Source organism: Mustela nivalis, assembly GCF_964662115.1.
Source record: "Mustela nivalis genome assembly, chromosome: 13".
Classification (NCBI taxonomy): Eukaryota; Metazoa; Chordata; class Mammalia; order Carnivora; family Mustelidae; genus Mustela; species Mustela nivalis.
The window spans coordinates 22,920,574-23,042,469 of NC_139032.1; the positions used below are offsets into that span (position 1 = coordinate 22,920,574).

At 41.3% G+C, this 121,896-nt stretch overlaps 1 protein-coding gene across 2 annotated transcripts; it reads right to left on the reverse strand.

The window, feature by feature from the left end:
* Nucleotides 1–49,331: 49,331 nt before the first annotated feature.
* LOC309846364 (ras and EF-hand domain-containing protein) lies at nt 49,332–121,182 on the reverse strand. Of its 2 annotated transcripts, XM_082695237.1 has the most exons (18): nt 120,491–121,182; nt 92,114–92,260; nt 90,736–90,826; nt 85,549–85,644; nt 82,568–82,645; nt 80,204–80,319; nt 77,874–77,942; nt 76,171–76,255; nt 74,928–75,016; nt 68,349–68,583; nt 67,898–68,035; nt 67,634–67,781; nt 66,301–66,382; nt 65,109–65,223; nt 61,557–61,676; nt 58,843–58,919; nt 50,345–52,594; nt 49,332–50,302 (listed from the first exon to the last, which is right to left on the reverse strand). In XM_082695237.1, the coding sequence occupies exons 1-17, from the start codon at nt 120,910–120,912 to the stop codon at nt 52,489–52,491; spliced, it is 2,214 nt and encodes a 737-aa protein (XP_082551363.1). In that variant the 5' UTR covers nt 120,913–121,182; the 3' UTR covers nt 49,332–50,302; nt 50,345–52,488. The 2 variants fall into 2 exon arrangements, with proteins under 2 accessions (XP_082551363.1, XP_082551362.1); XM_082695236.1 differs by lacking the exons at nt 49,332–50,302; nt 50,345–52,594; nt 58,843–58,919; nt 61,557–61,676; nt 82,568–82,645 and having other exon boundaries at nt 65,135–66,382; nt 120,491–121,020.
* Between the last annotated feature and the right edge of the window lie 714 nt (nt 121,183–121,896).

Below are 121,896 nucleotides of genomic sequence, written 5' to 3' on the forward strand. Positions count from 1 at the left end.
GCAAGTGATGGCCACCTGGCTCAGCCCACTCACACCACTGTCTTTTCTTCTATGCTCATTACCAATCACTTAAAGATCTTCCAGTTACTTTCTATTTCTGACTGGCAAGTGGGACATGAGATTCTTATGAGCCTAGAGTTTCTATTTGCTTACGTCCCCAGGGAAAACAATATATCTATATCAAGCCAGAAGAGAAGGGAACTATTACTATAAGATGTGGCCAATGTTATTCTACTTCTTGCCATTGTTCCCAACACAAAATAAATGTATTCACATATACAGTTGCATTGAAATTGAGAATCAAGTATTATACTTGGATCTTACAGAAAGGGTGCAGTATAAATCCAAGATATCAGCATTAAATGCGGAGACTTCATTATTAAGGGCTTGCTAGTAAGTCTGGGTATTCGTATGCAACGCCAGTCTCTCCAAAGTAGTAAACATTATTTGAAAATCGAGTCTTTGCATTAAAGTAAACTTGTCTCTTAAAGCCTTCTTCCTCTCTCAAAAGTACAGAGCTGATCTAGTTCAGAAGTAAGTGGAAAGGAGTAAGAAAGATGTTCTCTTTAACCAGCATCAATTGCTTACAGGCATCCAGTACTCAATATCCACACCACCCCCCTCCCCAGGAATCATTCAGCCAACATTTTTATTGGACTGATGCCCAGATGTGCTCCATTAATTCATGCAAGTACCTTTGTTGGAGCACTCCAAGCATTATTACTCATGAATCCTACAGAGCACAAATATATTTCTAGAAATATTGTCATTTGTATTACATATGACCTTAAAGCATCTTCATAAATTATACCTTCAAAGCAAACTAGAGAGCATTGGAGTCTTTTGCTATTTTAGTCATCTTGGTTTCACCAGACACACTGCCTTTTATTTACATATTCATATAACTAAATTGGTTTGGTTTTAGTGGGCTAGGTCCTTTGGTTTCATTAACATCATCATAAAGTATTTTTGATGATATGTGGATCTTTAAATCTGTAATGGGTATAATTCTGATCTGTGGGATTCATTGGTTCAAAGTTGTCTTCTGATTGTGCCTTCCTGAGATGTATTAGGGCTATGATAGGGACTTCTACGCTATGGTTTATTTTTGGTATCTATTAAGTAGTCAAACGAGAACAAGGAAAAATGTGCTTTGGCTTCAAATACGTTACACTATTTAGCATGAAACTTGTCCATTTTCAGATGTTTTGTCGACAGAAATATAGTCACTTAGTTATTAATTACCTTCTCCTAAAAAAAAAAAAATAAAATCATTACCTCAGCGTGGTAAGAGTTTTTTCTCAAAATAATTACTTTATTTCAAACTGATTGTGAGCAGTTTTCTATCCAAATTTCCAAGAAATCTTCCAGTAGATATTCTTGTCTCATAGTAGGAGTTTGAATGAATAAAGCATTATTCATGGAAAGGAAAAAAGTACTTCGATCTACTACACTGTTTTCAAAAGGAAAGTAGAATCATAATGTATTATGATATCCTAGACAAAAGATGGTCTGGGACACAGAAAGTCAGTATTGTCTGTGAAACCTTGAAGAAAACTTCTCTCCTTTGCCTAAAGACAGAAAGCCACGATGTAACTCAGCTATTTACTTATGGCCCAGAAATTAATGAGGAACTATTTCCTGCTTTCAGTAAAGGAAAGGTGAACTATGAATAAATATCACTGGGATCAATATCACCTGTGCACACAGGTAATAGGTGGCTGGGAACAAAATAAGGTAAGAAGCAAAAGGGATCAGTAGCAGGAAAATGTCTTAAGAAGTAATTGGGGATAGAAGATTAACTGGATAAATATTCGTGTTGCCTGGCAAAGCTCACCAAGTTCCCAGATGAGGAAAACTCTTGCACTCAGATATGGAGGTTTCTGTGAGAGTTCTAGAAACTTCCAGCCTCAGAAAGTGTCTGCTCTGTCCTCTTCAAAAGTTACACAGACATGATCTTGGAGAAATGAGTGTTGAGTCTGCTCCTAGAAATTTTCAGAGAAGAGGAACTTCGGTTTCCTGGGTAACCCTGGTTGCTTCTATCTAACTTATTTTATATGGCAACATCTATTCTGCTTAAAATTCAGCCCAACTGCTCTTTCTTTTAGAAGCATTCATTCATTCATTCATTCAACAATTATTTATTGAGCACCTCTTATATTCAGGCACTATAGAAAGTGGGATTCAGCAGAGAACAAAAAAGACAATAAATCTTCCCCTCATGCTCTTTATGAGTCTAGCAATAAATTTCAATCCTTCGCAACATTCTTCTTTCTTGTAAGAAATTGGGTCAACTTCTTTGATCAAAGCTGGTTTTGTTGAAATTTAATTCCTTTAACAAAAAACTCAGCTACATGAAAACCAACATTAGGTTAATTCTCACAATTTGAGAGCATTTGAGGCTGTTTCTTTTCTACTATTTTTCATTCTCATCTTCCCTAGAAGTATAACCTGAACTATGAACAGCTCTCCTCCATCCTGGAAAGACACTCATTTCAAGTCCATATGCATCCTTGGGTGAAATGTGAAGAAAGAGGGGATTTAGCCAGCCACATGGTCTAGTCAACACTAAGGGAAAAAAAGACTTGCATTAGGGCACTTGGGTGGTTTGGTTGGCTTATGTCTAACTCTTGATTTAGGCTCTGGTCATGACCTCAGGGTGGTGGAATCCATATTGGGATCTGCCCTGGGCAGTAGAGACTGATTAAGATCCTCTCTCCCTCTCTCTCTCTCTTTCTCTCTCTCTTTAAAAAAAGAAAGCAGGGGGAGGTCTTACCTTTTCATCATGTGTCCTAGGAAGAAAGTAGGAAAAGACTGCATAATAATAACCATTCCTACTAACTCATAACCACTCTTATTACAATCAACATGCTTTGTCTTCACATATATAAGAAGATCTAGCCCTCATAGCAACCCTATGAAGAACAGAACAGAAAACTGAAGCTGAAAAAGGCAGGAGACTAGTCTACAATTAAGAGCTCCAACAAATGGTGATGCCAAGATTCAAACCTGGGTCTCTCAGATTCCAGCAGTCACAGCCTTATGAAAAACACATGATGCTATTTATCCAATAAAGCCATAGAAAGCAGTTATTTGACTTAAACCATCATTATGACAGAATGACATTATCCAAGATGACAGACATACAGGTTTTGAGTATCACCAATACATTTCCAGCTCCTTCTCAGAGTCTTAACGATTATGATAAAAGCAGGATTTTGTCCTCAAATACATGCGCATGTATTTGTGCTTGCACTGATTGAAATTTAAAAGGAAATATGTAGTGTGGATATTTAGTTCTGTATCTTGGACAAAGTACCTTTGGTTACTTCCACTTCTAAACATAGCAAAATATCAAATAGGAAGGAAGTTCACTTCAGTTTGTTCCAGAAAGAACAGAGATTCACAACTCTGAGAATAGAGAATCAGACCTTGCCAGGACATTTGGTTCTAGTCAACTAGTGACAAAATCCTTCCACTATGTGTCTATGTAAAAGTAGCTAAGAGTAATTTGAGCTAGAAAAGGTTAAATACAATTATTACAATCAAGATATGGTTCTTACTGCACATACTTATTTCTTCATTCCTTTATTTTCTTTTAAACTTACTAAACTCAGAATTTTATGGTTTATCAGTGTCAGTTTGGTACAGCAACAAGATAATTTAACATTGTCTTGATAGTGAAACATATTCCTTGTCAAAACATAATCCCTGGAACTTTACTTTCAACTTTCAACTTCCCCTTTTTTATCCCCACAGAGCTGCCTCTGACTAATATTGAGTCCTGCCTTTGCTCAATAAAACAAAACACAAATTATCTAGTGGTAGAAACTTGAATGAGGACCTGATCCAGGAGACAAAAAATGTCATTTAACCTGAAACGATAGGATGTCATGACACTTGTCTGGTGTTTACCATAAATCCCTAAGTAGTATTAGTCATCTTTTCAAGTAAATTCAATAAAAAATTACTGAACACTGTTCATGTGCAAAGCACTGTACTAGATAAGAAAGGAGGACCCAGCTCTTCTCTCTGAAATACATCAGAGAAGAAAATGGTATATGCAAATAATCCCGACATCAAGCAGTAATGTCAAGGATAGAAAGAAAAGTAGCACATTTTGAAGAGTAATGTTATCTTGATATGATCATCCTTTAAATGTTGACTTACTGTAAACACTTAAAAGCCAGAAGTTTGCATATTCTAGAATCTTTGTACATAATGAGTATGTTTTAATCAGTAGTCCTTTTTAGTGAAGGACAGAAACCCAACTCAAATTAGATTTAAAAATATTGACTTGCATATTTTAAAGTCCAGATGTAGCCTATATCAGCTTCAGGCATAGTTGAATCAGGAATTCTAGAGAGAATATACAAATTTTCTAATTTTTGGCTTTGATTTTTCTCTAGATTGGCTTCATTTGCCAAAGATCCTCTTATGGTGAGATTAAAGAAAGCCCAAGAAATACTGCGCCTGCTTAGTAACCCAAATGAAAAAAGACCTTCTTTTCCGAACAATTTTAGCAAAAAGTCACGGCATTCATTCCTAATGAAATGTCTTGGGCAAGTGGCATGAATTGTGCCATCACCATACAAGTTACTAGGGCCAGAAGAAGGTAATACACTGGCCAGTCTAAGTCACGTGCCCACTGCCAGAGTCTGGGAAGGATCTAAAGCACATGACTGAGAGCTGTAGAGGGGAGAGTCCCCAAAGAAAAGCCAGAATCCAGTTACCATAGGAAAGTGAAACATTTCCCAGACAAAACTAACACCACATGCCCACCAGAAAAAGTACTCAGCAAATATTTGTTCATTGATGTATTGATTTGTAAGCCTGAGATAAGTGAGATGATGGTCAAGGTGATGTGTGAAGGGCAACATGCCAAGATAAAATGAGAAATGAAGCCACAGAGGTGGGCAGAATCCTGCAAGGCCCCTTGGAAATACATCAACAAAAAGGAGCTAGTCTTGACCATTTGCCCTATTTAAGAATTAATGGAGTCTAGATAGGTAAATAATCCTGAGGGCTTGCTAAGTTCTGCTGCCTCCTAGGATATGAAAATGGTATCAGAAGGTGAACATGGTCTGCAATTGCCAAGAAACAAAAAGAAAAATAAATAAATGAAATACAAATCTTAAAATCAGTTCTTGGATCTCAACAGCTACAATTATGAAAACTAGTCTATACATTAACAAGACTTCCATGTGCTACATAAAAAAAAAACCCTCCCTAAAAAGTCACAAGGAGAAACTATGTCTTGTTTGAACTATGAAATGATCTGAATTAGCAATAATATACCAATGCTTCAAAAGAAAAGAAATTGGTTTAGTCTTGTGAAAACAACGTCTATAAAGATATGCTTAGGGGCGCCTGGGTGGCTCAGTCAGTTAAGCATCTGCTTTCAGCACAGGTCATGATCCCAAGGGCTTGGGATAGAGCCTGGCATTGGGCTCCCTGCTCAGTGGGGAGTCTACTTTTCCCTCCACCCCCACTCATGTTCTCTCACACCCTCTCGTGCTCTGCTTTCTCAAGTGAATAAATAAAATCTTTAATAAAATATGTTTCAGCTTTGATAATACATTATATTTGCAAAGTAGGGGAACCTTTAAAAATGTGCCGATATATTTTTATTTTTCTGTTAAATGACTTCATTCACATGGTGTTAACATAAACAATTTCTAATTAATGTGTATTAAAAGCTTGGAGAAGCTCTTATGTCATCCAACCATGGACTAGAATAAGTTTCAAGAGGGCTTCAAGTCCTACATGCCTCTGGGAAAGGCTACACCTACACAATCACCAACAACCTCACACGGCAGTCTTGGCATCTCACAATTCATGCCACTTGCCCAACTCCAAGACAAAGTCTATTTTTAGACTTTTAAAATAACTATAAAGCCATAATTTTTCACTTATTAATCTAGAAATTATTTTTAGTTCATACACACTCTGTGGTAGGAAATGGGATAGAAACATAAATGAAAAATGCCTTCCGCTCCTAAGGAGCTCACAGACTAAAGATGACACAGGAACAAAAACTGTTTCCATGTAGTATGATGAGCACTGCACATGCAGTGTAAGAGGGGCTACAAACCCCTCGGACACCTGATCACACCATTAAGAAAGTTGGCCATTCCCAAATAATTCTGAATACATCAACTCCAAGAGTGTGTACATTCCTAATTGTAGAGATTATTTTTCCATTTGTAGAGATTCTCTAATGTACCAAAAGCAAAGAAGATTATGTTTTTTATGGGAAAACTGCTAACAGGCCAATCATTAACAGTGATTTACTATATCTGATGTCAAACCAAAGAAACCACTCTTTGCCATGGTAACACCGCCAGGACCTAAACATTTTTTCAAACTATGAGGAGCAGTAGGACTGAAATGAATCTAGTCATGAACAAAAACAAAATGATTGAATGGAAACAGTTTGTATAAAAGCATACACTTGACATTTCCACTCTAGAAATACAGATTAAGAGGCTGTCTATCAGTGTAAATCTATTCAAAAGTTGAGACTGCCTTTCTCCTCCCTCGAGAAATGATTTGTATTTGTGGTGTTTCATTTTGGTTTGACTATTATTTCACATTTTACTTGTAATTTTTCTTATGGAACACCAAAAACAGTTATTTGTTTTTCAGTCAGGTTTATTGAGGTATAATTTACAGCCAGTAAAATTCTCCCTTTCTAGGATATAGTTGTAAGAGTTTTAACAAATGGATACAGTCATGCAACCACCACCATAATGAAAATAAAGAATAGTTTATTCTATCTGAAAAATTTTCCCTGCCCTTGGAGGTCAATTTCTTGCCCCTGGTACATGTAAAATGTTTCCTGTCCCAACAGTTCTTACTTTTTCCATAAGTCACATAAATGTAATAAAAAAATTATGTAACCTTTTGAGTTTGGCTTCTTTCACTTAGCACAAGGCTCTGAGATCTATTCATTGCTGTGTGTCAGTCTTTGGGGAAATGTTGACTGGGATATGCAAATATGCAAAGCCTGGCTCACTCACTGTTTATCACTTTGTCCATGGTTAAAAAGGAACAGACTAAGTACGACTGTTCTCTGGCAGAGCAGCCAAAGGATGGACTCTCTTAAGGGATAATCATAATCTGCGATTATTATAGGCTCTAAATCATATGTTCCTAAGACCCAAACCTTTGTTAGTTACATGACTGGGCATGAGAATTAATAAGGAGACACAAGGCAGAATTTGGGTGTGGGTTTTTGTTTGTTTGTTTGTTTGTTTTATTGCAACAGTAGCAGCATACATTATTTGTGACTTAACAGTACAACTTAGTTCTCTTATCGGACCAACTTTTTGCAAAATAGAATTAATGTTGATGCAAACACATTAAGTAGACCTCTTAACAGGAGCAGGAGACAATGGGAAGAGGCCCATTTCCCCAAACTTTAGTCCTCCAGTTCTACCTTCGTGATGTTGACTCTATCTGCCCATCACCCGTATCACTGTTTAACAACTTATTATAGAGTCCATAGTTTTACTAAGATTAAATTTACTAATAAATTTATTATTTACTAAGATTAAATAAATTTATTAAAATTTATTTTCAAAAGGAACTTTTTTCCTACCTTTTTTTAGTGGAAAGCTTTTGCCATAAATAAAACTATGAAAAATATCTAAAACTTTAACTCTACCTCTGTAAGTCAGTGCACCACCCCAAATTATCCCCAGCTCTTGAGTACCACCAGTGGGCCCCATGTGCACACCCAGAGATATTTGGAAACCAAGGAATGGCAGTTCCTATCCCATGCTTTTATACGCTTTCTCCTTGAAAGGCAAAATCAGCTGAGAGCTCTAGTAAAGCTTTAAAAACAATTTTGAATTGCAAAATAGGTTTTTCTACAATATCAGGCATTGGTGGTCACCAGGGTTGGTTTTTATGGACATATGGACCAAATGCATCTTCTTCGTTTCTTCAAAGTGGCCCTTCTGAGCAAGACCCAGGCCAGTATAATTCAGCAACACATCCCTCTCCACTAGTTTACAGCTGGCATGTGGTCTGTCTCCCAATTCTAGACTAAAAAATGCAACATAACCTTGGCTCCAAAAGATTTAACGAGTTTATTCACCAAAGGGCATATTCATATCTTCATGCTGGTATACCCTTTTCATATATTTGATGATTGCTATAGGAATCTATATAAAGAATCACTGTTTTGTAAGGAAACACATTACTGAAATCTCTTCTGACCCTGGTCACTATGCCCTTTGACAAGAAAGTTGACTTTCACATGTTAGTCATCTCATCTTTCTGAAAGGGACTAAAATGTTTGTCCTGCTTCCTGTTTAATAAAGTTATCAAAAGGATTAATGAGAAAAAATCTCTAGAATATCCCAAGCTTTTTCCAAAAAGGCAGCAGTAAAACAGCAGGTGCCTCTTGTGAACATACATTTGTCTTCTTCCTGTAAACTCGTCCTGAAGGACATCAGACTTCCAGCTTATATTTAATTGGCTGATTATGTTGTCATTCCTGAACTCCTTGCCAAGTTACAGGGAAGAGTTTTCTTGGAAACCGTAGTTTCCAAACTTTCTCCAGCTATGCAGTTTAATTACATCTAGCAAAATGACAACAGAGCTCATAATTAGCCTGGAGATTAATTACTGCTGAATCAGTCCAAACACCACAGCTACCAAATTCAACACAGGTGCTTAGGCAAAGAGAAAAGAGTTTTCTCAATACCCAACAGAAGGTGGACATGGAAGATATGCTTTATGACTCTCTTCCCGTGAGCTTAAACATGCAACCTGTGCAAAATGCCTGTCTCTACAGCCAGGATATCCCTGAGTATTTTAAAAAGAACCAGACTCACAAACATTCCAAACACTGGTACCATATATTCTGAAATGTACAAGGACTAGAGGCAAACCTTGTTTCTATGCAAATTTCTGCCACTTAGAGCTCTCTTTCCCCTTCTTATTTTATTGACGACTCTAAAGATCATACATAATTCATCTGTGGTTTTTAAAACTATGAATGAGAGAATGATCTAGAAAAAGTTAACAAGCAAGCAAAAACTCATGCTGTGCCTTATGTTCATCCTGACTGTTGAAAGTGCCTATAAGCCCATAGGGTGGGCTACCATACTTTTAGACAGTGATCCACTGTGCATTGTCATATCATATTCGAAAGCCAACAACCATCCACTTGGAACTTCCTATTTCCTATCAGAGAATCACTGAAAGAGGTAAGGGATAGATTAACTAGGTAGAGGAAAGAAGGGGTTGATCCCATTTACAAATGCTATCAATTTCTTTTTCCCCTTTACCTATAAGACACTTGGTTAACCTTTAAATATGTGTATCCCTAGAGCAACACAAATTAAATTCCACAGGTGATTCTAAAATGAGTTAGAGTTGAGAACGAGTGATCTTAAGTAACTCAGAGGTTGACCAGATGGTACGATTGTATCCGACTCAAGGAATAGACAGAACATGGTAGTAGAGAAGGAAGAATTAGGTGGAAAAGAATGAAGTTACAAATTAGAATCCCAGAGGCCTGGATCTAAAGAAGATAAAGGTATGTGACAAGAGAGGAACATTTGCTTCTTAAACCATGTAATAAGCAAGCAAACTCTCCTAATTAAAAGCTGATATGGTCATACTGAAGATGGACTTTTAATGGGTTTGTAGGAGGCATATATTTTGTGTTTTGATTTTCTCTTTGCTTTTTTGTGTTTGGAGAAGTTTTTTTGTTTGGGGGGGGGGGCTGGTTTGTTTTTTAATCAATGTGTTCATACAACCCAAGGGGAAAGCCATGGAAAAGAAGCGGGAAATTAAATCTGGAAGCCTTGTGGAAAGATTCAAATAAGTAAAATGCATACAAATTCATAGGCTTAATGCTTGTTTCCTAGCTTACACGGGGACTAAGGGAAACTGCTGCAAAGCCATTTGCTTGCACAAGGCTGGAGGAGAGAGTACATGGCTGCCAGGAGAGGAATGTTGTCAGAGCGACTTCGGAATGAGCACAGCCGTGCTCTCCAGCACTGGGAGGCCCGACCACTGTGCAACCAGCCGCACCACCATCTGTACACGGCTGCTTCTCGGGGCTGGGCCAAACCGGAGCTATTCCCCCAACCCCTGCCACCTGAGAGACTGGAGCAGGTAACACTCTAGAACACAGTTCTGTCAGCAGGGATAGAGAGGTGTGAGGCCTAGGAGACAGACCTCAGGACAGCCTCCTGAGTGGGGGCACACATGCCGCTTCCATACAGGTCCTGGATGTGGTAGGAAGTTGTGCTCAGTGAAGATATGCCCCCTTCACGCTCAGCTTCTGAGGGGACATTGCTCAGGACAGCTTGGTATAACGGATATTTGAAATCTAAAGAAACGGCTCAATACTAGACTTTCCTTCCTACAAAGGCCATCAGCAAATCATTCATTTCTGTGAGCTCTATTGTCTTTGTTTTGTAAATGGAGGTAATGTAGAATGTTAGAGTTCACCTAGTCCTACCGCATCATTTCAAAGCTGAAAAAATCGAGAATGAGAGTCTATAAAGTGAATTCCCAACTCCATCCAGCTAACAGGTGGCTACGTAGGGGTCACACTCTAATTTCCAAGTGTGGGTCCAGGTTTCTTCCACAACTGCTCCCTTCTGTCCCAATATTTCTCCTAACCCACCAGATGGGTTTAAGAAAGGACCTGGGGAAAGAATAACAGCTTCTGATTCAAGATGGTGGATTAAGTACAAATGCCTTCCACTGCCTCCCAAAAGCCTACTGTAATCATGGAAAATATTTCAAAAGAAAGGGAAAGGGGAAGAATAGGACAGAATAGGATAAGAAGTGGGGAAAAGACATCAGCAATGAACTATGAGGTGTGAATAAATCCTGGAAAATCTGGATTGGATTGGTGGAGAAAATTTTTCAAAACTAAAGAAACCAGGGGGGAGGAGTCAAGATGGCGGTGAGTAGCAGGCTGAGACTACTTCAGCTAGCAGAAGATAGCTAGATAGCTTATCTAAAGATTGCAAACACCTACAAATCCATCGGCAGATCGAAGAGAAGAAGAACAGCAATTCTAGAAACAGAAAAACAACCACTTTCTGAAAGCATATTTTCCTGGCGTTGTTGCCATCCTTTTAATATTTTACTTGCTCCTTCATATACTCTTATCTGGACAAAATGACAAGGCGGAAAAATTCACCACAAAAAAAAGAACAAGAAGGCAGTACCGAAGGCTAGGGCCCTAATCAATACAGACATTGGTAATATGTCAGATCTAGAGTTCAGAATGACAATTCTCAAGGTTCTAGCCGGGCTTGAAAAAGACATGGGAGATATTAGAGAAACCTTCTCAGGAGATATAAAAGCCCTTTCTGGAGAAATAAAAGAACTAAAATCTAAACAAATTGAAATAAAAAAGGTATTAATGAGGTGCAATCAAAAATGGAGGCTCTCACTGCTAGGATAAATGAGGCAGAAGAAAGAATTAGCGATATAGAATACCAAATGACAGAGAATAAAGAAGCTGAGCAAAAGAGGGACAAACAGCTACTGGACCACGAGGGGAGAATTCGAGAGATAAGTGACAACATAAGACAAAACATTAGAATAATTGGGATTCCAGAAGAAGAAGAAAGAGAGAGGGGAGCAGAAGGTATACTGGAGAGAATTATTGGGGAGAATTTCCCCAATATGGCAAAGGGAACGAGCATCAAAATTCAGGAGGTGCAGAGAATGCCTCTCAAAATCAATAAGAATAGGCCCACACCCTGTCACCTAATAGTAAAATTTACAAGCCTTAGTGACAAAGAGAAAATCGTGAAAGCAGCCCGGGAAAAGAAGTCTGTAACATACAATGGTAAAAATATTAGATTGGCAGCTGACTTATCCACAGAGACCTGGCAGGCCAGAAAGAGCTGGCATGATATTTTCAGAGCACTAAACGAGAAAAAAATGCAGCCAAGAATACTATATCCAGCTAGGCTATCATTGAAAATAGAAGGAGAGAATAAAAGCTTCCAGGACAAACAAAAACTGAAAGAATTTGCAAACAGCAAACCAGCTCTACAGGAAATATTGAAAGGGGTCCTCTAAGCAAAGAGAGAGCCTACAAGTGGTAGATCGGAAAGGAACAGAGACAATATACAGTAACACAGTCACCTTACAGGCAATAAAATGGCACTAAATTCATATCTCTCAATAGTTACCCTGAATGTTAATGGGCAAAATGCCCCAATCAAAAGACACAGGGTATCAGAATGGATAAAAAAACAAAACCCATCTATATGTTGCCTATAAGAAACACATTTTAATCCCGAAGACACCTCCAGATTTAAAGTGAGGGGGTGGAAAAGAATTTACCATGCTAATGGACATCAGAAGAAAGCAGGAATGGCAATCCTTATATCAGATCAATTAGATTTTAAGCCAAAGACTATAATAAGAGATGAGGAAGGACACTATATCATACTCAAAGGGTCTGTCCAACAAGAAGATCTAACAATTTTAAATGTCATGCCCCCAATGTGGGAGCAGCCAACTATATAAACCAATTAATAACAAAATCAAAGAAACACATCAACAATAATACAATAATAGTAGGGGACTTTAACACTCCCCTCACTGAAATGGACAGATCATCCAAGCAAAAGATAAACAAGGAAATAAAGGCCTTAAATGACACAATGGACCAGATGGACATCACAGATATATTCAGAACATTTCATCCCAAAGCAACAGAATACACATTCTCCTCTAGTGCACATGGAACATTCTCCAAAATAGATCATATCCTCATCCTAAATCAGGACTCAACTGGTATCAAAAGATTGGGATCATTCCCTGCATATTTTCAGACCACAGTGCTCTGAAGCTAGAACTCAACCACAAGAGGATGTTTGGAAAGAACACAAATACATGGAGACTAAACAGCATCCTTCTAAAGAATGAATGGGTCAACCAGGAAATTAAAGAAGAATTGAAAAAAATCATGGAAACAAATGATAATGAAAACACAATGGTTCAAAATCTGTGGGACACACAAAGGCAGTCCTGAGAGGAAAATATATAGCGGTACAAGCCTTTCTCAAGAAACAAGAAAGGTCTCAGGTACACAACCTACCCCTACACCTAATGGAGCTGGAGAAAGAACAAGAAAGAAACCCTAAGCCCAGCAGGAGAAGAGAAATCATAAAGATCAGAGCAGAAATCAATGAAATAGAAACCAAAAAAACAACAGAACAAATCCACGAAACTAGGAGCTGGTTCTTTGAAAGAATTAATAAAATTGATAAACCCCTCGCTAGACTTATCAAAAAGAAAAGAGAAAGGACCCAAATAAATAAAATCATGAATGAAAGAGGAGAGACCACAACTAACACCAAAGAAATACAAACTATTATAAGAACATGCTATGAGCAACTCTACGCCAACAAATTTAACAATCTGGAAGAAATGGATGCATTCCTAGAGACATATAAACTACCAGAACTGAGCCAGGAAGAAATAGAAAGCCTGAACAGACCCATGACCAGTAAGGAGATTGAAACAGTCATTAAAAATCTCCAAACAAACAAAAGCCTAGGGCCAGACGTCTTCCCGGTGGAATTCTACCAAACATTTAAAGAAGAACTAATTCCTATTCTCCTGAAACTGTTCCAAAAAATAGAAATGGAAGGAAAACTTGCAAACTCATTTTATGAGGCCAACATCACCTTGAACCTGAAACCAGACAAGGATCCCATCAAAAAAGAGAGCTATAGACCAATATCCTTGATGAACACAGATGCGAAAATTCTCACCAAAATACTAGCCAATAGGATTCAACAGAACATTAAAAGAATTATTTGCCATGACCAAGTGGGATTTATTCCAGGGCTGCAAGGTTGGTTCAACATCCGCAAATCAATGAATGTGATACAACACATTAATAAAAGAAAGAACAAGAACCATATGATACTCTCAATAGATGCTGAAAAAGCATTTGACAAAGTACAGCATCCCTTCCTGATCAAAACTCTTCAAAGTGTAGGGATAGAGGGCACATACCTCAATATCATCAAAGCCATCTATGAAAAACCCACCGAAAATATCATTCTCAATGGAGAAAAACTGAAAGCTTTTCCGCTAAGGTCAGGAATATGGCAGGGATGACCATTATCACCTCTGCTATTCAACATAGTACTAGAAGTCCTAGCCTCAGCCATCAGACAACAAAAGGAAATTAAAGGCATCCAACTCAGCAAAGTAGAAGTCAAATTATCACTCTTCACAGATGATATGATACTATGTGTGGAAAACCCAAAAGACTCCACTCCAAAACTGCTAGAACTTGTACAGGAATTCAGTAAAGTGTCAGGATATAAAATCAATGCACAGAAATCAGTTGCATTTCTCTACACCAACAACAAGACAGAAGAAAGAGAAATTAAGGAGTCAATCCCATTTACAATTGCACCCCAAACCATAAGATACCTAGGAATAAACCTAACCAAAGAGGCACAGAATCTTTACTCAGAAAACTATAAAGTACTCATGAAAGACATTGAGGAAGACACAAAGAAATGGAAAAATGTTCCATGCTCTTGGATTGGAAGAATAAATATTGTGAAAATGTCTAGGCCACCTAAAGCAATCTACATATTTAATGCAATTCCTATTAAAGTACCATCCATCTTTTTCAAAGAAATGTAACAAATAATCCTAAAATTTATATGGAACCAGAAAAGACCTCGAATAGCCAAAGGAATATTGAAAAAGAAAGCCAAAGTTGGTGGCATCACAATTCTGAACTTCAAGCTCTATTTTTTTGTTTAAGATTTTATTTATTTATTTGACAGACAGAGTTCACAAGTAGGCAGAGAGGCAGTCAGAGAGAGGAGGAAGCAGGCTCCCTGCTGAGCAGAGAGCCGGATGTGGGGCTGGATTCCAGGACCCTGGGATCATGACCTGAGCCGAAGGCAGAGGCTTTAACCCACTGAGCCATCCAGGCGCCCTGACTTCAAGCTCTATTACAAAGCTGTCATCATCAAGACAGCATAGTACTGCCACAAAAACAGACACATAGATCAATGGAACAGAATAGAAAGCCCAGAAATAGACACTGAACTCTATGGTCAACTAATCTTCGACAAAGCAGGAAAGAATGTCCAATGGAAAAAAGACAGCCTCTTCAATAAATGGTGTTGGGAAAATTGGACGACCACATGCAGAAAAATGAAATTGGACCATTTCCTTACACCACACACAAAAATAGACTCAAAATGGATGAAGGACCTCAATGTGAGAAACAACTCCATCAAAATACTTGAGGAGAACACAGGCAGCAACCTCTTCGACCTCAGCCGCAGCAACATCTTCCTAGAAACATTGCCAAAGGCATGGGAAGCAAGGGCAAAAATGAACTATTGGGATTTCATCAAGATCAAAAGCTTTTGCACAGCAAAGGAAACAGTTAACAAAACCAAAAGACAACTGACAGAATGGGAGAAGATATTAGCAAACAACGTATCAGATAAAGGACTAGTGTCCAGAATCTATAAAGAACTTAGCAAACTCAACACCCAAAGAACAAATAATCCAATCAAGAAATGGGCAGAGGACATGAACAGACATTTCTGCAAAGAAGACATCCAGATGGCCAACAGACACATGAAAAAGTGCTCCATATCACTCGGCATCAGGGAAATACAGATCAAAACCACAATGAGATATCACCTCACACCAGTCAGAATGGCTAAAATCAACAAGTCAGGAAATGACAGATGCTGGCGAGGATGCGGAGAAAGGGGAACCCTCCTATACTGTTGGTGGGAATGCAAGCTGGTTCAACCTCTCTGGAAAACAACTTGGAGGTTCCTCAAAATGTTGAAAATAGAACTACCCTATGACCCAGCAATAGCACTACTGGGTATTTACCCTAAAGATACAAACGTAGTGATCCAAAGGGGCACATGCACCCGAATGTTTATAGCAGCAATGCCCACAATAGCCAAACTATGGAAAGAACCTAGATGTCCATCAACAGATGAATGGATAATGAAGATGTGGTATATATATACAATGGAATACTATGCAGTCAACAAAAGAAATGAAATCTTGCCATTTGCGACAACATGGATGGAACTAGAGCGTATCATGCTTAGCAAAATAAGTCAAGCGGAGAAAGACAACTATCATATGATCTCCCTGATATGAGGAAGTGGTGATGCAACATGGGGGCTTAAGGGGGTAGGAGAAGAGTAAATGAAACAAGATGGGATTGGGAGGGAGACAAACCATAAGAACCATAAGTGATTCTTAATCTCACAAAACAAACTGAGGGTTGCTGGGGGGAGGGGGGGTTGGGAGAAGGGGGTGTGGGGTTATGGACATTGGGGCATTGGGGAGGGTATGTGCTTTGGTGAGTGCAGTGATGTATGTAAACCGGGCGATTCACAGACCTGTACCCCTGGGGTTAAAAATATATGTTTATAAAAAACAAAAAATTAAAAAGAAAGAAAGAAAGAAACCAGTTTAAGAGGGTTCCTTCATCCATAAGAACATTATTAAATATATATTTAAGCAAAATATAGAATACAAAATTAATATTAAATGTATTAGATATATTTTATATAATGTAATATTATATATAATTTTTCATATGATAGACTACTATGGAGTCTTTGGAACTCCTAGAGGTAGGCAAGATCTTTATATACAGACCTGGAAAGAGGTTAACATAATGTGAAAGGAACAAAGGACAGCATCAAAAGTATTTAAATAATACAAATCTTTTATGTGTGCATGTAATAAGTATGTGTAGTAAAAATGCAAACACAAGTGCTTGTTATATAAATACCTACAACACAGCTATAAGAAGCATTTTGTAGATAAAGAAATAGACACAGAGAGGTTAAATAATGTGCCCAAGGTCACAGAACTACAATGAGTATGTGGAGGAGCTGGACACAAATTGAGACCATGTGGCTCCTGCACTGATGTGTACGACACTAAGCCGGTCAGGATGGCATAGAGAGCTTTAAAGGAATACACACCCAGGTATGAATTAGGGAGTTGAGGAATGAAGACCTTCTATTTTACCTTTGTTTCCCTATTATCTAGTAGTTTTCAATAAGAATGTATTATTTTTTTTTTGTTTACAAAACTATCATACTATAAAATTAGTTTTTTGATGTAGGATTTTATGGATTATAGTACACATATGGATTCATGGAACCACCAGCACAACTGGTATACAGGACAGTCCCGTAACATCCAAAAAAACTCCCCCTTTATTCTCACTTAGTTGCACACTCTCCCCACCCCAAACCCCTGGCAACCATGGATCTACCCTCCATCACTATGGTTTTTGACTCCTTGAGAATGTTATGCAGTACACAGTCTTTCGAGGTCAGCTTTGTTCACTCAGCATAATGCCTGTGAGATTTATTTAAGCAGTTGCATGCAACAGTCCCATGTTCCTTTATATCACTGAATAGTGTCCTATCACATAGACAAAGTGTCTTAACCCATTTGTCCACTGAAGCATATTTAGTGTGTTTCGAGTTTGGGGCAATTATGAAAAGAGATACTATAGACATTTGTGTACAGATTTTTTTTAAGATTTTATTTATTTATTTGACAGAGAGTGATCACAAGTAGGCAGAGAGGCAGGCAGAGAGAGAGAAGGAAGCAGGCACCCTGCTGAGCAGAGAGTCTGATGTGGAGCTCAATCCCAGGACCCTGGGATCATGACCAGGGCTGAAGGCAGAGGCTTAACCCACTGAGCCAACCAGGTGCTCTTGTGTACAGATTTTTATGGAAACACAAACTTTCATTTCTCTTAGACAGATACCTAAAAGTGTTTGCTAAGTCTTACTATAAGTATATACTTAATTTTATGTGAAACTGCCAAACTGTTTGCCAAGGTTGCTGCACAATTTTGAATTCCCACCAGCAATGAATGAGAGCTCCTATCGGTTTCCACTCCCACCAGCATTTGGGATTTTCAGTATTTTTATTTTAACCATTCTCATAGCTGCATAGTAAGAATATATTAGTTTTAAATTTAAGAAATGAAAAGAACTGAACAGCATTGGCAAGTATAAGGCAAATAGATGATCTCTTAATCTGCTGGTAGGTAGAAAAAAGAACTATTTTCCAAATATTCCACTCCTACATCAAATATTGCCTGAGCACCTGTGTCTGCTGTGTTCCTCATGGGCACGTTCCAAAGCCTTAAGAATGTTCATGTACTTTATGATTTTACTTTTCATTTTGTCTACCCTATTTTCTACTTGTCTATAATGACCATGGTTTGTTTTTGTAAAAACACTAAAATGTAATAAAAGTAGAGCTCAAAAAAGATAACATAACTCTAAATAATTACTATTGATAGTAATAACTTGTTATTAGGAAAATATTGTCCCCTACGCACACAGAAGAGGAAGTCTAGATGGAGGGCTCTCGCTTACAGCACTGGGCCTGATGTTCCACCCTTCATCTCTGCTTTGTCATCCATCAAAATCAGGTAGAACAGTTTACTGCCTACAAATGCCTTGTGAGTAGTTGACAATGAGAAATTAATTAGAGGAGATATAAGAGCCAATTGATTTTCTGGCTGCCAATTGTCCACTTTGCAGATTACTTATGGGAGCCAGAAAGAAAATAGAAAAAAGGCAAAGAAGTGTGCCTGGGCTGGAAGGCAACAAGGGGCTGCCCAGGAATTCAATTACAGTAATCCCTGCTGGCTCAGAACTTCCCTGCAGCTTTGCCATGTCCTTCTTGCCAAGCCAAACCGGGGCCACCTGGGCCAAGACTAGGTGTGTAATGCATTAGCATCCCAAACACCTCTTTCTCCTGATTTTGCAGATTGTCAACATCTTCAATGGCACGGAGAAAGCAGATGCAAGGAAGTCTCCTTTGAAAACAGAAATTCATATAACAAAAAGGCTGACCTACATGGCCCCAGACTGAAGGAAAATCAGAAATTATTCTCAGGAATTACATTTAACCCAGGAAACTGGTATATTTAAAGGAAGGCTTGCATTTCTCCCCAGGGTGGTCTTATGTTGGCTCCTGACCCTAATTCTCCTAAACGAGGTGAAATTTAACTAATTGTTTAGAAATGCTTTTGGTAATTCTTTTGTTCAGGGTTCTAATCATAGAGGCCTATGATTTGAGGTTCGGTTGAATATATGGTTTTATATTTTAGTCCCTATTTCACACTTAGGACACAGAGGGCTAGAAAAGGAAAGGACAAGAAATGACAATGTCAGACCAGAATCACAACCAGAAAGAATAGTTTCAGACATCTAGTCTATAACATGGGTCAAATTTATTTATTTCACACATTTTTTTATGTCCTCTAAGGGCAGCTATTCAAATGCATTGCTTTCTGAGATTATTGCCCTCACCTTCAACAAATTGTGTTTTTAATGACATTTCCTTGCAGAAATGCCCTTTAAGAAAAGAGAAGAAATAGGAAAGGAAGGGGAGAAAACGTGTCATCTGCCACGAAGTAAGTGGGGGAAACACTTTTTCATTAAAGCTGTTTTAAAGAACAAACATCTCATTCTTACTGAGTTCCAGCTGATCCTAAATATTTCACAGTTCTACCATATCTTAATTGTATTCCACTATTCCTGTTATATAATACAGGTGCACATTAACTTCAACTCTTCAATTTTTAAAGAATCAAATTCAGCCACACTACTTTGACTACTAGTATTTACCCAAAAACTACTAATGTGGGTTTGGCTTTCAAAGTAACTGAAACTAGAGGCCCCTGTGTGGCTCAGTGGCTAAGTGTCTGCCTTCAGCTCAGGTCATGATCCCAGGGTCCTGGGACTGAACCCCACGTCAGGCTCCCTGCTCGGTCGGAAGCCCGTTTCTCCCTCTCCCACACCCCCTGCTTGTGTTCCCTCTCCGCTGTGTCTCTGTCAAATAAATAAAAAAAAATAAAATCTATAAAAAAAAAGAAGTGAACGGGTCCAAGAAAATAGATGAGATTTCCAGAAGCAGAAGGATGGATTTTTCTAATTTCCAAGGAGTTCAATCTTGGCTATATGAAAATACATTTAAGTCCATTTATGACTACTTAAAATCCTATTTAATTTTTATATTATTACCTACATTTAAGGTAGGGAGCACCTTAAAATAATAGGTCTGACTGATGGGACCTGTCTTCCTTGAGTACTAGCAGAGTGACTTCCATGCTGAATAAATCCTCCTGGTTTCCCTACCTTTCCTTAAAATACCTGAATAAATACTTTTATCTGAGGACTTCATAAACAGTAATCATAACCAATAATTATTATGCCCTCACTACATGTCAGGCACTTTAAGAGAGTAACATGTACTAATTCATTTAATTCTCAAACAAGCCTATGAGGGGATAACTGTTATCCTCATTTTACAGCTGAAGAAACCTAGGCAAAATGAGGCTCCTACATACAGGATGTCAAAGTCACACAGCCAATAAAAGTGGAGCTGGAAAACCGACCCCATGCTTGAGACACAAAACCCACTTGTGAGCAAATTATGTACAGCTTATGAAAGAGTTAATTTAAGGACACACGTAAACAGAGGACACTCAGTGAACGACAAAGAATTGACATGGATTACCAGGATCTTGATTTCTTGTGCACTCCACCTCCCTGACAGCTTTTGTTAAAGCTGTTAGTAAAAAGCGATCCGGAACCAATCTTTGTCCTCAGCCACACTCCTGTCTTGTAGCTCTTCACCTCCGCAAGCTCCATATCGGACACTCATTTGTGCCACTCTTGTTTGGGCCACCCAGCACCTTTCTCTTGATAAGCAGTAGATCTACTGCAAGGAGTTTTAACTCCTTTCTACACTGCACAGATTTCAGTCATTAGAGGAAAGAGCTCGATTGCCCTGACTACAACAACTTCGTGTAACTTGCTAGTGTTATAGCTATTGATTTCTACCTTAACAGCACTGAATGTGTGATTCCTTCAATGGCCATGCCTTTTGCGAATGCTTCTGAGAACCTGTGACTGTCCTCTGGGTTTTAAAGATCTCCCTAGCTTTGATAACACCCAGTTCAAGGGATGCCCATAGACCAGAGCTTCTTAAACACTAATAATGTTCAAAAGAATCACCGGAGATCTCATGAAAATGCAGATTCTGACTACGTACCTCTGGGGTAAGGCCTGAGATTCTGCATTTCTAACAAGCTTCTAGGTAATATTTAGGCCGCTTCAAAGACCACACTGTACAGTAGGACTATCCATTTCTTTCTCAGTAGTTCCTTTTATCCAGCTATTAATGCCCCAATATCCTCCTTCCACCTCCCACCCTGGCTACAATATAGAGACTATAGGATTTTCACATGCAAAATATGCTGTCTCATCACAGCCACCCCCCCCCCCCAACCCATTTCTGTGGCCACCAACATGTATTGTTTCTAGGACCAAATAATCTAGAAATTTTCTCAGGGTAGTAATTCAGGGCAAATGAAAGACTGAGAAAACCACCATGACGATTACCCTTAGAAATACTTAATCCATAAACAGGCTGGGAGGCTGCCCTCTCCTCGGCTCATATTTATTCTTTTCTAGCAGCTGAAAGTATAACCAGGAGGAAATGGAAAATAGATGGGAGGAGGGCTTTGCCCAAGAGAGCTTTCATCAGTGAAGTACCAAAGTAATTACTGCACCTGACAAATTTCTACTCCTTGTTTTAGCCCAGTTTTAATAAAAGAAAGATTCAACAACGGTTTATATTACCTGGCATTGCCTTTAATTTCATCAAGCTCCAATATGAAGAACTGCCACATTTACGCTAAACTGCTTTTTTCTCCTGAAGTTCATTTGTGAAGGCAGCCACTGGGGCTTTAATCATCTTTTCTGCAATCTTTCATTTCTAATGCATGGTGATTGACCATAGCTCTCCCAGGACCCCCCACAAAGTAGGCAAATTCTCCTTCGCCTCAGTTCCAGGTAGTCAAAGGTAGAGAAAGCATCTACTAATTAATGAACTGAAAGGCCATTTCAAATTCTCTGGCTGTAAAGATTAAGCATTTTACATTCATTCACTGTGGGCCAAATCCGAAAGGTAAGGTCCTCCGACCTGCTGGACCGGCCTATATTTCACTGAGGCTGGGAACAGCAGGCAAACTCTTGGCATTTCAGAAGTTCTGCTGAAATCTGGGGTAATGAAATGCTGCTCATGTTTGAGAGCACAAAGCCCTTAGAATAACCTTGTCAGTATTAAAGCAGATCACAAGAGTTCAAATCTTGATCACTGAGGTGCCATTGTCTCAAGAAGCACTTAGGAAAACCCTGAAAAATGTCTCATGCCTCTAGGATAACATCTTAGCATTGATGTTACTTTAAAAGTTCATTTCCTAGGACGTTCTCTAAAAACCTGTAGGCAGCAGGCCCATTGCTTTTGCATGATTTTAAGAGTGTATAAAACTCTAAGTTCTGGTTCAAGATGGTGAGGTAGGAAGATCCTGAGCTCACCTCCTCCCACGGACACACTCAGTAGGCGGCTGGGTATGGACAAATTTCCTCTTAAAATTACCTAAAGAGGACGCCTAGGTGTCATAATCGGTTAAGCGACTGATCCTTGTTTTCTCAGAGTCTTGAGATCGAGCGCCGCCACAGGTTCCAGACTCAGCACAGAGTCTGCTTAAGACTGCCTCCTCTCTGGGGCGCCTGGGTGGCTCAGTGGTTTGGGCTGCTGCCTTCGGCTCCGGTCATGATCTCAGGGTCCTGGGATCGAGCCCCGCATCGGGCTGCCTGCTCCGCAGGAAGCCTGCTTCTCTCTCTCTCCCCCTGCCTCTCTGCCTACTTGTGATCTCTGTCTGTCAAATAAATAAATAAAATCTTTAAAAAAAAAAAAAAAAAGACTGCCTCCTCTCCCTTTGCCCCTCCCCCCTAAAAAAAAATAAGTCTTTAAAAACAACAACCTAAAGGCTGAAGGCTGGCTGAGTAAACCACACACCAGACAAAGCAGAAGAAAACCACGTGGAAGTGGGTAGGAGAGACTGGGTGGGACCCATCTGGTCCTAAACCTCCCCCCGGTGTACAGACCCATAATCAGGAAAAACAAACAAACCTAGAGCTTCTAGAGAGCAAAGGGTTTGAGCCCCACGTTGCCTACCTCAACTTTTAGGAGCTGCCCTCGTGAAAGGCGCCCCCAAGACACCTAACTTTAAAAATCAATGGGGGCTCACGTGTCAAGACTCTGAAGACGACGCGATCTGAGGAACTTCTCCCGGAGCGCTGGCGCCCTGGGACCCACGCGACCCAGCACCCAGCTCGGTCTCGCGCCCAGACTTAGGCTCACCTGCTTACCTCATGCCTCGGCCGGAGGGGCAGGCGTCTCGCTGACCACACATGTCCCAGACCCGAGGAACCGGAAGCGCCACGGGGGTGAGGGGCAGACCTGAGGGCGCCATGTTGGCGCTCCCCCTTGCCCGGGAGCGCGAGTGCGCCTGAGGGGAGCTGTACGCACAGTCGTGCCTCCGACGTTTGCGGCTGCCACCTAGGGGATGCCTCTTGATGGCCTGGCGCTGGAGGTCCCAGTTCCCGGGGCGATTGTGAGGATGGGTGCCCCCCAGAAAGGAGTTCCTACCTCTGTCTGGCACCCTGATTTTTGCAGGGGCTGCCAGGGGACACCTGTACTTCCCTCTGGGTCCGGTGGCCAGTGGGGCTTATGCTCATGGGTAGAAAGTTTGTGAACAGCTACCAGCCCCATGGCACACAGCATAGCCAGAAGTAGCCGGTCCAGGAGCTCCTTTTTTAAGGCCTACGAGCTAATCAACATGACTGCAACCTGGGGGGCTGGCTTCTAATTAAACACCTAGCTGGGAGCTGATTGTCAGCCTTTCCAGGGGCTTCAGAGCGTGGGCGCTATCCTGGCGCTTTCTCTCCGTCTTGCTCCAGAGGGGCAGTGTCTCCTGAAGTGGAGATTTACACACAGCTGGTGCCCTGGTTTTTACACAAGGTACCCCAGTTTTTGCAGTGGCCACTCAAGGAACACCTCTTAAAAGCCTAGATCAGGTCACTGGAGGGCCTTGCATTCCTGGGTCCTATAGGACTGTAGCAACTGGAGAGATACTTCTTGGCAAACTGCCACCCCAAGACACTGCACAGACAACAGACTGTCTTTCCATAAAGACAGCCTCTTGGTCTGTCCTGGAGCTTCAGCCTGAGGGGCAGGCCTCAGACTTGCCACACATTTAGTGGACAATCAAGTTGCTTCCATGGAGCCAAGGAGCTTCCTTTGAGCACACACTCATCAGAGAACTGTTTGGACAAGGCCAAGAAGCAACATCTGCTATTCATATATACTTGGCCAAATGTATCTGTCAGTTTACAAGTGACCTGAATTCTTTGGCCACACCTATTTATGGATATAATGTTCTAGATAGGTTAGGAAGCCAAAAATCGCTGGTTTACAGATCTTGCAACATGGAAGTCTCCTTCCGTACACACAAACTCAGTCTTCCCAGTACTTTCTGGGCATCCTCAGAGATGTCTTGCATGGGTTCCCAAAACATGTTCCATTTTTTCTTCCACTTTGGCAGCCACCAGAATGTCAGGTGTCAGCCAAAATATCCAAGGATGATTCTGCTGCAGTGATACCACCATGTGCCCCATTAGAGAGCCGCCTTTTCTAGTGCCCAGTCCAGATCCTGAAGACGGCGTGATAGCCCCGTGTGCCCCTTGCTCTCCTTTGGGCCTTGTACCAGGCAGAAATGCAGAGATGATCTCTCTTTCCTTATAACACAAACCTAGTGTGGTGGGCTGAACTGCGGGGTCAAAGCTTCTTGCCTCCATTTCTCCATCTGTGATCCATGTATTTGAATCAAAATCATTGCAAAAATCCAAAAACATTTGTGAAATTATGATAAATAATTTGGGGCCTGGTAGTAATAAAGTGGATTAAAGGTCTCACTTAAGAGCTTAAATTTTGAGAGAGATTCCCAGAATGGTGACCGAGATATAGACTCGGTGACTATGTTTTCAAGGTGTACTGGGCACTTCCTATATCAAGCAGTCTTCCTGATAACCATGCTCACCCTTGAGCAATGAACGCAATACTGTGAAGCAAGGAGAACAGGAAGGCGCAGCAGGGTCATATCATAACAAGGCAGAAAGGACATAGAGTTTTTTTGTTTGTTTGTTTGTTTGTTTGTTTGTTTTTAACATTTCTTTTCCTTTCCTTTATGGAAAACTTTGCTGAAGAATATGAACTTATAAGGGCTCCTTCAAACCAAAGTACTGTATATGCTCATATTTGAATTTGATATTAAATGCATTGCGTACTTAAATTCTTTCCTAAAGAATTGAACTTCTAGGAAATTCATACCCATGCCCATACAAAATTATGGGTTAATTTTGGGGCTAGACATTTGTAGGCTCTTTTCCCCAAATACTGACTGGTCAGACATCCAGATGGAGAAGGCGGGGGTGGGGGTGGGGGTGGGGAGGATTCAGGGGATGACAGCTCTCTCTCTCCTCTCCAAGACAGGAAGGGCGTACGGATACTATGGACTCTTCCACAACAGACGCCTACGTATTTTCGAAAAGGTATTTAGTGACTAAATGAGGCAAAATCTAAATATTTCTTCTGCCCTAATTACACATATTCACAAACAAATCTCCAAGAAATAAGCGAGACTCTCCAGAGAGCAAATACCTACCTCATAGCACATTTTGTAATCTTCATTTGAAGTGAATTCAGTATTAATAGTTTTGACATTTATTGCTGACTTGCGAATCTGTGGGGAAGGAGGCTACAAGAAATAAAATACATCTGACACTTCTCGAGGGGGGGAGTCATATGAATCACCTGAGGAGTTTGTAGGAATAGAGATTATTGGTCTTCTTGTAGTTTTAATCTCTATTTGCAATTATTATGCATGGTATAATTCTATGCATCTATGTCTTTGCAAGGCAACTCAGAATTCCTGTTCTTTTGCATCCGGCAGAGCTTCACCCTGCAACCTGCAAATGAATTGTGGGTGTGGGAGACAGTGTGAGAGTTCAGGATAAAGAACTCTAGTGTTGTCACTTGTTTCCACTTGCTGTCTTGCATTCCTGTCATTTGACATTTGAAGAGCAGACTCTGGATAGCTGCTGGTCCAAGGAGGATGAGAAACTCATGGAAAAGACCCAAACCCAACCTGAACCACAGCCTGTAGTCTGCACTCGAAGCCTAGCCTCCCCCAGTCAAAGTTCACCAAACCCACAAACCTGTAAACAAGTCTGGGGGATGGTCAAAATGCAACCCTGTTGCAGAAATAGCTGAGCATACATGCCACACCCCTACTCCCACATAAGACATCCATAGTCCTTCACCCTCACAGGCTGAATCCATGGACCTTGATTGAAGTTAATTTATGATCTACCTAAAAGAGTCTAGAAGCATCTTCTCAAATTTATGCAGCAGTGGGCAACCCCTACTACTTCAATTCTACAGCACAAACTTGTAGAATGGTAGGGAAATTTGCTGTATGATTGTCTATTTATAATTTCCACTTTGTGCCAGTATATAAATTCTATTCATCTCTCCATTACTAGCTCATCATGAGATTACATGATCACTTAACACATCAATTCTTCAAAGGGGACAATTTCAATTACATGGAAGCTTCCCAACATTGTCATTAAGAAGGAAGCATGGTAGGCGGCAAAATCCCAGGCTAGATGTTCACACAGAAGAACTAATGATTACCTCCAAAGTCCACATTTCCTTAATTATAGCATCAGGTTTAGTAAAGTTAAAGCTTTGTCAGCCGTCTGCTAGAATCTCTGAGCTTGAAAGGTTTATGCAGTGATGGGGGAAGGGAATTTGTACCATTCAAATTTGATACGTTGTACAAGGGAAGGTTACCATCAAAAGGGAATGAAATAGATTTGCACTACAGTCTTCTTTTTAAAATAACAAATTCTCCCAAAAGAGAGAGAATAAATAGAAGAGCAAATCATCTCTGTCATTACATTTTTCTAAATTCTGTTCTCTTGTGATACCCAAAAAGAATTCACTCTACAGAGTGTACACTCAAACATGAAACAGCTTGATTGCTAGTCCTGAAAAATGCATAAATTAATGACAAGTCTCTACCAAGAAAATACCAGTTCAATGATGTTTCAAAACAATGTCTTTTTTTTTTTTTTTTTTTTTTTTTTTTGCAGGGCCCAGATAAGATAATAATTTCATCTAGTGTTTCTTGGGCTGGATGTGATAAGCTATGACCTATAGAAAAGAAATACTATGGTTTTTCTATGATTATTTCCCCTCTGAAGGATAAATAAATCTAATCTAGACTTTTTACAAGATACACTATTAAGCTGGGCTCAGTATTGCTCTATAAACTGGAGAGTGTGGGGCTGTGGGGCTGGGAGAGGGAGGATGATAGGGACCAAGAAATTACCCAAAGTCTTTTTGCATCAGTACCAGATGACCCTGTCACTCAACTGACTGTATTTTCTTTCCGTATTTGGGAAGGAGAGATATCTTTTCCAGGGAAGGCATTCTGGGTAAAATATTATTAGACAGTATAGCTCAGTGGAGAGGAATGTCAGCCCAGGGCTGAGGAGTCTAGCTTCCTGTCTTAGCTTCACCACTAATTTTCCCTGTAGCTTTGGAAATGCCTGAGCCCCTCTGGGTTGCCATTTTATCACCTGTAAAATGAATACCCCTAAACTACCTCCTTCTAATGAGTGTAGATAATTAGCATAAAAAGATGTATAGATAATTCTATGCAACAATATTATACTAGCCAAGTGATGCTCACCAGAACAAAAATGTGTCCTCCTCCCTATTTGTATTTATTATGTGATCATATATAATTATTAATAAGGTGGTAGGTAATACTGGCCAAAAGACAAATGAGTCACTCTAATGGTTCTAACTAACTTTTATCAGAATTGCTTTTTCAGGAACAACATCCCGTAAGTTTTACAATCTGTCTGAGTTTACCTTTCTGGAGTCACTATCCCACACTGTTCACCATCTTTCTAGTCACAACCAGCTGTCTCATACCACAACTGTGTATCTTCTATTCTGGTTCATGCTCGTTTCTCTACCTAGAACCTTTCTACATTACAGGCCCAGGCAGAAGGTCTTTGGTGAGTACTCTCCCCCGAGCCCTGGTGCACACAGATTCCTTGAATGTACTTCCTATGTCTAAATTCCGGCCCTCCCCCAATTCTTCCCATCTTCTCTGGCAGTATGCTCTCTCAGCCTTCCTCATTGTATTGGCTACCCTCCCTCAAGACACACCAAATAGCCCTCACCTTGTCACTCAATTCAGACCAGCGCATTCCAAAACCTCTACACCTGACTGCCTTTGGCTTCAGCTGCTCCCAATGGAGGCTTCTACAGAGTCAATCTGGAAGGAAAAGTGGTTCTCCTTGAGGAAAAGGGTGATTAACTCCCTTCATGGGAGGGTATCCTCCTGAGAAACCCAGAGGCAGACACAGCTGGTCTCCACTATGAGTCATCACCATTTTTTTTTAATTTATTTATTTGACAGAGAGAGACACAGTGAGAGAGGGAACACAGGCAGGGGGAGGAGCAGGCCTCCCGCCGAGCAGAGACCCCCGATGGGGGGCTCGATGCGGGGCTAGATCCCAGGACCCCGGGATCAGGACCCGAGCCGAAGGCAGACCCCTAACAACTGAGTCACCCGGGTGCCCTGAGTTATCACTTTTTGGAAGTCACCTGGACTGGTGTCTCCGAAGACCATGTTCTCTACCCATACTCAACCTAGGAAGCAACTCAAAGTACTGCTCTTAGGAGCCCAACTCATACCAGTACCCAAATAACTTCCCCCCGGTTGTATTATTCTGAAAGCACACTTGCTGCCACTGCTCTGGGTCAGTTTTTTTAATATAAAAGAAATTCATATGAACTCCTCAAGACAACTAAGATGCTAACTGGCACAAAGTTCACCCCATCTCTCTGATCACCAGGTTTCTGCCCTGGTAGAGGGATAGGAGATTCCACCAACAAAGAATAATTGTAAGTGTGAGTGTGTGTGTTTCATAAGAAAACACATGACTAAAATCACTTGCATTTATAAACAAAATCCCCCCAAAGACCTAAAGTGGGGGGAAAACAAAACTGTGAATTTTCACAAGTGCACTTACTTGATGAATTGAGAGTCCCAATAGGTTCAGCAGGGGTGTGAGTGTCTCGGGAGAGTCTGGCTAATGTGATTCACCTTATCTGACTCTTTCCCATTGAATTAATGGAGGATTTAATTTAGATTTTGAAAAACATAATTGAAATATTCTTATGCACAGAATGATCCAATAAAAACAAATTCATTGCTACATCACACAAGTGTGAGATAGGCAAATCTAAAACCCTTCTACAGTCTCTGTGCACATTTTTCTAAAAACAAAGCAGACAAAGAGAGCATTTCTGTATCTTTCTCATAGAATGGAAACAGATGGTTTATACAGGGGCATTTTTTAAGTACTACATTCGTTCCATATACGCAAATTTAGGCTCACTGGTAAGGAGTTGATTATCCTGTTAATATCCTTATTATATTTCTATTTTTCTAAGTTTTAATTTTGTCTTTTTCCCTATTACAAAAATGAAATCTTTGGAATTCCCAAATTCCTAAATCTGTTAAGTAGACAAGTAGATGTCCTGGATTTTCAGAACTCGTTTTTAATGCAAAAGGATAGAATGAATCTGAGATAAAGCCCTCCAACCCAGGCTTTACTGTTAACAACTTTGCCACTGACCCAGTGTGTGACCCACAGCACATCACTTACCCTTTTGGTGCTGTGTTTCTTCATCTGGAAAATGAAGGTATGATAATAAGGGCTCACTGCCTCACAGGGTTGCAAGAAAAAGTCATGATTAATTCATTTCCCACACTCAAAACCAGAATCGTACAGTACAATAAAATATAAGCAATGAGGATACAGGTGTTTTAGGATTCTTAAGTTAATGAGCTAAAGCATTACTTAGCTAGATTTCCAATGCAATGGCAGACATATTTCAAAACTTGGGAATCATCAACCCTTAAAGTGGAAAGAAGATTCTCATTGGAACTTCCCGTGTATGACCGTCTCATCATGCACCAACTGCCTGAGCTCGGAAAAGACACTAACCCTGCCAATATTTCATTTTCCCCATCTTCAAAATGATGTGTTGGATTTGCTGTTGCTATGTTCCCTGCCATGCCGGAAGTTCAAGGATTTCTATCATTGTGAAGCATCTAGTCCTCTCTTCAGTACACATCTGTAGAAATTGCTTCATTTTACCTTACAGCTTACTTTTTGGTGCTCACATTTCTAATGGTACACTAGAATTTCTTCTATATACAGTAAGTTGGGATCCTTTTTGAAGACTATTTACTACTTTTTTTTTTTAAGATTTTATTTATTTGTCAGAGAGAGCGAGCAAGAGAGAGCACAGGCAGACAGAGTGGAAGGCAGAGTCAGATGGAGAAGCAGGCTCCCTGCGGAGCAAGGAGCCCGATATGGGACTCAATCCCAGGACGCTGGGATCATGACCTGAGGCGAAGGCAGCTGCTTAACCAACTGAGCCACCCAGGCGTCCCTACTACATTTTTTAAATTATAAAATCCACAAGAAAATTATATGGAAATGAATTTAAAGAGATAGTAACATATTATCTTACGTCTCTTGTGAAAACAATTTGGTGCCGTTTCCTTCACAGTGTTATGTATTATTTTTCCTATTAACATAAGAACTGGTTTATGCTATGTATTTATCGCAAATTTTTCTTTGTTTTTATGGTCAGCAGTATAGCTCTATCTCATTCTATCTTAGCAACTGTATCAGATTCCTCTATAAGCCTGGACGTCCTTTGGATAATTTTTTTGGTCTGATTTTCCCCAATCAAAAAATATCCTGTTCAGAACACCCATATACACATATCTTTGTGTAAGGAAATGAGTACTACAGAATAAATAATCCAACATGGGAGCTTGCCATCATATTTTAGAATGTGTTTTGGCTTATTAATAAACCAACATGTGAATACCCACCCTTGAGTCAAATATGGCACAACATACTGTCCTGTGAAGCAAATGAGGGGTATGCCGAATATGTTATTATATATGATAAAAGTTAATTAGCCATTCACCTCAAAACGATTATATCTTTTTAAAAATGTCTACCTCCTTTGTTTGCTATAAATATTCATTTAGATACATAAAATATACTAAGCAGCATTTTGTCTGCATCCCATCAAGCAAATTCACTGAGGCGTGAGGGCTATAGAAGCAATGGAGTGGAAGGCCATGCTATTACATGGATAAATGCTCCAGAGTCACTGAAGCAAGACAAAAACAATCACGGGAACATGGATTTCAAAATATGCTGAAGCAACCATATTTGGGGAACTGGGGGAAAGGAAAGGGATAAGTAGGAAATAGGAAATACCATAAACAGGAAAAACCCAGATCCCATGATATTCCACGAAACTGAGTGTGTTTAGTCTGATTCAGATAAATTGTTACTGTTCCGCTCTCTGACTCTCAGATATTTTAAATTCATCAAGAAGCCATGGTCAGTTAACAGATGTATATAACGGAACATTTTATGGGATGATTTTCTTTTAATCACCCAAAGGTCTAATAGGGTGGTTGGCCTGCTTCCCTAATAAAATTTAAATAGCTTTGCCTCAGGTCAAAGTGAAGTCGGCCATCCTACGAGGAGTTCATCTGTGACATCCGTAATAGCTGCCCAGTCTCAAGAGACTATTTGAGATTACTGCTTCTGTCAGAAAATAAATAAATAATCACACACACACAGGGAGGGAGAGAGAGAAAGCACTGCAAGCAGCAGTTTCCTGACCAAACAAATTCCAGTCTGTAGTCTGTGTCTTTGCCTTATTAAGGCCTGAAAGAGCAAGGCTGCCTCCTACGTTCCCCCACCTTGGCATATCTCATGCCTCCTTCCTCATCGGGCACAGAGGCCAGCGTTCTCCCATGGAAGACCACAGCCAGACTCCAGCAGCTCCACGACTCTCTACAGGTCCCATTCTTATTCCTTCACTTGTGGCCTTGACTCTCTAGTGTGGTCCTGTCTGTTCCATTTCCTACCTCTCTGCTTCATCCATGCCTCTGTTGTATTTTATGCTTGGCCTTGAGTCCTCGTGAATTAATCCCTCAGGCTCATTCTCCAATGCTGAGCCTTGGTCCCAGGGCCCAAGTCCCCTATCTGGGAGAAGGTTGAAACTGCAGAGTTGAAACTGGCCAGTCACATGAGTGCAAGGGCGCGCACGCGAGTGCCCCCCACCCCCCCACGTTAATGAATGTACTTAACCACATATGGGTGAGCCTTCCAGGTTACATTGATAAGTACAGCTCAAAGGACTTCCTCAGGCTTTGGTTTTTCTCCCTCTGTCTTAGATCTATTTTCTCTGTGTGGGTACCTTATTATGCTCCTGGTGATAAGGTGAGCTGGCTGTGGCAGTCCAGTCCTTCAAGTTCAAGGCCAGCAGGAAAATGTCTCTGACTCTGTTCCTGTGTTCCCAAGAACACATTTTGATTATACTCTACTGGTTTTCAATCTGCCTCAAGACATTCCCTGAACCAATGGTTGTGGCCAGAGAATTGTAAACACTGATGCCTCCCAAAATCACAGACATTGAAGCACAAAGATTGAGAATTGGAGAAAATCTCCAGGGAAACTCTAGATTTATCGCTGGAGGAGAATGAATACTGGACTGAATGATCAAGGACTTTTACATGAAGACCACCAGATCAATTGCTTCATATTTTTGTGCCAATTATATAAATTAAGAAGCAGTTCCATCAAGACCATCTAACAACTTGCGGAATCAGGTAGTACGAAGCCTTAGCAATCACCTAGTTCCTGGCTATTCAAAATGTGCTCCCCAGACCAGCAACAGCAGCACCAGGAAGCTTGTTAGAACTGCAGAAGCTCCGGCCCCCTGGGCCTGCTGTACCTGGATCTACATTTTAGCAAGACCTCCAGTGCATAGAGTTGAAGATTAATGGTCCAAACTTAACTCTCAATTTGATATGGAAACTGGGACAAGGCAAAGGAAGAGCCTTGCCAACAGTCATACAACCAGTAACTGTAGAACCAACGTAGGAAACAGAATCCACATCTCTGGCCAGGGGTGGGAGGATTTACTTCAAGTTCACACCATTTGCAGGGTGAACTTTTCAATCTATCATAATTATGTTTTTTAAATTATTTTTTGATATTAAAACGTACAAATCAGGAGATAAGTGAGTATAGCGTAACGCTTCAGAAGTACTGCACTGTGATCAAAGAGGCCTTGATTTGAATCTCAGCTTTAGCATTTTCTACCTCATAAACTCGGGAAAGTAATTTGACTATTATAAAATGCAGTTTCCTCAGGGTGCCTGGGTGGCTCAGTTGGTTAAGTGTCTGCCTTTGGCTCGGGTCATGATCCCAGGGTTCTGGGATCAAGCCCTCAGTCAGGCACCCTGTTCAGCAGGGTGGCTGTTTCTCCCCCTGCCTGCTGGTCTCCCTGCTCAAGCTTTCCTCCCCTCTCTCTATCAAATAAATAAATAAATAATTTAAGAAAAAAATAAAAATAAATATTCAAAATGCAGTTTCCTCATCTATCTACATTATAGAATTATTATAGGAATTGAAAGAGATGAGGCACCGATGCATATTCCACACATTTAAAACTTATTTTGAGTACACAGAGCTCAAAAATATTATTTTTTCATAGAATAAGTTTTTTATCCTTTTGTTTTGTTTGTGTCTTTTCAGACATCAGCAATACAAAGTTGGATAAAAATGAGTGCCTGCGGGGGCATCTGGGTGGCACAGTTGGGTAAGCGTCCGACTCAGTTTCAGCTCGAGTCATGATCTCAGGGTCTTCAAATCAAGCCCCACGTCCAGCTCCATGTTCAGCGTGGAATCTAGTTGAGATTCTCTGTCCTTCTCCCTCTGTCCTCCCTCCCACTTGATCCAAGAGTCCAGGGATCAAACCCCACATCTGGCGGTGCCCTGCTCAGCGGGTAGCCTGCTTCTCCCTCTCCCTCTGCTCCTCCTCCCCACCCTGCTCATGCTCTCTCCCTCTCTGTCTCTCTGTCTCTCTATCACTCTTTCTCAAATAAATAAATAAATAACCTTAAAAAGAAAAAGGAGACTGTATTCTATCAGAATAGATAGAATAGCAACAAAATGGACTGTGGCAAATGCAAAACCATCACATGAACAAGGTGCCACGAAAGGACAGAGAAGCAGCAACTAATTTTGCCTAGAAACGGAGAATAGGGTTCTCAGAAAAGATTCCATAACCTTATTTACCTTGATGGGGGGTTGGGAGGTCATCAAGGTATTCAATTAAATTTAGTTTTTGAGGAATTAACATGCACTTGGTATTGACGGTTGAGGGCACTAAAATATAAATAAGATAACATCCCAACAGAATTACAGAATCGGAAAATACAGAGCTGGAAGGGACATAGGCTGGAGGCTGAGATGCTGTCCTAGTACTTTCCCCACTCCCTTGCTGTTGAGTGTATCCACAAAACTAGTTGTAAGCGATGAATGGGGCAGAAGTGATGTGAACATTCCAGAACAGAGTATAGAAAAGAAAGCCTAAGGGCACATATTCCCCTGGTGCAGGTACAAGATGGTAGAAGTTCCGTGATAATGTGTCACCCAAGTTACACCACTGTACAAGCTGGGAATTCATTTTGGTGGTAGTACATCACTCAGACTGGGGAGTTGCTTGTTACCATACCGTAACCCAAACATCCTGACGCACTCAGGATGATAATGTTCACGGAGCATGATACCACATTTTAAAGTGGAAGAAACCACGGTGTCAGAAGGAGTTGGAGAAAGGATTGGCTTCAGATAAAGTGGGAGGTGGGGGTTGTTACGAAACCAACCGAAATGTGTAACTAAGCTGCACTTTCTAATATTTTCCCTGCTCACACGTCAGTGTTTTTCAGAATTTAATCTTAAGATCCTACTAAGGACATACACCCTCATTTGGCCAACAAAACCACAGTATGTCATGGGGTCATAGCACATGTCAAGGTTACAAAAACAGTTGCGAATTGCCTTAAGAAAAGCAAATCCATCTGTGTGTCTTTGAGTGCTACTTCAAAGCCACTCGACCGTCTGAAATCAGACTTCTTAGGATTAAATAGGCCACAAGTTTGAGACCTAGAGAATGTCACTTTTAACCTCTAGTAAATTTCCACAGCCAAGTGGTAAACTCTTCCCAAACGACATTTCTAACGGGAGGCCGACAGACTTCTAACTAAAGCAGTTCCAATGTGCCACTATAATAACCTACTTCTTTTGATTGCATTTATTTTTAATGATTATTTTCCCTGCATGCCAATCCAACCTGTGCTGCCAACCCAGAGCGAGGGGGAGGGGAGGAGGCAGGGGACCAGGCACATTGTCTTGGGCTGCACTGCCACCTAGAGGTTGCGCTGAAGAACTGACGCATTGCTATTCAGAAAGGCCTGTGGCCGCTGTGAAAAGGGGACCTTTCTCCACTGCACTCTGCTGGCTCAAGGAACTGAAACAAAATACGTGGTTGGGGGGGCGGGGGGCGGAGCATGACCCTGCATGCTTTCAGTGAAAAATTATTACTTGAAGAGGGAGCCCCTTTAAGTCATATTTGCAACCTGCACTTGGGAAATGCTTTTCTCTCAACAGTTATTTTCAGCACAACAGTTACATTTGATTTGCACCTTGAACTGAATTGACAGAAAATCATTCGGAAGTGGATTGTTACAGAGTCTGAATAGGTCCATATGGTCGAAACTACAATTCAATTGCAAAAATAAAATGTATTCAGAACTTATTCAGGCTTGACTAAGAAGCCAAGAGGTGTACTGAGGGGATGGAAAGAATTCATTTGCTGGATTTAGGCTGACGGTGACAGCCTAAATTCAGCAAATGAGAGTTTGACGGGAATATTCTTAATTGTTACGATTTTGAAGACAAACTGGAAATTCTTTCTCCTCAGGCAATGTCAACTTATATACAATGCTAAACATTTTGAATAAGCACGAAGGACCTATATTTCATGAGGAAGTTATTTTCAACTGATTAATAGAAGGAACACACAGGTTCAGGGAAAAGATCATTTAGACAGGTTTTGGGAAAGATAATGATTTAGTCAACATTATCAATGACACTGTCTTTTTTTTTTTTTTTAAGATTTTATTTATTAGCTTGAGAGAGCGCAAGAGAGCAAGGGGAGGGGAGAGGGAGGGGGAGAAACAGACTCCTTGCTGAGCAGGGAGCCCAACTTGGGGCTCCATCTCAGGACCCCAGGATCATGAGGTGAGCTGAAGTCAGACATTAAACTGACTGAGCCACCCAGGCACCCCCTCAATGATACTTTCCATATGAGACGGGCAGAAACTAAGACAAATCATTCAAGAGCTCACGAATTTTCAGTTGCAACCCCTTTGTGATATTTTAAGCCAATAACGATGGCACCTCTTAGAATTTAAGAGACACATCTATGTTCTAACTCTGGGGACGACCAATCACATGGCTGTTGTCATTTACATCATCTGCCTGAGATCAAAAAGTGATGTCGAAAGGACAACAGAGAAAAGCCACAAAAGGGGGGAAATGTATTTTGCAGCACAAAAAGCTTATTACCCCTACAAGTACAAAATTCAAAATTAGGCAAATTAATAATTCCACTCATTGGAAGACATGGTCATTTTCAGAAGGGCACAGTTAAAATAACTGTTTCCATTTTTAAGTACTTTACTATTTTAGCACTTGACTCATTTAGTCCTCAAACAAGCCTACATGGTGTGGACTCTCACATCCCCATTTTACAGATGAAGACAGTAAGGTCCTGAGAAGTAAAGCAAACTTACAGGGAGAGCCTGAAAACAAACCCAGGTAATTGGTCTGTCCTCAGAATCTGTATTATACTATTAAACTAACTCAATAAAGAACATTTTCTATAGGGCAGGCAACTCAAGAAACCTGCTGCTTTTTTCTGTGAGGTTGTTCAACATGGTTCCTCCACTCATGAAAGCCATTGCCTTCCTGAGGTCCATTCTGGCTGCCACTCTGGAGCTTTCCTTTACTGCCTGGATGACCATTCAGATCAGAACACCTCTGATAATAGGAGCGATAAGCCTTATCAGTGTCCGGGCACCTAATGGTTTTTACCACTGGATCCTTCCCTGGAGCTAAGCCAGCCCATTCTTCAGTCACCCCACCGGGAATTTCCCTTTCCTGCCCCGTGTACGTGTGTGCCTTCCCCTCTCAGGCCTTGGGCAAAGGTGACTTTTCTGAGGTCAATTAGTATACCCTGTCTGAGGGAGATGTTCAATAAATATTTGAATAGGATCAATGAAGGTATTTCCGAAGCTTAATCAAGCCAGAGGCATTTTCAATATTGATGGAGTTCCTGGCAGCACTTCCAACCTCACCCAAGATCCCTGGTGGCTGAAGATGGAAAGTGGTCAATTGCCTACAGGCATTCACTGTTCTCCCTAAGATGTCCTCTGGGAGAACTGGAACACTAAAAAGCTTCAATAAAAAGGATTTTACTGGTTCAAAAAAAAAATTTTTTTTCAGCCAAGGGAAATAAGGCTCATCTGCAAATGTCATTAAACTAAATGTCTCTTTGTTGTACCTTTTAGATCCTTTCTGGTGAGGGTGAAAGGGAGGTCATTTAATTGTAATACCCAAAAGCTGCCAGTTTGCATACAACATGTTCAGTTGCTTTAATTATTAAATCTCATGCTATGAAGACATAATAAAATCTAAATTATCCATGGGGTTGGAGGAAAGGAAAGTAGAGGGCTATGAAATCTTTCCCCTGGCACACCCCTAATATTATCTATCAGGTTCAGAAGTATTGAATAAACAAAAGAATGAACAAAAGAACCCACAAATCAACCAATGAGGAAATAAGTGAATGAAAGAACCACATATTCTGGGTCAACCGAAGGGTGACATGTCATTAGAGGCAGCTGCTCTACTACACCCAGACAATGGACAACCAACCATGGAGACCATTCCCTTCTCATACCTAGGCAGTGTCTGCAGCCAGGTACATGCTGTCTAGTGACCTGGCTGGCCTGACCAGGAGTTGGCGGGCTCCAGCAAGCTGAGCTCCAGCAAGCCAGAGAGAATTCACGGCACCATGCCCAAGAGAAGTGCCAGAGACAGAAGCCAGAGGAGTCTGTCTAAAGTGGGTTGTCAGGACAAAGGAGGCTGGTGGTGGGTATTGGGAGTCAAGAGAGCCAGAGTGAGGATCCAAAATGCCAACAAGCCAAAGGAGATATGCCAAGCAGATTGAAATTGTTGGGCAGAAGGGCCATTTTTGCCAACACCAAGACCACCAGTATTTTGTTAGGCTGAGTTTTCTTTTTGCTTTGTGATTTTTTTTTTAAATGGGTAATGTAATGCACATGAAGCAAACCTCAAAATTCTCCAAAGGGTATACTGAGGGGTAAGCTCATTCTCACCCATGTCTCCTAGCTCCCCAATTTTCTTCTGCTGATTTTCTTCTGGATCTTTCCACAGATAGCCTGTACCTATAACCTTCATATCACAAATCATATCATATTATATGTATCAGTCTCTTTCCTTTTCACTTAAAGATGTCTTAGAAATGGTTCATAGCTGTATATGCAGAGCTGGGTCATTCTTCTAGAAGGCTACGTAATATTCCATTGTACAGGCACTCCATAATTTATTTACCCATTTTTAAAATGTGTATTTAGTTCCCATTCCAAACTTCACTACAGCAGATATCATCGCAATGGTAGGCATTCTGCATGAGTGTGGACAGATATGTAAAAGGGAAACTTTCACGTCAAAGAGTATGTATATTCAGGTCCTTGAGAGCCAATGATCTCCGCACCATATTTTCCTCTTGAATCCTGACTAGAAGTATTTCAGAGAGAACTTTCCTACCTTCTTCTGTTTGATTTATTCAGTTTTATTCATCTTGGCCATGGACCCCAAAATAACCCAAAACAGAACACTCAATATCACCATCATTCTTTAAATAATTTAAAATTTTGGCGTTCAGCTCTCTGACGCCATTGAAATGACTGCTTGATTCTAAAGACTTACTCACATTTCCTCTCCTCACAGTTTTCCCTGGGATCAATCCCCGGCATTGAAAGTGTAACACAAAGATGTCACCATAGGTATCACCTGTCCTTGATGGCGTCTTCTGAAAAGTGGATATCCCTGTGGGTGGGATGGGGCCATGACAAAGCTTCCTAACTTCGCTGCTAGACTGTGAGTTCCTAGAGGCTAAAAAATTGTATCCTATTCACCTGTTTCTCTCTCTCCTCCCCATCACATACCCCACTCAATGCTGCTGGCTATAGCAGGAATTCTAGAAATGTTTGGTGACTACATTATTTTCCTAGGGCAACTGTAATAAATTGCCATAACTAGGTGGCTTAAAACAATATAAGTTTATTCTCTTACAGTTCTGGAGACCAGAAGTTCAAAATCAAGGTGTTGGTAGGGACATGTTTTCTCTAAAGTTTCTAGGGGAGAATTTGTCCTGTACTTTCTTCTTAGCTTCTGGTGTTGCTGGAAATGTTTGGTGTTCCTTGGCTTGTAGACACAACTCTCTAATCTCAGACTGCATCATCACACTATGTTTTCCCTGTGTTTCTCTTTCTCTTCTTATAAGGACACCAGACACATTGGATTAGGGACCAGCCTCACCAAGCATGATGTCATCTTAATCTGAGTACCCCTGTAGAGACCCTATTTCCAAGTAAGGTCATATTCACTATACCAAAGCTTAGGATTTTAACATATATTTTAGGGGGATACAATTTAACCCACAACAGTGACTTAATGAGAAAAAATAAGCCCATATTTCATAGAAAAAAGAAGAGTAGGAAGGAAATTAAAAAGGAACGGAAGGAAAAAAGCAGGGACAATCTGGATTTTTCTTAAGACTTGAAGTATTATGTCAGTGGGGAAAAAGCCACATGGAGTAGGTTTTCTGATGAGTCACTACGTGATTTGTACTCCTTCATAGAACAGGTTCACACGCACAGTCCTTTCCCCCAAGATCAGTAGTTCATTTCCTAAGTCTTTGCCATTACATGGCTTACTATTAAAAAATTACCTGATGGTGAGTACTTTGCCTTAAATACCCAGAGTACGGTAGGTTAGGGTCCTATTTACTTGTTTGTTTTTGAGGGAAAGAATTTTACTTCTGTGCCTAACAGGGGAGTCACTAATAACCAGACCATATGCCTCCAGTTCTTCTCTCCTCTTTGCCTTGAAGCAGAGCCCCACACCCTCACACCCTGATCTCTGCACCCAACAAAAAGAAGAAGAAAAGAAAAGAAGAGAGAAGGGAAGGAAAGGGAAGGGAAGAAGGGATAAAGGAAAGAGAAGAAGACATGAAGAAAGAATTTCTCAGTTCCTATTCCTAAAAAGCAGGAGGAAGTGTGGTATCTTAAACTGTTGGCCTGAAGAGAGGAGACCTGGACTCTGTGTCCTGCTCTGAATCCACACAGATAATCACAGGCTATCCCTGAACACCAGTTACCTCACCAATTAAAACAAAGTGTCACCAGCTAGACCCCACACACAAACTTCACTGCCCACCTGCTAGTACTCATTGACCTTGGTCCCACATTTTTCCTTAAGCTCATCTCTCTAGTGTATCTCTTAGGCAGACATAAAGTGACGTTGCCCCTAGAGAGAAGGCGACGGCCAGGACAGAACCTCCAGCGGGTCCAGACCACTCAGATCAGTCTGAGCTTAACCTCTGACTCGTGCCTGTGCAAATGGACCATGGAGTGACCTCTAGAATGACCAACAACTACCTTTACCTCATTGTAATGCTAAAATCCCTGCCCAAGGAGGAGTACAAGCCGCATTTTCATAACATACTATGTGTGTGCAGGAATGTTTCCTTAAGGTGCATGCATGACCTTATGCCTGCCTCTCCATATGATGACAAGGCTGCTCTATCTAAATATTCATCCTAACCCTAAATAAAAGGAATCCATCCACCCTTGCTCAAGGAATCACAGATATGGAAATCATTCTCATTCTCCTTGATCTCCTTATTTGCTGCAAATAGAATCTTTGTGTAACAACTCAACCTGGCACAGTTTCTGACTCACCAAGGAGTGAAATCACGTTGGTTTGGTTACAGAGGCGCTTAGCACGGATAAGCTCTAAAATCCCTCTCAGAACTGGCATTAATTCTATCCTGGACATCCACTCAATGGATTGGGTCCACAGAGAGGATAGTGTTTCTTCTGGTCACTATCCAGTTGGGAAATCAAGAACCAGTTCTAATGGGAATTTGAAGGCTTCCAATACTCAAGACTGAGGGAGAAAAACCTTATACAAACCATCCTCATTCTAAAACACGAACTTTAAATGTCCTGGCCTGCCACAGGGAAAAAGGCATTCAGGTGGCTTCTTGAATTTGAATCAGAACAGTAGCCCAGTACAATGTTATCTGTTCTTTCTGGGCTCAGTGAGTCAAGACAATAGAAAGAAAAGATGGTTCCTGTTCCTGTGCATTTTTTTTTTTTAAGTGAGATATTTTCTTCTTCAAGACCATTTAGACTCAATAAATTTGGGTGACCTTTGAGACGTACATTGTCTGAGATAGGGCACTATCACGGAAAGACTCAAACCAACCTGGGTTGGAAGCCCAGCTCTGCCACTTAGGCCCTAGATCCATTTAGCTAAGTCACTGCGCTTAGTTACACCCCTTTCCTCATCTGCTAAAACAGGAGTTACTGTCCAGGATAACATGAGAAAACATGTAGAAAGCATGTAGGACACAGAAAACACTTGGGAAATATGAGTTTTCCTATCAACAATAAGAAATATACACCCTCTCTGACTTGCCCATATATGAGCAGACCACAGGTCTGGTTTATGCTCTATTGGTATGCTCTGGTAAATATCTCACACCCCTTAGGATAGACCATCTTCACAAGGTCATGCTATAATATATGTTTTTAGTAATTGATCTGTATATGTTTTTAGTAATTGCTCAGTGCTCCCACTGAAATTCCATCAAGTCTATAATCTCGGGAGTTTTAAACTCCTCAAAGGGCAGTATATGTTTACAGCCATTTGAATAGCCTCTAAAATGGTAAGAGGACAGAGTACACATCAACCCAGTAGCTGATGGAGAAACCTGTGGGAATGCACATTACCTTTGCTACACGGCTGGAATTTCCAATGGCTCCATTTTCTCTAGTACTAAGGGGATGGCCTCTTTTGTGATCTTGCCAACTAAATGATACATTCTTCAGGAAAAGGGAATATACCTTTTTGTTTTTCTTTCTGCCCAGACTTTCAGAAAGTACTCCCCCCTAATCAGTGCTGTATCAATGTTTAATTGGCCAACTCTATGTCAAGTTGTGGTCATTTACACAAACGTAATGTTTGAAATGATAAATGTTCATTTCTTATTTTCAGAGAGCATTTTGGAATTTTTTTAAATCACCCACATTTTTTTTTAAGTGAAAATTTTGGGTTGTGTATTTATTTATTTAGGTTTTCCAAATTATAAAATTAAAAGGCAAATTATTCAGGAGGCAAGCATTCTTTTTTTTTTTTTTTAAGTCACCTTATACTTGCAAACTGTGAAAAGAAAAAGATAATTGTGTAAAATTATTGTGGATGTTGCAGTAGATAGAATTATGGTCCACCAAAGCACTGATCCACAGAACCTGTAAATATGTCACTTTATTGGCAAAGCTGGAAAAGACGATGAATGGATTATCCCCTAGAGCTACTAGAAGGAATGCCATCCTACTGACAGCTTGATTTTAGTCCCTGGAACTTATTTTTATACTTAGGGCCTACAGAACTATGAGAATAAATTAGTGTTCTTTTCAGTCATAAAGTTGGTGGTAATTTGTCAGATGGAGTAGGAAAACAGGACATTATATATATATAATATATATATATATATATATATATATATATATATAATATATATATATATATTTCAAAGATGCTTGTTGTATATATATACAAATTATTTTATATATATATATAAACTATTTTATATATATATATTTCAAAGATGCTTGTTGTATATATATACAACAAACTAATTATTTCCGAGTTTGAGATCAAAATTTAGAGATGCCACATGTAAGCAAACTAGAAAGACCTATGAATTAATTGCATTTTACATTCTTTTTAATTTTTGAAACTTAGCAGAAATGATCTTATCCAAAGGTCATGGGTAACACAGCATCAATAAGAAGGCTCAAGAACTCAGTGGAGATTATAGATGATAAGCAGAAACCAAGGGTAGCGAGGCCCTGGGGACTGTGGCCAAGGGTATGCCCTAGAGGGTCTGGGATCCATTATTGTGGTGTGAGGAGTTTCTTAACCACTCTCAGTCTAGGTCACTCCTTTAGAGCACAGGGCTGGGGGGAAGACAGTGAGAAGACTAAAACCCTGGGTTTTAGGTGATGGGGAGAGGGAACGTTTGTTCCTTTCATCTTCTCTCAGGATCCATGGGGTTTTGTTTCTCACTAACATTCATATGGTATGGGATACCTGGTAAAGAAGGGGTGTTCAGATGCTGGTAGGAAAGGAAAAGACAAATGTCTAACACTGCTTCTGATCGTCTGAATCATCCAGCATAGCATTTAATCAAGAAATTTAAAATAGTGTTGTTAAGACCCTTTTGTCTGTAGTCATAAAAACATAAATAAGTAACTGAAAACTTAATAAAATAAAACTTAAGTAACTGAAAACATAAATAACTGAAAACTTAATGAAATTCAAATATTTAGAGAATGTTTTAAAATTGTGTTCCATATTACAGTAACATTCCTCTTTCCTCTTTTTCTCTCTCCTTCCATCCTTCTTACCTCCATCCCTCCAACCTTCTAGGTATATCATTTGAAAATTTGATGAGTTGGTTTCTGGAAAGAGGGTTTACCAAATATTGACAATCTGGGAGGATACAGTGTGAGCTGCGTACCGGATGTCTACAGCAAATATACACAGGGAAGGTGTACAGCTCGTGCACTCGCTCTCTCTCTGTATCTCCCCCTCCTTCCTTTCCCCCATGCCCCCAGCTACCTATGGCCTCCCACTATCTCCCAAGAGAGGAAAAAAAGAGAACACTCCTATGGAATGGGCAGTAGTCCAAGCAACAGGGAATGAAGCAGCAAGCAGGAACTCCACCAGCATAAGGCAAGGACAGGAGTACACAGATCAGAATCAGGGCCGGATTTACCCTGCCATTCTGTCCTCAGATAAAAAGATGATGTAATGGCACTCTGTGGTGACAGCTCTCTTAAGTCACATTGTTCCAATCGGGACCAGTATCCTCTACTACTACTGGTGATGTCTCTCAGACAGGGATCTTCCTTCACTGTCTCCCTGGGTATCGGACTTTACACCATCCTATGCTGAATGTCTTAACTCTTGTATTCTGCATCGCATACTTTTCCTTGGTTGGAGCAAGTTCTCCTCAAGCATCTTTGAAAAGGTATTTAGTGTATAAAAGAGAAGGTTTTTGAGACCTTGAATGTCTTGAAAATGTCATTATTACTGACCTAGTTTAGCTAGGTATAAAATTACAGTTTGGAAATAATTTTCCTTTGGAAACTTACGGGTATTGGTACATTGTCATTTTGCTTCTGGTATTTCTGTTGAAAAATGCATAACCATTCTAATTCCTGTTTCCTATTTTTTTTTTTTTTTTCCTCTCTGAAAACTTGGAAAGTTTTTGCTCAGGCCAAAGAACCCTAATGACCACATGCTCTATGTCCATCCATTCTTCTGGGTTTTAGATAGGCTTTTCCAATCTAGTAAGTCATGCCTTTCAGTTCTGGAAATTTGTCTTGAATTATTTGACCATGTCACCTTGTTTTCTTTGATGTCTCCTTGTGGAACAGCTGTTTTTGGACATTGGACTTCTTTCCACTCCTGGTTTCTGTGTGTTTCTTTCTGAATGACTCCTCAAATTTATCTTTCAATCTCTATAATATACTTTTTTTTTTTATACTTCTGCTCCCATGTTTTTAATTTTGAAGAGCTTACTTTTGTTCTTGAAATGTTCTTTATTGATAGTAACTTATTCTTATTTCATGGTTGCAAATAGTTTTGTCTCTCTCTCTAAATATATTCATGTTTTTTTTTTTCTTTTTCTGCATGGACTCCATTTCCCTAAGTTGCTATTTTTCTGTCTTATTTGTTCTCCATTTTCTAAGCTAGAGACTTGCCACAAATATACAGTGATCCTTGGATTGTTCAGGGGAGCTAAAATCCTGATGGAAAGTGTGTGGTGTGACTTGCCAAATTTGAACTTTACTATAGGGTGATGGGGGAGGGTTGTATTTTCTGGAATGATGTCTAATCTGAGACATCATAAGTTCTTCCCCTGTGGCTGGTCATACTCCAGGGAAAAGTCTTTCAGTATTGGAAAGATAAAGGTTGTCACTGTCCTGAAAGCAGAGTGGGAAATATTGGCTTTTGGCACCAAGTACCCAGAATATATAGTATCACTTAATTCCCTCATTTTTTGAATAGTACCAACACTCAACTGTGTCTGGCATCCATCCCCCAATCTAGCAGCTTTTTTTACTCCAAAGTCTCTGGACTTTGGTATGGATAGTAGTGGCACAGCATGGGAGAAAAATACTTAAGTATAGAACTGCTTCTCAAACTGCTTTTACCCCACCTGCCCTCCTCCCACCAGTTTTAGAGGCATATGCTTCCCTAGTTCCTCAGCCTTTTGGGAAATTCACAATGTAAATATAGATTATTCTCAGCCTTCTCCCATTCCTGGTTTAGGATTCAGCTTCCTTAGTTGTTAATTCAGCTCCCAATTTTCCTTCTACTTTGCAGCTTCACAGTTTTGTTGTAATTGTCCTCTGTTCTTGTTGGTCTAACTATCTAAAAGAAAATCTGTATGACTCTAGTTTTAATGGTATTTTAGAGAGAAGAAAATTTAAATGCTATCTTTCTCCAGAAAACATTCAATATATCTGATTCTTAACCCAATCTTATCCTCAATCTTATGCACCATGTGCCACCCTGGGGAGGTTTTGTCATCAACTTATTTTATTTTTGCTTTTGAGGGTTTAAGGGCTTTATACCTTCCTTACCTCCTCAGCCAGTATTCACAACTATAACAGGAATCATTAAATCAGGCTAGTTTCAGAACTGCAGTTTTGAGGCAGGAGGTGGGCTCCAACACATTTCTTCAAGGGTCATGTATTTTCCTTAAACTTCAGTGCACATGATAGTCAAGAATGGCTGGCCACATGCATCCCTTTTCTTCTGTGATATTTATCTTGCTAATGCATAAAACAGTATCTAAGGTGTAAGCACCATGCTTTCCTTGCCTGGAGCCTTGGAGAGTGTATCAGTAGGAAGTAGTACATTAGGGATGCAGGACAGACCAGGGCAACCAAGCCTCTTATCCCATTTCCACTTTCCAGGATGAAGCAGGCCTGAGCTGGAGCAGAGAGAAGACTAACACTACTAAGTCAAACTTGGACTTCTGATTACTTTATGGGAATTCTCATCTGAGCATACCTTCTTACCCACAGCCAGAGGTTCTTACTGAGGGTCATGGGCCCATTGCCACTATGGGTAGAAATCCATATTTCTAATTTGGGACAAAAATTACATGTTTATTTTTACTAACTAAACTCTAACTGAAATTTAGCATTTCATTTCACATAAAGTGCAACAAAATGCAGTAATATCACTGGTACCTGTGACTGTACCACCAACAAAACCATGGATATTCAAAATTTACTCTAGATTGGTGTAGACATCTCAAAATACAGCTTACATTCATGACTACATCATAAGTACAGTGCTTGTTAGCTCTATCAACAGATCTTATGCCAATAAAACAATGCAAATACCGCATTATTGCAAAACTTTGAAAATAGTCTTTCAACAACATTGGTTTCCTTTATTAGAAACATTAATCTGAGTGGATCCTGGGCTTCAGAGGAGTCTGTGGTGTAGGAAAGCTGAGACCCTGACCCAGAGGACTCAGAAGAGTCATGAGCCTGCTGAAGTATGCTCCAGGGTGGAGAAAGTTTACTTGACTCAGTTAAGTTTAAAGGGCTGCAGGAGGCAGAAATCATCTAGTATGGCAAGTACACAAGTCAGCTGATCATTGCAACCACTGATGAAATGTTATGATGGGCACTACAGGGAGACATCATGGAGGAGAGGTTCTAGCTCAAACTTCAGGGTCTGAGGAACCTGCTGGGAGGAAGTGAGACACCCAGGGTGGACAGGAATTAGGTCGGCAAATGGACACGAGCAGACACATGGTGCTCCAGGCAGAAAGCAGAGCCTGAGTAAAGGGTGGGGGAGAGAGAGTATGGCATGTCTGAGAACAGAGTTCCCCAAGCCGAAATGTAGACTCTGAGGTAGAGAAAGGGGAGGAGGAAACAGAATGTGGATCCTCTTTATTTGTTCACAAATTTGTTGTTAACACCCACCAGAATATAATCTGTTTGAGAGTCTACCTTATTCCCCCTCCATCCCCAGTGTCTAGAATCATTGTGAGCAAACAGGTAGGAGCCAGATCACAGAGGGTCTTAGAGATCATGGAAAGTGTGGAGATTTCATCTAAGAGGGAAAACAACTGTTTCTGGAATGACTGATCAAGAAAAGAAAATAGTTGTGGTGAATTATAGAACCCCTAAAATGACACTGGAACTATTCAGGAGATGCCCCCTGAAGGGATCTTTATCCAGCTCTTAAGTTCTGCCCTACTGCACAGCAATGGGAGTGCCAGAAAACCTGCATGGAAAATTTTTCAGAAAGCCCAAATCCAAAGGTACAGAGAAATCCTACAAATGTATATGTCAAATGCTATGAAATATGGCTCATGAACTGCCAGCCTGAGAGGTCACAAGTTAAAGGACATTACAACTAAACCCCTATTCTACTAAAATATAAGAAATATAAATTCACAAATAAATCTGATACAGATGCAGAAAAAAAATAAAGGAAATTGGTTAACTATTCATAGAATTTTGCATTTGAAAATCCACTTGACCCTGTAATTTTGAGTTGAGGCATTTTTGCCTGTTTTCCATTTTCAGCTATGAAAACATATTTTAATATCTAGATCTGGAAAGAAAAGTGGTAATTTTTACTTTAAAGCTTATGCTTTCCTGGGAGAGGGAGAAGCGTACTCCCCGCTGAGCAGGATCCCTCCCCCGCAGATGTGGCGCTCATTCCAGGACCCAGGGATCATGACCTGAGCTGGAAGCAGATGCTTAAGCACTGGGCCACCGTAGTGCCCCCAAAACATCTTTTTTTTTAATTGAGGGTGATCCAAGTGCCAGGTAACTATTCCAAACCCTTTATATACATCCCATGAGAATGGTACTTTTAGGGGGTGCCTGGGTGGCTCAGAGGGTTAAGCCTCTGCCTTCAGCTCAGGTCATGATCTCAGGGTCCTGGAATCGAGTCCCGCACGGGCTTTCTGCTCAGCAGGGAGTCTGCTTCCCACCCCACCTCTGCCTGCTTCTCTGCCTACTTGTGATCTCTCTGTTAAATAAATAAAATCTTAAAAAAAAAAAAATGGTACTTTTATCTCTATTTTACCAAAGAAGACTCTGGGGTACACAGAGGGTAAGCCCCTTGTTCACTGTTACCCCAGTAGTAGGAATATGAGGCTGGGTTCATACCCAGGCAGGCTGGCTGCTGAGCTCAGACCTGTGGCAATTAAAATATGCTGCCTCTTATTACACCATCCGTGACTACTGCATATGTGCCTCTGTGTGTTTGCAGATACTCTCTGCAAAGCCTGCATTATTTAAAGTTAGTTTTTTCTCAGCCATTTCAGCACTGAATACAGCAGAAGGGAGGCAGCAGCGGAAGAAGTTCTCAGGGCTCCAGGTATACATCTAGTTCAGCAAATATAAGGGCAGTAAGGACGCTGTTCAGTTAAAGAGGGTGCCGCACAGGTGAGAGCAGGCAGCCTCATCCTAGTTTATAGGGGCGGAGAGGGAAGACTTCCTGAAGGAAGTGATGTTTCAGCTAAAACAGGGGGATGAGCAGGAGCTGGGGCCATGTGGGGGATGGAAGGAGCAGGATGGGTGGCAGAGAAAGGGACTAACCCCTGAGGTCCTGAGGATGGCCAGGACACGTCCTGAAATTTTTCTACAAAAGCCTCACTGTTTCTAGCTGTCACACACCAAGCTGGTCAACCTGATGCCCCGCTGGCCAAGGTGACATGGCTGGGCCACAGTACCAAACGCCACATATTCATTCTTTTCTCCAACCAGGAGCTGCCCAGGCCCGAAAAGACACTGTTTTGAAGCCATGGTTTCATGCAGGCACACCCTAGAAATAAAGTTACTTCAGGGATGCCTGCGGTAAAGCTGAAGAGAACAGCCCGAAAGACCAAAGGAAGCATGCTTTATTGAATTTACAATGCAGAAAATATTTGTAGCTCCTTAGACATTTGTATTGCTATAAAAATTATACTTTATGGTATAATTATTAATGGTTTGAAGAGAAATAAACAGTATAAACGAAATATGGCTGATACTATGAAAATGTAAACCATGTAAATCAAAATCACGAAACAATTATTCTATACTCAGAGGCCTACTTAATATATACATATGAAATTTCTTACACACATATACAATAAAAGCCCACAAAAGCCTTCACTCTGAAGCTGATCACTGTACAAATATGAAAATAAATATTTATCTTTTAACCTCAATTTTATCTTCAGCAAGAGGGTTGTGTGACTTGAGTTTATGCAAATCACATTTGGTATTAAATAATCAAATGTCACATATGTCATATAAAGCAGCAAGTGGAAAATATAAATTATGAAAATACATGAGGCTAAAAGTTAACAGTGAAAAATGACTCCTTATCCAACATTCTTTTCCATGATGAAATTAAAATATTACCCAGTGTGTCAGGATACATTAAAAAAAAAGAAAAAGGAGCAGTGTATAATAGTGATTTTAAAAGCCCTCAAAGGAAAAACTGAGTCAAGATAAATTAGTTGCACAAGACTATATGAATGTCCCACATTAATTCTAGGCTAAAAACATTATTTTTTAATCAGAAATACACTTTGAAAACACCTTCCTGAAATGAAATGTTGGTGATAATGATGATTTCCCACAAATGCAGCTGAAAGAGCTTCTAAGTAGCTTTTCTTTAAAGAAGATTGCTCACCAGAGCTCTATGTCTCTGATTTGGATTTTGCTGCCAAAATATTTATCCAGGTTTGACTAAAGATGAGTGCTTTGTCTATCAAAGGCACCTATATAATCTCCATCCCAAGTCAATTTGGGTGTACTAGCCATACAAGCCAGACACAAAAGCCAAGGCAATACGTGGATATACTCTACATACAAACCGTCAGACATACATACAAGGATACATACAAGGATATACTCTACATACAAACCGTCAGACAAATACAGAGAGACACCCTGGGGGGAAATAAAGGCAACACAGTAACAACTATACTCACAGAGTTTTGTGCAACTGCACCAAACACCTGAACAACTGGCCCATATGTCAACACACAGAACCTTTCTAACCCAGGTTCCAAAGATGCCGCAGAGGCAACCAGCAGTGGCAAAACATGCATCTCACGAAGGCACAGAAATAACACCTCCCCCACTGCTCAGTTTGACACTATTCGACCAGCGAGGCGCTCTTTCTGGTCAAAAATGTAAACTTGGTGCGACCTAAGCCATTGAACAGAAATGCATGGTAGAGTTGCCTGGGATAGATCAAACTGCGATCAAAATACCCAGATGTCAATAGAGAGAAGGCAAGCATTTGCACTTGAGGATGTTGTGGCTCTTTATAATCTTGGTGTATAACATATCTGGTCAGTTTTCACTTAAAAGAAAATGAAGCTGGGGAATTAAAGATTTGATCATAAAAATCATAAACGGGAAAAACTGCTCCATGGAATTGTTTTAATTCAACAAAAAGGAATGTTATTAGCTTATGTAATACAATAAATAAGTTTTTAAGGTATTTCCAGAAGACCACTTGGAAGCTGGAACTATATGAACCAAGGTAAGTTCAAACCTCTAGTTGGGGATAACTTAATTGGTTCAAGGCCACTGAGAAACAAAAGCCAAAAACCAAAAACCAGGTTTTTCTAGGGTCAGGTGTTGATTCCGTCAGCTGTTAGAGACCTTTCAGTGGGGAAATCTGGGAGGCACTGCAGATTCTAGAAGGAGAGCAAGACCCACCAAATTGTTGGTGAGAAGGAGTCACTAGTCACATTAAACAAAGGACTGTGATTTCCTCTTGTGAAGAGATGAGTTTCCAAAACTATACATAACATTTTTTTCACTGTTCATTATTTCAGGTAGTAAATGCTGGCCATGACAGAGTTCAGAGATTTGTACCATATTGGAGATTATGCTTGTAAATCATGGGAAGGTCTGAAACAATCATGCACATTTTCCTTGGGCAAAATGTTAAAAGTGGTAGTGTGTGTTTTTTTTTTTAATGAGATATAATTCACGTCTCATAAACTTCCCCCTTTTAACAATTCAGTGTTATTTCATGTATTTACCAAGTTAGCAGCCATTATAAAAGTATATATTCCAGAACATTCTCATTCTCCAAATAAACCACATCCCTATTAGCGGTCACTCCAGCTCCTGTCTTTCCCTAGCCATGGCCATGACTGGCTGGGATATATTTTTAAGTGAAGAGTGACAGCTTTCCTGGGCATTGTACTTTTACCAGTATGTGGCCTCCTATGATTTTCATTAGAATTTTTAACATGAAACTTAAACCGCAGACTTTGTGGAGATGTCAGTACCTTGTTTTTTATTTTTTTTCTTTTTGTCACACAAACGTTTTTTCCTCTGTATATAAAAATAGATTTTTCTGTCTCCACTGAAGCCTACAACATTATTTTTTCTCAATTAAATTCTGTTGTTTCAGAAATGAGAAAAATCAATGCCCCAATATTTAAAAAGTCCGACTAACCAGAGTCCTTATTAACTGTGAGTCATCGTGGTCTCCTTCCCACTCCTTACAGTGCACAGAATCCGAGAGGCCAAGGCCTGCAAAGCCAAGCTGCTTATTTTGCAGGTGAGGAAACAGGTTTATCGTGGGCTGCTGACACATCTGAGACCACAGACAGCAAAGCTAGGATGATAATCCCCTTTTACCAGTATTCTAGTAACAGATACTTGAAAAAAAAATGTTGCTTTAGGTTATCTACAAAGTCAGCTACCACGTGGATCTACATCAGGAAGTTTCTTCTACAGCTTTGATCTGAGCATCTGATTTTTTTAACCATTTTTTTACATGTTCTCTTTTGCGACTCTGTAAGGACAAGACAAGTACCTTCAACCATGGGGCCCAAATCATTCACTGAAACATAGCAAAGAGCCAGGCCTCCAGAAGGATCTAACAGCACAGTTCCGAGGCCCACACTGTCAGCTTCCACCTGGCCGTGTCTGGAGGACACACGCCTCTGTGAGAAGCAAACATGTCACAGACACCCAGGACTCTGGGCCTGACCTGACAGGCCAAGGATGTTTGGGATTTAACTACTGCAACAGTTCTTCATCTGCGTTGACTTTCTGGAACTGGTCCCGGTCAGATTGGTAATGGATTTGCTGTCATCTTCATCGGTCCTTTTTTTCACTTCCCTGGGGGAAGGGGGAGGGGAGAGAGGGAGAGAGAGAGACAGAGAGAGAGAGAATGCATTACTGAGGTACAAAACTAAACCACAAATGGTTCTGCAGAAGTAAAAACAAGACGGCTGAGCACTTGCTGTATGTCATCCAGACACCGTTCTCGCGAGGACCATGTGAATTTGTTGGGCCCCATTTTATATGTGCAGAAGCAAAGGCAAAGAAAAAAAGGTGAAGCACGTTCCCTTAGGTCACGTGGCTGGAGAAGCCACAGAGCCGGGCCTGGAACCACGCCTGAACTCTGAGCACCAGCCATAATCACGCATGCACGAGGCAGGCACACACGAGACACACATGCACAGTAACACACACACATGCGCGCGCACACACACACACACACACACACCCTACTACTGCTCTCTCCTGTGGTCTCACATGCTTTACAGTCTGCCCCACGCACAGCTCACTCCTTAGCACTCTGGAACCTGGCTTCCATCGCTGACTAGTACTTGCTGACCTTAACAAGAGCAATGATGACTTCAAGACCACTCTTTAATTATACAGGATCATGGAGGTAATGATGAATGCTTAAAATCCAGGGAAAAAAATCTTCCTTCCACCTCTTCCTAACTTTCCTTTAGAATTAAGAGCTAGAGTTTACAATGACAAAAGATCTTCACTTTCACAAGTGAAAACCTCCTAGGGATAGTATCTTTCCAAGTGTGTTCCCAGAGATACCTGTGAAACATGCAGACCCTGAATGGCACTCCTGACTCTGACAGCTCATCCCCAGGAGGCCTCCAAACAATCCTTCCTTCCCCATCAAGCCTGGGGAGCTCCCACTATGGGCTGTCCCTTCACAATACTGGCTCTGTGACTGCTTATATCAATAGAATGCAGGGGAAATGGTAGGCTGGGACTCCAAGCCAAGCATTAATAAGGACTAGCTGCTCTCAGCTGCCAGGGTCCTCAGTGGAGAGGGTCAGCAGAGTGACCAGAAGGACAAGGACCCTGGTGGCAGACACCCAGCCTCAGCTTTACCCCCATGGCCGCCTGACCGCAAATGCATGAGACACCCCAAGCAAGAACCTTCCAAGTAGAGAAAACTTCCAGCTGAGATCTAGCCAATTCTGATAATTTCAAGAAAATAAAAAGTGGTAGTTGTTTCAGGCAACCACGTTTTGGTTTATTACAGAGCAGCAGATAACTGAACCTACTAAAAACATGCATATTCCTAGTACAGCAACACTGTTCAATCAAAGTATAATGCAATCCACATGTAACTTTAAATTTTTTAGCAGCCATATTAAAAAAATGTAAAAAGGAACAGGTAAATTTAATTTTATTAATATATTTTAACTCAGTATAGCAAATATATTATCATTCTATCATTTTATCAGTGAAAATAATAATGAAGTATGTTATGATTTTATACTGTCTTCAAAGTCTAGTGCATACTCAGTACCTACAGCACATCTCAATTTGGGTTTGCCACATTCAGATGGCCAAACGGGTCAGCAGGACTCTAGAATGTGCTGATATGTGCTCGCTTTTGAAAACCTCTATACTATGAGTTGGAAAGAAGGTATCTCAGGAGAAGGAAAAAAAAAGGGAGGATTAATTCTTGCTGAAGGCCAGCTAATAAATGCTATACTATATGTTTTCACATTTTTCTTATTTAATGCACATAAACAATCACACAACACAAACAAACATGCAACCCTGACAGGTGACAGGGGAGTATTATTATCCTCACTTCACAGACGAGGAAACAAAGACCCAGAAGAAGAAGGAAGGTACATGATCCAACCTAGAACACCCCATAAGACTCGTTCCAGACTCCTAACTTCCAGAACTGGAATGTGATACACGTGCGTTGCTGAAGCAATAACACTTGTGGGAATTTGTTACAGCAACAACAGAGAACTTATACAACTTCCAACTGCATCATCTTGGACATTTGGTCATTCAACAAATGATCAATTTATGCCAAACACTGGGACCCTCTATTAGTGAGCACTGAAGGAGAGAGAGAAGGCTAAACAAATCATTCCCAGGTCTTGAGACAGCTGCTAACACACAAGCACGGTACACCAGTCGTACTGGTCTGCGGGGAAAGAAGGCATTGTGGAGATGGGACTGCGTGGACACTTTGACACAGGAGGGACCTCTTGAAAGAACAGGAATTGACCTTCGCTTAATGAGGAAAGGAGATTCTAGGTGCAAGGGACAGCCTGCATAAAGGCAAGGAGACATAAAAGAGCTTGGCCATAAGTGGAATTAAGTTTTCTGTGTCTACAGATTATCATTCCTTTGGGAAGATTAAGAAATGCAACCAGAAAGGTGGGTGAGGCCAGGCTGTGAGGGTTTGCACATGTTGGATACAGTCACAGCTCTGGAATTTCCTCTTGGTGGTGGGTGGGGATGTGGTTATGGAATTTTAAAAAGAGGTGGAGGTAAAAAATACAGAAATTAGAGAAGTCAAGCTAGAGACAGTTCTAGAAGCCCCGGGGATAGACGACATTAGGCAGAGAGAGAGTAAAGAAGAAGAGAATGTGGAATGTAATCCTGAGATTGCCGACAGGGAAGCAACAAGCTGATGCGCCAGAGTGGTGGCAACAAGTCCCAGTGTTGCCACTTAGTAGCTGTGTCACTTTGAGCAGGCTGATTAAGCATTCTAGTCCTCCACTTTTTTTATCTGTGCAATGGGTATACTAATCATAGCGCCTTCACGAGACAACTCACATCTCTCCCTTCTAGGTGGTCCAAAAGCCTCTACCAGCTACAATCATCTGACTGTCGGGTCAAATGTTTTCTCTCTCTCTCTCTTTCTCTCTTTTGTGCCCCCTTCTCATTACACTGCATGGCCTGCAAATATTCATTTCCTTGATACCGCTAATGAACCATGTATGGGGCCTCCACAGGCTGAGAGCTCACAATAATGCAGACATTTTACTGAACCTGAAAGCAAGTATTAGGGAGGAAAAATACGTACCCACATGGTCCATCTGGTCTTTGGTTTCTCTAATCCACCATAAGTACAGACATATCCCTCCCACTTCAAGGAAATCATATATTCCAAACACCTACAATAGGTGTAAGCCTGGGAAAACTACACTTTCTCACCAAAACTACCATATGCTTGGCAAGTGCATGTAAGGTGACTCTGTTTCATTGGCAGATTTCCTCCCAACAGGTTCAGCTTCTGGGCTGAATGGAAATATCAGCCTGCACTTCTTGTTTCTTTTTCTTTCAAATCTCAGACCATTGATCAATTAAACACTTTGGAACTTGAATCTACTGCAAAATGTACAAAGCTTGTGGTTCTGATGCTGGCAAGCTCACTTGCCAATGGACAATGATTGTGATAAATGTCCTGTCAGCACTGCGAGGAAACTGCATTTCTAGGAAACACTTTTCCTGGGATTGAGAGGTTTCCAGAAAAAAGCAACACTAGTAGTTCAGGGTGTTAACCAAACATTCATGGCCTCCTCTCAAAACAGAATTGTTTCAGACAGTGCAAATCCATAAACTCGTCTAGCTCACGTTTTATGACATGAGACAGCATGAAAGCGGCCTGATGGTAATTGTCTTGCAAGATCTAAATTGAGAACATAACATATTTACATTATACGTAACTTTCTAAAGGATGTAAAACCTTTTTTTAGATGATTTTATTTATTTATATGAGAGAGAGAGATAGCAAGAGAGAGAGCATGAACAGTGGGGAGAGGGAGAAGCCGACTCCCCGCTAAGAAGGGAACTCCACGTGGGACTCGATCCCAGGACTCTTGGATCATGACCTGAGCTGAAGGCAGACCCTCAACGGACTGAGCCACCCAGGTGCCTCAGGATGTAAAAACTTTAAAAATGATCATTTCACCAGTGGCAACTCTACCATTTCCATGTAAGACTTAGGCACTTTAATAAGCAAATCTGAAGGCAGGATATAAAGCAAATTAAAATTTTTAAATATTTGCTTTATTTATAATTTTCATATTTAACACATCACTAACATAACAAAACCAGGGAACTCACACCAGGCAATAATGCAACAACAACAATAAAATAACTCCCTGGTGAGTGATTCCCAAGGACGGACCTCGTGATCAAAAGGCCTCTGTGCACAGGTGTGCTGGATAAGGAAGCCCAAGGCTGTGTGGCGGCAGCAGAGAAAGCATAGGCAGCTCACAGCCTGGCCCACCTTTACGATACAATAAAGAGCATGGATTCAGCTCTCTGGGTGTGACCGTGGCAATCTGGAGTCACTTTAACTGTAATATGATCCTGCAAGATAATTAATTCAGCACAAAGTAGCGACTGGTATTCTGTGGCATACCGGCGGTTCTGTGTAGAACCACAGACTGGCAGAACCAGAGAGGACCTTGGGGGTCGCTTCTCCAGCCCCCTCCCTCATTTTACAGACTAGAGATGCTGAGAGGGGGGAAGGACTCGTCCGACTCCACAGCTGTTTGAGGGGAGATTTAAGACCATACTTTGAACCTCCTGCACTGTGGTCCTCCATTAAGCGGGGCCGGAGGCAACAGCCTGGCAGGAGGCCTGTGCACAGCATCCTTCTCTGCTGGGCCGGAACAGGTCAGTACCCCGCTGCCAAAGCTAGGGGCCCCATCCCTGCCCACTGCGGTTCAGCTTTGGGCCCAGCAAAGCTCTACAGACCTGCAGGTCCTCCCCAAAACCCCCTAGCCCAGCAAGCAGAGCACTTCCACCCAGGAATCCCCGGGTATGTTGTAGCGAAGCGCCAGCACGCACACCTGAGAAAGGACCAACACCTACCAGTTCAGCAGTGAGTCCTCCGTCAGTGCATCTCACCCAGTCTCCCCACCTCCGCCTCCACCACCTCTACTGAATGAGCCTTCCCTGGTCAAAATGGCCAGCAGCCCCTTCACACCCACAGGTACATGGAATCCATTATTTCACCCAGCTTAGTTTACCTGGGCTCTTGTTTGACAAATGTGGTATGAGCCCATGATTCTCCTACTAATCACAGGCAGAAAACCATGTCATTCCCTTGAATCTACACATGCTTAAGTGTTTGCTTTTCTTCCACCCAATCTAGGTCACACTCAGAGTTAGCACTGTCTTTGCTTCACACAAAGATGATTTCCAGCATGGTGCGGGCAGGTGGGTCTCTCTCGGATTGATATCAAAGGAGATAATGTTCAGACTCAGTTCGAGCCCAAGGTATCTGCCAAGGTCTGCCACAGACTAATGTCAAGCAGACCATTTAAACTCCTGGGGCCCACTTCCTGATTTTCTCAAGTGAGGGCAAGAATCTTGCCCAAGGCCCCGGTCTAAGCAGCTGGTAAGCATTTTAAACACCGAATCATCAATAGAAAAGCAGCATTGGAACACTGTGATGTATTTTACTTGTCACTGAATAGGAGCAGAAGAAGCCATCTACCATACTAAAGCTAAGATTCTTATAAAATTTCACATATGATCAGAAAAAAACCTACACACTCCAAATTATGGCTTCACTTCATCAGTAATTAAAGATCACTGGCCTGATTTTGTTCATGCTAATTTTCTTTTCTTTTTTTTCCCTTTCTTTTTTCTTTTGGATATTTAATCTCTTCAGGCCAGTAAAGAATCATCTTTTCATTTGTGGCAAAAAACCAGGCAGAAGACATAAATTTAAAAGATAATGTTGTTATTTCTTAAAATTCAAATTTACTCCAAGGATTAAAAAACACTCACATTTATATCCAAGTTCCTCAATGATGTAATTTTCATTCTAATCTACATCCCAAAATGTTATTTATTATTAACACCACTGACTGAGCTTAATAATTACTTGAGTAATTATTTTAATAAAGTGCTTCCAACTGGCATGACACACAATTTGCTTTGTTGAGTTGCTTTTTTTCTCCTTTATCCCAGAAAATGTCATAATAGGTAGTTAATTTCATAATAGTCTCTTGTGTTTAAAATCTGGTTCCTGGAAATGATTCATACAAGTCAACTATTAGCTTTGTGGTGACATTTTGCAGAAATGTCAGCGACACCTCAGATGCACCTGCTTTGTTTGGCAGTAAAGGTACTTTGCCAGCGTTCACAGTGAATAAGCAGCACTACCAGTTTTTCTAAAATCCATGTTCAATTGTTTCTCTAACCACCAATGAAATACGAGACAGTGTTTTCCAATGTATATTCACATTACGGTCCAGAAATTGGGCATATGCACCAACTAGGTGAAAATACAATCCTGCGTTCAGTTTTCCAAATATAAGACAACATTTTACCGAGCAAGATGGAGAACAGCTTCCACTATATTCGAGCCATCTTTGGCACTGGTTTCACAGAATAATGCCCCATAGGTCTGTAGAAAAGAAACAAATACAATTAAATGAAGCCTTTACTTAAGGCTCCTGGAATTTTAGCTTTTGAAACCAACAAATAAAATAAACATATTCTCCTGTTGAGTATTCTAACAGCTAAGAAATAGGATTCATGGTTTTGATACTTTAAAAATAGTGAATTTGGGTCTAGTTATTCCAGACACAACAGCTCCGAGTCAGGGGACTTTTTATTTTGCCTTAAAAGCAAGCACAATACACCATTTCATGTTTTATTCTCCATAGTCCTACCAGTTGCTACAAATGTTCTCTATCGGATAATCTGAGAGAGGTAAAAATGGTAGCTGAAGGTAACCACTCACGAGTTAAATGTCCATCAAAAGTAGGTCTCCTTTGGGCCGGCAGCTAACTTGCATCCCTTCACACTATCATCTTTGCCTTCAAGATTCGGCAACCTCCATGTTGTTAAACCCAATGGACGCTGTCTAGGGCTCTGTTTTTCTATCTCCCGGCGGTTATGGATATGACCACTGATCATATCACTCTCCTGCTTCACACCTTTCAGTGCTTCCCATTCCTCTTCAAGTAACGCTCAGATGCTTCCCCATGGCTGACAAGGCCTTGCGTCCAGGTAGTCCCGGCCCAACACCTAGCTTTACCCACCACCCTCTTCCCTCGCCCTCAACGCTCTGGTTACTCTAATCTTCCCTCTCTTTCTCCAATGTTCCAAATTTCCCCTCACCTCACAATCTTTGCACCTGCTGTTCCCATTACCTGGGTTATGCCCATCAACTCCCTTCTCCAGGCTGACTCCTACCTACTTTTTGAATTTTTCCATAATCCTCCCCAGAAATCAAGATTCAGTGTTGTCTAAGCCTGGCATGTCTCTGTCAGGTCTTGCTATTAGGAAACCTCACAGCCCTCTGTGTTTTCTCTGTATTGCACTTGTCACAATTGTAATTGATAAAGTTATTTTTGTGCATCTTTGCCTGGAGACAATGTCCTTTCAGGAAGGAGAATTGCAGGGTCCTTGGGCCTGAGTGTAGGTGACACAATTCTGTGTGGGATAAGGGGAGGATGTCATGGCTGCTCTGGAGCATGGAGAGAGAGAACAAAAGGAGGGGGTAAGAGTCCACAGTGGGACATTTACCCATGAGCCTGGGGAAAATCTATGAAAATTCCACAGAAAAACTGTAAAAATTCTACAATGAATGTGAATGAATTTCTAGTGGTAATGCATAGTGCTGTTTCCAAGTTTAATGGCTAGGATGCTATGGGGTGACATGCAGGGTCTCTCCGAGGCTACAGGAGGGTAGGGGTCACAAGATGCGTAAGTGAGCAAACCTTGGGAACTCTGAAATCGTGAGGAGGGGATAAACCTGGCATGTGGTGGGGGATCACATGCTCTCTAAGGGGGCTTGTGGGACAATGAGGCACGTGGATTACACACATTGCCCGCGTATCCACCAGAAATGAACTACATGAAGACATGGACTGTCTGTTGTGTGCTCCAGTCTTTCTTCTACACATAATCAAGTACATACGGTTAAACACGTTGAATGAATCTCTTCTGTGCTTCGCTGCCTAGCTCTGATGTTTAGCATGTTTGGTTCATAGTTTTAAAACTTAAAACAAGAAAGATTTTCCAACTTAAAACAGTGGCACTGACCCTTGTTTTTACAGTCCACGGGCCATACTACAGCGCAGGCTGTCCATGGGCTGAAGCAGAGCACAGAGGCAGCCGTATCAAATCCGACTGCAACAGCTTGGACTTACCCACCCGCAGGTGCCTCTGATGCCATGTTTGGGAAAGACAGGTCCTAAGGGGGTCCTGGAGCAGCCTCACACACTAGTAATAATGGGAGAATAAATGCTGCCCCTAGTAATAAACTGGATCGAAATGAGCCTCATGTTTTATACAAGCGCACAACCAAAAGTAATTTTAGACTATTCAACTAAGCACAAATCTTAGAGAAAAAAAAAAAAAAAAACTTTCCAAATTCTCTTCTAGCCAGGTAACACACTGCCCTTTGGCACAGTAGCCTTCTGGAACTAAACCATGTTTTCTAAACAGGACACCCATTATTTTTCCTTGACGTGGATTCCAGAACTAGGAGGAGTCCAGGAACTGGCCGAGGGTGAGGAGGAAGGCAGGACACTTCTGGTTCCTTTGTCAACATTCTTCAATGGGGAAAATTGCCCAAGTGATCATTTTACCTCCATGAGAGGTTTAATCCTTGGTACAATTACTTACATTCATTAAAGTGCGTGTGGCAAGGGTAGGGGTCGGGAGGGCACCTGGGTGGCATAGTCAGTTAAGTGTCTGCCTTTGCTCAGGTCCTGGGATCAAGCCCTATGTCAGGCTCCCCATTCAGTGGTGAGCCTGTTTCTCCCTCTCCCTCTGGCCCTCCACTCCCCACCCCTGCTCATGCTCATGCTTGCTCTTTCTCTCTCTCTCAAATAAATAAATTTTTAAAAATAAAATAAAAATAAAAAAATAAAGGGCAGGGGGACACTGGGAGTTCTGCCTGGATCAGAAGGCCAGTAGTCCCATTGGAATGGGTGAAGGGATGTCAAAGAACCTTGTTAAGTGAACGTAGATGGGAGTGAAGGGTCGCCAACTGCAAAGCTCTGTTCCAATAGCCCCATTTCACCCTTACCATGGCCAGTTTTTCTCCCAAGTATCCTGGGACACACTTCTGTTCCTCTGCTGCAGCAGCATCATGGAGGTCAGCCTTGTTTCCTACCAACATGATAGGAACACTCTCCTGGGTTGCATCCTGCCAGGGGAAAAAATGCTGTGTGTTCATCAAACACTGAATGAGTTCCACTGACAACAGCAGCTTCCACTCTCCAAATGCCCCGTGGGTTCTGCATGACCTGGAGGTCATATCTTCCAGCCTCAAAATCTCTCTACAGAGAGCCAAACTTCTTCCCATCACCAAGTGAAATCACTGAAATTCTGAGAGGTTAAACAAGAATTTGCAAACCAGGGCCTCGGTGCAAACACTCCCCATCACCCCTGCCACCATACAAACAAATATGAACTACCGCGGCATGACCATAGAGCTATATCTGGCTGTGGCACCCACACAATTTTCTGCAACTTTCACTCCAAATGGTGCTGATAACAAGTCAACTTCATTATCTCATGCACAAAACACACAGGGAGATCCCTCAGCCATAAAGGGATAAAAACAAAACGTGAGCATTCTACACTCACTGCAGTCTGGTTCACAACAACAGCAAAATGTGAAGGTCCTAAAGGTTAACATTTTTCTTACGAGGAGTCAGTTACCGATCATTCAAAGGAATCGATTCTAAGGCGAATGCTCCCAAATCCACCTTTGCAGGTCCACGTGAAACGTGGGGAACAGAGCTGCATCGGAGGCCACCCCTCCCATCACCTGGCCTCTCACCAGCTGTGGCCCTGAAATCAGGCGAAATGTTTCATGTTTCTGCCTCAGTTTCCCCACTGGTAAAATGAAGGGGTTAGTAAGGGCACATCGCACCTCCACAGGATCTAATGAGAACACAGAAAGCTAGCCTAACTGGCCCAGAAAAACAGGGTTCTGGTTCCCACTCAAGAGCAGCAGCAGCAGCCCTGACCGTGACCCTCTGCCAGGCCTCCAGGTACCAGTTGTGCTTTCGGTTTGGTGCTACACCTGCCACGGGTTCAAGAAAGGAGCCTTGAAACCGATGGCATTACATGTGATTTCCCTTCCCTTCAGACCATTCTCCTCCGACCAAGGGCACCACAGTGTAGTAACAGCAGAGGGGAGATGGGAATGGAGGGCCGTCCCTGAAACTAGGTGTGGTGTCCATCGATGTGTTCATTAACCCTGTTCTTCTGCAAACTGTTCAGGTTCTAAGGGGGGCAACTTTGGAAGCCGCTCAACAAATACTCACTTAAGTGAGCCAAGAACCCAAGTATCGAAGTGACTTCCCTAAGGTATGTCAGTAAATACGGGCAACTCCTTCCAGTCTTGTCTCGAACAGCACCTTCCAGGGAGGCTGCCCTGACCACACCATCAGGCCATTTACTCTGCCCTCTTGTGTCCACAATATTTATCATTCTCTATCATTCCATTTATTTTATTTATTTGTTTCTTGCTTATTATGTTTCCCCTACTTGGATACAAGCTCCCCTACTGTGGGCATATTCCAGGCTCTGGAACCTGCACAAAGGAGGGACTCCAAAAATACTCCGGAATGTGAAAAAGTCAGAGATCTCATGTCTCAGGTGTCTCCTCAATTCAACATTCACACAAGCATTCAACCAATACATTATTCATGACAGGTAAGTAAATGGCCATCATTTAATTTTACCCATGATTTTATTGCGCAATTTTGTAACTCAGTGGTTTTTATCAAAATGTATTAATTATTAATTCACCACTGACTTCCATTACCCCTCAGCCCTTGGGCCTATCCCAACAATTACACTCTCAGTTTCCATCCGTATCTCTAGTGGCCACATAAACTGTCTCCACAGAATGTCCTCCAATTAGAAAGGGCCATGACAAAGGTTTGTCATGCCCTTTTTTCCCAAAGGTAGAAGTCAAAAGCCAAGTAGTATCTAATTTTTCCCTGTGACAAATTCAAGAGTTCATCTTGAATATAGTTTTTGTCCTTTTCAGACCCTGTGAAAGGTGATCCACAGAGCTAAAAAGGTCACTTACCACGTGTAGGTGATTAGCAAATGATGGTAAATGATGGGGTCCTGGCACACCAGCTGTGGTGGTGACTAATGGCTATTTCAACACTGTGACTGACCTTGCCTTTGGGCCGCCAGTCCTTGCACATCATGCAAAGACTTAAAATGCAGACTACATCCAAAATTTTTAACAATAAAAAGTTTTGCTGTGGATTTTAAATTTTCTGTGGGTACGCGTCCATTGGGATGATGTTATTCTCTGGACCCGGGGAGGTCCGTCTGTTCCCGTGAGTAGACGCTTCTCCTCTGTGCATGGAATGTACCTTGGAACTCCACTCTGGACACCAAAAGCTTCTTTTCTCAACCTGCTGCTTACTCTGGCTCTTTATCACAGCAGCAACCAGGGCTGACTCAGGAGATCCAAGGCCCCCTGCAACCCCTCCCCTCTAAATAACCACAAACCAGGGTCATACACTTTCTCCAACTCAGGTTTCTCATAAAAAATGAGAGTAACATTATATTTCTTACTTCTTTCCTCAGATATGTTACAAAGATGTATATAATTTGTGGAAATTTTGTGAAGTAAAAATGCTACATAAACGTCAACCCATTTGCCTCATATTTGTAATAATTTTAGGTCATGATATTCCGCTAGGACAAAATGCACATTTCTTTGTCATTTTTCAAATAATTTCTTCAGTTAGAGAATATAATTCTATTTTCTTACAGGGTATAAATTAGGCCCAATGGAAGACTCTAGAAGCTAAGCTGATATACAGCAATTAGTTCTCTGTTTAGTCATTGCTGCACTGTTTAATGCCTATCAAAAATTAGAGATAATACACTTAACTGAAAAATTCTATTAGCCACTATTTTTTTTTCCCAAGAGAGTATATTCAACCACAGCTGGAACTGAATTTTATATTAATTAATAACCCATTGGCAGCACACTAAGTGTGGTCAAAATCATTTCCTACTTCCAGAAATTATTTACCATGAAACCAAAGGATATGAAAGCTCCTCAGATGAAAGACACTACTCATTTAGCAAAAAAAAAAAAAAAAGTTTTACTGATTTTTGAGACTCTAAAAAAACAATACTACTTGGTATTTCAGGGGCATCCAAATTACCAGCAGAATAAGGTTAAGGACACAGGTGCTAACGGAGCTGGGCCTTGCACGTACTCATATCTGGCACACATGGGGGCCCCGTGCACACCAGTCACATACACACCACCCCAGGCATTAAGAACTGCTTCTTCTCAGGTTGCCCACATTTGCAGTTACTTCCAGAGGGGTTCTGATTTTATCTGTAAGAAAACCAGAAGTTTTATTCCCAGAAGCTCCCTTCAGTGGTATCCACAGCTCTGGGGAAACTCGCCCGGCCACCGAGAAAGAGACCAATACTGCCAAGTACCATGAGACACTCCCCCTCTCATACCCAGTCAATGCTCTCTAACAGTGTGCAGGTGAACAAAGAAGAGAAACCGCTTCTTCTAAGATGGGCCATGACGCCCGTGTAGTTTTTTGTTTGTTGCTGTGTTTCGATATCTTACCTCAATCATGTCCACCCATTCTCGAACATTGAGAAAGCTTTTCTCACACGTAACATCATACAACAGCAGAACGCCATCTGCTCTTCTGAAGTAAGACTTGGCAATACTTCTGAACCTGGCAAAGAGGAAAGCATGTAAATACAGTTCTAATCAGTCTGTTGCTCAGGTGCTACCCCTTCTTCATCTCTTTTTTCTCCTTTTATAAGATAAGCCTCCATTTAGAAGAATCTCATGGCAACCTGGCACGGGGACAGAGCCACCTCAGAGGGCTGGAACGACTCAGTGGAGGGTAACAGAATAATTTGGGGTATGATCTACGAGAGCCAAACACTTTCTCCAAGAATATCTATGAACCCAAAGTAGAACCAGGGCAAGGCTGAGGGTATAATTTCTAAAAATTTCAGCCCCTGCAACAAGCTCCCAAACCCATGTGTGGGAGCACAAGAGCAGACCCCAGTGTGCATGTTCCAACTCTAAACCAACGGCAACACTTGGTAGCATCTTTAAAAAGGCCATGTCGAGTGCAAATGTTTTTTAAATATTGAAAGTCTCAGAGTCCTAGAGAATGCGAGCTCCCTGCAAGCAGCTTTTGTGGATTTGTGTCTGTTTCCTGTTGAATTTTTGGAGCCTAAATGGTGCCTGGTATGGGCACATATGGGTATGCAGCCCATACTCGCTAGCTGAGCAACTGGAGAGATGTTTTTCTGAAGAGCTAGGCAGGAATAAAACCTACACTTGATCCTTCTGGTCATCGGCAATGCATGCAGAAGAAGGCAAGGTCACCAGACACGAGTCTTCCACTTAGTTGGAGCCTCTGCCCTTGAATGGAGGGCAGCTGACATATTCCCTTTTCTGTCTTTTATTGAGCCTGGCTAAGTGCCTCCTCACACCAACACACTGCATTCCAGGAGTGCCGCCTCGCCTACGTTCTCTCGTTGAGAAAGGGCACTCTCCTTTTCCCAACTGAACAGCGGCTCAGAGGAAGCCTGAAGACCTCCACACACAACTGACAGGTAAATGAAGGAGAAAAGAATGTGGGGACATGCAAACATTCCCAAAATCCTAATGCACTATGTAATTACACAGTGTATTATAATTATAGGATTATGAGCAACAAAAACCACCAAGCGTCCCACGAGGCTCGTCCATGCAGACCAAAGGTGAGCCCGCAGCGCTGTGGGGAAGCACTTGCCTCTCCTGACCAGCCGTATCCCAGAGCTGCAGCACTGTGCGCTCTCCATCCACAAGGAGAGTTTTCATCTGAAAATCGACTCCTGAAAGGGAATTACAAGAGAACACAGGGACCATGATGTAAATAATTTCACTGGTTTTGACTCTCAAGCCCTCTGTGGATAAGACAAAAGCCAATAAGCCAAAGCTCAATGAGGTAGAGAGGGGTGAATGTAGCCTTCAAGGAGAGCGACCTTCAAACACTAATTACAAGTCAGAACACACATGCACGCGCAGAGGAACCTTCTGCAGGTTGGCTGAACTGGGGAAGGCTTTCGGCTACAGACAAAAGGAAAATCTACGTTCTGTTTGTCCATGTGATTACACATGCATGTTTATGTGTGTGTGCTTGTGTGCATGTGGACGTGTGTACGTGTGCATGTATCTGTGTGAGGATATGTGGGAGGTGTGCATATAGACCATGCTCTTGAGCAACCAAACAAAACTTGGCGGTCTTTTCAGGAACCAAATAAAAGTGAACTTGCAATTTGTTATCTTCAGGGGTATGATGAAGGACCATGAATTTACAAACACGCCCACTGTGAAGAGGGTATAATCAATCTATTCTAATATCTCTCATCATCAAAATAAGAACTCTTTAGATAAAGAAGAAAGGTGAACGATAACTTGCAAACCTTCAACTCCTTTTAATGAGTAGTATGCAAATTTGGGAAATCAGGACACTTCCTCTCTTGTTCTCAGAACGGCTTACTCATGGATTCCGCTGTAAAGGAGGGGAAGGATCATACACCCGGCTATGATTTTGACCATGACAAAGTGGCCACCAACAATGTCACTTTGCCAAGTGACAGCTTATCAGAAAAGCTTTCCCCGGTCACCCTGTGTAGAACTGCACCTCTATCCAAACTTCATCTTTTTTTCTCCCAATGCTGTCCTTTGGGGTGAAGTTTCCTTGCAGGCTGGGATTTAGTTGCCTCTGTTCATTGTGTGTCCTGAGCACTTACAGCAGTATTGTGCTCCTAGAAGAGCTCAGGAAATGTCTGCTGAATAAATGAATCCGTCATCTCTGGCTCTAAGCTTGGTCTGGCTGCTCTGACTGGCTAAGTGGATACCTGTGTCCTTTGTCAGTCTTCTTTTCCTAAAGTTGGGCCTTCACCAAAACAGAAGACCGTTCTGTAGATAAGGATACACACACACATACACATAAACACACACACACACCCCTATGTATTATATATGTATACAGAGAGATCTGTGTATATAGTTTCTATGGAAAATAAAATCCAGCTAAAAGAAGGTCATTTCCTCATTACCAACTGGAGAAGGAACCATACCCAGGGTGGCACTTGTATTTCCTCGAAATTCATTCTTGCAGAGCCTCATGAGGAAACTAGACTTCCCCACTGCAGCATCCCCAGCAAGTACAATCTTGTAAGCCTTCTGTGAGCTGGAAGATTTATGGTCACCATCCACCATGTCTGTCTAGGGAGACAAAGCCACTGTGGGTGACAAAGGTCAGGCCAGTTGTCTTCCTAATAAGTTATAAGGCACCGAAAATTCACAGTGTTCGTGAATATAATATCCCAGATACTACCTACCTGTGGTGACAGAGCTGAGATGGGCTTTCTTGAAGAACTGACGACGCTGCCCTCACTAGTGGACCCCTGGGGTTTCCAGTCTAAGATGGCAGCCATACCTTCGGCACCAAACGTCTCTTCATCCCTTATATCAGGAACCTGGTTTTTGTTATTATTTTTTTTTTTAGTCAGCCATTAAAAAACAAAGTCTCTCATTACACATATATATTATGGATTAAAGAGAAGAAAAATATGCAGATGAATCTATAGTCAGCTCTGTTATGGAACAGAGGAGCCCCAAATGGCAATCTGTGAAAATTTTTCCCTACCCTGATGAAGAAAAATACATTCTACTGATTAGGTTTCATATTTATAACCTTTAAGTAGTATTGCCATGACAGATACAAGTCAAACAGGGTGATAGATTTCTATTGAAGGTACGGCTCAGGAGACAGTGATTTCCGGGGCTTACATCTACGTCTGAAGCATCACCCCCAAAGCTCTCCTGCGTGCCGTGTGACCTCTGAAGTGCCCTCTGGTGCCTGTATTCCACCTCCGAGTCATATTCATTGGAGTCTCTCAGGGTAGACAAGCCGCTGTCAAAGCAACTCTCGGGAAGGCTGTCCACCTCACAATTCACCCTCTGCATAGGGTCACAGAGGGCCAATGAGTCACAGTCCTCATCCACGTAGGAGGAGCGGGATGACCTGGTGATAAAGGAGAAGACAGCTCTACCCGAGAGTTCACAAAGCTCAGGACTACACAGCAGTGGACTCAAGAAGACCAACAACTCTCCTTTTTGCCAAGAATCATAATGTAGTCCATGAGTATGCATCAGGGGAAACAAACAGCTCATTCTATGCAACAATCAATTAAGATAAAGACACTCAAGTCTAATATTTAATAAAAATGAAGCCATTTTTAAAAGTCACATTCTGTATTTCCTAATAAGAAAGGAATTGCAGTGTCCAGAGCATAAATGCAATCTCAAGTTAAGAAAAATGTATGCAGGACATGTGAACCTTTTTACTCTAATGTGGTCAGACCATACTCCAAATAGCTCGTCCATTTCTGGATAACAGCTTTTTTAAAGGGATGCTGACAACCTAGATGGGAAACGTAACCATGATGACCGTGAGAATCAAAACCCTCAGATACATGAAACTGTGCCATGAGCTCAACTTCAGTCTTATTGGTGTCCCTCTTCAGAGAAGCTGACACATGAAGATGAAGAATACATTCTCCTAGGTTGCGCAAGACAAAGTAAGGGCCAACTGATTAACTTTTCTAGGAGTCATATTTTTTTTAAAGATTTTATTTATTTGACAGAGAGAGAGATCATAACTAGCCAGAAAGGCAGGCAGAGAGAGAGAGGAAGGGAAGCAGGCTCCCTGTTGAGCACAGAGCCTGATACGAGGCTCAGTCCCAGGACTCTGGGATCATGACCTGAGCTGAAGGTAGAGGCTTTAACCCACTGAGCCACCCAGGCATCCCGGGAGTCATATTTCTAATCAACATGGTAAAAATGACAGGCAATTAGAAAGGTATGATACCAGAATATGACACAGGGAGTTTTCTGCCACTAGGTATTGATACATAATCTAGTAAGATGCTTGTAGAAGTTTCACACGGAGGTTTCCTGGATAAAGCCTGGAACCCCTGGCTTCTATGGATGTTTCCATTTGTGAAACTCTCTAACATCTTATAAGTGAGGGAGAAATTAACACCCAACAAAAGAATCAAAAGAAACTGCATTATTTCCCTATTTACTTTTGCTTTTCCATTTGATTTTCCCAAAAACCTGTTTATACTGAAATAATGGGGCACATGAATGGCTCAGTTAAGTGAAGTGTCAGACTCTTGATTTTGGCTCAGGTCATGATCTCATGGTCATTAAGACTGAGCCCCACATCGGGCTCTGTGCCCAGGGTGGAGGCTGCTTGAGATTCTCTCTCTCTCTGCACCTCCCCCCCATCATGAGTCCTAGAAGAAGAAGAAGAAGAAAGGTGGGGAGGGAGAGGAGGAACAACAAGAACAGGAAGGAAGGAAGGAAGGAAGGAAGGAAGGAAGGAAGGAAGGAAGGAAGGAGAGGGAAGGGGAGAGGAGAGGAGAGGAAAGAAAAAAAGAAAATAAAAGAAGAAAAACAAGGGCCACAGCCTGTTTAGTCTCCATTACACTGGAGCACCATCTTGGGTCACTTGGCAAACACTGTCTCATCAGAGTGAGGAAATGGGCAGAGTATATAGTCCACAGGGATAAAAACAGAAAGAGACGAATATGTTCAGAAAACAGAGGGTGATCTCAATATAAATAAGTATAAGTGACACAAGTCTGAGAAGTCAAAAATATTTTGGTGCCGGGGTGCCTGGGTAGCGCAGTCGGCTAAGTGTCGGACTCTTGGTTTCGGCTCATGTCATGATCTCAATGTTGTGAGATGGATTCCCATGTTGGGCTCCGTGCTCAGCTCTGAGTCTGCTTGAAGCTCTCTCTCCCTCTCCCTCTTCCCCTCCTGCTCATGTGCTCTCTCCCCAAAATAAATAAATAGATCTTAAAAAAGCCCCTATTTTAGTACCATTAGCAAATGCTTAAAATTAACTTAAAAAGTAAGAACCACAAAACCCTCCCTACATATGTTACTTAGTTACAAAGTCTTTATCCTGGGGGCACATATTCAGACCATACTGTTAACTAGCTAGCTCTGTGTGTCTGTGTGCATACATACATTTTTTTGTTGTTTCATCATTTATGAAATTATCCTTCTAAAACTTTTAGCCATGCTATAAGGAACCTAAGAAAACCATTCTCACTATAACATAGTACAAACTACTGCAGCTCCATATCATTATTAATCAGAACTATTTTTAAAAACATTCAGATTTTTTTTTTAAGATTTTATTTATTTATTTGACAGAGAGAGAGATCACAAATAGGCAGAGAGATAGGCAGAGAGAGAGGGGGAAGCAGGCTCTCTGCCTTGCAGAGAGCCTGATGCGGGGCTGGATCTCAGGACCCTGAGATCATGACCTGAGCCGAAGGCAGCGGCTTAACCCACTGAGCCACCCAGGCGCCCCTAAAAACATTCAGATTTTTGATAAGAAGGGAAGAAGGGAAATAAAGAATCGAGAAATCACTTCCCTGAATATCTAGACTCCAAATTTAAAATAAAGGTGCACATCAGATTTTCTCAAAGTCAACATATATATATACCCTTTAAAAAAATAAACTATTCCTACCTGCCCAAAAAATATTTTCATAAGTAAGTCTGTGCAAATATAGGACAAACTATATTTTTGTTACCAATCTTAGAAAAATGCTAAACTAAAACAAGTATGCAAGTTAAAATCCAGTAAGGTCACAAAAGCAACAAAATTAAATTTAAAACATGCTTTTAAGTTTTTATATTAGCATCAAAAACTTTTGATATTAAACTTCTGATATTAAAATAATGACCTTCCAAAGAGGACATCAGTCCAGACCCTGGTGGCCCGCTGGTTATTATTCACGGGGATGAGAACAAGAGTGCTCTACTTCTGTCCCTCTGAGCCACTGGGGTGTGATGACTTTGTCCCTACTCTTGAGGAGTTCTTAATCCAGTACCAAGAGCCTTATTCATGGTGTGTAACCTTTCCCAAAATGAACCATGGTAAAATTTCTGAAATAATTTTCAGTAATGTATCTTTTCTCCTATGTGCTTAAAATTGGTCTTAAATATCAGTCCAGAAAAATCACGCTATGCCCACAGTTTTTTAAATGTAATGTATTTTTCTCAATAACAGAGCAAATAACCTGCCTACATGTCCACAAACCATCAACATTTCTTATTTCACAAATCAGTGACAATAAAAACATCTGATACCTGTATAGCATTTTCCTAAAAGTGATCACCAATAAGCCCTGGTAATAAACCTTCCTGACCATTTTGCTATTGCCAGGATAGTTAAGAACATTATTCTTTATTTTTTGGTTGATTTCAAGTTTTTATTTAAATTCTGGTTAGTATCTACCATACATCTATGGTAAAATTGGTTTCAGGAGTAGAATTTAGTGATTCATGACTTACATGTAATACCCAGTGCTATTTACAGCAAGTGCCCTCCTTAATACCCATCATCCTTTAAGCTCATCCCCCACTGTTTTCCATCAACCCTCAGTTTGCTCTCTGTAGTTGAGTCTTTTATGATTTGCTTTCCTCTCTCTTTTGATTGTTTTTCTTCCTCTATGTTCTTCTGTTTTGTTTCTTAAATTCCACATATGAGTGAAATCATATGGTATTTGTCTTTCTGAGTTATTTTGCTTAGCACAATACACTCTAGTTCCATCACCATTGCAGCAAATGACAAGATTCCATTCCTTCTGATGGCCAATATTTCATTGTATATATATATACCACCTCTTCTTTTTCCATTCATCAGTTGACAGACATTTGGGCTTTTTCTATAATTTGGCTATTATTGATAATGCTGCTATAAACATTGGGGAGCATATACCCCTTCAAATCAGTATTTTTGTATCCTTTGGGTAAATACCTAGTAGTGTAATTGCTGGGTCCCAGGGTAATTGTTTTGACTTTTTGAGGAGCCTCCATATGGTTTTCCACAATGGCTGCACCAGTTTGCATTCCCACCAACAGTATAAGATGTTTCCTCTTTCTTCACATCCTCACCAACATTTGTTTCCTGTGTTGTTAGTTTCAGCCATTCTGACAGGTGTGAGGTGGTATCTCATCATGGTTTTGATTTGTAATTCCCTGATAATAAATGATCTTGAGCAACTTCTCATGTGTCGGTTAGCCATTTTGTATGTCTTCTTTGGAAAAATGTCTATTCATGACTTCTGCCCATTTCTTAACTGGATTATTTATTTTTGGGTGTTGAGTTTGATTAAGTTCCTTATAGATTTTGGATACTAATCCCTTATCAGATATGTCATTTTCAAATATCTTCTCCCATTATGTCAGCTGCCTTTTAGTTGTGTTGACTGTTTCCTTTATTGTGTAGAAGCTTTTAATCTTGATGAAGTTCCAATAGTTCATTTTTGCTTTTGTTTCTCTTGCCTCCGAAGATGTGTCTAGTTAGAAGCTGCTATGGCCAAGGTTCAAAAGGTTTCTGCCTATGTTCTCCTCTAGGATTTTGATGGTTTCCTATCTTACATTCAGGTCTTTCATCCATTTTGAGTCTATTTTTGTGTGTGGTGTCAGGAAATGGTCCAGTTTCATTCTTCAAAATGTCGCTGTTCAGTTTTCCCATCACCATTGATTGAAGAGACTTTTTTTCCACTGGACATTCTTTCCTGCTTTGTCAAAGATTAGTTGGCCACATAGTTGTGGGTCTGTTTCTGGATTTTCTATTCTTTTCCATTGATCTATGTGTCTGCTTTTGTGCCAGTACCATACTGTCTTGATGATGACAACTTTGTAATAGAGTTTGAAGTCCAGAATTAAGATGCTTTCAGCTTTGGTTTTCTTTTTCTTTTTCTTCTTCTTCTTCTTTTTTTTTTTTTTAAAGATTTTGTTTATTTATTTGAGAAAGAGTGCACAAAAGTGAGAAAGATCATGTGAGCATGGTGGGGGAGGGGCAAAGGGAGAGGGACATGTGGACTCTCCACTGAGCAGGAAGCCCAACCAGGAGCTCAATCCCAGGATCCTGGGATCATGACCTGACCCAAGGCAGACAGTTAACTGACTGAGCCACCCAGGCATCCTTTTGCTTTTCTTTTTCAAAACTTTTGAATATTTGAGGTATTTTCTCTTTTCATACTGTTTATTTGAGTTCTGTGGAATTGTACTGAATATGTAGATTGCTTTGGGTAGCATAAACATATTAACAATATTTGTTCTTCCAATCCAGGAGCATGGAATGTTTTTCCATTCCTTTGTGCCTTCCTCAATATATTTTATAAATGTTCTGTAGTGTTCAGAGTACAGATCTTTTACCTCTTTGGTTAGGTTTATTCATATGCATCTTATGGATCTATTCCTTGATTTCTCTTTCTGATGCTTCATTATTGGTGTATAGAAATGCAACAGATTTCTGTACATTTTGATTTTATATCCCGTGACTTTGTTGAATTTACGTTACTGGTTCTAGTAATTTCTTTAGTTAAAGTATCATGTCATCTGTGAATGTGAAAGTTTACTTCTTACTTCTTGATTTGGGAGCCTTTTCTTTTTGTTGTCTGAGTATTTGGAAGATCTGTTATTTATCTAGCTGTGTTTGAGGGACAAGGCAAGCATTGGGTCCCCCTACTGCTCTGCCATCTTAACTCTCAATACATTTTTATTCTTTAGAACAAAAGTTTTCAAATGCAAAGGGAATGAATAGGAATTGGAAAGTTGCATTGCAAATGGAGAGCTAGAAGCCCATAGCTTATGCCTTAACTTCTACTTTCAAGGTTTTGATATCCCCCAAATTTAACTTCTTAGGTAATAATAATGGACATAGGTATTTATACACACAAGTAGACACATGTAATCTTTCAGTCCTTGTTGCCAGATCTCAGGTTACATAGGACCAATATATCACTTCATTTGATTCAAAATAGAACTAAATTCTCACTTCTGTTAAATCTCTCTGACTCTTTCAATACAACAGCTCACAAACGTCTGCTAGTTATGTTTCTATTTGTTTTGAAAGTTTCCTCGACCACAGCTTACATAATATTATGCTGAGCTATTAAACATTTGCAGATCATGCCAAGAATCTCAATATCTTATCCTATGTATATGGCAACATCCAACACAATAGTTCTGCTTGTTTCCCTCTAAGAGTTTTCAGAGTTCACTTCTCAGGAACAGGATGTAACAAGAGAACGAGGTCAGGGGAAGCATACATAAAATCAAGTCATAACAATGTCTTAAGGAAATCACTTTGCCCTCTCTGAGACATTTCTACTTTGAATCTTCATAGGTTTCAGAAATTTTAAATAAGATAGCGGAAAATAGCAATTAGTGCCCAAAGTAGATTCTATTATTTTAATTCCCCTCTAAGGAAATTTACTTTCCTTTTCACTCTGATCCAGAATTCAAATGAAAAGTAAGTAGGTGTTACCATACCTGTCAAAGCCCAGAGGATGAGGAGAATGACCATTAAATTTGGGACTGCTCCTAGAAATTGTATTCCCTGGTGATATATTACTTATGCGCTAAAATACATAAAATATATAAGCAACATTTTGTTATTCCATGAACACATAATACATATACATATACATATACATATATATATATATATATATGTATATATATATATATACACACACTAATTAACTTCTAATGTAATTAAAAGTTTGGTACAGTACATGAGCAAAACACCAAGATAGCTCCTGTAGTACTCTCTTTGCATTGTGTCTTAGATCCAAATCCCACTGCATGAGCCATAAAGGGCATCCTGGTTGCCTGCATTGTCTAGGACTCTGCAATAGCAACATCTTTGGGTTTATCTCTTCTCAAACCATAATTTGGCTCAGTGACTGAGCTAAAGTCTAAAGCCTAAAGCTAAGGCAAAGGAACCCTAAACTTGAAGCTGACCCCCAGAAGTGGGAGAAGAGGATTTCTGACAAATGCAGTCAGGAAAATTTCCTCAAAATTCCAAGACGGGCTTAGCTTGTTTCTGTAGCGGGGTTTTATTTTTTTTTTATTTTATTTTATTTTTTTTAAAGATTTTATTTATTTATTTGACAGAGAGAAATCACAAGTAGATGGAGAGGCAGGCAGAGAGAGAGAGGGAAGCAGGCTCCCTGCCGAGCAGAGAGCCCGATGCGGGACTTGATCCCAAGACCCCGAGATCATGACCTGAGCTGAAGGCAGCAGCTTAACCCACTGAGCCACCCAGGCGCCCCTGTAGCGGGGTTTTAAATCCAAGGCCCCCACTCTGATCATCTCACAACCTAAAGAATACTCAGTGTGTCTAAACACCTCAGCCAGAAGCACCTTCTCCCTCCTCTGAAATGGGAAGTATTTTCTTCCCACTTCGATAAGATTTCCCATTTTTTCTTCTATCATTGCTATCTGTGTACATCTGAACTCCCTACTACACTATAAACTCTTCCAGGACCCAGGTCACACCTTACACATTTTTCTCTGGTTTCCTTGAACAGCTAACAGACAGTTGGTGAACATCTAGGCATTTACCTCACAGAAGGATAGCATATTCTTTAATTTGGGAAAATGTTACCTCCTCTATTTAAATGGAATAGTTTCACATTTTTGTAAGTTCCCCCTTTAAGAAAACATGTGATCTTCATCAAAACACTACTATAAGAAAGGATAGAATGTATTATAAAATTCTACTACTTACCAAAGATCTGTTGAACTTGCTGTAACTGTTTTCAAGGGCACTCCTAAGGCCGTCATTACTGTCATGTAACTTCCGGTTAGCTGTTCTACACAGCAAATAAACAAACAAACAGATAAGGGAAGTTGGGGTAAAAGCCACCTTCTTCACAGGCTGAGAAGTTCAGAATACTGAGTTACTTACCACCTCTTGCAAATTTCTACCACTCCTCTTCAAACCTCATAAACTGAGATCATAATTCTCTACTAGAACTACAACTTAGTTAATGGATTACCTCTCTTTTAAAGGTCTCAAGGCATTTCAGGAATTAGCTATGTTTTTGGAACCCGCTATTCCCTCAGGTAGCTTCACAGTATAAATAGGTTTCTTGAAGTTCTCTGTTTTCTAAATGCCTGGACCCGGGTGGCCCCATGTGCTGCTCTCTGTCCCTGTGCATGTGTCCCAGCCAGGCGTAGATGTAATGTGTTATGTCACACTTCTTTCTCCCGGCTACTCCCATGTCTTCCCCGCAGCCTGATGATGCCCACCGGGCCCTGTCAGGTACCGATGAAATGTTCTGATGTTGACTCTGGGTTCAAATCCCGTGCAGGCATGTACCTTCCACATCATTGATGGGAGTCATCTGACCTGTCAGAGCGGCGGCAACCTCTGCTAAAAACCGAGGACAATAACAGAGCCTCCGCCTGAGAGTGGCCAATCTGTCTCTACTGAAGGCTGATCCATCTTCAGATCTCAGCTTGGTTGCTGCATCCGCCAGAACACTCCTGGGCCTTCCTGGTTAGGAGGAAGCTCTGCACTATATGCCCCCAGGAGGCATACCCCTTCCCCCATCCCACTTCTTTGGCATTTTAATGTTTATTTCTATAATAAGCCATCATTTTCCACCTTCTTCCCCTAGATGAGCCCCATAAAGAGACAGAGAGACTTTTTTCTTTTCTTTTCACTTGCCACTCTATGCTCAGTTCCTGGCATTCCTGACCTGTAAAAGGTGTTGAATAAAGTCTGCTGGACGAATGAGTAAATGAATGAGCAGGATCACTGTAACATATCAACTCTGCATCTGCCACAGGTGAGACCTCACAATCATCAAAATGGGGAAAACAAACTTGCCAAGTCTGATCCTCCTTCATGTGGGGAAACAAACCAGAACTTACATGGGTAGAAGAGAGCGCTAGGGTAGAGGAGGGGGGTTCTTGTGGGGAAGGCCCTCAGAGGCTGGAATTACGGTAACTTGGGTGTGAAGTTGATAAGCAGGTGTAATATTTCCAGTAGGGTTAAAAAAAAACAAAACCAACTAAAAAAAATAGCCACCTCACCAAGAACAATATGTTGGGCAAGAATGATCATAGGTGTCCGGTGCTCTGACGTGAGCAAACAGGAGATTCCTGACACCCTCCCAGTGTGCTTAGCTGCAGAGACAGCTGCTGAGGTCTGAGCCCTGAGTCTTTCTGGAGGTGGAACAACATCTCACCTGACTGGCGAGGACTTAGAGAGAATTACACTCTAGTCCCTGGATTTGAATAGTTTATTTAGGATTAAAAGCAGGGGAAGGCCAAGTGCTGAATGCACCACAGCGAAACGAAACCCACCTGGACCTGCAAACCCAGTCTTGAGAATATGACCACTCGTGTGACATAGGGCACATGTCTCATTCACAAAACATTAGGAAAATGTAAATGTAATGAGCGTTTTATATGAGAACTTACTGGAGTATTTCAATTTGCCTCTCAAGACTATTTCGATCTTCTGTGTACTCTCGGATTATTTCCAGATCCCTGTAAAACCATATTTTATGTTTGAACCAGAATTAGGTATGCAGTCCTGCCTTACACCTATCCTCCAGAACCCCCTTCACCTTTCTCAAAGATCTGTGTCCTTGGCCATGGTTTTCTATCGTTCAGTCCCTCCATGTGGTCAGCAGCCCCACACGCCTGCATATCCCCCCTCTGCTTCCTGGGCGAGGTCTTGTTCTCCCAACCAAAGCCAGCTCCATTCCTCACAGGACCATGACCCTTCACCTTCTGCTAATCCCCCTCTCCCCCTTGGCACTCATTACCAGCCCCTTCAACCCAGCCTGCTCTCTCTACTTTGACCCTCCCCTGCTCTTTCTCTGCTTTAACATATTCCCAGTCCAGCTGTTTTTCTCCCTCCTTGTGTTTCCTTCTCCTTTCCCTGCCTGGCTCTCCCCTCCTCACCGTAAACCAAAGACAAGTCCATAGGACCAGGCTCTCTCCATCTGTCATAAAACCATGCTCAGTGATTCCTGTTGCTTTATTACAAAGCTCTGGCCTCCTCTTGCTAAGGCCCCTTGAGAACTTCAGTCACTCACCACCAGCCCCTATTTGGCCCCAGCCTCATTTCTAAGCAGACAAACCCCATCACTAGCTTTCAAAGACTCTCAGGCCCTGAACTGTCATCCACAATAACCTGTCCACTCACTCTCTTGGTGATAAAGCGAGAAGGTTCCTGGGGTGCCTAGGTGGCTCAGTCATTAAGCGTCTGCCTTAGGCTCAGGTCATGATCCCAGGATCCTAGAATCGAGCCCCACCCTCAGGTTCCCGGTTCTGCTGGGGAAGCCTGCTTCTCCCTCTTCCACTCCCCCTGCTTGTGTTCTCTCTCTCACTGTCTCTCTCTATCAAATAAATAAATAAATAAGATCTTTAAAAAAATAAAATAAAATAAAATAAAAGGTTCCCAATTGACGATAGGAATTTAAGCTCCTTAGCCAAAAATGCTGGGCCCTTGCATCATAGCCTTAAACTGGCTTTTAAATTTTTAGATTTTGTTTAACTTTTACTCTTCCATTTGAAATACCTTTTCCTATCCAGATGTGTGAGCACTGTGCCCCAAGCCAGTCTTACCTGTCCCTCTGTTCGTGCCTCTGCCTTGCTTACTGCTCACTTAGAGCAACTCTGAGACTCTTAAGAGTCTCTGAAATGGAGAGACTAAAAGTCTGTATCTCATAGGACATTCTATGGATTGCAAGACAATGCTAGGAAGGTCCTATGCACAGTGCCTGCCAGATGGCAGGGCCGCCTGCGTAACCTCACTGACATTACCCCTGACCTCCCCACCCCGATCAGCACAGGCCAGCTCCTCCCAAGCTGACCTCAAGGGTCTCCTCTCTAATAAATCTCTTCACCTCTTCTGAATAAAAAGGACACTTTATCTACCATCACATTTCAATGGAACCAATCAGCAACATTGCTGGGATTGTTTCTGACACTGCTCAGCTCCTACGAAGCTCCAAAACCCTTCAGCTTTGTGGCTTTCTCAAAGAACCTGAACTTCTCATACAGCAGAGACCACATCTTTGCTTTTCTTTTTCTCATATATTCCACACTCATTACTCCTTCTATAAGTCAGGAACCTGTATACAATAAGTACTTAAATGTTTCACTGCTGACCATTACAGGACCTTAATTGTGATTAAAGTTTGCAAGCAAATAAAACAAAAAGCATGACATTTTCCCCAAATGTACAAGTTTATATAGACACAAGCACACACATGTATGTATTTTGGATGTATATATTTCCATATAGGCATTTGTATGCAAATCTGTGAATGCAAATACCCACATAAGTATCCATATATATATGGACATATATGGGTATATGGATATATACGGATACATAGGAAATTTCATATATATATATATACACACATATATGTATGTATATGCATACATACATACACATATGTGTATGTACCTCTGTGTGTGTGCACTTCAATTAGCACTGACTGCCGACATTTTAGGTATACTCTTCTGTTCCCAATAATTCAAACATCTATTAAGCCCTGCACTCTCCAAAGCAGTCAATAAATACACTAATTAATATTTTTGTTAAAAAAATGTTTAAATGCAAAAATCAGCAGGCAATAGGACACTGAAAGTGAAATCTTTGGAAAGCAAAGAACATACCAGCAAGGTCAATAAATAACCTTTTATGATTATGTAGCTGACTTCATTCACATGGATGGCCATCTACACAAACGACCCACTCAAACTAAAGAATAAAATGCCAAGTTTCATACCTTTCTGAATTCAGAGTCTGATCGGCATAATCACTTTTCAAAGCATCTAATTCACTCTGGAGGAAGGCTATGTTTGTCTGTGCTTCTAAAAGATCTTTCTTAACTTTCTGATTTTCCTGAAGGAAAGGAACAGCACAAGCATTAGATTTGGGGCATCTTCCACCTGGGAGAGTTAAGGGTAATGGGACCTCATACCCCACCCCCACACCTCCACAGTCCTTCAAATCTTGGGTGTTCTAAGAACTAGTTACCAATTCAAGGTGATTTGAAAATATCATAAAAAGTAAAGTCTCAAAAAGCTAAATCTTTGAAATTGTTCTTTTGTTTAATGTTTGACATTTGGTGCCAAAAAACTCCAGTAAAGACATGACCGTGATGCACTTTAACATGTTACTGGCAAATTAACTCAGATCAAACACATAAACATCTGTTTTACTCAATGAGAGCTATGAATCTACTGACAAATACGCTGAGGAATTAACAGTATTTATCACCGGGTAGACTGGCTAATCTTTACAAAAAATCTTATCACCTAACATTTGTGATTTTGTACCTAAAAATAGTGTGGTTTAAAAAAAGTCTATGTTTTTCTTAAAAAAGAAAAAAAAAAAAACACTGGAGGCTTCCAGTACAAAATGATGGACTGAACATTCTTCTTTCCCTTTGAAGACCCCATTCCCATGAAATACCAAATAGCATGAAATAAACCAATACAGGTTACAAGAATGCAAGAGGGGCCCCCAACAGTCAAGTGAATTAAATACATTCCTGGAAGATGGAAACTGGATGGAAATGTGCTGACAGAAGAGAAGAGAGCAGGAGCACAGTAGGTCTGGAAGAGGCTTGGGGAAGGTTGTGCTACAGAGCAAAGGAGGAGGCAATTAGCTAGGCAGCACCTGCTCCCCCACAGGTGGAAATGGAGCTTAAAAACAGATTAAATTTGTGTATTAAGGCACACAGCCCGCAGCCCCCAGGCCATCCTCTCTTACAGTAGCAAAGAATAGCAGATAGTCGGAGTCAATTCCCAAGGCAGTAAGACAGGGCTTGTCTTTTTGAAAAGCACTGAAGTGGGTGCCTGCATGGCACAGTCAGTTAAGCATCCAACTCTTGGTTTAGGCTAAAGTCCTGATTTCAGGGTCATGAGATAGAGTCCTGCCTCACGTTCGGTGCTCAGCTGGAGTCTGTTTCAGATTCTCTGCCTCTCCTTCTGCCCCCACTTGTTCTCTCTCTCTTTCAAACAAATAAATAAAATCTTTAAAAAGAAAAAGAACTGAATGACCCCGATACAGTGTCCTAAGTCCTCTTATCCATATCCCACTAATTCTGGTCATAAGCGGTCCCCCATTCCCACAGCCAGCTTCACACACACACTCCTAGGAAGACACCCTCTCAGGGGAGGTCCCAAGGTCAACAGATGTATTTACCTAGCTGCACAGGCATCCTACACCAGCTACCTAAAATGTTCAGAAATTCCAGGACGATGTATGGGTAGTGAGTTTAAAAAACAATCAGTCCAATAAGAACTGAAATTTTGGAGACTCCAAAATTAACATTTCCCAGGAGAAAAAACAAATTCCATGCCTCAGGAAGAATAAATAAGAAGTTGGAAGGCATCAGTGAATGAAATCCTGAAGATGCCAGAGTTTCTTTTTACAAGAAACCAAAAACTCAACCAGGAAATGCAAGAAAAATTAGCAACTCTACAAGAAAGTCATGATCCAAATACAGAGCTAACTAAGATGTGGCAAAATTTGGAACCGATGGCACATTCCAACTTGACCATGAAGCTAGGAGCCTTCTCTTCTGAGTGGTATGGGGATAATGAATGGAGACAAAGAAATGCACTGGCAGCAAGCTGGCTCACTTCTGGGCTAGGCAATGAGAATATTTAGAGTCCTAACAAAGGAAATGTTTGCTAGTGGCTTTTAACTTTTCGAGAGTCCACCTAAAAACAAAATAAAGACAACTTAATGATGATGATAAAACAGACACAAAGGCTGTCAATTTGGCAACAGAAAGACCAAAGGCAGGGTCAGGAAGGTGGGAAAGGGACAGAAAGAGGAACTCTGGAGGAAGAAAAGGGCAATTATCCCCTCACCCCACAGAGCAGAGCTGAAGTTGCAGGAATGCAGGGTTAACTATGTGAAGTGCAAGGGCCATGCCACCCTTGCTGTGAATAAGAAATAAATAAAAACATTCACCACAAGTGGGGGATCATTGAGGATAATAGCCTGAGTAACATGTTTGTTCAAAGGTACATCAAAGGCTTTCTTTCACTGCAGTATTAATTTCTCTCAATCCCTGGAAAACCGATCTAGTCATAGAAGAGGAAATGTATTTCTGGGAATGAAAGGTGATTCTTACCATTGATAAATCATAAATTTGCTTTTTTAAGGCAGCCACATCTTCTTTTTGACTTAGTTGTTTTGATTGTTCTTCTAGCTGAAAGAACAAATAAAAGCTGTTCATGTACAAACTGACTTTGGATAGATTCAGTTAAGTTTATTAGTATCCTTGAATATATAGCTATAGGAATTCTAAAAGTCTTCAATTTTCAACATGATACAACTTTGTAAATCATTAAGCTACATATAATCCATGAGGATTTGAAAGCTTGGCTTCAATAATTTAAGCATTTAAAAAGGGTTTTTTTGTTTCTTTGTTTGTTTGTTTTTCTTTTGGCTTAATGAATTTCCTTTGAAACAACTGTGGGAAGCCATTCAACTCCTAAGCGACCTAACTTCACCTTTTCAGTTACTTTGCATATGAGTCTGGACCTTTATATTCTCCTAGAAATTTATCTGTACTTAACACTTTCTACCCTGTATTATAATTATTTACGAATGCCTTACCTCTCCTACCAGAGTCCAAGACTTTTAACAGCAGTGTTAGCGTCAGATTCACTTCTTTTTTTCACAGTGATTCCAGTAAGTGCTTATTACAATAACTGAAATCAGTAACATGTAAGTGTGATAGTAAGCTAGTGACATATGCACCCAGACTCTATGGATATATACCTGAGCTTGCTTTCTGGGTGACTTGTCAGTATCACCAGATTAAACCAGCTCAGGAGCATCTCTAACATGGACAACTAAAATGCCTCTCCTACAAAGAGCCGACAGTCCCTGGAAACAGTGGGGATCCGTGGGTTTCCATTAACTGAGTAGTTATGCAGTGGCCAAAATGAATGCTAAATTTCATCACACTAAGTCAAAGCTTAAGTAATCTGATGCTGGACTTTCTTCATCTTACCAGATGCTTCTATTAAAAGTTTTCACACGAGACCACGACTCTGCCCCCTGGCCAGCTCTGAGAAGAGCCCTTGATTTTTTTCAGATGCATGCCAATTTCAGAGAAGAAAAATGGGGGTGGGGAGGCTAGGTTCCTGGGGCACCTGGGTTGCTCAGTGGGTTAAAGCCTCTGCCTTTAGCTCAGGTCATGATCCCAGGGTTCTGGGATCGAGCCCCACATAGGGCTCTCTGCTCAGCGGGGAGCCTGCTTCCCTTCCTCTCTCTCTGCCTGCCTCTCTCCTACTTGTGATCTCTGTCAAGTAAGTAAATAAAAATCCTAAAAAAACAAAAACAAATACAAAAACAAAACTAAGCTCCTCAGAATCCATGGCCGAGGGTAATGGCAGTCATAATCAATTTGTAATCTTTTCCGTAGTTTAAGCCTTTAACGTTCCCTCACGTAAATCCCCATCTTATAAAAAAGCCTCCCCAGCAGGCGGGAAGTCTGGTACAAGTGAGAAAGCGCAAACTGCGCAGCAAGACCACTCCACGGCTTACTGGCTCTGTGACTCGAGCACTCCGTGTCCTCAGCGGTGAAAGCAGCATATTCACCTCTCCTCAGAGAAAGCTTGAGAATTAAATTTGAAAACTGTGAAAAAGAGCTTATTAAACTATAAAGTCAGTAACGTCTCAGCTATTATGTTGATGCAGGACAGTCAATTATTAATCCCATTTTACAAATGAGGAACGAAATGATAAGATAACGAAGGCAATTGTCCCAGGTGTAACTGGCAGAAAGTGGCAGAGCCACGATGAGGACTCTGGTCCCATCACTTCTGACTCTTACTGTTCAGGGCCTATGTGGTCCTCATCATATGCCTCATCGTGGCAAGAAATTGTGTGTCTTTTCTGCGTAACTTGCTTTTAGCCTGAAGATGTCAGAAGACAGGAAAATAACTAAGGACCAGGTGAGGAGATCTGTGACTCTGGCATCAACAAGACATTGGTCTGTTCAAATTGTGCAATTCAAGCATCTCATGTCTGTCTAATGGCCTCTGTCAACTAGAGAAAAGGTTGACATTGATCATAATTTCCCAAGAAGGCCACTGGCGATAATTTTTAATAATCCCAGAGGTTTGAACTGCAATAGACTATAAAACACAGCTAATCGTCACTTAATCTCATTAACTATAAACACTGGAAAGAGCATTAAATGTGATCACATGAACAACCAGAGAAGCAAAGTGCCACAGTCCTACTTTTAGGAATGATTTTTTTTCAAGTATTCGTTTTCACTTTAGGCCAAGGTATTTCCACTCGCTACCTAGACAACCCACACCCAAGCGGTGGATCCAGTACCAAGCTGCAGACAGCCTGGGCCGGCAGCAGAGAGCCAGTGGGACGTACCTCTTCCCAAACTCTGCTCTTAGTGATGTCAACTTGGCAGCTTAAAATTGTAAGCTTGATGGAAGTCTTAACACCATGGAAATCAGCAAATATTGCAGATTTGTGCCTGACCCCCTCCCCTCTCTAGAGCCTGTTGTTAAGTAGCTACCAGCACATCACAGGGTGAAGAATACCTTACTCATTAGAGACCAAACACAGCAAAGGCCAAACCCAATCCCACCTTTGCTCACATTTCAGCAAGTTCTCTCCTACCTCCTGCTGATTGGGGGTGCCCTACATGTGGAACTTTCTGCACAGAACAAGAATATTTACTTTATTTAATAAATATTCACCGAATACTGGCCATTGCAGTTAGCTGGGGGCAAGGATATGAGAATATGTGACCAGTAAAGACAGGAACCCTCCTATCCTGAGCAGAGTCCACTGAACATGTGGGTCCTGAGGGTACCCGAGGAAGGAAAACTGGGGTTTGATGGACAACTGTCCAAGGGGTCAGAAATATTTATTAGACCTGTGCAGAAGAAAGGCTGCCCTTGAAACAGAAAATCAGGGACCTTTAAAAAACCATCTTTCAGGAAGCCCAGTTTGACTCTGAAATCTGATTCCAACTGCTGCTTTAATATGATTCCCAATGTTTTCAGTTGCTAAAAACTTAAACACTTAGATATACTGAGGCTATTCCTAGAAGCCTCACTGCCACAAACCTACCTTTTTAAGTTTCTTTATTGTCACCTGTAGATCTCCTACTTCTGTTTCATACTGACGTCTGAGGTCACTGAGGGCTTCCTCAGCCTTACGTTTTTCCTTTAAAAAAAAGGAAAAAAGATTTTACTGATTTAAATAGGTTTTTCAAATCCCAATTGAGCGAGAAATGTATTGTGTCAAACTAAGGCTGATTCCAAGTCTCCCACACAGGAAGGGCAAGAAGGGATGGCGGAAGTAAACCAAATGACTCTCGAGGTACAGCTCTTCTGGAACTGAAACCTGTGGAAGTGAAAGTCGACATGCACATATCACCTGGAGAGACGCCCCTAAGACTATCACTCATGTTATGACAGAGGCCAGGGAGCATCTATTAACTAGTTTAATTAATTACTGCTGTTGTTAATTAAAAGATACAGCAAGAGCCAAGGGCCCAAGTGCTTGCCTGCACCCCATCATGTCATCAGGGCCCAGGAAGGTCCAGTGGGTGTATCCTTCTTCCAAGAGCTCACACCTTACTTGAATTCAAATCACATCACCTGCAAATTTCTACGTTAAGTGCTTCTGCCTGGGCTGGCTCTTCTCAGATGTATCCTGCCTGGATCAGAGGATGCCAAGAGGCACACCAGGAGGTCAAGGCTGCAGCTCCCAGGAGCCCAGACATCTTCAAATTTCCCTTTCCTCTTCACAAAGAATGGGACAATGTTCTAAACTATTTTTATGTTAATAACCAGTGAAATTGAGTGTTCAGATATGCACTGATAGCCTCCTATATGCCAACAGTCCTGAGCACCGAGGGACAGAGCAGGAGCAATGAAGACCAACAGGCATCCTGGTGGGAGAAGACAGGAAGCAAAGATGATCTCAGGAAACAATAGAAGAGGAAGCTAACAATGAGATGTGACAGGAAGTGAGTTGGAAGGTAAGGTAAGGCCTCTCTGCAGGGGAGACATGACCCCATGTCTGAACACCTGCTGGGGTTACACAGTCTTACATCCCACTTACTGGCTGTCTAGCTGAGACAACTTACTTGAAGCCTCCATTTCCTTACTGGATTAATGCGAGGAGTATATTAAATTATCCAAGTAAATTAAATAATCTATATAAATTAAATAATCCATGTAAATTAAATCTTCTATGCTTAGGAGGAAATGTCTGGAGAAGAACAACATCTTCACCCATGGTAACCTTGTTTTAAGTGAGTCTCTTGAGTTTATTCAGCTTTACAGGTGAGGAAGCAAGTGTTGCCACCTCACAGGCGGACGAAGACATGAAGCCTTCCAATGAGCATCTACCTCGGACAGGCTTTCTGGCATCTTGGCAAGTCTTCTCACTAAAACCAGCACCATCACACTAAACATAACAACATTTACGGTGTAAAAATATTTGGTTCAGAGCTACATCACCACTATGTAGCTCTTTCCATTCCCAACCTGTCTGTCACAGGCAGACGCCAGGAGATTGGATGGGGGGTCGTTATAGTAACTTAGGTAGAAATGGTGGTGCTTCAGACCAACTCATCACAAACTTCCAGGAAACTGAAAGGGAGGGAAGCCTTCCCAACTCATTCTGTGAGACCAGCACTGGCCTGAGACAAAAATCAAACACATTAAGAGAAACCCACAAGCTAATATCTTTAATGAATATGGATGCAAAAATAATAAACAAAATTTAACAAAATGAAATAACAAAGACATAAAAATGAAAATACATCATAACTAAGTGGGGTTTATCCCCAGACTGCAAGTGTGTTTTAATATTTGAAAATCAATGTAATTACCACATTGATGGTCAAAAAAAGAGAAAACCCATGATCATTTCAATAGCGATAGAAAAAGCATTTGATTAAATCCAACATTCCATTCCTAATTAGAACAACTCCTCTTAGCCAACCAGGAACATGCTCAAAATTCAATAAAGGGCATCTATGAACAATATGCCACTAAGATCATACTTCTTGTTAAGAGAGAGAACGTAGATAAGGATGTCTGCTCTCACTTTCCTTGTTCTAACCAGTGCAATAAGGAGAGAAAAATGAAGTGATCATTTATGTAAGAAAGAGAGACATAAAGCTGTCTTTTTTCATAGATTACATACCATTTACCTAGAAAATATGATGGAATCGACCCAAAAGGATACTGAGTGTGAGCAATATAAACAAATATGATAGGGTATAAGATCTGTATGTAAAAATCAAGTGTATTTCTAGATAATCACAATGGGAAACCAGAAATTGAAATTTTTAACAACATTGTTTAGAATAGCATTAAAATATCAAATACTTAGGAATGAATCTGAGGAAAGACTTATAAGATCTGTATGTTGTACAGTATGTTGTGAAGAAAATTTAAAGAAGACCTAAATAAATGGAGAATACATCCAGTTTATGGATCAAATTACTCATTATTGTTGAGATGCCAATTCTCCCCATACTGATCTATAAATGCAATGAAATCAAATCAACCCCCAGAAGGTTTGGGTTTTGTTTTTTTTTGTTGTTTTTAAGAAACTGACAAGCTAATGCTGTGGAAATTAAGGGATATAAAATAGCCAAGACAACTTTGAAAAAGAACAAAGTTGAAAAACTAATATTACTTGATTTCAAGACTTATTATAAAGCAATAGTCACCAAAACAATGTAATACTGGCATAAAGCAATCAATGGAGCACACCAGAGAGCCCAGAAATAAAGCCACACAAAAGCAGTAAACCAACGTTGGACAAAGTACAAAGGCAATTCAATGGAGAACAAACAGTCTCCAAGAAATGGTGCTGAAACAACTGGATATTCACCTGCAAAAAAATATGAACTTTGACCCATATCTTGAAAATAGATCTTAAATGTAAAATCTAAAACAAACAAAACCTACAGAAGAAAACAGCAGAATAATCTTTGTGACCTTGTGTTAGGCAAAGATTTCTTAGACGCCATAAAGAAAAATTGACAAATCGGACTTCATCAAAATGAAAAATTTCTACTCTTCAAAATACACTGTTAGGAGAATGAAATGACAAGTCACCGTGTGGGAGAAAATTTTTAAATCAGAATATATAAAGTGCTCTCAAAACTCGGTAACAGGGATGCTTGGATGGTGCAGTCAGCTATGTGTCTGACTCTTGGTTTTGGGTCAGATCAGATCTCAAGGTCCTGGGGTTGGGCTCTGTGCAGAGTCGGCTTGAGATTCTCTCTCTCTCTGCCCCTCTTGCTTGTGCTCTCTTTCTCCCATCCAAGTACTAACCAGGCCCGACCCTGCTTAGCTTCCGAGATCAGACGAGATCGGGCGTGTTCAGGGTGGTATGGCCGTAGACTGTGCTCTCTTTCTCTAATAAATAAATCAGTCTAAAAGAAAACTGTATTAAAAAAATAATAAACCCTGCATAATAAGAAAACCACCTAATTTTCAAAGTGAACAAAAGATTTTAACAGACATTTCATGGAAGAGGATACACAGTGGTTGCCTGGCAAGGAGGGCAGAGGGAGGAGGAAGGGAAGCATGACAAAGGGGCCTGAAGAAACTTAGATGGTGGACGGATACACCCATTATCTTGACTGTTGGTGGTGGGTTCCTGAACTATGGGCACACCCAGTGTTATCGTGTTCTGTACTGTAAATATGCAGCTCCTCGTGTGTCAATTCTACTTCGAGAAAGCCATTACAGTCTAAAATACTTACCTGGAGCAATGGACTAACACTGTAGGGGCAAAAGGAGTCAAGGTCAGGAAGAGGTGGATATGACCAGAGGACTGCGAGGGAACATCAAGGAGACGGGGAGACTTTCTCTAAGCTTGGCTGAGTTTGGGAAAATGGAAAGGAGGGGCAAAGAAAGCAGATGGAGAGAAGGAAGAGCGATGATCACGGCGGACCAGAGCTGTGCGGTGCAGAACCACAGGGAGCCGAGCTGAGCCAAACATGAGGTTACAGGATGTGGGAGCCCTGGTAAGCTCCAACACCAACCACAAGTCTGCTGGTTAAGAAGCAGTGAGACGGATGGCAGGAGAACTCATGCACTTGTAAGTGTTCGATGAAGGAATGAACACACAGATAAAATGCACGGAGAGGGAAAAAAGGCAGAAAAAAAATATATGATTTTCCTGTTTCTAGACTACAACAAATGGAGTGCTAACAGAAGAATGGGATCTCCACTGCCCTAAAGCTGGCCCACGGACTCTGAGCCACTGACTCTGTTGAACATGACATCCCAACAGTTACTCAACTTGCCAGTAAGAGATAAGACAACGAAGAGACCCGAAGTCATATATGGGGTACAGCAGACCAAGCAAAGGATCTGGAAGGACACAAAGTACGAAGAGCCACGGGAAAAAGTAGGCCGGCCACAGCCAGGATGCAGTCAGCACATCTCAGGCCCGGTGCTAGGCACTCACGTCCACCATCAGGCTGGGCCTCCGTGAAGCAGGCTGGTGCATTACCCCATTCTAAAAATGGCCCCACCGAGGTCAGAGGTCCGGTTATTTTCCCAGGGCCACCTGCCTGGTCAAAGGCAGAGCCAGGAAGCACATTAATGCCAATCAGATGCCAATACTCAGGCCCTTCACACTCCATCCTGCTGCCTCTTGGAGTTAACAGGGCAAATGAATAGAGAATGTTCAACCCAACATTAGCCTTACAGGTAAGTCTATTTTCCATCTCCAGTAAACATGCATCACCTAGTTGTAGTTTATAAGGAAAAAAGACAAACATTGCTTCTATGGAAATCATTAAAGGTAAGCAAGTTTCAACCGTAGAGTTCAGTCAGTGCTGAATAAAAGTACATTTTATTATAAAACACTGAAATTCACAGACAGAATTTTAACTTCCCTGCAATCTAGATTTAAAGTTGGCAGTGGGCATGGTCGGGGAGACTGTGGCACAAGAGCTGAAACACCCTTCTCTACCCCAGGGGGGCGCTGCCTTCTTCCTCGGGCCTCCACTCTCACAGCACCTCCACAGAGAGGCCCCTGACCCGCCGACCGCTTCTCCCCATCGTTGCTGACCACACTTGCTCTTTACTCATAGCAAATTACTCATAGAAATTATCTACTTTATTTGATTATTTATTATCTCTCTCCTCCCTCGCTCTCCCCCCAAAACCATTACCAAAAATAGCCCTCATGGAAAACCCTGCCCGGTGCCCGGTCTGTAAAAGGCGATCCATCAGGAATCGTGGGAAGAAAGGGCCAATCCCACAGACTCACATCTTTACGCGTCTTGTGTTCTGCTGCCTGAATCCTCTGATCCATTTCCTCTTCCAACTCACTCAGCTGCATGGCTGCCTTGTCCTGGGCTCTGAAATTCAAGAGGGTGCACACCTTTTCACTGCAACATGCAGAGACAACTTCAACCTCGTCTATTTCAACCCCTATGTTACAGATGAGGAGAAACACACTATTTTAAGGAATATTCCCTGTTCTTCCACATCATAAAACATGATTGGCACTTTGACCATTTGCGTGTAAAATAACATTAAAACTAGATATTTAGTAAATGGTATAAATTAGACAAAATAGTGTTAATCTAGATTGTGGCGAAGAACAGCTAAAGACATCAAATCACTGGGAAGTTCTCGATAAATTCTGAAAATCTTTTCTGCTCCCACGACTGAGTGACAATCTTGGACCAAAAAAAAAGAAACGTACAGTAAACAGATCTTTGGATAGAATTCTGCAACGCTTTATAGAAAACACACAATGTTATATGCTACAGTTAGAAGGGGATAAAAGGAATCTCAACAATTATTTCTAATCAGCTTCCTAAAGTTCTAAAATAAAAATAGTCTTTACATTGTAGAAAAATTCTGTTTCCTTTACTAATCCCCAAATCACCTCTCTACAGATGAAGAGCACACTGATTTGCCAAAAAGTTAGAAATGGGAACATGTCATTGAGGAGAGTTGTGGCATAGTTTTCCTGAGCAACTGGCTAGTATGGAGACATCTGTCACACTCTACAATGGTCAAGGCTGCAGATTAAACCCTAAAAAATGTATTTTTTATTCTCTCTCTCTGATGTATGTCCGATTATCTAAGTTTCTCATTCATGAGTCTTGCCTATTCAACTAGATGACAAGAGGCGCCACAGGATTTAGAGGGTCAATGACATGACATTGATAAAAAGTAGACAACAGAACCTAACATGAGGTGCCTGAGTGGTTCAGTGGGTTAAAGCCTCTGCTTTCAGCTCAGGTCATGATCCCAGGGTCCTGAGATTGAGCCCTACATCAGGCTCTCTGCTTGGCTCTATGCCTACTTGTGACCTCTATTTGTCAAATCAATAAATAAAATCTTTAAAAAAAGAAGAAGAAAAAGAAGAGGGGTGCCTGGGTGACTCAGTGAATTAAGCGTCTGTCTTCAGCTCAGGTCAGGATCCCAAGGTCCTGGGGTCGAGCCCCATGTCAGGCTCCCTGCTCAGTGAGAAGTCTGCTTCTCCTTCTCCCACTCCTCCTTGTGTTCCCTCTCTCACTGGCTCTCTCTGTCAAACAAGTGAAGAAATCTTTAACAAAAAAGAAGAAGAAGAAGAGGAGGAGGAGGAGGAGGAGGAGGAGGAGGAGGAATAAAGACAGGAAGAACTTCAATACCTCTTCACTGCAATGGCCAGGTTTTCCATTTCTGTGCTCTGCAGTTTGATCTCACGGATAAAGTTCCTTATAACATGCTCGTATGACTGAATTAGTCTTGGCTCCACAAGGTTGATGTTTAGATACAAGGTACTAACTTGCTCTTTTCTGCAAAAAAAAAAAAAAAAGAAAAAAGAAAGAAAAGCCAAATTAAACAAAATAAAAAATAAAAAGGCAAATTTTCAGAACACTTTCAGGAATGAGACACATAAGAACCAAACAAAGCAACAATAACAGAAGGACCAGAAAGGAAAGAAGAGCAGGCAGACAGTGATGCTATGGCACTAACCTCCGTACTACATTTTTTTTTAAAGAATTTATTTATTCATCTGATAAGAGAGAGAGAGAGATCACAAGCACGCAGAGAGGCAGGCAGAGAGAGGTGGAAGCAGGCTCCCCGCTGAGCAAAGAGCCCGATGCAGGGCTTGATCCCAGGACCCTGAGATCATGACCTGAGCTGAAGGCAGAGGCTTTAACCCACTGAGCCACCCAGGTGCCCTCTCTGTACTTTTAAAATGGAACAGCAAGTTTATTATTTCCTAGATGTATTGAGGTATGACTGATAAATAAAAACTGTACATATTTAGGTTTCCCGGTCATGATTTAGTGTTAAAAGACATAGACTGGTGAGGGAAGAGAAATGCATAGAGAGGGATTGACAGGAAGGGGCAATTTTTGTTATTACTGCAGATATTTTTTTTTGAAGATTTTGTTTATTTATTTGACAGACAGAGACACAGCGAGAGGGGGGAAAGGAGCAGGGGGGTGGGAGGGAGAGAAGCAGGCTTCCTGCTGAGCAGAGAGCCCAAATCAGTGCCTGATCCCAGGACCCTGGAATCACCACCTGAGCCAAAGGCAGATGCTTAACGACTGAGGCATCCAGGCGCCCCTTGCAGGTATTTTTTTTAACAGAAAGGTAAATAGGGGCATCTGATTGGCTCAGCTGGTACAGCGTGTGACTCTTGATCTCAAGATCATAAGTTCAAGCCCCACACTGGACATGGACCCCACTTGAATGAATGAATGAATGAATGAATGAATAATCAATAAGTAGAAATAGAAATAAAACTTGAAAAAAGAAAGGTAATAAGAGGTACAGGAAAAAAAAGGTAACCATTAAACAGATGAATAACATGTTCCACTAATCTCTGATAAGACATAATTCAGCCTTTATGATCATAAGAGTGAATGTATCTATTATTTTATAGTCAGTTAAAAATTACTTCATATAAATTCACATGTATTTATATGTGACAATCCTAGCTGTCATTATAAACTTTTATTAAAAGACACATATTCCAGAGTCGTTTCAAAAGAAAAACTGGGCAGCTCAGCTGCTGGAGGACAAAGGAGTGAGTCAGTGGGGCTAGCAGTGCTCCTGATTCAAGTTCAGTGGCTGATACCCTAAGGGAACAGAGAGAAGACTCTGTGAAGACACAGGAAGGTGGCCATCAAAAAGCCAAGGAGACAGGCCTCATCAAGAACAAACCCCACAGGCACCTTGATCTGAGACTTCTAGCCTCCAGAACCGTATGAAAATAAATTTCAGCTGTTTAAACCACCAGTCTTGTATTTGTTACTAGACATTTCTAGGCAACCACAGCAAACAACAAAAGGCCCAAGGTCCCAGAGTGACTTAGTGGCAGAGATGGGATTCCACCCCCGCATCTGAAGCTAAAGACTACACGATTTGCCAGAACGTTGTTTTGCTTCCCAATTGTGTTAAAGCATCTGAGCCGTGGAAGAAGAAATGGGATCCAAAATTAATTCGCAGAACTACGAAACCCTGAAAAATGTGAGGTATATATTAACCTAGAGGCTTAGTTAAGCATGGCTTCAAGGTGTGTCCGTGAGCTATAAACTTCCCCAGGTTTATGCTTATAAATAAACTTCTCCGTCTGTGCAGAGGCCAATTATGATATAAAAGAACTGATCAAGTGAAATATTATTAATAAAGCTGCAGGATTAAGTCACTTCATTTGATATAAGATGCAGGAAGCGGCCATCATCCTTCTCATCAGAGCTGAATACAAACACTAGTTGCAATAGTGAGCTGTATTTACTGGAGCAGTAAGCAAAACAAAACAAAAATACTCTTGGACTGTCCCATGCAATTTCAATGCATAACAGGATCATTAACTTCTTGCCTTTTGTCAGTTACTGATCACCAGCAAGATACAAAACATAAAAACTCTCTCCTTAATAGGAACCTGCCTGTCAGAGGTGGCTATTAAGATACTGTCACCTAGAGTCCTTGCTTCTCGACTAACAGCACAACAAAATGTTCACAAGTACAGGTCACCAGATTTCAGGACATTCTGAAAATTTCAAAAATAAGAAAGAAACACAATAATTTATAAAACTTTTTCTGGTCTTGATATTATAGAGTTTCAGAAATGGTATTATGAAAAATATCTGCCAGATATTTTAGCAGAAATATGTGATATGGTTAGCAGAAAATATGTGATATGGTTTATCACTGTGCTATAGACTACATGAATACTTATCTATCCTGCTTCCTATTACAGGGCACACTTCCCAGAACCTCAGGCAGGTAGACGAGGGTCATGTGACTAGTTCTGGTAAATGGAACAGGAAGAGAAATGGTACGTTGGCCACTTCCACACTTGTTCCCTAAAATCCTTCATTAGATTCTGAGCTTCTCTTCATTCATATTCTCCCTCTTTCTCTCTCTCTCAGCATCTCTCCCTCCATCCCCCTTCCCGCTCCTTCTCTACCTCCCTGCATCTCTCTTCCTCAGCCCCACAGCTGAAGTGAAGAATTCCAATATGGCAAAGCCATGGGAGAGAATGTGCTTGGCTTCCTGAATCACCACCCTGAGCTTAACTGCTCAGCATGACTGTCTGATCACCTCAATCTGAATGACATGCTTGAAAGAAATGTTTGTATTTTGTAAAGCCACTAGGACTTAGAACTTCTTTGTTACAGTCAGTTTGAACTTAAAAGGTTGGCATAATAGTTTCCTATTTTGTTTTTGGGTTTTTTTAATTATCCTCTTCCAGATTAAATTACTTCTTCAGCTTTTTCCTTGATAGCTTCTTAACTACGTAAAAGCTTCTATGACCAGGGTAAATCTTTAGCACCACCACCCGCTCTCTCTCAGGGAACAAAGGACTACTCAGAAGCATCCTATACTGAGGCGGACACTTATTAGGCACCTTACATATGTAGTCCAGGCAGTGATCCAGAATTTACACCACTAGTCACTAAATCTTCATGGCAACCCTACAAAGAAGTTATCACCAGCATCCTGTTTACCAAAGAGGAAACTGAGGCAGAGACAGCTAAGTACTATCCTGGTAGCAGAGTCAGGATTCCAACTCAGCCCATCTGGCTCCAGAGTCCAGCTTCCCACAGAAGAACTAGCTCTTTGTGCCGAAACTAAATGCTGAACTGGTCTTAAGGGGCCACAAGGGCAGGTCTCCACTAAAGAAAACTTAACATAACAAGATTTTTTTAAAATTGCTTTGGAGGAGGCTATGCATTATTGCTGCAAGGACTGTCCACATTACAAAGGGTCTCCTTTAAAGGATGATGGCATGATGAGGATTAAAATGAGGTAATCTTATAAAATTTGGTTTATCTACAGCTATTTGTTTGGAAAGCACTATTGAAAACAATAAGGTTTCCTCCCACCTTCCCCAGCCCCCATATATCTGTGTATTTCATTTGGTCTGTTTCTGTGAAACTAGAGAACCATGTGGATTATGCCAAGAGACAGCCAACAGAACACACTTGGCTATTCTGACATCTGATAGAGAAAACAAAACAAAAATTTTTTAAAAACACCTTACTGCAGCAAAAGAGGATACCTGGTCCCTCTCTGTGAACTTTAAATGCTATGCCTCGCCCAAGCAGCTAAACACACGCGGTCCTTCCACTCAACAGACTTGGTGCCAAGACAATCTTTGTTCTGCTCCTAAGAGTGCCGGAGGCATGGCCTCCCCCGGTGTCCCTGCTTCCCACGTCAAAGGTTAAGCAAGTAGAGAATGCACAATGCCGCAAACACAGCTCTGTTTCCTTCTGGCCTGACCCCAGGTGGCACATGTGAGGACTGAGAATAGTGGTGACAAGGCCCAAAACACTTTTGATTCATTGAGTCTGGGGCCTCATCTCACGCAGTTACATTTGGTCACAAATACCACCCAGAGAGGCTTACAGGTACATTTGACAAACACTAGGTAAAAATTAAGGGTCAAGCCATAGGTTTTAGTCAATCAAGACAACACACATTCTTGACCCTTCTGTGCCAAGAAAGTCTCTAATACTAAAAATAATCTAATTTATGTCTGAAGGAAGAGAATGAATGAAAGGCAGAGAAAGACATCAGAGAAATACAGATCAGAGAAAAACACACCCTGAGTTACCAATTAGATTTGGATGTTTAAAACCTGGGCCTATAATATTACACAGCCATTAAAAAAAAAAAAAAAAAAAAAAGAAAGAAAGAAAAGAAAGAAAGAAATCTATCCATTTGAAACAACGTGGATGGAACTAGAGGGTATTGTGTTAAGCGAAATAAGTCAATCAGAGAAAGACAATTATCATATGATCTCACTCCTATGTGGAATTTAAGAAACAAAACAGGGTCAGGGCACCTGGGTGGCTCAGTGGGTTAAAGCCTCTGCGTTCGGCTCAGGTCATGATCCCAGGGTCCTGGGATCGAGCCCCGCATTGGGCCTGCTCTTCCTCTCTCTCTGCCTGCCTCTCTGCCTACTTGTGATCTCTGTCTGTCAAATAAATAAATAAAATCTTAAAAAAAAAAAAGAAAGAAACAAAACAGGGTCATGGGGAAGAGAAGAAAAAATAAAAGACAAAACCAGAGAGGGAGAAAAACCATAAGAGACTCTTAATCATAGAAAACAAACTGAGGGTTGCTGGAGGGCTGGGGTAACAGGGTGCTGGACATTAAGGAGGACATGTGATGTAATGAGCACTGGGTGTTGTATAAGACTGAAGAATCACAGGCCTGTACCTCTGAAACAATAATACATTATATGTTAATTAACTGCATTTAAATAAAAATTTTTTAAATTAAAAAAACCTGAGCCTATGCATCTCAATTGATAAATTACAAGACGATTTGTTAAAAAAAAAAAGACAGTAAGACAGTGGGGTTGGATAATTACTGAGGAAAAATTCACAACTTAGAATTTTACAATGGTCCGGGGGAAATAAGCATTTTAAGTCACAAATCTTCCCACTGAGGCTGAAAAGGCTATTACATGAACTTAGAAGAAAAACAGGTCCACTTAGAATGTATCCAAATTATAAAAGGGTGACATATTTTCACAGAATTGACACTTACCATATACAGATATATCTACATCGACGTGTATACACCGGAGTAGTGTACTGAGAATGCCTGGACACCTCAGCTCTACAGACACTCTGGGCAATAGTCAAGCACAGAAAATGCTAAGGAGCATGGTGGCCCAGTAAGATCGTTAGGAAAACTGTCTCTTAGATCCCGAGTTTCGCTGCATTAAACATTAAAACAGGGAGCTAAGATAATCATTCAAACATAAGTCAATTAGATCTAAAACTCAAGACAGTTTTCTATGAACAAAAGCTAACAGTATAAAGTCCCAATATCTGCATCATCCTACACCAGCATCTAGCATAAGAAAACTGACATTATGACCCCACCATCTGAATGCAGGAAATTAAAACATCCATGCCACCTAAGGCACGGGTGCTAGATCCTGGAAGTAAAATGCTAAGATACAGACTGGGTTCCTTTCCCCCATTAGACCCACCATGAAGATTAAGTATAAGATATTCTGGCAGTATAGACAGGGGAACATGACCAGCACTTGGGGGATAGACTGAGGGATGAGTAGATGTCAATTAGGCAGCCAGTGGGAAAGGGGTGAGGGCGTGGTGGCCAATCTGAGGCACCAATAACCACAGGCTGAAGTGCCAGGACAGGGGGCGGGTGGCAGGGGTAAGACAGCTGTTCCTGTAACCAGAAGAAGCTGGTGGGGCTGGACAGCCAGGAGCAGGGGAGGCAGAAACAGCATCAGACGTGGACGTGGGGTGAGAAGTCAGCAGGAGCCAGAAGGCACAGCAAAGACATGGGAGGAGACAGTTATTGAGAGGGTGGGAGGCCACTGGGAGTGTTACATGGAAGCAATGACCTGATCAAGTTTGCATCTTAACTACTCCCAACTTTATAAACTTTTGGCTGAAGCAGAAAAATAAGCACAGGATTTTACAACAAGTCTTGGGAGATAAAACTAAATCTAAGTCCAGTGTCATTGAATCCAGAAATGTACAACTTCAGAAGTTTTCATGAACTTCGACTTTTCTTTGTTACAGAATATGTAAAATTGTAGACAATTAGAATCTGATCATACAAACAGATCACCTGAACAGAATAGAGAGCCCATAAAGAGACCCGCCTGAATACAGTCAACAGATATTTGACAGAGGAGCAAAGGAAATACAGGAGCAAAGACAGTTTTTTCAACAAATGGTGCTGAATAACTGGGCTTCCTCTTGAAAAAGAACAAATATAGACACAAACATTAAATTATTCATCAAAATGAAGTCAAAATCGATCACAGACCTAAACATAAAATGTAAAACTATAAAACTTCCAGAACATAAGAAGAAATCTAGATGGCCATGGGTATGGTGACAACTTCTTAGATACAACACCAAAAGCATAATCCATGAGAAAAATAACTGATAAGCTAGATTTCACTAAAATTAGAAACTGCTCTTTGAACGACAATGGCAAGAAAATGAAAGGATAAGCCACAGACTGGAGGAAACATCTGTAAAAGACACAACGGTCATCTAAAATACACCACTGAAACCCTTAAAACTCAACAATAACAAACAACCTGATTTAAAAAATGGGTCAAAGACCTTGGGCGCCTGGGTGGCTCAGTGGGTTAAGCCACTGCCTTCGGCTCAGGTCATGATCTCAGGGTCCTGGGATCGAGTCCCACATCGGGCTCTTGGTTCAGCAGGGAGCCTGCTTCCCCTCTCTCTCTGCCTGCCTCTCCCACTACTTGTGATTTCTCTCTGTCAAATAAATAAATAAAATCTTAAAAAAAAAAAAAAAAGACCTTAATGGACACTTCACCAAAGAAGATATACAGATGACAAGCATATGAAAAAATTTTCCACATTATATGGCGTCAGGGAAATGAAAATTATAACAATGAGATAGCACCACATACCTATTAAAATGGCCAAATTCCAGAACATGACAACATCAAATGCTGGTGAGGATATGGAGCAACAGGAACTCTCATTCATTGCTGTCAGGAATGCAAAATGGTAGTCACTTGGGAGGACAGCGTGACAATTTCTTAAGAGACCAAACTCACTCTTAACCACATAGTCCAGCAATCAGTGCTTCTTGGTGTTTATCCAAAGGAGTGGAAAACTTAGGTCAGCACAAAAACTTGCATATGAACAGGTCATATGCAACCCAGTTCGGTCATAACTGCCAAAACTGGGCAGCAACCAAGATGTTCTTCGGTGGGGTGAGTAGGTAAACTATGGTACATGCAGATGAGGAAATACTAAACAACACTTGAAAAATGAGCTACCAAGCCATGAAAAGACATAAAGGAACTTTAAGTGCATATTACTATGCAAAAGAAACCAATCTGAAAAGATTACATACGACATAATTCCAACTCTATGACATTCTGGAAAATGCAAAACTTGGGGACAGTAAGAGATCATTGGTTGCCAGGGACTGGTGGGGAGGAGATAGGATGAATAGGTGAAACACAGAGGATTTTTAGGACAATGAAAATACTCTGTAAGATAATATGATAATGGGTATGTATCACTGTACCTTTGCCTAAACCCATATAATGTACATGAGTGAACCCTAATGTAAAATAAGGAATTTGGATGGTTATAATGTGTAAATGTAGGTTTATCAATTATAACAAATATATGATTCTGATAAGGTTTTGCTGATGATGGCGGAGGCTATGAAGGTGTGGGGGCAGGGGGATATGGGAAATCTCTGTACCTTCCTCTTAATTCTTCTACAAACCTAAAACTGCTCTAAAAAATAAATCTTTTTCTTTCTTTTTTTTTTTAATCTGACAGTTTATTTCTCTTTTGTGGTAAGAAAAATGGGTATATTCCTACTCAGGTGACACCAGCTGTTCTTTCTAGACGCCCTGAGCCAACCATATGGTCATTTGTCTGTAAGTGGAAAGGCTTATCCTTTTACTCCCACACACGTTAGATAAAAGTTACTGACTTCAAAACATACTTTTATTACATAGTACACATATTTTCAGAACAAGCCCCAACTAACTAGAAAATAATTGCCAACAACTAAATCTAGCTCTGCCCCTACAACAGGGCGGCAGTAGCTCTCTTTGTGAAGTTCACGTCTTTCCCTCCAGACACGGTGTGCTGTGTGTGCCTCTCTGCCCACCATCCGCCTGACGCCAGCCGCCTCTAACTGGAAGTGATTCTGGTCTGTGTTCTCACAAAAGCTCTTGCTTGTCATTAACTCAGTCACAAAGTGATTACCTGACCCTCCCTTCTAGAGAAAATAATGGTCTCTTCAGCTTGGTTCCACCATCCCACAGAGACAAGCCAGTCCAGTGGCCCGGGCCCTCCTTGGCTCTGCTATGCTGCTGCTCAGAAGATGGTCCAGCCCAGGTGTTCAACCACCAGTGCCGCACCCAGGCCCCCTGCCCAAATACATCTCCCACAGGTAACAGTCTTTCGGGATTCCCATGGCCTTGAGACGTATTTTACTTCCCGAAGTACTTAGATGGGTAGCATTCCTGCCAAGATTTTAAAATGGAAACTCCCTGGGAGATGATTCAAAGTCTAGAAACATTTCAAATTGCAAATTGCTTCCTATTTGAAATCACTGACATTTAGTAACTGGGAATTTGCCAATGGAGGGAGGAAGACAGAAACAGCAAGAGGCATGGTGCTAGAGGTTTGGGGAGGGCACACTGCGCACCACTGAGGGCTGCTTCATTCAGGAGTGAATAATGCCTGGGGGAAATGTAATGGCCTGGCTAGATCAAATGCTTCCTCCTCACATCCTGGCTTTGCGAACCAAGGCCAAACACTTAGCCTCCTGCGCTTCATTCAGTTTCCTCAGACATAAAGTGAGGAAAGTGATAGAAGCTTCCACATAACGTAATTCACCTGGACCGAAGCACACACAATCCAGGCACACTGCAGGGAACTGATAAATGTTGGCCATCATCATGATCTGTTAATGCTCTTGACTCCTCTGCCCTAATGAGTTAGAAAGATGTAGGTGTTTATCTCCTGTGTATCTCTGGGTTGTGTTTTGGGGAAAGAGTCAAAAGGGAGAAAGCAGTGTAGTGTGAAAACTTCATGGACAGAAATGTTGTCTCACAGGAGCTAGTGCAGGAAAAACTGAGAAATGAAAATTGGGTCATGGCTGAGGTCAGTCCTCGAAGCTCACAGTTTAAGGGTATGATAGCATGATTTATGAGACATACATATTTGGTCATTCAGATGACCCAAAATGCATTTCTTAGACATATTTGGTCTTCATCCACAATTCCTAAAAACTTACAAAGCCATAAGGGTTAAACTGGTGATTTTTAGACAGCCCCCCACCCCAAAGAGGTGGATAGTTGCTAGGAGGGCCAACCGTGTGATTAAAGATTGAAACTTTCAGTCCCCTACCCCACACCCTGACCTTCAGGGAGGGGAGAGGGGCTGGAGGTTGAATCAGCCAAAGGCCAACAACTTAGCTTATCATGACTACATAATGAACCCTCCATATAAATCCCAAGAGAATATCTTTTTGGTCCTTTTGGGAGAGCTTCCATAGTTGGGAAACCAGAACACTTCATGTGCCGCTGAGCCAGGCCCCAGACTCCATGAGGACAGAAACTCCTCTGGTCAAGACCTCATTCTGTGTATCTCTTCATACAGCTATTGTTCCATACTTGGCCTTACCCTTTAATAAAGTGGTAAATGTAAGTAGATGTCTCCCTGAGTTCTGTGAGCCTCTTAGTGAATTAACTGAACTTAAGGAGGTGAGTGTTGGAACCTCCAGTCAGAAGCACACATAACAGCCTGGGGCTTGGGACTGGTGTCTGAACAGGGAGAAGGGGCAGTGCTGTAGGACCTATGGAATCTGATGCTCTCTCCAAGTAGACAGTGTCAGAATTGAGCTGAATTCTTAAACACCTTGCTGGTGTCCAAGGATTGCTTTTTTTTTGGGGGGGGGGGGGTGTCACACCCACCCATATTGGAATTGGGTCCAAGTAGTCCAAAAGAAGGGGTCAGTAAAAGTTTTCGGTAAAGCACCAGTCAGAAAATATTTACAATTTCTGTCGCAAATACTCAACACTGCCACTGTAGCATGAAAACAAACACAGACAACACACAAAATGAATAAGCTTAACTGTGTTCCAATCAAACATTATTTACACAAACAGGCCGAGGGCCAAATGGGCCCTCCTTGGATCCCTGTTATAGTCTGTTAACATAAGGAAGGCCCTGAGCACAGTAACGAGGATGGGGCAGTGCAGGTCTAGCCTTCTATATACAAGGAAACAGGGCTTTGGTCACATCCTGTCCCTACATGCACATCAGTTTATATTTATATATGGACACCACACTGTCAGTGTGCTCTGTATGTGTACACACACACGTGAGAATAGGTACCTCTTTACTTAAGAGTACTGAGAATGCACATTCAATCTCCCAGTATTTCTCTTCTATCAGTTTACCTGGAGTCAAGTTTAATGTAGGCACAATCTAGTAATGTCAGTGCAAGTTGGTATATTTACACAGAAAATTTCTGTTTTGGTAAGAAATATACTAGTTGGGAAGAAAAGAGTGCCACATCAGTTCCTGTACAAAATTTTTCTTTAGATGACATCTGTCTCCTTCCTGGGTTTACCCAGGACAATCTCATTCGGTTGTCCTGTATTTTGTCCACTTTGCCTAAAAAAAAGGAAAATTCTGGATAAATGCTCATGAAAAATCTACATTTAGAGTAGGTAACTGTTAACTGGTATTGAACTCCATACTAATTATGCATTAAATTATTAACAGCTGCATTACAATAAGCCAAAGGAAGCTCGTGGATTTGCACCTTTTACCTCCAGCTTTTACCCGGGAGTGTATGACACACCCTTGCGGCGGCGAAACTTCTCATGAACACGTGGCTAAATGGGAAGACAACCTGTGATAAACCCATCTCTCCTTTCCTGACCCTTTTCAGACACAGCATAACAAGGCTTTTGCTTTCAGGAGCCAGGAATAGAATACTCACTGATAAAACAAATTAGACTTGGATAAGAGAAGCTGGAGACTGATAAGTCCGCAGGTCTCAGAGGGTGCACGAGAAAGCCTGGGGACCGCTGCCCTGCTGGCCGCCTGGGTGACCATCCATTGTGCTACTCCCTGCCAGGCGGCTGTTTGGCCAAATCAGTGGGAAATAAGGAAATCAGAGGCATAGGGTACAGAAAACAGAAGTCGAACTGTCCTCCCACACAGCAATTGGAAGTATCTGGAATGCTCCTGCTACTGGAATTTAACCAGGTTAGTACAATTTAAATGTATGTAACTAGTTATTTTGTTGAATGGTAAGGCTTTACTATTTTGCAATAAACCCTTCTGGCAACCATGACCTCAAGGAACAACAAAGGTGCATGCTTAATAAAAAAGTTAAGAACCAAATTTCCTTTCTATGAGAATGATGGTGATAAATACTAATGTACCAATATCAGTTCACTGATTGTGACAAGTGTATAGCACCAATACAAGATGCAAATCATGGGGGAAAGTGAGTACACGTAATAGGGGAACTCTGTAATGTCTGCACAATTTTTCTGTAAATCTAAAAATATTCCAAACAAAAGAATTTTTTTAAAGTTTGTCAACATTTAGCCTCCAACATGGTGAACCAGAACGATACCATTAACCACACAAAAACCAGAAGACAACAAATTTCCTGAAAAAGCATCAGCATCTGTCTTTGAGGAAAACTGTTCAGGGTCTATGAGGTCACTCATGCACTGGCAGAATGAGAGCATGTAAAGTAGGACCTTTCCCTTCAATCAAAAGACATTGCTTCTATATTGGTTCTGTGCATTTTCACTTCAAGTTTTCTTGTACAAATCCACATGGTGAAGTGACAGGTGCTTACGTGCCATTAGCCAAAAAAGAACTGTGCAGAGGTAAGTGAGGCCAGTTTGTTACCATTCTGATCAATGCCTCGAAAAAAAAATCAGTTGAGTTCATTCCAATAATGGTTTCATTTCTTTTTTTTCATCCACTTCATGGCATCACAGTAAAGCTTTAAGAAATTCATTCTGCGGAAGAGAAAACTTCCGAACTTATTACAAATGTTACTGTAAATTTCGTGAAATATAAAAGTAAAGCACTGTGGTTAAAAATTATCATAATTTTTACTAAATTAAGCCATCTATGAAGTAGAAATACATGTGGAAATGGTGCTGGTGCATTTGATGGCATCCAGACAGGCTTTGATATTCTACCAACTGAAAGAGAAGCTGTTGCTATCAGAATTTCAAATACATTCACACATATAATTACAGCATCTAAACATTTTTGTGGTGGTTGCTTTTTCTCTGTGGCTTATCACATTCAGGTTTTGGAAACATTTGAACCTTTGAAGAACTACTTAGCAAATCATCCTATGTTTGTTGTAAACCTGCCCCCTAAGTTGGCATTACATTTTGTTCAAAATCTGTTGGAAAACTTTTATCAAATTTATAAAAACTGTCTTCAGCTTTTGAAGCTGTTAGCAGATTGGAATTAATTGAAAAATAAGCTTGAAAACAGGAAGGCACTGATGAACTAAACAGATGAAGTGAGAGCTCAAATGTTGTACAAATTCAATCCCAAAATTCCATAATTATGATTTGGAATATCTCAACCTCCTATTTTTATTTGATTACATTTACGCTCTGAACCAAAATGAAATGCAATTGAAAAGGCCTACAATTTTGAAGCATCTCAATATGGGAAAACATTCGTAAGAGTCATAAACGGAAACAAACTTATCCTACAAGTCTTATCTTACAAAACTTAAGAAAGAAATCTGTCAAAGTGTTTGTCAAAGAAAGCTCTTCAAAGGGAGGCAGAAAACACAGAGCTTGTGACCATCAAGGGCAGAAATATTCACATATGTAAGTATCAACACTTCTCAATACCAAAACAAAGTTGAGAATATCCTCCATTTATCAGAATTTGCCCTAAGCTTATTGCAGAGTTTTCCCTATGACTGTATGTCAGCACTTGGACAGGGAATGTTTTCTCCATTAAAAACATGATGACCTTCAGAGAAGAGTCAATTGTTCAATGTCAATAATTTCAAATTAATAATCAAAATCTTCTAAAGAACATTACAAGCAATTTGATGGGGCAGAAAAAGCATGAAGACCACAATGAAAAAAAAAAAAAAAACATTCTTCAGGAAAGTATAAGTAAAGATAAGAAACCAATTGAAGTACTTAAGTATTTTCCAAAAGTAACTATTCCACTTACACAATTCTTTTAATCTTCACATAATTGGTCACAACATTTTCTTTGCCTTAATGTATATAAAATATGTATGCATTTTAGAAATAACTTTTTAAAACTTTTTTGATAAAACTATGTCAGAGGATCACATGTAAAATAAAAACACAATTTGTCAGACCATAAAACAATGTTCTAATAAATTACATAATTTTAAGTATATTAATTCCCCTCATTTTATTTGCAAGAAAATTCTGGGTTGGGGGATCAATTCTACAACCACTCTACTTCCTATATCATTTCCTTCAACCTCCTCATATTCTAAGCACTCTTAGGTGCTCACTGTCCCCCAATAGTTTGCACAGTGTGCAACACATAATACATATATTTTCAACAAAGGAGACATTGTTCAGATCAAATATGTCATGGGAAAACACCTTCACCCCTCCTGGATGAATTACAGTTCAGTACTGGTCTCTGATCAAAATCACAGCTTCTTGTATTTCCTATCCAGAAACCAAACCCTACACATCAGTCAAGGGTCTCCCCAAAGCTGCCTCCTTCATGAAGCCTGCCCTGACTGTTCCAACCAGAAGAAATCTTCACCCCTCAGATCTCCTGCCACACTGAATCTGAAGCTCTGTGTACTGAGTGTTCTGCGGATGCTTACCTTCCCAGTTACCTATCAGCCTCCATATCCTTGCAGCACTAGAAATCTGACCCGACAGGATCCTGCATAAATGAAAGAGGACAGAGCCTAGGGAAGGAGGGCTCAGTGGGAGCCGAAGCAGAACGGGTGGAGCTCTATGCTGGATCTGAGGCTGGCCAAGGAAGGCCGTGGTGAGGACGGAGCAGATGAACTTTGTTGGTCAGGGTCGGGGACAAGACTAACTGTGGGAAATCTGACAGCCAAGCTGAGTGGGGCCAATCCCCTTCTGAACACTGAGAAAGCAGGGCATTCCAGAAAGCATGTCTGAACTCTACTGGCCAGAGTGTTCACTGAGGTTGCTGAATGGTTGAACTAATGTTCGGAACTCTAGCTGAATGGTTGAACTAATGTTGTGAATCCTGAAAATATTTCCTCAATAATAAAGAAGGATGCATTTGTAACAGAGGATTATGTACGTTTAAGTTTCTAAACATTATGATACACATGTGAGTCCTTAAAGCACAGATTAAATTGCAGGATTTTATGTAGGTCAATGCAGATTTAAAATATTGTGTTACACAGACAACCCACAACCAGCCTCTATAAAAGATAAGGATTTGCCTGTCTTTTTAAAAAATCCCCGAAAGACTTCTTAATATTGCACAGAATCATGAGTACCACTAAGAAGCACATTTTTCTCTACTAAAATTAGTATATTCTGGGATATAAGTGCAACCTACCTCTGAACTCTGTAGCAAACTATTTTTTTGAATTTGTATATAATAGGTATTGAAAAAACCTACTACTAATTATTGATTGGTTGGCATTTAATGCTAAATTATTACAGATATCATGGAAAGATAACTGTTTGGTGCCTAAGCTATAGTCACATTTTCTTCAACAGCTGAATCTTGACCTTATGCTGCAGTGTGGATGATACTATTGCAGATCATACCAGCCTGCTCTGGCCTTCTTAAAAACCTCTCTTGCGGGTTACAAGAGTTTGCTCTGAAAGATCATGTAATTAAATGAGAGAGTTTTTCCACGGCATCCTCGAACTAAAATTAAAACTATTTGTACATATGGTAGTGTTTGTTGAGTTCCTGCACAAAAAGCATACCAAAGAATTTTTTAATCTACTTTTTTAAAAGAATCATTGATTTTTACCTATCTCCTTTCCTGCCTAACCGTCAAACATAAAGATAAATCAATAATGGCTTTCCAGTCTCTGTTTTATGCAGTGCTGGATCAAAAAGACCAAACTAAAGTCAAATTAGCTATAGAGATTTCCTTACAAATTTTCTAGAATGCTTGAAAGTAAAATGTTGTTGACATCATCAGTTTGACATTTCAACAGTTAAGACCTTCTGAGAGACCCCTGGTCTCATTCACTGGCACCTGGGGCATATTTTCCACAAGGGAGAAGCTTCCCGTGCTACACTTCATTGCTCATCAACTGTCCACTTCATTGCTTCCCCAGTACCCAGCAGGAAAGTTTAATTACTTTTTCATTTGATCTTCTCAACAACCGAAGGGTGATTTTCTGGAATGTAATTTAAAAAAAGAAGGTAGCCAAAAATCCTATTAAAACCTGACTTTCTCACTTTATACCAGGATCAGTTGCCCTGAAAACTAATCCACTTTTGAGTTCCCAGAGCTGCAGCCTACTAAAAGACCAAACTACCTTCAGATATGCAAACACTATCTCCTGGAGGAATCTGACCTTAACCCCTCCTGAGAGCTGAGAAAAGAAAAACTGGTCTCTTAATTGAGTCATCAACTTAACTCACCCCTTTATCATATTAAAAAAAAAAAAAAAAGAAAAAGAAAAAGGAATTTCAATGCGCTGTGTATTTACATTTATCTCAGTTTATATTTTTCATCCCAAATCTTTATTCCCCTCTAGTTGCCGTTCTGGTTCCCTGTGGCATGAACTGACCTCTGCTCTCATCTGTGTGGATAACATCCCCTCTGGGCAGTGCAACTGGTCTAAAACCCAGAGACAAAATGGAAATAAATGCTGAATGGTTGCTTTCAATCCAAATACTAAAGAAGGAGCCGTAATAGAGTTATTATAATAATTCATTTGAGTGGACAAGGAGAACCCATAAAGCTATAGTATCTGCTAACCTCCATGAATAGTTTTTGTAGCATTTCCTTAAGACTCATAAAAAAAGCATTATAAATAATTTCAGTGACCATCTGTTGGGCTGGGGGCCAATGAGACAGGTGCAAGCTCACACCTTGCCAGACTCCCATGGGTTCATCCAAGCATAAGCCCACATCCACTCTTGGCTAGACACCTACTTCTCACATGTATTCATAATAATATAATTGAATGTTCATGCTTATCTAAGTGGCATAATTTCTACAAAGATAATTTAGAACTATCATGTCTACTTTGAGGAACTTTTGAAATGAGCAGAGGGGAAAAGGGGCTAACACAGGAATAAAAATTATTAAGACTAAAAAAAAATAATGAAAATGATTTCAAAATGGCAGCAGTACCCCAGTCACCTAAAATTCAGAGATCTGGTACCACGAAGAATCCAAAAGAAGGTTGAAAAGCAAGAAAGAATGAAAAGCAGCCTCTGAGACACCCCTGCTCAGTACAGGAATAACCTGTGGGTACAGGAATAACCCTGTAGGGGTTTGAAAACACTATTCTAAAATATGGAATCATGTGCTTTGTGTATCTTTGGCAGACAAGGAAGGTGCTTTGGTACCCAGGAAGGAAGAACTGACAATAATGAAATAAAACTTAGCAACCTTACAGCAAGAACAGAAAATACATGTAGGAACCCAAAAAGCCAAGCTGGATGACCATCTTTGCACACATGGGGTATCACTATACTACAGCCCAAGATGAAAGCTTCACGATCATGACCGTGAGTTAGTGAGGAACTCTTAAATTATTTTGAAATTATTAAAGGCAATGCACTGTATGTGTCCATACGTTTACCAAAAGACATGGGGCAGGCTGTTCATTTTAGGAGTAATGGCCACAATGCAGAAATATCCCAAATGACCATTAGTAGAGAAATGGGTCAATTGTCGTATCTTCACACAGACGGATACACTACAGCAATGGAAATGACAGATGTACAACTCCAAAATCATGAACATATGGTTGGGGACAGGACAGTAAATACACTGAGCCCCTCTATGTACAGTGCACTGTGCTCTATCTGACTTTGAAGATTACATTCACAAAATACACCCACATCCTTGGTGAACTATTAGTTACTTATCTTCAGGGTAAATTCAGTCATGAATGCTTCACAACTCAGATTTCAAACAACCAAAGGCAACCCAAGGCAGAATTCTGGAGTACGTGAAGTTCAGCTTTGCTACCTTCTACGTCTTCAACATGCTCTTTCTGGATCATTTTTATCTTTTCATACTGAACTCCCAGCCTAACATGGCCATGTCCCACACCGTCACTTCTCATTTCCCTGGCAGACTTAAAAACATGCACAAATCACCGAGGGACCTTGTTAAAATACAGGTCCTTCCGCAGGTTTATGATGGGGCTTAGGAGTCTGCAGTTCTAGAACCACTACCAGGTGCTGCCAATGCTGCAGTCTGAGGCCCCTGAACAGCAATACCTGAGAAAAGATGGGATTTAAAAGCAGTGTCTGCTGATGAACTAAAAAAATGCCTCATTCTAAGAATATGAGCATGGAACCACTGGCATTCTTATGGCTGAATTTTAAGACCTCTATCTGGTGGAACACATCCGGGCTCCCTATGCCTCTTAAATTGCATCCTTGGTAGCAACTACCAACTCAGGAACCAAAACTAGTGGTAGGAAATGGTAAAGAGGATGTGAGGGCGATCTGGCTGCGACATCTGTCACCCCATTGATCGCCAGGGTTGATTCGGCTGATCTGGCTGGCTAGGCGGGTGTCCCCTTCCTCCCTCACCGCTCCATGCGCGTCCCTCCCGAAGCTGCGCGCTCGGTCGAAGAGGACGACCTTCCCCGATAGAGGAGAGGACCGTTCTTCGGTCAAGGGTATACGAGTAGCTGCGCTCCCCTGCTAGAACCTCCAAACAAGCTCTCAAGGAAATGGTAAAGAAAGAACATGTACCTGCTCTAAGGAATTTCCTACTGTTTCTCATTAAAACTTCAGCCTTTGGACTTCTTGGCATAATGTCTTTCTCACAGCATTTGCAAGAGGGAGGGTGGGGATGAGGGAGAAGGAGAAGAAGGAAGAAAGAAGTGAGCAAGCAAGCGATGGTTTGCTCAGGCAAGGGCTGCAGTGTGCAATGCTGGTGGCTTCAATCCAAAATGCCTCTTCTGTCAGCTGCTCAGTTCAGACTTAGAGATACTGAGATAAAGAGTGGGACTACAGGGTAAGGAGGGAGGGGGTAGAGACAAGCTTTAAAAATAAGCCCATTTGGGGGTCGCTGGGTGGCTCAGGAGATAAAGCGTCTGACTCTTAGTTTCAGCTCAGGTCAGGATCTCAGAATCTTGGGATTGAGCCCCACATCAGGCTCCCCACACAGCGCAGAGTCTACTTCTCACCCTCAGCTCCCTCTGTCCCTCCCCTCGATCATGTATATACTCTCTCCCACTCTTTTTAAAAAGAAAAGAAAAATAAGGTCATTTCTTCAGGGTCCATATCAGAGCCATAAATACATGGAGGGCAAGCCTTTTCTTGGCCAATAGAAAAATGACAATAACATTAAAGTTGCCACAGAAATGTGGTATGTTGTTTTGGAGTGTTTCGGCATTTGGAAGGGGGTACAAGAGATGTACAGGGATCTTTCTAGATTCTGATAAATAACTGAAAGATTTTTGGTACATATTTTACAGCCTAGAAGCATTTAAAAAATGCTTTTTGCTCTTTTCAAAAATGATTCCCAAGACACAGGTAATCTCAAAAACTGAGAATATCTGAAAAAGTTTCTTAGTGGCTGTGGTTCATCTTATGTGTCGACTTGGTGAGGCTACTGTACTCAAGTATTCGTCATACATGTCCAGATATTGCTGTGAAGGTATTTTGTAAATCAGAGTAGCATTTAAATCAGTAGACTCTATGTAAAGTACATTACCCTCCATAATGTGGGCACGGCTCACTCCATTACCTGAAGACAGTAAGATAAAGACTGACCTCCGCCAAGGAAGAAGGCATTCTGCCAGCAGACTGCCATCACACTCCGGGGCAACACTGACTCTTCCCTGGTCTCCAGCCTCCTGGTCTACCCCCCTGCGGAGCTGGGACTCATCTGCCTCCACAATCAATGAGCCAACTCCTTAATTTCTCTCTCTCTCTCTCTCTCTCTCTCTCTCTCTCACACACACACACACACACACACACACTTTATTGTTTCTGTTTCTCTAGGGAACCCTAAATAACATGGTAATTTGAATCATCACACTTTGGTGCTAAAAACACTCACAAAAATTTACCAGCTTCACAGAATATGCAAGCTAACACTGCCTAAAAGAGTTAAAGAAGATTATTCAACTTACTCAATTGAATAAATTGAATTCAATAAGAACTGAATTACTTTTCAGTTGCTGAGCAACAACTTTAAGTGTCATTCGGCAGAGTAGGTCACTTTTTAAGGCCCAAATGCTCAGCTAGATCATAATATTTTTAATTGTTGACAGGGCTCATTAGGATTGTAACAATCTGTCTGAAATATAGGCAGACTTTTGCAGACTGACAGATTTTCACTGGCCTGGAGACAGCTTATTCACTGTAATCTATTAACAGCAAGGTGATGCATTATCCCTTTAGACCAGTACAAAGCCTCCAAATCTATACACACAGAACCAACCTCACTCAAGATCATGGCTTTGTTCCTTGCTCTAGTGCCTTGTGAATCTGTACTCAAGACCAGAACTGCTCTGCCACAATTGTGTTCCTAGAGCATTAATTAATTAGCTCATTGAGTGATGCTAAAGTAGAACTTGTACTTCCCAACATATTAATGCTGTGCCTCCCCCTCCTGCCCAGTAACAGCCACCAAATGCAAGTTCATTCCCAAAGCTGAAGCAGCAGACAGCAGGTGAATACAGTGTGGGACACAACGTCCACTTGACTTGGGGCCTTCCTGTTGGCACAGACTGTCCACGTGCTTTGTCTTGGTTCTCTCAGAGCTTTATACATTTTGTCCTTCGCCCCATAACTCAGTAGCCACAACCTACACACCTTCCTCATCAAGCTTCCTTCATCTTCAAAAAAATTAACTACAAAATCCTGTATTTTTATTTTTTTAAACTATCTACAGGGATTCCTAGACTGTTATATTCTGTGTCTATTAAGACTCTAACATGAGGGTGCCTGGGTGGCTCAGTGGGTTAAGTCGCTGCCTTCAGCTCAGGTCATGATCTCAGGGTCCTGGGATCAAGTCCCGCATCAGGCTCCTTGCTCGGCAGGGAGCCTGCTTCCTCCTCTCTCCCTCTTCCTGCCTCTCTGCCTACTTGTGATCTCTCTCTGTCAAATAAATAAATAAAATCTTAAAAAAAAAAAAAGACTCTAACATGACTTTTTTTATTGTCCTAGTACCTTATTAGGATTGTTACTGTTTTTTTTGAGTGCTCTGGTTACAAAGGTGTACAATACTGAGTGGTTAGCTTCATCCTTTTTTTTTTTTTTTCATATGTCCTGTGTGTTTGCAGAATATTGCGTTTTTCGGGAATGCATGCACCATGTCCGAGCAAGAATGCCTGCACTGTAATTCATTTGTTAACATCCCCAAGCGAACACCATCTGCCAGAGAGAGGTATGTGCTGTGCCATGTATCCCTGAGGAGGGAAAGAAAAAGTATTTTGCATCACAAACACTAACACTGGTTTATAACACTTCTGTCAGAAAATATGACATACGAATGTCCTCAAGCATGGATATTCTAAGCAAATGTCCGGTGACTCTTCTGGAATTCGTCCAGCCTAGCCCAGAGCCGACTGTGACTCTGGTCTGTGGAGGCAAGAATTTCGAAGTGGCTGACACCGCTGACAGCAGGCGACACTTTCACGCTGGCACGTGGGTTTTCACATGAATAACTCACTTGTGTTTTTTGCTTCATATCCAGACATTTAAAAAATATTCTCGATCAAAGATATCACTATAACAAAACAGCCACTTGAACATGCTCCATAATTTTATGATTGCAAATAATCACAATGGGGTTTCATGGTTGAACCTTCTCATAAAATGTCCCAAAACTAAATTCTAAAAAATTGAATTTGAAGGGAGTGTTTGCCCTTGATATGTGTGTCTGTGTGTAGGGATGGTGCCCTTAAAATGTGTCAATATCTCAGAGTGCCTGGGTGACTCATTCAGTTAAGTGTCTGCCTTTGGCTCAGGTCATGATCTCAGGCTCCTGGGACAGAGCCCAGAATCCATATCAGGCTTTCTGCTCAGTAGGGAGTCTGCCTCTCCAGCTCCCTCTGCACCTCCCCAGCCCATGCTCTTTCTCCCAAATAAAAAAAGTCTTTTAAATGAATAAATAAAAGAGTGTGTCATTATCTCAAGTGTTTCTGCCTGCTCACCCACAAACAACAAGTAAAGGTACATTAAAGGGGCAAAACTTGAAAGAACCTGTACTTAGGACAGCTCAAAAACAAAAGACAAAAGCTAAGACATAGAACTTTGGTACCTTCTCAATTTCTCATCTCTGTAAAAAAATTTCCTATTTCTTTTAAGTTTTTTTCTTGTGGTGAGAAACATACAGGAACTCTACCTTCTTATATTTATTTATTTATTTTTAAAGATTTTATTTATTTATTTGACAGACAGAGATCACAAGCAGGCAGAGAGAGAGAGGAGGAAGTAGGCTCTCCACTGATCAGAGCCCGATTCAGGGCTCAATCCCAGAACCCTGGGATCATGACCTGAGCCGAAGGCAGAGGTTTTAACCCACTGAGCCACCCAGGCACCCCAGAAATCCACCTTCTTAACAAAACTTTTACAGGACACTACTGTTGACACATTTTCGTAAAGCAAATCTCCTTTCATTGTGAATGACTGAGACGCTATACCCATCAAACAACAACTCCCCATTCTCCCCTCACCTTGCCCCTACACCTACCTTTCTACTTCTCCTTCCAAGAGTTTGACTACTCAGGATACTTCATATAAATAGAATCATCCATTATTTGTCCTTCTGTGATTAGCTTATTTCACTTAGTGTAATCCTTCAAGAATTACCTCTACGATGCCTATTGTAGGAATTCCTTATTTCTTAAAGCTGAATGATATTCTATTGTAGGTATATATGTTTTCTTCATCCAGTCATCTGTCAGTGGGCACTTAGATTGCTTCCACCTCTTGGCTACAGTGAATAATGCTACAATGACCATAGGAGTTTCTGTAAGCTACGAGTCATCCACATGATTCCAAATGTGTGCAAATTAGTTTATATTTTATTTCGCCAAAATGAAAACAAAAACGTACAGTATTCTAAGATTCCCAAGTATACGTGTAAAGAGCCCAAAAGGTCTATAGCCCCTGATCTGAGAACCACTCAGAAATGTGCATAGGCTGGGGTATGCACCAGGAGGTATAGTTTCATTGATTATACTGCAATCCCAGGTCCTTCAGGTATCAACTCCCATCTACTTAAGAAACTGAGACAATACACTCATTGGAGGTCAGGGTCAAGTCTACAAAGTCTCTCTAGTGCCTAGGATGCTGGCAGGCACATTGGGTGCATGAGAGAAAGAACTGAAGGAACATGTCCAAACTACTGCATCTGTAGATCTTTTTATAAGACATACAAAGCCCTTAAGGGTCAAAATTCACTGTGCTCCTTTTATAACAGCTCTGACAAAAAGCAATTATAATTTGGGAAATCCCAAATATTTACAAGCTGAAGCAATGGAATTCCTATAAGGGCAGGAACTAATAAGGAGATCATGTGTCATACATATATTCCCCCGTGACAACTTTCCTCTGGAATATAGTGTTTGCTTTCTATTTTACAACCTGACATAAGACTAATATCCTCAGATAGAAGGAGCCTAAATATCCATGATGAGGGATCTGTTCCCATCTCTCTTGTCCAACTACATACTGCAATGGGGAGCTGCCCAAGCTTTAACAAGTTACCCATGAAGCAAGAATGTATACTCTATACACCATTTTAGAAGGAAAAAAAACCCAGGCTTTTGAATCTCTTTCTCATCCCCGACAGGGTCCCGTTTCTGCTGGCAGCCTCCAAACCTCCATTCAAGGCAGATCAGGACGATACAGCTACTTCCATTTTCCAAATGAAGTTAAGATTATGTAACCCAGACAGAAATGAAGAAACAGGCAAAAATGTCTCCATTCTCAAATGACAGGAGTACTAGGACCATGAGTTTGATCAGTGATTTAGAAGAGGAGTCAATCAAAACCTCAGTTTAAAAGACAGCTAAGAGAACAGTGGTTCCTGGAATGCAGTCTTCCCAGGATACCCCACTTTAAGTCTTTTTCTTTGTTGTCCACACTATAAGGGCAGGATAAATAATCTCTTATCAAATACCTGACATCAAAACACTGAACCTCACAGTCTGAGCAGGGCCACTAACCATCCAGCCAGACACATAATCCTCCAAGGATGGGATGGCCAGAACATGTTTCTGGGGGCAGGAGGCCAAAATGAAGTCATTTCCTTGAAATAAAATTCAAATATCAAAACCAGGAGGGACCACCAGCAAGTAGAGCTCGTAAAAGCCAAGCCATGTACAGACTCCCACAAAGCCCAGGAGCAAGGCTCATAAGGTCCACAGAAGAGCTGTGGTCTTCTCAACAGACAGGCTTCTTCTACTCAGCAGTGGGGTAATGACACATAGAAGTATAGTAGAGGATATACTCAAGAGGAAAAAAGGAAAAGCAACAGACCAACAACAGTTAGAAAATATACGTCTATAAAGACCCCCTTCTGAACCCAGAAAAAGCAGAGAATTCTGGAAAGAATGTGGTCAGAACACTGAGAGATCCCAAAGCCAGGGCCAGAGGTAAATATCACACATTGGCACAAACACGCTTAATCCTCTTCCAGGACTGGGGTTCCAACCCACTGCTGTGCCTCTAGGCTGGAAAAAGTCTGTGCTTCCTTGGATGAACACCAGATAATATTCCTGGCCACTTGAGTGAAAAATTTATCTTCAAATACTACAACAACCATCCAAAGCACCAAGGTGCTCACATTCTGAGGATACTCAAGAGCTAAAATCAAATAGAGAAGAGCTGATTTTCCTCCCCCATCTCAAGGTGGTTTATGGCAATGAACTTGTTCAGTGGAAAAAGAGGGGAAACTGAGGCACTATCCAATCTGTCCATCTGTCTATTGACCTCTGTCTTTCCTTTCCCTTCACCTGTCTCCCTCTCCCACTCCACATCTTCAGCCTTCTGAGTTTCTGTTTCTCTGCCTCTATCTGCCTTCTGCCTTCCCATATGATGAAGCACATCATGGAAAAGAAGGGGCTTCATGAAGCAACCATGTTATTAGGGAAAAAGGCAATCAGACTGGAAAGGGCTAACGTGGAACCCGAAAGGGGGAAATGTAAAAGAAACCCTGACCAGTGTGGAAACTATCCTACTGTCTACTTGTAGCTACTTGTTTTAAAAATGTACTGCTTAAGTGGGATTGGTGTTCAGCCACTGAGTTCTTTCTCCTGATTTTTATAATCATCACTACAGTTATATGAATATGCTGAAGTACACTATTTTTGACAACCCATACACAGCTCACAAGTGGGTAGTTTTGGTTCTTCTCAATTAAATTCAGTTTCTACATGATCAAAAGAAAAGCCTCCCCTTCAATAGTGTGTGTGTGTGTGTGTGTGGTGGGGGAGGGGCAGGTGGGGATCAGAAACTAAGAGATACAGCAGACCAGAGGGGATAGATTTTGGTGTCTGAACAACAGTGGCAGGTCACCAATCACACTAACGCCCGTTACATTACAAGCACCAGCCTGGGTCTGTCCCTGATCTGGCCACTATGGCCATATCTATGTCCATGCACAAATCCAGGGCAGTGCTCGTGCCAGTCGGATCCCCTTGATTCTGTTTGTGAAAAACATGCGGTTCTAACTTGATTTATTGAAGTGAAATCAATTGACAAATAATACTTACAACTGCAAAAGATGGAGTTGAAAAAACTCTGAAAAACTTCAGGTCCACCTAAAGGTAAGAGTTTTGCCATCCCACTACCCTGGTAAAATGTTTATACACACACACACACATACACACACACACCCTCTATTTCCCTCCTTCCTTGCCAATCTTGGAACACCATGACCAGGTTACAGCAGAATGTTTAAAAAAAAAGAGGAATCCAAGAACATCAGTTTATTCTGTTCATTTTGCAAACATTTACTGAGCACATTTATTAAGTATCTACTAGGTACAAAACTCCCTTTCATAACACCCTGGCACAAAAAATTGGCCAGACTAGGTTATTACAAGTCTGTTCTCTCTGACCCAACATTTTCTCCCCACTTCATGGAGTGTTCTTGGCCTTGCACAATCTTCCTTCCTGAATTCTCTTCTATAACCCCATTGCCTTGTCCACTGTGGTTTCACATGTTGGCTGACCTAATTCCAGGTCACCAGGAAGTGGTGATGGCCATCCTGCCCCGGCAGAAGATTTACACCTCCCTAGCTCAGGCTAACAGTGACTTGACCACTGAAGACATTCCCCTTTAGGGGAAGGAGTCTTTCAATCTTCTACCAAAAAACCAACTGAAGAGTCAGTTGACACACATCCCAGAGACTATTTTCATCCTTTTACAGTGCAGCTTTATTTCTTCTCTAAGACCACAATATTGATGACTAGGGAGTTTAACCCAAACGTGTTTAATATTTTTAAATCAGAAGTTTGATTGGTTTTACAACTGGAAATTCTGTCAACAATACCACATTTTGCCTTATAGGAGCCAAACATTCTAATATCTGATAGTTAATCTTCTCAACCTGGACATCAAAACTCCCTGGATAAGCATTGGACAAGAAGCCACCAGGGGTGCCAGATGAGAAAAAAAGCCACCCGATGAAATGACACACGTTCCTAGAGAAAAAGTTTTCCCACTGGAGGAAAACATGATATTTTATACTAAAATATGTCCCAATATATCGTGGAGTTAAAATGAACAAACATATGAACTTTTTAAAATAATGGAATTTCTTGCAAATAACCCTCTTATCTTTAAATGTTCTTTGATGAAATTTTTGAGAAATGTTTCACCCACACTATAAACTTCTTGAAGCCATGAACTACATCTCATGCTTCTCTTTGTCCCCAGAGACCTAGGGCAGGACCTACGGCAGTGTCTGGCACAAAATAAGCACTCATGAATGTCTGCAGAATTAATTTGGCTGAAATAATGCCAACAGCATTATCGATAATAAACAATTTTTACCTCATTCAGATGAGAGGAAGGGAAGGTGAACAGCTGTAGGAGGAAGTGGAATAGAAGCAACTGAATTTACCAAAAACAGTTACTGGCTGCCATGGTAACAATCAGATGAAGCAACTCAGTTTAGTTCTTTTCCACTTGAACAAGCACAGGAAGGCAAATATTGTACTTGTTAATCTCCACTCACAAGGGGGTGTGGCTTAAAATACAAGTCTACCAGGTGACACTGGTGCCCATTAAATTTAATAATCTTTGAAGAGTTTGGAAAGGCATCATGATAATAACAATATCACCAATATCATGATATTGTCATTGTCATGATGAAACCAGGTAGTATAAAGAAGCCAGGTCATATTAAAATCTGGTTTCTATACTTAAACTAAGAAGACCATCCTAATCATTTCAAGGTTAAGTGTCAAATATTTGCTGCTGAGACTTAACAACTGTGAAAAGTAGATAGGTGTGTAGGTTTGTGTGTAAAACATCACGTGGGTTCACCTTCCCTGATTCTTAAAATTGTTGCCTTTTGTAATTAGTTGGACCTAAACCAAGTTACAGATAAAAGATAATTCCAAGAATATAGTTTATAGCGATACTTACAACTTCATGGAGAGATTGTATTTTAACTCATTTGTAAATAATAGAAAAGGTGAGTATCACACCCACTTTCTCTCCACCATCCTTCTCATACTTGCAGTGAGTCCTTCTCCATGCCCTACTCTCCAAACAGGAGGGAGGAGCTGGGAGGAGGAGGAGGTGGGACTCCCAAGCCAGCAGGTTCAAGCTGTGATGGGTGAGCAAGACCACTGATCCTCCCAGGACTGTGTGGTTTTGAGTTTTATGTCTAAGATATGCAAGCTGCCTTTCAACCATAATCCAAACAGAGAGCAGGAATACATTATAGAGCATTAACATGTTTAGAGTGTCTGAGGAAGAAGTGAATACAGCAGTTCAAGACACACCATGACAGGAAGGAAAGCACGGACACAAATTACTCTTGAACAAAACCGAAGCATCTTTCCATTCCTGGCCATGCAGGCATTTCCTTTCCCTCCTGAGAATTAAATTAGTAACTTGATATCATTTCTGTCGGGGTCATAGAGAATTTATTATATAATTTATCATTTTATTCCATTGTATAAAAGAGTTTTTCAGTTCAACAACATATGGGATCAAATCCCTGCTCTTTCATTAATCAGTCAAGTTCCTTAACTAACGTCTTACGGGTCTATATTTCTGGGTCTAAGTTTCTCCAATTAGAAATGAGAAAATCCACATCCCGGGGTTGTTGCAAAAATTAAATGAACGAATTCTGTAAAATGCCTAATACATGGTAGGTATCAATGAGTATGTAAGTTCAGCAATGCAAATGCCCAACATGTTTCGTCTTCTATGTTGTAGGAAAACAACAAATACAAGAACTACTACATATCAGGGGCACCAATTTGACAATCCGCAGCTCACAGCTCTGGGGTCCTTACTAGAAGGTGCAATGAGATCTGGAGAGGGCTGCTAAACTCTGTCTGGGAACAAACTCTTGATGCTGCGGATTTCACTGCGGGCCCGGTAATTAATAAAGTGACTTTTGCAAGGCTCAAAAGTGAGCAAGCCAAACTTTCTCCCCAAACCCTGACTCTGAACGCACTCCATTTCTTCAACCCTAGGGGATCTCCCCTCGGAATAGCTGGATGGAGAAAAGCAACTCAGAAAGAAGAGCTGGGTCCAGTAGGTCTGCTCAATCTTAAGGGTTAAGAGGGAGACGCCAGCGCACCGGTGAGGGCAGGTAACACCCTCCTCACCTCCCGCCCGCCCACCCACACACGCACCTGGGGATGAATTTGGCCTCGTCTCCAAGTCGCGCCTGGAAGTCCTGCCAAGCCTGGCCGGCGCTCGCCCGACCCCAGGGGGCTGCCAGCGCGTCCCCGTCGCCCTCATCCTCTTGGCTGTCCTCGGGGTCGGGTCCCACCTGGGCTGAGGCGGACGCGGGCTCCCAGGGAGCCCAGCCTCGGTGCCGCCCCCCGCGGCAGGACCCACGGAAGCCGCGCGCGAACTCCTGGAAGGTGATGGCGCCGTCGCGGTCAGCGTCTAGCCGCTGGAACACGGCCTCGGCGTCGGCCGGCCGCACACGCAGCTCCGCGCACAGCGCGCCGAACTCCTCGCGCTCCAGGCGCCCCGAGCGGTTCGCGTCGCAGGCAGCGAAGAGCGAGCGCAGGTGGGCCAGCTCCTCCCGGTCCCCGTCCGCCTCCATCACGCCCCGTAAGGGTAGCGCAGAGGGCTCCGGGGCGCAAAGGGGCGCGCGGCCCGCGGTGACAGCGGAAAGTCCGGGGCCACCTGCTGCCGCCGGGAGCCGCGGGGAGTGGACCTCGTCCAGCTGGTTGGGCGGCTTGCAGGAATGTCCGGGCGGGGCGGGGCGCCTGCGCGGGCCCGGGGGCGGGGCGCTCCAACGCTGGTCCGGCGCTGCCCTTTACCGCCCGGGAGCTGGACTCCGCGTACAGCGCAGCAGCGGCCGCCTGAGATTGAGATTGAGCGCCCCGCGGAGCGGCCCTCACTTTCCGCTCGGGCTGGCTCCGCCCAGCCAGGTAGGAGGGGCGCGTGGCTCGGGATCCCACACCTCCGGAGCCTGATTTCTCTTCTGTGCCAGGCTCCAGCCGGCCCAGCCCGGGTTGGGGCCTCTTGGACTTGGGACACCCGGCCAGAACCGGGGCTTCAGCGGTAGCGTTTGCCAGGGTCTTTGGAGTAAAACACTGGTTGCTCAGGTAAAGCCAAGAGCTAGCAGGAGTGTGCAAAGCTACCTGGACAAAAAGAGCAAAGGAGGATAGGGGTAGGACTCCCAAATTGGTTAATGTTATGCGTTATTTCAGTCTCTTGTAATCGCAGAACTTTGGTAACGTCTGCATATACAAGTTTTCTTGCGAACTAATCTACGAGATTTACCAGAACACCTCATTTTCCGATTTTACTGGCTTTCCTTAATCCATGCCCTCCCAACATTAAATTCCAACCGGTTAATACACATCAGAAATCACATAGATCTTCCAGATCCCTGCATCCGAATAATTTTTCTCGGTCCTTGTCTCCACAACCTGAGAAAGAATTAGTAATCAAAATTCTTTGGCAGGCAGCGATAGTTAAAAACTAGGGTGATTTAAAAATTTTTTTTACATAAATCTTAGGGAAATCTTATGTCCAAGTGCATGTTAAACACTTTGTTTTTAAACACTTATTTCAGCAG

Excerpts from the sequence above, each read along its gene's own strand:
- LOC309846364 (XM_082695237.1), bottom strand. The coding sequence starts at position 120,912 with ATGGAGGCGGACGGGGACCGGGAGGAGCTGGCCCACCTGCGCTCGCTC. Across the intron at positions 68,036-68,348 it reads GTGATGCTTCAGACGTAGAT|GTTCCTGATATAAGGGATGA; the intron begins GTAAGCCCCGGA and ends AACAAAAACCAG. Across the intron at positions 52,595-58,842 it reads GCTGTTCTCCATCTTGCTCG|GGAAGTGAAAAAAAGGACCG; the intron begins GTAAAATGTTGT and ends CCCTTCCCCCAG.